Source organism: Copadichromis virginalis, linkage group LG23, assembly GCF_057382275.1.
Source record: "Copadichromis virginalis isolate Kocher_CV1m ecotype Utaka linkage group LG23, C_Virginalis_male_GT1.1, whole genome shotgun sequence".
Lineage (NCBI taxonomy): Eukaryota > Metazoa > Chordata > Actinopteri > Cichliformes > Cichlidae > Copadichromis > Copadichromis virginalis.
In genome coordinates, this window is record NC_140639.1 from 36,737,695 (window position 1) to 36,881,204 (window position 143,510).

General features: G+C 40.0%; 7 protein-coding genes, 1 long non-coding RNA gene and 1 pseudogene across 16 annotated transcripts in view; 6 read left to right on the top strand and 3 right to left on the bottom strand.

Moving 5' to 3' along the window:
- The first annotated feature begins 14,078 nt into the window (after positions 1-14,078).
- Positions 14,079-20,723, top strand: LOC146681509 (uncharacterized). Its single transcript, XM_085448959.1, has 11 exons — positions 14,079-14,367; positions 14,556-14,618; positions 16,422-16,832; positions 17,039-17,099; positions 17,679-17,814; positions 18,035-18,121; positions 18,342-18,643; positions 18,926-19,149; positions 19,434-19,634; positions 19,749-19,938; positions 20,191-20,723. The coding sequence occupies exons 1-11, from the start codon at positions 14,266-14,268 to the stop codon at positions 20,496-20,498; spliced, it is 2,085 nt and encodes a 694-aa protein (XP_085305085.1). The 5' UTR covers positions 14,079-14,265; the 3' UTR covers positions 20,499-20,723.
- Positions 20,710-23,237, bottom strand: LOC146681510 (uncharacterized). The gene is made up of 3 exons (XM_085448957.1): positions 22,912-23,237; positions 22,661-22,723; positions 20,710-22,310 (listed from the first exon to the last, which is right to left on the bottom strand). Exons 1-3 carry the CDS (start codon positions 23,011-23,013, stop codon positions 21,201-21,203), a joined length of 1,275 nt encoding a protein of 424 aa, XP_085305083.1. The 5' UTR covers positions 23,014-23,237; the 3' UTR covers positions 20,710-21,200.
- A 1,509-nt stretch (positions 23,238-24,746) lies between these two features.
- LOC146681511 (5-hydroxytryptamine receptor 3A-like) lies at positions 24,747-30,011 on the top strand (annotated as a pseudogene).
- Positions 30,012-32,878: 2,867 nt separating this feature from the next.
- On the bottom strand, positions 32,879-70,573 carry LOC146681512 (bile salt export pump-like). Of its 4 annotated transcripts, XM_085447635.1 has the most exons (30): positions 70,301-70,573; positions 67,733-67,879; positions 50,992-51,080; positions 50,837-50,855; positions 50,169-50,198; positions 50,037-50,088; positions 49,638-49,942; positions 49,382-49,469; positions 47,466-47,599; positions 47,225-47,396; positions 46,875-46,999; positions 46,612-46,786; positions 46,261-46,374; positions 46,060-46,170; positions 45,848-45,973; positions 45,199-45,402; positions 44,943-45,113; positions 44,539-44,740; positions 44,335-44,404; positions 43,829-43,928; positions 43,466-43,633; positions 41,786-41,890; positions 41,331-41,492; positions 40,570-40,773; positions 39,724-39,965; positions 38,985-39,141; positions 38,663-38,860; positions 37,052-37,258; positions 34,656-34,802; positions 32,879-34,193 (listed from the first exon to the last, which is right to left on the bottom strand). In XM_085447635.1, the coding sequence occupies exons 3-30, from the start codon at positions 51,068-51,070 to the stop codon at positions 33,993-33,995; spliced, it is 4,068 nt and encodes a 1,355-aa protein (XP_085303761.1). In that variant the 5' UTR covers positions 51,071-51,080; positions 67,733-67,879; positions 70,301-70,573; the 3' UTR covers positions 32,879-33,992. The 4 variants fall into 4 exon arrangements, with proteins under 4 accessions (XP_085303761.1, XP_085303760.1, XP_085303759.1 ...); XM_085447634.1 differs by lacking the exon at positions 67,733-67,879 and having other exon boundaries at positions 70,301-70,572; XM_085447633.1 differs by lacking the exons at positions 67,733-67,879; positions 70,301-70,573 and adding an exon at positions 54,421-54,754.
- Positions 64,922-66,614, top strand: LOC146681513 (uncharacterized). 2 transcript variants are annotated; one of them, XR_014917944.1, is made up of 4 exons: positions 64,925-65,319; positions 65,572-65,680; positions 65,786-65,907; positions 66,050-66,614. It is a non-coding gene; the product is annotated as an uncharacterized LOC146681513 (long non-coding RNA). The 2 variants fall into 2 exon arrangements; XR_014917943.1 differs by having other exon boundaries at positions 64,922-65,680.
- A 5,090-nt stretch (positions 70,574-75,663) lies between the features above and the next one.
- On the top strand, positions 75,664-83,947 carry LOC146681514 (retinol dehydrogenase 7-like). 4 transcript variants are annotated; one of them, XM_085447478.1, is made up of 6 exons: positions 75,665-75,758; positions 76,568-77,330; positions 79,164-79,478; positions 82,214-82,472; positions 82,544-82,707; positions 82,791-83,947. In XM_085447478.1, the coding sequence occupies exons 3-6, from the start codon at positions 79,166-79,168 to the stop codon at positions 83,012-83,014; spliced, it is 960 nt and encodes a 319-aa protein (XP_085303604.1). In that variant the 5' UTR covers positions 75,665-75,758; positions 76,568-77,330; positions 79,164-79,165; the 3' UTR covers positions 83,015-83,947. The 4 variants fall into 4 exon arrangements, with proteins under 4 accessions (XP_085303606.1, XP_085303604.1, XP_085303605.1 ...); XM_085447479.1 differs by lacking the exon at positions 75,665-75,758 and adding an exon at positions 78,889-79,057 and having other exon boundaries at positions 75,951-77,330; XM_085447480.1 differs by lacking the exon at positions 76,568-77,330 and having other exon boundaries at positions 75,664-75,758.
- A 303-nt stretch (positions 83,948-84,250) lies between these two features.
- On the bottom strand, positions 84,251-88,038 carry LOC146681515 (ATP synthase F(1) complex catalytic subunit beta, mitochondrial). The gene is made up of 10 exons (XM_085447476.1): positions 87,885-88,038; positions 86,923-87,096; positions 86,647-86,821; positions 86,353-86,474; positions 86,089-86,273; positions 85,838-85,996; positions 85,531-85,653; positions 85,142-85,354; positions 84,856-85,057; positions 84,251-84,718 (listed from the first exon to the last, which is right to left on the bottom strand). Exons 1-10 carry the CDS (start codon positions 87,985-87,987, stop codon positions 84,621-84,623), a joined length of 1,554 nt encoding a protein of 517 aa, XP_085303602.1. The 5' UTR covers positions 87,988-88,038; the 3' UTR covers positions 84,251-84,620.
- Positions 88,039-98,095: 10,057 nt separating this feature from the next.
- LOC146681516 (uncharacterized) lies at positions 98,096-137,834 on the top strand. Of its 2 annotated transcripts, XM_085448416.1 has the most exons (36): positions 98,096-98,350; positions 98,482-98,639; positions 99,645-100,219; positions 102,495-102,515; positions 102,607-102,666; positions 105,099-105,152; positions 105,244-105,288; positions 105,478-105,504; positions 105,858-105,902; positions 106,016-106,060; positions 106,403-106,456; positions 109,481-109,549; positions 109,651-109,719; positions 114,403-114,471; positions 117,099-117,167; positions 117,958-118,026; positions 121,620-121,688; positions 122,295-122,363; positions 122,479-122,550; positions 123,331-123,399; positions 123,487-123,558; positions 123,668-123,736; positions 124,226-124,294; positions 128,509-128,577; positions 129,145-129,213; positions 130,155-130,223; positions 131,725-131,793; positions 131,931-131,999; positions 132,091-132,171; positions 132,372-132,407; positions 132,486-132,522; positions 132,687-133,244; positions 134,520-134,800; positions 134,891-135,065; positions 136,536-136,730; positions 136,892-137,834. In XM_085448416.1, the coding sequence occupies exons 2-36, from the start codon at positions 98,489-98,491 to the stop codon at positions 136,897-136,899; spliced, it is 3,627 nt and encodes a 1,208-aa protein (XP_085304542.1). In that variant the 5' UTR covers positions 98,096-98,350; positions 98,482-98,488; the 3' UTR covers positions 136,900-137,834. The 2 variants fall into 2 exon arrangements, with proteins under 2 accessions (XP_085304542.1, XP_085304541.1); XM_085448415.1 differs by lacking the exon at positions 136,892-137,834 and having other exon boundaries at positions 134,520-134,806; positions 136,536-136,744.
- Positions 137,835-141,164: 3,330 nt separating this feature from the next.
- Positions 141,165-143,510, top strand: part of LOC146681517 (kelch-like protein 41b) — a 9,597-nt gene continuing 7,251 nt past the window's right edge. The window contains exons 1-2 of the mRNA XM_085449972.1: positions 141,165-142,398; positions 143,300-143,457. Coding sequence (XP_085306098.1) covers positions 141,286-142,398; positions 143,300-143,457 — 1,271 coding nt within the window. The 5' untranslated portion in view covers positions 141,165-141,285. The remainder of the gene's footprint in view (positions 142,399-143,299; positions 143,458-143,510) is intronic.

Sequence of the window (143,510 nt, forward strand, 5' to 3'; positions counted from 1 at the left end):
TTAAGAAAGTTCTTCACTTGTAGGTTGCTTTGCTTTCACTCTTCTACCTTTTTCCCCATGGTAGTTCTGGCATAGTTTGAACTTGTGTGATTTTTCATCTGTTTTGGTTCATGGTGCCTCTCACTTTGTACGAGTCACCAAATCCTGGATCCCGCAAAACAGCCCCAGGCCATCACTCTTCCTCCTCCATGTTTGACAGTTGATATCACACACTGTGAAAGAATCCTTTCGCCTACTCGACAGCGTGCAAAAATCCTGCAAGATTCCAAATTTCAGTAGTCTGACTGTGTTTCAAGTTCCAGGCAAGCCTCTTTTTCCTATTGTGGCGTCTCACTAATGGCCTCCTTGCTGCAACTCAAAGTTTTCTCTTTACATTTCACACTAAAACCTGTTTGCAACAACCACTATAAAAGCTGTGGTCTTTTAGGTACTATGATACTCTGTCCCTCTTCTATTGTTAATTGCCTTTTTCTTGCCATTTTTATAACAACACAGTACTTTTTGCAATACAGCACTGTTCAAATAATGCTCACGAAGGTATGGTGCCACATTGTGTTCCAACACTGCTTTATGCAGACAGAGGGGGTTTTAAATAATACAGAAAAGTTGGGACACCTGTAGGAATTGATAGCACCACCTTTCAAGGCTTGATCAACCTCTATTGCTGCAGAACCGCTTTAAGTTGTTAACCTTTCCTGTTCCATAGAAAAGGCCTTTTTATATATATAACCTTTATATATATATATATATATATATATATATATATACTTGAACTGTACATTTACATGTACATTTCAAGCTTTTCATTGGACATGAACTGCTTCAATTTCTACCTGTCGCCATCCAAGCAGGCCCATGCATCTGACAAGACTGCCTCCTGGACAACTTGCAGATGAAGCATGTCTGGCCTAGAAAACTTGACTGACAACATGCTAGAGAGGTTATGCCTCTCAGGTGGCTGGGGAATGTTTCCGTGTCCTCCTAGAAGAGCTGGAGGAGGGGACTGAGGAGAGGGAGGTCTGTGCATCTCTGCATAGACTACTGCATCTGGAAACTAGAACTGGATAAGCATTGGAAAAAGAATGAATGGAGAATTGCTGTACTTTAGCTAGCAGGTGATTATTATTCATTATCACCAGAAAACAAAAGGTTGTTTATCACATGGGCACATACAATGCCAACTGCATGTGAAATACAGAGCAGCCAGGGGCAGCTTGGCTCCTCCTAATAAGACACGTCTGAAAACACAATTTGTAAAGTTTAATTTGCTGCACCTTTTTTTCTGTATCTTTATTGTTATACATATATAAAATTAGGCTTTTATAGTTGTTATTTTCAACTTTAATTTATATATTTTATCTTATTCTTCCCAGTTAAATGTACCCTTCATTCTAATTTGTGTTGTACAGTTATTTCATTTTTAACCTTAATTTATATTTTATTCCTTCCTAGTTAAATTTACCCGTTTTAATTTTTCATATTTATTTCCTATCTTATTCATAGCCTTTTCCTTTTTTGTTTTCTTTAGGTCACGAGCAGTTGTCCAAGCATTTCACTACATATCGTACTGTGTATGACTGTGTACGTGACAAATAAAATTTGAATTTGAATTTGAATTTGTGTGATTCATTCAGAAGGATAGCTATTATCATTTCACTTTAAGTGAGGTGTTGGCATGCTATTTGTTTCAGTGCTCAATTACAAAAACAGGAAATAAAATATTAACAATCACGAATGTCTTTCAGCAATATTTTTTACTTGTTTTGCCTCTATTATAATTTAGATTGATATTTTACTCTCTTCCTTTGTCATTTTTCAGGTCTCTATGAAAGATGCAGAGACTGTTAATCTTGCTAGATACAAATAACTGTATGCATAATTGTAAGAATTAGAATAAAGTGAAGCTTAAATGTTTATAAATATTCTAGTTTTTGTTTTTTACTTAAAAAAGTGAAATTAAAAGATAAGATCTTTGTGTGTTCGCATGCACTCATGACATCATATCATCTGTAGTAACAGAATTATTGTAAAAATGTAAAGAAATAAATATTAGGTATTGAGAGCTTGAAAATGAAGGCAACAGGACTACTTTAAGTTTGTGAAGACTTATGAGCTAAGGTGTGGGTTAAGGGCCATCATGAGAACTACTGAGGTCACCAAGTATACTACTTGAGGTGGTCTTGTCGTGGCACTGGAACTTGCACGGTAGACATTTTATAGTGAAGTCTCTCCTCACTGATGTCCAACAGGACATAGATGGGAAGGTGCGAAAGGAAATGGTCTTTGGACAAAGTGAGACGTTCTCATTGTTAGTCTCCTTAAAGTATAACATACTGAGATTGATTTCCAGGTCACCGGCAGGATTAGAGAGGACAGAGGAGACAAAGAGGCATAAATTAGAGAAATAAGAAACACGTGTGTGCCATTGCTCTCTCCCCTTAAGGCCCACCCTTTGTCTCCTGTGGAGACAGTGTGCTGGAGACTCTGCTCAGCAGTCACAAAGTGTAAAAACGATGGTAAGAAGATTTGGTCAGTGGCTCAGTTGTCTGGTGCTGAAAGCTTCTGGTGAGTGGTTGTGTTCTCCTGTTTAGCTTTAGAAAGTCATTTTGCTGCGATGATTTTGCTCTTGTAGGAAAAGCTGTTTCTCCCTATTTTAACCGCTTTGTTTTCCTGAATCAGTCTTCCTCGATTATTTTTCTAGCTTTATGACATCCCCCTGTGACCCTGAATTCAATAACAAAATAGATAACGTTACTTCCCTGGATCATTTTATGGTAGTGCAAGTTGATCAGATTTTAGAAAACCAGCGGCTAATGCTTAAATTTGGAGTGGCTGTAGCCCAGGAGGTAGTGCAGGTTCTATTAATCAGAAGGTTGGTGGTTCAGTCGCTGGCTGCTCCAGTCTGCATGGAAAAGAATCCTTGGGCAAGATACTGTCAGTGCGCTACAATGTAGCTTGCCATCACCAGTGTGTGAATGTGTGTGTGAATAGGTGAATGACTGAATGTAGTGTAAAGCGCTTTGGGGTCCTTAGGGACTAAGTAAAGCGCTATACAAATACAGGCCATTTACAATTTACCATACTGAACTTTAAGTTGCTCCCGAGTGTGACTGTTAGATAGAAAGCATTTGAGCACAGAAAAAAAGTGCTTGTGTAAATGAGGCTTGTAGTATAACGTAGAGTAGAAAGGCTATAAGAACCAGTCCATTTACATTTCACAGTGTGATGGACCGAGCAGTGAAGGAAACTTAGGCACAGGTTAAAGTCCAAAAAATGATTTTTTTATTTAACCCAAAAAACATAATTGGTTAACTCATGCAAAAAGAATCAAAATCTTGGGCCCATAAAAGAGGTCAAACTAACAAAACTCTACTCAAAGTTAACAACACAACTGATAACTCAAACAAACTGACCTAACTTAATGAGACAAAGGGGAAACTTAAATAGTGGCTGATCAGCCCACAAAAACAGGAAAAGGGGTAAAACACACAAAACCTAACTAAACCAAACATAATGAACTCCAATTCCCCCCCATGGTCCTGAGTTATGGCGTGAACCAATTTGTAGCCTTCCTTTAAAGCTCGCTCCGCCCCTTTTCCACCTCTTGGCTCCTTAATCAAGGGACTGGAACAGCTGCAACTAAGGTAACTCAGAAAACAAAAGATTAATCATACATAACAGTGTAAACTAAAATGTGCGCACTTATTTTAGAATACAGCGTTATGTGGATATATGAATTAACTAAACCAAAACCAGTTATTTATTGTCCTGTAAATAAATTCCTATATTTAAAGAAAGAAATGTGAATGCAATGTTACTTATAAGCCTCTACACTAACATGGTGGGTATTACCACTGTGTGGCTGTAAGTGCAGCCATCACACACAGCTATATTTGTTTGGACATGAGGACCATTAGACAGCAACCCTCTGCAGTAAATTAACATGTATAACAAGTATTTAGATGTAGATGTAGCGAAGGTGACCAAACACTAGAATTCGTCAGTGCAATCTAATTCAATGTAAAATAAATAATTGAATTAATAAATACAAATAAAAGTTTAAGAGCTCTGTTTTGTGCTTTCCACAAAATTAAATACACAATAAAATATCTGCAAGTTCTGAGTGTAGTAATTTTAATAAGATGTATGTTTTACGCTGAAATTGGCAGCTCTCCCAGTTCCTCCGCACCTTCAGTCAAATACATAATGAGTTTATGCCCATGACATTTCTAAGGAAATAAAAGCTCTTCTTTTTATGATTGCACATATAATAGATATGAGTAAAGTTCTACCTTTCACTGGGTTTCGCACTGACATAAACTATAATTTCTGTTTTCTGTTGCACTTGTACATTAAACTACAGGAGACGCATGCTAATGATTTCCAGAACAGGGCTTTCAATGTTCATAATTTGTTGTGCATTAAAAAATGGATGTTGTAAATGTGAATCTCCTGCTGTGTTGCTGGAGGCAAACAGCAGGAGATTCACATATGCCAACTGTGTCTATGAATCCCTTTATCCCACAAACTGTGATGCACTGATTGACTTTCTCTGCAATTTGAGCTAAAGTAGCTCGTCTGTTGGACTGGACCACACGGGCCAGCCTTCACTCCTCACCTGCATCAGTGAGGGTTGGCCACCCATGATCCCATTGCTGGTTCACCGTCATTTCTTCCATGGACAACTTTTGCTAGATACACCACAGAAGAGCCGCAGTTTTTGTTATGTGCGGTAGTGATGTGACGTTCTGTATCGAGGCTTCGAAGCTTGTGTCGAGTAATTGAGGGGGCGTTTCCGCAATGCGCGTCTCGAGGCTTGCTTCATTTATGGGAGGACCTGAAAATGATGACGTCCGAAGCCTCGCTGCCCGGCTGTACCACGTGACTGGTTCATGAAGGGGTTCGAACTTTGCCGCGAGCTATGACAGATATAAACCCCCCAGACTTCATTCAAAAATGTGGGTGTTTGATGGAGAGTTGCGGTTAGTGAGAGTTTGGAGACAGTTTGGAGGTTTATGAGAGTGAGGAGAGAAGGTCAGGAGAGAATGGAGCCAGCTAAGAAGAGGAGGATGTCCTCCCCTGTGTGGGAACATTTTGATTTTATTCCTCCCAACAAGGTATGTAAATTTCTACAGAAGATGTATTTTCATAATACTGATGGTGCAATACAATTTATGTTAAGCGGCTTTACTTTTGTACAAGGTGAAGTCTTTGCTATGTGCCAGGGAGCTGGGATATAACAACAACACCTCATCCATGCTTAGGCACTACAGAGCTTTGCATGAGAATAAGGGGAACACCGATTGTGGAGCAAGACCAGGTGAGCCATCAAATGCCATGATAATATAGCATGCAGTAATGTTACTAAATGATATAACAATATTATACAGCTGTTATAAGTTATGTGTGTGATATTTATATTTGTGCTTTGTCTTTGTTCTCCTGAGGAAAGACAATCTCAAATAGATGAAGACCTGGTTAGCATGGTGATCGAGGACTCCCAGCCATTTAGCATTGTGGAAGACAAAGGATTTAAAAGATTTGCTAAATCATTAAATCCTAGCTATGTTTTCCCCACTAAAAAGGTCATAAAAGCAGTGAAAATGTAGTTTTTACAGAATAAAATGTGAACAGGCAGGACTGAGGCTCAGTGTGTAGCTGTCCATACCTCAACGTTACAAAAGCACAACCACTGTCCACACCCCAACCACACCTCACCTCACAGTAAATGATCATTTCCATTTTAAGCATTTCCAAATAATCATTTCCCATACTGCCAGTATAAATATACACAGTATACTGCCACCACTACAATATACATGTTTTACACACTCCTTTTGTTGTTGACATTTACAGGCTGTGTGCAAAAGTCCACACTCTTCAAATTCATGCCAACTAATATTTTTACGTCCAGTGGGTGTCCTACTAGAGCAAATGAAGCTTCAAGAAGCTTTGCGCTGGAGTGAACCAATTGGATGAAAAGCTTCAGTGCTTCATGAAGCTTCATCTGCCCATCACTAATGTGCGGGCTGTGTGCAGGCAGGAGTGGTAGTAGGAGGACCCAATGTGCAGACACTCAGAGGCAGAACGTGAACTCAAAACAGCTTTAATGCTGAACTCAAAGGGCAACAAAACTAGGACTATAAAATGCACTTACGCAGACAGAACACACAGCTAGATTGGGGTAGATCACGACACCAACAAGCTGAAACACAAGGCTTAAATACACAGAGGGAGCAATCAGGGAATGAGTAACAGGGGGGAAACACAGCTGGGGCAAATCAGGCCTAACGAAATAGGGGAAGCAAAACCAGATACATTAACATCAGACATGGGCCTTCAAAATAAAACAGGAAACAACACAGATTGAACTAAAGACACAGACTCACACGCAGGCACTGCAACAGAAGGAACCGAGACGTAAACCATAAGACAGAACACAGACAAAGAAACCAAAGACTAGAAATGATAAATGATATAATAAACTCAAACCTCTGGGTCAAAGACCCAGGCATCCTAACAGTTTTGGAGACGCTATGACCCAGTTGTGTAGCCATTTCAATTTGGCCCTTGTCAGACTTACTCAAATCAATTCATCCACTTGCCCATTTGTTCTTGTTTGCAGAGACGGGTCTTCCAGCAGAATCTGCATGAATATGAAGATACTTATTAAGTTTCATGTCTTATTCCATGTTTGTTTAACAATGCCTGGTAACTCTTTGCCATGAACTCTGTGCCGTTGTCTGACCTGATACACTTTACCTTCCCGTGTGGGGCTGTATCGGCCAAAAAGATTTCAGTTGCTTGCATTGTTTCACTTTTGTTGTAAACAATAATGCATATCTGTGTCCATCTCATGATTCTGGATCTATCGGCCCTGCTAGATCCGTATGTACCAGCTCGAGAGGTTTCTCGGCTCTTCTGTCAGGGTTTCTATTCCTAGACTGGACAAATTTTCCCTGGATACACACCTCACAGTTCAAACTTTGGTTGTCTGTTTTCCCCTTGATTTTCATACCTTCAACCACATTTTGTAACTTCAGAATGTCACTATGATTGCAATGTCCCAAAATTTCGTGCCATGTCTGCACATTAAGACAATTATTACACTTCTCATCATACTCACTTACAGTTTCAAGGTAATAAAGTCTGTTGTGCTCATGGATGTAGAACTATGTACCGTCTCTGTGTTGAAGGACGTTCCTTCCTTTCTTAAAGATGATAGTAGCTCCATTCACGGTGGCTGCTCTCACAGAGAAGATATTCTGTGGAAATGAGGGAATGTATAGAGCGTCTTTCAGTGTTGTTTTACACTGTCTCCCTCGGCTGTCAATCAAGCACACCTCTGCTTCTCCTCTGCCTTCAGCTACTCCTTTACACCTGGTGCCATCAGCTAATTCCACACAGTGTGTTCCCGGTTGGAAGTCGTCATTAAATTTCTTGAACGCTGTTTTATCATTCAGGATGTGTGATGTTGCGGCAGTATCCACCATCAGGCCTTTGGTCCTGATGTCCTGTTGCTGTTGAGGTTCCGCGTAGTCATTGCTCATCCGGAAGACATAGGTGTCGTCGCTCTCTGCGTTGCCGCCCTCCTCCGAGGCTGTGCGCGCTTCATCATTCCGTTGTCGTCTCCTGCAAGTCGACTCTCGATGAGTATTGCTTCTACAGTAACCGCACCTCTGTTTATAGCAGCATGCTCTGGCTAAGCCTCACCGAACACGCTGTACTTTGCGACTTTTCTGGTGGTAAACTTTCTCCTCTTCAGCCGCACTCGCCCCAACACTCCACACACTGCCCCACTTGGACAGGTCCGGTGATTCGGTCCAGAATCTACAGACAGAAGGTCAAGGTTAGTTCCACAACATAAAACACGTGTAAGCGATTCTTCTTTGAATATGCCGCGAGCACGAACTCAGGTGGTTCGACGTTCCAGCGGTGAGCTGCTCTGTGCCACTGCCTTAAATAGCAGCTGGGGAAATCAGCCAGATCAGCCGCAGGTGGACACCATCCACAGGGGTGCGTGGGCCAAGAGTGAGAGCCCGTAATGAGCTCCACCCAGGCAGAGAGGAGGAGGAGAGACAAAAAACTAAAACTAACAACAACAAAACCTGTAGCCAGCGTGGGCCAACCAGAGAGACACGGGGACCGTGACACTTTCCCCTGGCGTAGCTTCAATATTTTCCTGGGCCCATAACCTGTTAGCAGAGATGGGTCTTCCAGCAGAATCTGCATGAATTTTGAAGATACTTATTATCTAGACGGAGGAATAATCACACGTGGAGCATCGGCTTTTACCGGAACATTCACACCAAAAGGTGACTTTGTTTACTGAACTCTGTGTATACTCTGCAGCATAACAGGAAGCATCCTTTCAAAATAAAATCACAACAGATGAAAATAACTAGCTCAACAGTTCTACTTTTAACACACCAACTGAGAGATAAGAGATAATCACTTGGTGCATTCTCGGTAGGTACATTTCCAAGTAAAGTTAAGAAAATTATGTTAGTCAGGAAAGCTATTGGAATTTTTGTGGGGCCTCAGAATGAGAGTGACTGACAGTAATTTTGTCTTCCATTTGTGAACAGTTGTACTATAACAGCTGTCATTTTCTCAACCAGCTGCTTGCTGATGTTCTTGCAGCCCATTCCAACCTTTTGAAAGTCACCAATCTTTTCCCTGGCATCCTTAGACAGCTCTTTGGTCTTTCTGTGGTGGTGATGTTAATGATGTAGACATGTTAGGAGTGTAATTAAGTACCCTTCAACAAAGTGGTGCAATTAACTGTGAAAGCTGGCTTGGTAACTGTTTATCCGTAAGTTGCTAGATTGTTTGCTTAAGCCAAATTCTTGCTAGTTTGTAATGGATCAAATAATGATTTTCCATACTAAGATGGACATTGATGTGTTATTGGTCCAGAATGTTTTTGTTTGCTTGATAGATTTATTAAATAAACATAGAAATTGGAAACTGATATTCATTATAAACAAAGTGTAACTCAACATCAACTTTAAATATGAACTATACTAAATATGTAAAAAAATAAATAAAAAAAAGTTTTGGAGCCCAGCCCACTCAGTTTTTTAAATCTCCAGGCATTTTTTTTTGGGCATTGGCACTTCTCCACACCTGCCTCTCTGCTCTGTGCGTCATCAATTTTTACCTGTGACTGGACCAAATTTTCATGCCTTTTGATGTGTTGTGCTTCTCACACTCTTATTAATGGCTAACAAATTTAGGTCATTACATCCTGTCTGCTCTATTTCAGGCCCTTTGCCGTCCCTGTAGCCACAGTCACTCTGTTATTGCTGCTGTAATAATGATTATGATAATGAAAAGCTTTAACAGTAATGACTGCCATCATTAAAAGATTAAATTAGGCACATGTAATAGTGTAACTCCTTTTCACTTCCCCTTGGGTTAATGATACATTTTCAAGTAAGAATTTATTTTACAGTGACTGCTGTAATTTCACTTTTATGGCTCTCCCAGTGCTTGATCAAGACAGAGAGAAAAAAGGTGTGTAACCTAAGCAGTTTTTTATATGATCCTGTCCCATTACAGTTTTTTCAAGACACAAAGTACAGAGTCACTGTACAACTCTTCAGAAAACTAAAGTAATCACCAAACAAATGTCATGTAGCTCAGTTTTCACCAGCTGCCTTTTGCCTTTTAAAGGTCAGGCTTGTATGTTTAAAATTGATTTAATAATTCAAGTGAAGATGATACTTCAACAGATCTGTTGAAAGCATAACAAACTTTTAGTAAGAGTGAGTGTTTGAGTGAAGACACCCCGTGAGCTCATAATGAGAATATAACCTCCAACTGCGACCTCGGAGCCGGCATCTTTATGCTCTCTCTAACCTGAAGCCAAGTCTAATTTAACTTTCTTCTTTCTTTTTCCCCTGACTTGTGAACAAATTTAAATTCTGACTGAAGACATCACTGCCTTAAGGCCCTATTGACAAGGTGAAAAACAAGGGTCTCCTCCAGCTTATTTACTGCTCCTGAGAGCCAACCAATTTGCTGGCTATCCTCTCAGTGAGCTGTAATGGCTTCTTGGCTGTCAGCGTTTTAAATCCTTCAGAGACCCACAGTCTGGCAGTAGATGAGGCCAAGGTAGGAGGACAGTAAAACAAACTGTCCTCATCAGAGGTGTAGTCTTTCCACAGTCACAGCGATGTTCCGCCACTGTTTTTTCACCAGGAGAGGAAATAAAAATATTTAGTTAGCTCAAAGTTAAAAACAAAATGAGTAATCAAAGCTGTTGTCATGACGTCTAGAGCCAGATTCAGATTCGTGGGCTGCACCAGTGCAAAACCCTCTTTTGACATCAAAAAGCTATTGATTAGGTTTATCACAGAGGCCTGGTGTCAGTTTTATGACTGAAAGCCACCAGGCAAATTAATTTGATGTATTGCAAAAATACACCCATGGGGATGAAAAGTTAAAGTTAATTTATATACAAAGATGCAATCAGTTCATTTCATCAATTACCTGCCAAGAGCAATACAAACTGGAGGCTTGGAAAGGAGCACAACCCATGAGAGGGATATGCAGTGTGAGGGAGCAGCTGTATGAAAATAATGCAGTGTAAGTGCAGGTTTTATGCCTGATTCTTTCTGGAAACAGAACGGCAGTTAAGATAAATCAGAAGAAGCTGAAGAAAATTCATCGTGGTTTCCTATAATGGTGAAGTCTTCTGTTAGAAATTGCTGGGAACTGTTTCAGATTCAGATGGAGTGCACAATTTATCCAGAGGCTAGCTGCGTCATTACAAACGACTCGATCTTAAACCTGAAATCTAACAGCTGGCGCGTGTGTGTGTAGAAAAAGACCAAACATTATTTACAGTGAGCTCCTGAGCCATTCCCGAAGATACTGTCTCTGCATGAATCTACTTTTTTTTTTATTTGTTTGCTTTTTAAAGCAGTAAAAACTTGTCTTGTTAAATCTAAAATGTCTTTAATTAATTACTTAATTATTTCGGTTCATTCCTTTTTGTGGTATGAATGGTATGAATCAGATAGTCTAAGATGCTGATTACCTTGGGGAGATCATTTGTTATGAACCAGGATTATGTGCCTGTTGTTTTGTTGGTGCTTGGGACATGGATATTCAAAGTTATCACAGAGTTTCTGAGCGTCAAGAACTGGAGTTAGAAGTATCATCAAAAAAATTCAAAGAGAGTCACACAGTACAGAACAAGCCTGGAAAAGCTAGGAAGCAAAACACTGAAAAAGAAAACTAAAGAGAGATGTGCCTAAAGACCCCAGGACAACTGCCAAGATACTAATGAATGACTTAGCCAACTGAGCAATTGTGGCCTCAAAGCAAATAACCGTGAGGTTAAAGAAAATCTCGACTTTTGCAGAAGAGACATCCTCAGCTCAGACTGAAGTAAGCTAAGAACAACTGGAGAAAGATTATTCAAACTGGAATGAGGTGCTTTGGTCAAATGAAACAAAACTAAAGCTATTTGTTCATAAAAATGTTGTTTATGTTTGGAGAAACAAGGGACAGGTGTATAAAAGAACCCTTTCCCCACGTTGAAACATGGTGGTGGGAGAATTATGCCCTGGGGTTCTTTCAGTACATCTGGACTCGGTAAAAGGAATCATGAAGAAAGAAGGACATGTTAAGGTTTTGAAAGTAAACCTTAAGAAGTTGGCAGCAAAACTGGGTCTCGGTCATCACTTTGTCTTCCAACAAGACAACCCAAAACATGCATTGCTTCTGATGAAGAACTACCTCCAGAAGACCAAAGTGAATGTTACTGAGTGTAATGTGCAAAGCCCTGACTTTGATCCCATTGAAAATATAAAGAGTAAAGACCAAGGTCCATACCAGAAGACCATCAAATCTAGAGGAGCTTGCCAAAGAAGAATGGGCTGAGATTGCTCACGAGATGTGTGATATTAATCTCTGGCTCTCTTCCACAGCATGTCCTTTATCCTGTCTTCCTTCTCTCACCCCAACCAGTCACAGCAGATGGTCCCGCCCCTCCCTGAGCCTGGTTCTGCTGGAGATTTCTTCCTGTTAAAAGGGAGTTTTTCCTTCCCACTGTCACCAAAGTGCTTGCTCATAGGGGGTCATATGATTATGGGGCGCCGTTTGTAAACTGAAACATGCCGAAATTAACAGCAACATTTTTCCACATTTAGCTCTAAATCTTACAAAAACATGTTTTTTCGAGGCATTTTTTACAACATTTAGTAAAATATTTGTAACTTTTCATATTTAAAACAGGATTTTAAATGTTAAATCTAAATGCTAAATGTTAAATCTAAATGTTAAATGTTAAATCTAAATGCTAAATGTTAAATGTAAATATTATATTTAAATGTAAATGTTAAATGTAAATATTATATATAAATCTAAATGTTAAATGTTAAATCTAAATGTTATATAGAAATCTAAATGTTAAATGTTAAATCTAAATGCTAAATGTTAATGGTTCCAACACCATCATTAAGTTTGCAGATGACACCACGGTGATTGGCCTCATCAGTGACAACGATGAGGCCGCCTACAGGGAGGAGGTGGATCGTCTGGCTGAGTGGTGCGACAGAAACAACCTGCTGCTTAACACCGAGAAGACCAAGGAGCTCATCGTGGACTACAGGAGGAATGCTGACCCACATCCACCCATCCACATTAAGGGGACGGCTGTGGAGCGTGTGAGCAGCTTCAAGTTCCTGGGAGTCCACATCTCCGAGGATCTCACCTGGGCGACCAACTGCTCCAAGCTGGTCAAGAAGGCTCACCAGCGCCTCTTCTTCTTGAGGACTCTGAGGAAGAACCACCTGTCCTCAGACATCCTGGTGAACTTCTATCGCTGCACCATCGAGAGCATCCTGACCAACTGTATAACAGTCTGGTACGGGAACTGCTCTGCCTCGGACCGGAAGGCGTTGCAGAGGGTCGTGAAAACTGCCCAGCGCATCGCCGGAGCACCACTTCCTGCCATAAAAGACATCTACAGGAAGCGGTGTCTGAAAAGGGCTGGGAAAATCATCAAAGACCCCAGTCACCCATCACATGGACTCTTCACCCTCCTGCCCTCTGGGAGGCGCCACAGGAGCCTCCGGACTAAGACCACCAGGTACCGGAACAGCTTCTTCCCCACAGCTGTCAGACTCCTGAACTCTGCCTCCTGACATCTGACCCACGTTAAACTCATGGACTGAACATACACACACCCACAATGGACAACTGTACCCTCAAACACAATAATAACATGGACTGAACCACCACTCACAACCACTAGCACTTTATATAGCCTCTGTAGAAACTATCTACACCCTCACTTATCTTAACTGCACTACTGTATAGCTCTGTGTAAATAATCATTCTGTACATTCGATAATTTTTAATCCTACAACTGTTTACAACTTGCATAGTTCCCATTTCTGTATAACTGTATATCCCAGATTCTGTAAAGTTATTTATTTCATATTCTGTATAGTTTTTCATATTTATATCCTGTTCATATCCTGTACATAGCTTGTACTCACTACAGCCTGTACATACTTATAGTTATAGAATATTCACAACATACTTCATACCGTGTACATTATAACATACCATAATAGACCCATTTCTGTAATATACTCACATATCTATATTATTGCTAATATATATTGTAATATATCTATATCACTAAAGCACTTCTGGATGGATGCAAACTGCATTTCGTTGCCCTGTACCTGTGCATGTGCAATGACAATAAAGTTGAATTCTATTCTATTCTAATTCTATTCTAAATGTAAATATTATATTTAAATGTAAATGTTAAATGTAAATATTATATTTAAATGTAAATGTTAAATGTTAAATGTAAATATTATATATAAATCTAAATGTTAAATGTTAAATCTAAATGTTATATATAAATCTAAATGTTAAATGTTAAATCTAAATGTTATATATAAATCTAAATGTTAAATGTTAAATCTAAATGTTATATATAAATCTAAATGTTAAATGTTAAATCTAAATGTTATATATAAATCTAAATGTTAAATGTTAAATCTAAATGTTATATATAAATCTAAATGTTAAATGTTAAATCTAAATGTTACGGGAAACTAAATATTTAGCTAATATGCAAATTTATTGTACGGGTCAACGGTAATACCAAAATAAAAGCTTCAAGAAAACCTCCCGCGCTAAAGTGTGCTGGTCGCGGTCAGGTTCTGTGTTTGTGCTCCTCTTACGGTCACTTTTGACTGCCATGAGCTGCTTCGACTATTCCCTACCAGCATGTCCAGCGATTTAGCTGAAAACATTGGAAGAGCCGTTTTGTCGGCCATCCAACGATTCAGCGGTAATGCACCCTCGACCTCACAAACGCCGCAGCACTTGGTAAGTTTATTTTATAGCATTTTGGACGGGTTGATAGCAGTGTTAGCAAAACTAGCAAAGCTAAATTACTTAGCTAGTCCTCAATTATTTCATTTGGTAGGCAGCAGACAGAGATCGAACATCATACAACTCTATTTATTTATTTGGTAGGTAGGTAACAGTCGTTCTTGATGTAAATGTTTCCTTAGGAATCCAGCAATGCACCTGGACCAAGTAGACCTGCCGTCTCCACTGGGATACCATACTGCTCGGTAGGCCTTCTTACACATATCATTTAATTCATTTATCATGAAATTTCCCCTTGTGGGACTAATAAAGGTATGTTATCTTATCTTAGCTGACTGGTTTTGATATACAGTCAGGTTCATAAGTAGTTGGATACAGACACATTTTCTAATTAAAAATGAAACTACTCCAATGCAGTTGAAGTGCAGACTTTAAGTTTTAATTCAGTGGGTTGGACTAAATGAATGCATAAAAATGTGAGAGGGAAAAATTAATTTGTAAACACAATCCTATCATTTCAGAGGCTCTAAAGTAATTACACAAATTAAATAACTGAAAATAAAATGATAATTTCTATTACTTTATTCAAAACCCTTTGTTGGCAATGACAGCCTGAAGTCTTGAAGTCATGGACACCACCAGGTGCTGGCATTCCTCCTTACTAAGGCTCTGCCAGGCCTTTACTGCATTGGCTTTCAGTTGCTGTTTGTTTGTGGGCCTTTCTGTCCTAAATTTAGTCTTCAACAACTGAAATGTGTGCTCAATTGGGTTAAAATCCAGTGACTGACTTGGCCATTCAAGAATATTCTATTTCTTTACTTTATTAAAGTCATGGGGTGCTTGGACTGTATGTTTTGGGTCAACTTCCATCTTTATTATTAAATGCTGCCCAATCAATGTGACTACTTTTAGCTGGACTTAAGCAGACAAGTATGTCTCTGAACACATTCAGCTGCTTCAGTCCTGTGTCACATATTCAGTAAACACTACCAGTGCCACTGGCAGCCATGCACGCCCAAACCATCACACTGCCTCTGCCATGTTTTACAGATGATGTGGTATGCTTTGGATCATGAGTCGTTCCACCCTTCTCCATACTTTTTTCTTGCCATCATTCTGGTAGAGGTTGATCTTGGTTTTATCTGTCCAAAGAATGTTTTTCCAAAATTTAGCTGGCTTTTACTAGATGGTTTTTTTTTTTTTTTTTTGTTAAGTCCATTCTAGCCTTTCTATTCTTGAGGCTTATGAGTGGCTTGCACCTTGCAGTGAACCCTCTGTATTAGGGCTGTTCGATATGACAATATGAAAACATCTATCATTTCATATTATACGCTATCATTTGTTCTGTGGTGTCGCAAAATAAATTTTACGTCAATATTTTTCATCGTTTTGATGGTCACTGTAGTGGCTGTATTAATTTCTTAATTTTCTTTTTTCTGTTATGTTCTCTTTGACCGCATGTTGTCTGTTCACAGTAAAATTTTCAAAATGCGTCTCAAATCAATTCCAGGCCTTTTATCTGCTTAATTGGTAATGACATCATCATTTTAATATGGATACCCTAAATTAAAGCTGAGTCTGCACATCATGTCCATGATATAATTTTGATTGGAATATGTTTCAGTAAACGGGCAACAAAATAAAACTTGTTAGGGTCCAAATACACACTGACCTAATTGCAGGCCTTTGCTACTCTAATTGAGTGCTCAAAGCACTTTATACAACAGATCTCATTTACCCATTCACATGCACAGATTAATACAAGCACTTTTTCTGTCCAACATTCGCACACAGTCATAGTCGGATAAACTCATTGGGAGCTCTAGATTAGAGCACCTGGGAACTGAATCACCAACTTGACCAACAATCACCAAATGCTAATCTACAAGATACAAAAGGTTCAGTTTTCTGTGTAATGGGTAGACAATAGTAAGATGGTCTGAGTCTACAGTTTGTTTGTTTGTTTTTAATGAACAGATAACAGAAACCTTACGGATGTATTGTAATGCATAGGTATCTATCTGTATCTGTGTTTGAATTCATTTCAGGTTCCTCTTCCATCAGTTCCTCAAGCTCATGCTACGCGCTCACATTTTGTGAGAAAAAACAAGACCTACAAACACTATACAAAAGATGTTGTGTGCTTGCCCTTGTCTTCAGCATCAACGTTTCTCATACCAAGAGGAGATTCACGAGCAAAACTAGCACAAGATGGCCTTATTGGGAAGATCTCCTTTACATCTGACTGGTCTGAAGCACAACTTAGAGAAGAAATAACAGCAATCTTCAGAAGAACATTTGCACTGTCAACTGGCCAGACATTCCCTTTTGAGTATTTGAGTACAATTAGAGGATGTAAACGACTAATGAAACCAAATGTTTCTAGCAAGAAAGAAGTTGGCTCGATTTGTTCCACCACCTGCCTCTATATAATGGCAGGGATACAAAAACCTGCACAGGTAAACATTTTATATTGCAGTGCAGAAATATTTATTGTCTAAAAAGTGAGTCTGTTCCCTTAATATAATTTTATTAATTGTATTAATTAATATTGCAGTTTCAGCAGGTGTAAACAGTTTTTAGTGCAGCCATGTGCCTCTGTGTTACCAGTGATTTGGTGCAACTGTATTTGATTTTATGTAGAACATGCTTTCTTTTCCCTCAGGAGGAACCAGAAGAGCTGTCTGATAGTGACTTTGAAAGTCCAGTCTGCCGGAGAAGACGAGGTATGTGACGTGAATGAAAACCTAGTGAGGTTCTAAGCTCGATGACCAGCTAGATTTTGTTACTGCAGTGCGTAATAATTCCTGGGGGGTTTGTTTGATGAGAGCATCGTTAATTTGTCCGATTGGGGCGATCGTGGCTCAAGAGTTGGGAGTTTGCCTTGTAATCGGAAGGTTGCCGGTTCGAGCCCCGGCTCGGACAGTCTCGGTCGTTGTGTCCTTGGGCAAGACACTTCACCTACCGCCTACTGGTGTTGGCCAGAAGGGCCGATGGCGCGATATGGCAGCCTCGCCTCTGTCAGTCTGCCCCAGGGCAGCTGTGGCTACAACTGTAGCTTGCCTTCACCAGTGTGTGAATGGGTGGATGACTGGGTGTGTAAAGCGCTTTGGGGTCCTTAGGGGGGACTAGTAAAAGCGCTATACAAATACAGGCCATTTACCATTTTAATGTTTACGAATTATCACAGGTGATTACAGCCAAGGAGGAATATGTGCCCAACTTTCACTTAAACTAATATAAGGATATATAAAGGCTGTTAACATTATGAAGCAAGTCATGCTGACCTTCTTTCCTTTGTTCAGTGCATCATGCGTTGTCTACAACACCAGGTGAAAGTGAGGCCAAGCATCAGGAAACAGAGAGCTGCATTCAAGAGAGTGAAAATGAGGGACAGGCAGAGGGACAGCAGATGTTTCCATATAATGTGGCAGAATTTGTGTAAGCTGTTGTCTAGGGGTTAAAGAAATCCTTCATTTTAGATGTTGTTTAGGATATTGTTTTGATGCAAGTTTCCAATTTGCATGTTTGGGGTTTTTTTGCTGAATGACTGCAACTTTAGGATTTACATTTAATTATTTTTTTTTTTTTAATGATGTAGTGTGAGAAATTCTTCAAGGCTGACATGTTTTATGATTTCTAATATCTCTTATCTACTTAGCCCTATTTTTCTGGAGGAAGATGAAGCTCTTGAAGAGGCAATTCAGCGTAGCCTCCTAGAAGAGTCTGATAGACTTACCATATTTCAAGGTAAGATTTGAAAGTAACCTTTGATAATTGAATATTTTATTTGCATCTTTACTTGCATCATTTTTTTGCAGTTACACAATTACAAAGGTAATTGCTCATGTCTGACTAATTTAATATGGACTATCACAACATAATTATATGTTGTAACTCTGTGCACTTGAGTCAAATGTACAGCAAATTTCCATTTTTCCCCAAGATCTGTTTGTCATTGTCCCTTTTTTATATAGGTCTTTTAAGAAGCTCAGCAAAGAAGAAATTGAAGGTCTTCTTAGAGCTCATAGTGAGAAAGTCATTACACCAGGAACAAGACAACTCCATATCAGTCGAGCCAATGTGTGGTCGACTGCTTTGCGTCAGTTCAAGAGACCCAAGTTTGCAGAAAGCTGTGAGATGCTTTATGTCACATTTGCAAGCGATGAACATGATACAGAGGAAGATGCTGCTGACCTTGGGGGGCCAAGGCGGGAGTTTTTCCGTTTACTGGTGAAGGCCATCTTTCAGGACAGTGGTGCTTTTGAAGGTAATAGGATTTCGCAGTCAAACTAACTAACTTACTTACTCAAGGCCTAAAGGCTTGTTGACGACACTCGTTTTTATAATGTTACAAACGCAACAACCACCTGATCTGAACATTGTTTGACAGAACATTAACAAGTTAATAAATGACTACAGATAATAAATCTGTTATGTTCTGTGTGTCTGAAACAGTAAAAAAAAAAAAGTAATACATTTTTGTCTGTCAATCTCAAGATATCAGTTTGGGGTCTGTACAGAATATACTTTTTTGTGTGTTATTTTTCAGCTACACCAAATGGATGCACACTGAAATTTAACATCCTACACTTGCAAAATGGAGTATATCGAACCATTAGCAGGATGTTGTCCACGATAATAGTGCAAGGTGGAGAAGCACCTGCCTTTCTCTCTCCACATGTAGTAGACTACATTGTGTCAGGAGACATTCTTCAAGTACACCTAACACCGGATGATATAGGTGACCCTGAGTTAAGAGAGAATCTGAAAAAGGTGAATTGCAATATTATAACAAGAATATTGTAATATTTCCTATATTCACAAGTCTTCTGGTCTTCTTTTATAATATATAATAAATACACTTTTGGTTATTAGAGGCAATTCCATGTATTATATTTTCAATTTGTTTCCTTTTTGTTAAAAAAAAAAATATTGGTGAAATACAGCCAAATAAACCAAAACAAAAACGTTTCGAGTCCAATTAAAATGAACCATCTGCAGTATTTGTGTACACTGGTAAAAAACAAACATTTAAAGTGTTTTTCTTAAATATTTAGGTTGTAAATGCAACAACTCAACATGATTTGGAGGAAGCAGTCAGCTGCTGCAACTCATGGCGATATCAAGTTGAAGGTCTTCCACTCACAGTCACCATGGCCAATAAAGATCTGTTTGTGAAAAATGCAGCTCTATACCTTGCAGTTCTGCAACGGCAAAGCTGTTTCGATCAACTAACTGATGGCTTGTCCTACTATGGAGTGAGAGTTATATTTTTTCTGTATCAATTGGTCATTATTTTATAATCATTTAGAGTGAGCTACTTTTTATATTTAAAACTGGAATTTAACCATTATTTAAACTTTTCTGTCTAGATTTTATCACTCCTGAGAGAGAACCCCAGTTTGCGTGTTCTGCTTGACCTATCGGGGGAGGACAAAGATCTGACAGCCAGTTTAATTGCTGGGGTTCTCAGGCCAAGCTATTCTGTCCTTGGGAGCAACAGAATAGTTAGAGAGGAGCTGATGGTGGTCAAATTTCGGGAATTTCTCCAGTGTGTCGAAAGTAAGCAGAAATTCACATAATGTAGTCTGGCCATGAAACAATTCGGGACACTAAAGTAAAACTTTGTCTTTTTATGTCACATGCGCACACACAAAACAGGAATAAAGATGTATGATAGCTTACAACTGACAAGCAAGGCAAAGACAGAACCTCTGTATTTTTTATAAAAACATTAGCCATCATTTAGTTGTTAGCTCAAGCTTTAACTATTTTAGTGTCCCCAGGTTAACGGTAGTTTTTCTTTGTTTTTAGATGAAGAGCTGAGAGACTCACTTGGAGAAAGGACTCTTACCAAGGATGAAGAGGCATTTGTGAAGGCTTTGAGGCCTGGTCACATCTTGGCTTTTGCCACCGGGAGCAGCAAGGTTCCAGCCATAGGTTTTCAACCAGCTCCTAAAATAACATTCATTCACGATGAAAGCAAACATCTCCCGATTGCACACACATGTGCAAATAAGCTTCAGCTTTTTGTGAATGAAACAACAATGGCTGATGATGATGCTTTTCATTACTGCTTCTTAGTAGCACTCATGAATGGAGCTTTATTCAGCACCATCTAAACATGTTCCAAAAAAGTGAAATTAAAATGGTGGGTTTGTTAACTCTAATCCTGTTCATTAATTGTAGTTTCAAGTAACTTTGCTTCATACAAGATAGTTGAAATAAATTCTGACTGCATTTAATGTTGAAATGTAATAATTTTCAAAGCTTCAATAGATTTATAAAAATGCTAACTCTGTATTTTCAACGACAAATCAATAAAGTCACTGGTGTAATACAATAATTTTATTAAGCTTTTCTTTTTTAAACAAGGACACTTCAAAACAGTTTATGCACAGAGTATACTAAACATGCTTTGTAGAACAAGCCAGGATTACTTAGACATCTAACAGCAACATTTATTAAGACTATTGCAACTTTACAATGATTAAAACAATACTGTAGATAATCTTGTGAATTGATTTAAAGACTGACTGTTCCGTGTTGATAATTTTCACTGTTATACTGTATTACAGTGTGAATTTGATCTTTACTTCAATCTGAATAACTGGTTTTACCCATAAACTAAAAGTGGTTGTAGCCTTCTGAATAGCCTATGAGTCACTGTCAGTCATTAACTCTGAGTCCTTATGTGGCAGGAGGCATCACTGCTAGAGGGGAGGGGCTTCTGCAGTAGTACAAAAACTGCATTTGCTGTACAGCATTTAAGAATATTAAGTGTCATCACTCTTTAGAACATCACTGGTATCCTGTGGTTGAGGTCACACATTTACAAGTTTGTTAAAAATATACTGCTGTGTTCGTTGAAACAATGTTTTACCATTATTGTTGTCTTCTTCAAAAGGGTGAATGCTTGTATATAGCTCTTGTAAATCGCTGTCATTTAATGGGACAAACCTACTTTCAGAGTTTGACAAGGAGGGTATGGAGACCTCTGCTGTAGAAAGTTCTGGGTTGTGACGATGAGACACATGAGTTCTGCAGGCAAAAAGCTGGATGGGAGTTCTATTACCTTCAGTGGAAACAGAGTGATTGTTATATCCAGCTTTGAATTCCTTCAAAGTGCGGTTGATTCGTGGTAGAAACACATAATGAAGGCAAAATAGGTCTGTTGCATTTTCTAAGTCTAGGATACCAAGTGATTCCAATTCATAAAATATAGGTGCATAAATGCGGCTACAGTTGTTTAAGTCTCGGTTGAAACGTTCAATCCTCTGGTTGTGCACAGAACTTCCCATTAAGACAGAGCTTTCACCCCTGCTTGCTCGCATGTCCTCCCAAATCTGAGCATTCTCTCCTCCGTGATCAGTCCTGATATGCAGGGGTCTGCCAAATTGTCCAACAGCTGCAGTAAAGAGGGCTTTCACAGTCTCAGCTCGATTATTGCTGAAGCACTGAAGAAACATCAACATCCTGCTGTATCCATCTATTGCACCATGAACAACAAACTTCCAACGAATCAGTTTGTGATTTCCATCTATGTGCCATATGAAATTTGGATGAGGCACAGAATATACTCGCCGAGGAACTGCAGTTCTTCTCCTGGATAGAACACCAGCCGAGTCCACCCTCCGCAGTGACTTTCTTACGCGCCATCTTTGAACCACTATGTTTTTGGAACGCAGATGACCCATCAGCATCACTTCTCCAACATTTGGATGTTCAGTTTTTATCTGGGACACTATCTGATCTAACTCATGGTCACTGATTACATTGAATTTTGACTCTGAGATATTATAGTCTTGCAGTAACTTATACAGAATGGGCCTGGAGATGGAAAGGATAGATGCAGCTTCAGTAAAAGATGTTTTCAGGGAAAGAACATTTTCCAATTCCTCTTTGGAAATCTGAAGCCTTCCTTGGTAACCATCCTAGAACACGGCACAGAAAATCTCAATGAGCACAATTCTATAACAAAAGATGGGTAATTTGAGGCAATTGTACTGTGACAGATTAGCTAGAGTAATATTTTATCAATAGTTTTAAAATATGAAAGTGAGCAATCAAAAGACACTCACAGCAAAAACAGTAATAAAATATGACGTAAAACTTGTGAATGTTGTTGGTGGTGATGTGACACTGCTAGTAATGGACCCCTAAGAAGATGAAATGTATGTAGAATCAGAATCATTACTTTGACAGGATTTAATTTAAGGTGACATATTACACCAAAGAAAAAACAAAAATTAGTCAGCTAAATGATATGTGTAAGAAGGCCTACCGAGCAGTATGGTATCCCAGTGGAGACGGCAGGTCTACTTGGTCCAGGTGCATTGCTGGATTCCTAAGGAAACATTTACATCAAGAACGACTGTTACCTACCTACCAAATAAATAAATAGAGTTGTATGATGTTCGATCTCTGTCTGCTGCCTACCAAATGAAATAATTGAGGACTAGCTAAGTAATTTAGCTTTGCTAGTTTTGCTAACACTGCTATCAACCCGTCCAAAATGCTATAAAATAAACTTACCAAGTGCTGCGGCGTTTGTGAGGTCGAGGGTGCATTACCGCTGAATCGTTGGATGGCCGACAAAACGGCTCTTCCAATGTTTTCAGCTAAATCGCTGGACATGCTGGTAGGGAATAGTCGAAGCAGCTCATGGCAGTCAAAAGTGACCGTAAGAGGAGCACAAACACAGAACCTGACCGCGACCGGCACACTTTAGCGCGGGAGGTTTTCTTGAAGCTTTTATTTTGGTATTTCCGTTGACCCGTACAATAAATTTGCATATTAGCTAAATATTTAGTTTCCCGTAACATTTAGATTTAACATTTAACATTTAGATTTATATATAACATTTAGATTTAACATTTAACATTTAGATTTATATATAACATTTAGATTTAACATTTAACATTTAGATTTATATATAACATTTAGATTTAACATTTAACATTTAGATTTATATATAACATTTAGATTTAACATTTAGATTTATATATAACATTTAGATTTAACATTTAACATTTAGATTTATATATAATATTTACATTTAACATTTACATTTAAATATAATATTTACATTTAACATTTAGCATTTAGATTTAACATTTAACATTTAGATTTAACATTTAGCATTTAGATTTAACATTTAAAATCCTGTTTTAAATATGAAAAGTTACAAATATTTTACTAAATGTTGTAAAAAAATGACTCGAAAAAACATGTTTTTGTAAGATTTAGAGCTAAATGTGGAAAAATGTTGCTGTTAATTTCGGCATGTTTCAGTTTACAAACGGCGCCCCATATATGATTGTTGGGTTTTTCTCTGTATGCATGGTAGGGTTTACCTTCCAATATAAAGCGCCTTGAGATGACTATTGTTGTGATTTGGCGCCGTATAAATAAAATTGAATTGAGTTTATACTTATTAAAAAGTACAATAAACAACTTAAACTGTTATCCAGCCAAAGTATACACAAATGGCTATTAGCATCAGGGAGGCTAATAATTTTAACCCTGGTAGTTTTTGTATTTTGTAAAATTAGTTTGTTTCTCTGCAAAATTATGCTCTTCTGACAAAGATCTGCAATCCTCAAACCTTCCTTTATATTACCATCCATGCCTGACCAACTGCTGTAGGTATAATGTGTAGGGGACCCAACTTGTCCATATACTGTATGTAAGCACCTTAAACTTAACTGCTTCCTGCTTTTGTTTTAAAAAGATCTATTGTATCTGGATAGTTTGTTCTTTTTTAAAGGCCCATAAATCAAGACATACATATGCAATTTTGGTTTATTTCCATCAAACCAGCCTTAACCATATGATTGGGGTTATATGTTTGTTGGGTTTTTCTCTGTATGTCTCATTGTAGGATCTACCTTACAATATGAAGCACCTTGAAGCGACTGTTATTGTGATTTGGTGCTGTATAAATAAAACTAAATAGAACTGAATTAACCCAAATTGTGAAAAAAATTGCTTGTCAATGGAAATGTTCCAAAAATAAACAAGCCCTTTACACCCTCACCAATATCCCAATATCAAACCACAAAAGCACAAAATATAACTGTGCAGCTGTGTTATGTTATTTGAAACTGAAAAAGCTGTGACACCAGTCATCATGTTCTTACATTTGCTTTTCTACAGGTATTTGACTCATACAAACCCAAGTGCAGATGATTTAAAAACCTGTTTGAAGTCCAAACACTCACAGTGTGTGGATGAACATGTGTGTACCATCAAGTCATGGTAGATGCATCACACTAAAGCAGAACGCACGGAGGCAGAGTTGTGGTGAAGACAGTTTATTTACAGTGAGGGGGAGGTATTTACAAGGATAAAATATATACAGTGTATGAATGGGGACTCGGAGCCAGGACATGCAGGTGACGAAAACACACACAGGTAGTGCACTCGATTTGGTACTGTTTGATGCCAAAACCTCCAGACGGAAAACAAACCAGTCGAGGCAAAATCCTAGGGAGGAAACAAAACTCCTTACAGTCACCAAAATAATCCAAGGGCTCCAGCAGGCAGGGGCAGAATTTCAGACGCTCCAAAAAAACGCCAATACTCCAACACTAGTCTTCTGTCAGGTAGCTCCTAAAGACCACTTCTGAGGAAAGCATCTGATGAGTAACAGGTGTGCCAGGTTCAGTGACTCACTGCCCCGCCTACCTATACAAAAAGGGAGGCACCAAAAAACACATACAGACAAAAACACCACATAACCAGAACCCAACTCCTAACAATATTAGTCTCTGAAGGTGGTTATAGGTTTCACTTGGACATCCACACAACTTTATCTGCATATAATGGTGCTTAAGCTGTTTTATTTTATAAATCAGACACTTGTCATGTTAATAAGGGCTAATTAATGCTGAGACAGAAAATGTCAGGGGTGAGGGCTGCTGAGCTACTCATCATCAGCTCGGTTTCATGCTGCTTCATGACAAGACAAGAGAACATTTTGCTTACATTACTCACATTTTACAGAAAAGACAGCAAAGGGGATCTCTGAAAGGCTACAAATAAATTAAATTTCTATTAAAAGGTCAGTGTTAAGTAAATGGACTGGTTCTTATATAGTGCTTTTCTACTGTTCTGAGCACTCAAAGCGCTTTACACAACTTGTGCATTCACCCATTCACACCAGCACATTTTTCTAAGTGCTTTCTAAGTAACATTCACACACACTCATACTCCGATGGATGCATCGGAGAGCAACTTGGGGTTAGTATCTTGCCCAAGGATATTTGGCACGCAGACTAGGGGAAGCCAGGAATCGAACCACCAACCTTCCGATCAGTAGATGACCTGCTCTACCGCCTGAGCTAAGATAAACAGACCGAACTCTGGATGCTGTGCAGATGATTTAAAAACCTGTTTTAAAACCAAACACTCACAGTGTGTGGATGAACATGTGTGTCATGGTAGATGCATCACACTGCAAAGTCAATATTAGTCTCTGCAGGTGGTTTACAGATTTCACTTGGACATCCGCACAATGGCTAAGCTTTTTTAATCTATAATATCAGACACTTGTCATGTTAATAAGGGCTAATTAATGCTGAGACAGAAGATGTCAGGGGTGAGGGCTGCTGAGCTACTCATCATCAGCTTCATGCTGCTTCATGGTAAGACAAGAGAATGTTTTACTTACATTCAGTTTCATGCTGCAAGGACAACAAAGTCTTTGAAAGACGGTCGCCTTAATAAGTATCACCTTAACTTTTATGTATGCAAATTAACATATATTATCTGTTGTACTTTGATAGAGTTACAATAGTGAAATTGCTAAACAGTAAATACTGCTTCATAACTTTTATTTCCTTTTCCAAAAAAGAAGGTTCACCAAGAACATTATGTTATACAGAATCAGTTTTATTCATCCTAATGTGTGGCACCAGCAGATCCTGTTTTTTTTTTTCATAATGTCTCAGTACACACCAAAAGAATAAGTCAGCAGACTTGTGATCTCAAGATTTTAACTGTTGTGATCATATTCATTCTCTACTGTCTATGCAGGAGTAAAATACCAATAAAAATAAAAGAACTGGCCTATTTTCATTAGCAGGAAGTTAAGATAATTATGTTTTCTTTACTCTTTATTTTCTAGATCTCAGACTTTGTGGTTTCTTTTAACTGCACCAGTCCAACTCCTGTCGCCCTATTCGAAGAGCTTGACAAAGATTTGTTCTCTAAAAAAACTGATTCGTCCTGTCAAAAGCTTTTCAAATCCACTTAACATAAGCATCAGTATCACCGTGGTGGGAATTTTAGGAGTGGTAAGTCTACACAGTTCACACACTAGATATTAAAAGTCATCATTTTGGTAATCTTAATGTTTATGATTCTAATATACTAATTCATATGTCTCGTCTTTAGGATGAAAAAGCCCAAACCCTGTCTTATGTCCTGGTATGTTTTGAAAAGATCTTACAAAATCACTAAATTATACTTATTCAAGAACATTGTACGTGTATGTACATGTATTCAAATTGTTATCTATTTAAATGGCTCTAGCCTATTGTTCTAACTATGTGCTCTCTGTATGTTGACAATAGAAACCACGTATAGATTCTAAGTTATAAGGCTTTTAAAAAAATTTTCAACCAGTAAATCATAAAGTTGACTTTGTAGACCCCACTCCGGGTCGGGGATGAGTTCCTGCCCCAAGTGGAGGAGTTCAAGTATCTCGGGGTCTTGTTCGCGAGTGATGGGAGAAGGGAGCCAGAGATCGACAGACGGATTGGGGCTGCAGCTGCAGTAATGCGGGCGCTGCACCGGTCCGTCGTGGTGAAGAGGGAGCTGAGTGTAAAAGCGAAGCTCTCAATTTACTGGTCGATCTACGTCCCTACCCTCACCTATGGCCACGAGCTGTGGGTAGTGACCGAAAGAACGAGATCGCGGATACAAGCGGCAGAAATGAGCTTCCTCCGAAGGGTGGCTGGCCTCTCCCTTAGAGATAGGGTGAGAAGTTCGGCCATCCGGGAGGGGCTCAGAGTAGAGCAGCTGCTGCTCCACATCGAAAGGAGCCAGTTGAGGTGGTTCGGGCATCTGACAAGGATGCCCCCTGGGCGCCTCCTGGGTGAGGTGTTCCAGGCATGTCCCACCGGGAGGAGGCCCCGGGGCAGACCCAGGACACGCTGCAGAGATTATATCTCTCGGCTGGCCTGGGAACGCCTTGGTATTCCCCCGGATAAGCTGGAGGAGGTGGCTGGGGAGAGGGAGGTCTGGGCCTCTTTGCTTAGGCTGCTGCCCCCGCGACCCAGCCCCGGACAAAGCGGATGAAGATGGATGGATGGACTTTGTAGACTATGGGACTCCGTTTGTAAACGGAAACATGCTGAAATTAACAGCAACATTTTCCCGCCCTATAGTAAACTTTGCCAGACCTAAGACAAATGTTAATGGGTTGCTAACATGACCCTGCTCTACACAAAATGTATAGTAGTAGATGTTGTATTTCCCTCTATTTCAGCAGTTAAACTGGCATTTGCAGGCTGTATACCAGTTTTACTTTTCTTCTGCTTAATGTAGGAGTGGGATATTGAGGGACTGAACTGGGATGAGAAGGATTGTGGCGCTGAACGAGTCTCTGTCCCTCGGGAAAAACTTTATGTCCCAGATGTTCAAATAGCAGAGTTGTAAGTTTTCCACATTTTGATTGGCTACAAGCTGGACAGTTTTGAAGTTATAGTGGTGGAGGTCATTGAACAGACTGTTAATTAACATGGGTAACCCTAATCACGGCTTACTGGAGAGACAGCAATATGTAATTTCAGCCCTGCTCTCTTAAAAGACTTGTCATTTCATATTTTTGCTACTAAAAGTTTTTTTTTTTTTTTAATAAATTGCTATTATTAATTATTAAAAATGTTTTGTTATCCTTTTCTATTCTATTCCAGCCTGGATGAAGTCAGCTCCACCAAAACTCCTTATGTCTACTTGTACAACACAGGTCATGTGTATGATGATAAGCCCATCAGAGTGGTCAGTTCTATGCTTTCCCCTTTGATATCCAGAACTGCTCATTGACGTTTGGAGCAGATATACACTTTGATAAGGCTTTCTGAAACTTAAAAAACTAAAAATAAATTATTGAAAGTGTGAACTTCACACTCGACAAATTTGAAATCCATATCTGAACACAAAGCTGTTTGCTAATATTTCCAAATAAAACCATGCTCTTAAATATCAACCTAGCTACTGATATTAGGATGATTCAAGGCACAACTTCCAAACAGGTCCTGAATGAGTCCAGAGACATGATGGTGACCAATGGAGAGTGGGAGCTCACGATATCAGTATAGCTGATTCCACCCTGGAATTAGTTGTGGGAAGCTACTCAGAGATCACGTACTATGTAAGCTTTATTTTTTTTTACATGCTTTTATTTAATTATGTATTTTTGAACTGTTAAAGCTGCTCACAACAGTGCTTTTTCATGCACTGAAAAACTTCCTTTGTGCTAGTTCTTAATCACTGAGGAATGACAACAAACTTATGGACAGCTTTGGGCTTCCCTATAGTAACACTTTCTGGTGGTGCAGCACTGCCCTTTTGGAAATACTTCAGTTTCACCACATTCTTAAATTAGGTTTATACAATCTCAAATGAACAAGACTGCATGGCATCTTCATTATCTTCCTGTCATTATTTATTATACTGTCATGGTCCTGGGTCATTTTGACCCAGCGTTTTGTGTTTTGTGATTATTTTCCTCTGTTCTAGCTATTCTGTGTCCTCCCCCCTTGTGTCCGGTTCGGGTCTAGATTTCCTGTCTTGTTCTGAAAGTCTGTGTCTGTTGTCATTGTGTTCAGCTTGTCTCCTCCGGTCCTCATGTGTATTAGGTTCAGCTGTTCTTCCCTCTTGTGTGTGATTACCTGATTACCTTGTGTGTGTATATTTAGTGGGTGTCGGTCTGTGTTCTTTGTCGGCTCGTCTGCGTTCTATGGTGTTCCTGTCTCTGCGTCTCTCTGCCCCGCACCCCTTTTGTATGGTCCCAGGTTTGTCACTTAGTTTCTCCCAGTTTAGGTTTCCGTTTGTAATTACTCATGCTTCATTGCCTGTTTTTGCCACTACCACCCTGTAAATAAACGTCACTCGTATCATCAGTTTGCTGCATTTTGGGTCCTCCTTTTCCTCCACTCCACACGGCTCTCCGCCAGCCGTGACATATACAAAAATTTGTTTTCAGTAGTTAGAACCACCTTTAGCCACTAATCTGTGTGAATGTATCAATGTCTCACATCACTGTGGAGGAGAAAACCTTTAAAATCTCAAAGGTTTGTACCTGCGTCTCGTCCCAAGATCGTGCTAAGACGGAGACCGGTTCTCTATGTGGTGAACCTGCTGATCCCCAGCTGTTTCCTCATCACAGTGGACCTCTTCAGCTTCAACAAGGTCATGCTTAACTTTTCAATTTATCATAGCATTTCACTGGCTGTTTATTTTTGACAGCACTATCAATGAACACCAGTGCCACAAACCTCTCGGACAATCAGAGCATCTACAGTGTTACACTTCCAGTAAAACCAGTGCCAGCTTCCGAGATGGTTCTGGATGAACTGAGGAGATTAAGCAGAGATCTCACAGCCATCCGACTTCAGATGGACTAATGCTTTCAAGGGACCAAAGCTGCACAGGAGTGGGAGATGATTGGAACAGTGATCGATCGTCTGCTGTTTGGCTTGTACATCGTCTTTATCGTCACGAGCTTCATTACAATAATGAGCATCTGGATATGAAATAATTTGTTTGCAACATAATTAGGTGACAGAAAGATGAAAAAACAACATAACTGGCGTACTGTCGTGGTAATTGGCATGGATCACAAATAAATACAGTGCTATGGAAATGTATTTGACCCCTTCCAGATTTTTTATTTTTTGCGTTACCTGCCCCTCCCTCCCATGTCCACCCACACCACACTATTCAGTTCAATTCAGTTTTATTTATACAGCGCCAAATCACAACAACAGTCGCCTCAAGGTAGACCCTACAATAATACATACAGAGAAAAAACCAACAATCATATGACCCCTATGAGCAAGCACTTTGGCGACAGTGGGAAGGAAAAACTCCCTTTTAACAGGAAGAAACCTCCAACAGAAACAGGCTCAGGGAGGGGCGGGGCCATCTGCTGCATCCGGCTGGGGTGAGAGATAGAAGATGGGACAAAAGACATGCTGTGGAAGAGAGCCAGAGATTAATAACAAGTATGACCCCCACCCCTACCTGATCTTCATCAGTACCAGCTTCCTCCTTTTGCCAGTGCTTTAGCTTTGTTTATCAAGTATCATAGGCTGTGTTGGAGTTGCAGTCAATACTGTTTTTGGTCCTGGTTGCTATTAGTTTTGTTTTTCTGGATTACGTTAGGGGAGATGCCGGAATTATGTGGCTGGGTCATGGTTTTCTTCATATTTTGTTTGTTTTAGCTGGGGCTCCCATCTCTTTTTGTTTCTGTCTGTCCTTTTGTGAGTTACTACATTCCCTTTATTGAAAGCTTGATGAATGGCAGCAGCGTTGTGTCATCCCATATTTCGAGCACCTTTGAGCCACAGATTCAGGGACCGTAGCAGCATGTGTAAAAATCACTGCACATTTAAATATTAACATTTTCTTACATACATTAAGTGTATTATTAAGATGAGGAATTGTTATGTACATTTCAGATCAGAGCTGCTTCAATTGCTTATTCTTAATTCTTGCTTTTCGGTGTGAATATTTACTAGGATCATACAAACCACACAGAGGACCTTGCTTATCACTCTCACACCCAACCGAGACACATCTCTCAGCCTCCCACGGCTGTTTTCATCAATCAGAATTGTACTGACATTACATGGCACAAAGTCAAACAGTGTCCTCTCTCTGGATGAATTGGCAGGAGAAGCTGCTAGATTAGATTGCATCTGAGGAATGCTAATTTTGCAGGAGTCTGGGTCTGGGGATGTCATGATTAAAGACTCAATTTCCCAGAGGTCAGTGTGGTGTGATCACATATTACCGCTAACTGATGGAGTGTCTCTCATGGTATGCCTGTCACAAGTGGCAGCATCAGCACCGGTGGAGGAGAGAGCAGGGTGTTTCTGTGGTGTTCAATATTCCTCTCACAGCTTGGAATTATATTCAGTCACAGATTTCTTAAGTAGCTGTGTTATTCTATCCATCTGCATATTTATTTATTTTTATTTATTTTGCCATAGTTTACCTAAAGTTCTAAAAGACGCTCTCTGCTTATCTCAGCATTGAAATACTGACTTTCAGCTTATCTTCTTATACCATGAAGCCCTGTCGTGCATTATCCCTACATGTGTCTCAGTGGAATGCATTTTAGAGCAGCAGGTTTTAATGCATTCATGCTGTGCATTGTTACTGAGTAATAGTGATGACACTAATGCAAACATATCGCGTTCGGACAAATTACAGACAGCTAGAAACAGAAATTTCAATTTCAGTATTTTAGTGTATTAAATACAAATGCTCCAAGCATATCTTCCTACAGCACCGACTGGGCAGCATGTGACTTTATTAGTTTCAGCTGGGTGCTGAGTCTGAAACTCACTTTATATGTAATCCATCATACTGACCATTTTCCTGCCCTTGTTTCTTGTCAGTTATTTTGCAATTATTATTTTGTAATACAGCTGAAAGCAGAAGCTATTTGCTTTCATTTAGTGGTGCAGTTTATGAAGCTTATGCATTCATGGTAAAAAGAAAACAGAGTGTCATGCTTATTTAACAAAAACTAAGTACAGCCTTAATGCTTCACTAGGAATTAAGGGGGTAATTATTAATTTAATGCAATATTGAGTTTTTTTTAAATGTTATTGTTATTGTCAATATTGCCAATTTGCAACACTCTTAAACAGATTCATATTTGAGTAAAGGACCACAGATATCTGACTGAAAAGAGCGTGTATTAAAGCAGACATACTGGCAGAATTTGATCTCATTCTCATGATAGGTTTTTGTAATTACTGTCCCATAAAACGTATTCCATAACTGCATTATTAAATATTTCACAAATATAAAACTCGTTAATGGGTTGAAAACAATGTGTTATCAATCTATTAAAGAAACAATTTCATTGAGGAGCACTACAACTGGAAATAAAACTGCATCTTATAAAACAATTATATGGGAGTCTAAATATGGATCTAAAGGCACCAGGTGATTAGCTTAACCTAGCAATGACAATTTTAGGTAAACCCCCCAAAACAACAAGAAGATAAATATAAAAATTAAATTGTAAGCTTTACAGAAGCTGGTAGTCTAATTCATCCTTGGAAAGAGCTTCTCTGGTAACACTATATTGCCTATAAAACTAAATCCTCTTCATTTTTTTACTCAAGTACAAAAGTATTACTGGATTAATATACCAAAATAGCATTTTTAATGTGCCCATTGGTGATGTAGCATATTTTTAGTTGCATTGGTCCTCTTAAATTGTTTGGGGGAATTTAAAACAAATAATCTGATGTTGTCTTTTGTTTGAAATTTTAATTTGCAAAATTACAAGTCAGTAATAAACATATAATAACTATGGTGAAACTTGAACAAGTAAAAGAAAAAAAATACAATTTCAAAATGATAACACAGAAGTAAACAAGTCTATGCTGTTATCAATGTGTTCAGTTGCTCAACATCACTGGTTGAATATAAAACCAGCTTACAAGCCATTTTCCATTAAAAACTGTATTGCAATGGTCAGCTGTGGACTTTTTTCAGTTTTTCTGGTGTATAAAAAGAATATTTGGCTGCTAAGAGTGAAGGTGTAGGCAATGAGACAAAGCCAGTATCAACAAGATTAAAAAACAGAGTAAATAAAAGAAAGACACTGATTGGCTAGCTTAAAATACCACCATACAAGATGTGTGAATCACATACAGTATTTGCCTCCTTACTGATTTCTTAGTTTTCTGCATATTTGTCACCGTTAAATGTTTCAGATCATTAAAGAAATGTTATAATTAGACAAAGAAAAATCAAGTAAAGCAGTTTTTCAATGATGATTTAATTTAGGGGGAAAAAGGTTATCCAATCCTACCTGTCCCTGTGTGGAACTGCAATAACTGGCAATGTGTCTTTGGAGGCTTTACAAGCATGAACAGCCTATTTAAGGTTAAAGTCTATTCTATTTATCTATTTGAATGTATTTAATAAGTCCTGTTGAATATCTTGTTTCAACAGACCTGGCCTGGGTGGGGTTCGTGATAATGAACTCAGTTGTACAAAAAAATGAGGTTAATCTCATTTAGGCCCAGTTGGGTTTGCATTGCCTTTTTTTTCTCTTTATAAATAAAATGATTTAAAAACTGAATTTTGTATTTACTCTGATTACACTGATTAGTCTGACCTTTGTCTAATAATAACATTTGTTTAAATTGAAAAAAAAAAAACCAAACTGTGACAAATAAGAAATCCGGGCAAATACTTTTTTACCTCTTAAAAGACTCCTTTCACAAAAATAAATACTGTAGAAGTAAACAGCTAAGTCAACCACTTCTTAGGTCTTTTCTACATACTTTATTATTTAAAGTATGGCATCAAGTCCTCACTTGACATTACAGCAGTAACAATGTTTCCCTGAGCGGTTAGCTGATCGGTGCTCCTGTTGTAACCAGCTTGTAATAGGCTCCCTTCAGGGCCATGAGCTGGTCGTGTGCTCCTTTCTCGATCACAATGCCTCTGGACATGACGGCAATGATATCAGAGTTCTGGATGGTAGAGAGGCGATGGGCAATGACGATGCAGGTCCGTCCCTGTCTGGCTTTGTCCAGGGCTTCTTGCACAGTCTGTCACGGGACACATGAATTAGTGCTCACAAAGACACACACACATACATAGTCAGGAGCCATGATCAATTCTCTCACGTAGCAGACACACAAGCCTCACAATTATAGCAATTTCACAATCATGGGCTGATTACTATCATTAGAATGTTCCAGAGGCTCAGTACACTGCAGAGGCCTCTGCTCCTCAGCGTGGTTCAGCTATTGGAGCTGTAAAAGCTACAGCACAGACCAAACTGACTGTATTCATCTTAAAAAGGCTGTACTGGAGGGTTGGTATGAACTGTAAGCTGTTGGTGATAATAATAGGGATGATGAATGGTAGTGATGTTAATGATAATAATAATTAAGTGCCTGCTCTCTTTGCTCTGTGTGCCCGGAGAATATCAAGCAGCTGCACTACGCTGTGATGTTGAGTTTGTGGACTCAGCAAATGGAAGCTGTTCAGAGTTCAGCGAAGCATACCTTCTCGCTCTCGGTGTCCAGGGCGGAGGTAGCCTCGTCAAGGAGCAGGATCTTAGGGTCACGTATGATTGCCCTGGCGATGGCAATGCGCTGCTTCTGGCCACGAGATAACTGAGACCCCTGAGAGCCCACGTTGGTGTCGTATTTCTGAAGCACGGGGAGAGAACAAAATTTGTGTCTATAGGCAATTTTTCAATACAGTACTTAAAAAATAAGTAGACACTGAAAACGACATAAACAAACAATGAGAGTAAGCAGAAAACATCAGTAGTTAGTGATGCTTTTTTTAAAATTCTCCAAACATAGCTCAGCTGTTATGTCATGTACGTAACACTTGATTGCAAACTTCCATCTTCCATAAAAATGATTTTTGTGCAATCGCAGAAACAGCTACTGCTGATAACACAATATGAGCTCTTTCCAAGAGTTCTATTAGTGAAAGATCCCCGAACCCAGAGTGCTGTTAAAGCTGAGTGTATGTGGAACTCAGCCAGGAAGCCACATTTTCCATTTCAACAACTAACAAAAACACTGATGAGTAGTCAGGCTTTTGTAGCATTGTAGCCACCATTTCTACCTGTACCTGTTTCAATAGTGTGTCTTCATTAAAACTGGGATTTGTGAGGGTGTGTGGGCATTTAGCAAAGCAATTGTCATTGTTAACTTGAAGTTGTGTCAGTTACGTCCAGAAACGTAAAGGACATTGGCATCACATTGGAACATCCCAGACTTGACTATTAACAGCTTCCTGTTAAATTGAGAGTGGAACTTACAATACTTCTCCTCACATACAAAATCTTGAGTAATCAGGCTCCATAGTACCTTATTATCCTTACAGAGCACTTTCATTCCTTTCATGCCTCTCTACTGTGGGACCAGCTCCCAGTCTGGATTTGGAAGACAGGCACTACTTTTAAGATTAGGCTACTGTAGTTCGGGCTGGATCAGGTAACTCTGAACCATCCCTTAGTCATCGTGCAATGACCTTAGACTGCCGGGGGGCTTTCCTCATCTCTTTTCACTCTCTGTGTGTCTATACGCTACTTTATTAAATTATTGGCAATTATAGTTTGCTTTTTGCCCCGTATCTCTGTGCTCTCTTCTCTTTAACATCAACCTCAAGCAGTCATGGTGGATGGCCACATCGCCCTGAACCTGGTTCCGCTGGAGGGTTTTTCACTCCACTGTCTCCAAGTGCTTGCTCACAGGGAGTCATTTGATTTTTGGGATTCTTTCTAATATTATTTACCTTATAATATAAATGACACGACTATTGTTGTGAATTGGCACTATATAAATAAAGCTGAATTGAACTGTGATTTACATATTTGCTTAAGAAATGAAAGATTGTTGGTTCAGTTCAAGCTGGAAGGGCGTCTGTTATAAACATCCAAAATCAAAGTTGATGTTATCAAATGTGTTGACTATCTGTAACAAGGGAGCAGCTGCATGTTGGATTTTTAATACGAATTGTTTACTTTACTGTTGTTGGTAAATCCCACAAAATACCCAAAGAGTCCTTAATCGCCAGAAACAATGAAGTTAGGTGGCTGTGTTCATAATGTCTGGGGTTGTTTTTTTCATGTTGCCTTATAATAAAACATCTCCCTCTGCTGGTCCTGCAGCTTAATGCAACTTACTGCAACTTTTGCATGCATGTCCATTTCACATGGTGTGCTGACGTGTCTATTACTCACTTTGCCTTGATACGGGTTGGATTCTGAGCTCATGAACAACTGTTTGTTTTCAGAGATAAGGTGGTCCACACAGGACAGTCACTACAAACATATGATTTATACCTGTCTCTGTTTGCCTTTCTATAAAAGTCAGCAATTAATGGTGAAGCTTCTTCGTCTAGTCTTGGAAGAATGGGGTATAAATGACACATTAATGGCTTACAGAATAAATTATTGAACCTAAGCCTTATAATGTGAAAACTAATGGATTTTACAAAGAACTTTGACATTTGGCATCTAAAGAGTAGGCAAAAGTTAGGGATGCATAATGGTAAAATTCAGGGCTGAGAAGGTATTTAAAACGATCATTTAGATAAGTAATAGCTGATGACTGACTGACTGTAATCAAACCCAAGCTGCCCATTGTTCATCTCTACTAAAAGCACAAGTGAATGTCCATATTAATGTGGACTAATCACATTTCAACATGCCTAATCAACATGTTAGAACAAGTATTATAATGAAGAAGAAAATAGGAGGACACTGCAACCTGTGCACTTGATCGTCACTCAGTGCATAGAGTCCTTTTTCCCTGTTGTTTACCTTTCCTGATTGACTACATGTTGCCAGCCTGTTTACTGCTCAAACAGTAAACTTTATTTAATTTTGTCTCTTTTTGAATCCCAGCCACAAGCATCATATACAAACTATTTATCGTACCTCAGGAAGGGCCATGACAAAGTCATGAAGCTGGGCCTTCTTTGCGGCAGAGATGACCTCATTCATGCTGATTTCTCGCAAGTTGTCGCCATACTTAATGTTCTCTGCGATGCTGCAGTCAAACAGGATGGGCTCCTGGGACACGATGCCAATCTTGGAACGCAGGAAAGACACGTTGACGCGAGTGGTGTCATGGCCATCAATCAGCTGCAGGAAGTAATTGATTTTTCCATTAGTACAAAGCAATGTAAGAATCAAAAGACTAGAAATACAATCCAGTTAATGAGCCATCAGACTACTATCTGGACTGTAATTTCTCTCATAACTATGCAGAGGTGATCGTGTCCTTTTTAAATCTCAGACAGAGAATCAGGACTATGTGTTTCCAAACCACTTCCAGCTCAATTAGGGCCATTTGAATCCTGGCATGAATATCTTCCTGGCATAAAATCAAAATGATCATCCTGGGTAGAGTGCTCCATTTTATAAAATACAGCACAGAGTCAGCAAGAATGTCTGACTGAAAGATGAAGTGACATGAAATACTTCCACCACCGTGCTCACTGAATGTCCAGCAATTATTCTTTGACTGAGACAAATTACACGTTTCACTTTCATAGTGACATCAAAGTATAAATGAGCCTCATGAGAAAAAAAGATGAAAGCAGAGACTATACACACAGTGTGATTCATTCATTCCAAAATGAGATATCTGACATTTCCAAAAAGGTCAGCAACTGCTGTGACAGTATAATATTGGCAGTTTTAAGTCAGAACTCTCCATTTTGTGCAGAGTCAGATTTTTTTTTAAGGCTACAGTACACGTTTTTTTTAATCTTGTATTGAACATACAGTTATTTTCAAAGTACATGGTTTTATATCAAATGAAAATTTAAAAAGTAACTTGTAACAGCACATATTTTTTAAGTTAAAGTAGCATAGAGTGGACTAGTGTCACTTTTTAAAGGATTGCTACTCTACAATGAAACTACATATGGTAATAATTCATCAAAAAGAAAGAGTTGTGGTAAAATGCAAAGCAAAACAACAAAAAGAAAAATGCTGCAAAAACACTGTAATACTGTAACCTTTACAACAGAAAGTCAAATGAAAATTCTATACTTTAGCATATGGTTTATTATACTTTAGTAAATAATTTTCTGCATCCTTAAAAAGACAGGAACTAATTCAGTTCATGAAAAAGAAGCAGGTAAAGCAGACTTTCACTAAAGGTAGCTAGCTTAGCAGATCTCAGTAGATGCAAATTTTAAGAGAATTTCTACCTTAGTGCTTTCTATCTACTGTATCTTTCACTAGCATTTGTCTGCCGCAAACATTTACACTTCGATGAACGCATCAGAGAGCAACTTGGGGTTCAGTATCTTGCCCAGTCAAGCAGACTGGAGCAGCCAGGTATCAAACCACCATCCTTCCAATTAGTAGATGACCTACTCTACATGCTGAGCTACAGCCACCTCAATAATAAAATAAAAGCTCTAAGATACTATTGGTATCTCCATTTTTTACAATATGAGCCATTCATAACATACTCATTTGGTTTACATATTGAGCCTGTTGCGTATTAAGCCTGTTGTATTTTGTCTCTCTTACCACTTTGCCGTGGTTGGGATCATAAAACCTCTCCAGCAGCTGTACACTAGTGCTCTTCCCACAGCCACTGCTGCCCACAAAGGCCAGTGTCTGGCCAGGTTTCACTGAAACATTCAGCCCATTCAGGACTTGGATGTCTGGCCTAGAGGGGTAGGTGAACTTGCAGTCAATGAAGTCAATGTTCCCTTGGAAGTTATCCTGAAAACAAAGCAGAGTGAGGGTCAGAGAGGATAAAAACACATAAATAAAAAAGACATTCACCCACATTTCTTACACCTTCAAAGTGCATGGTACTTCACACATAACTTATGCACCACCTTACCCATTTTTCTCCCTTGTCATTGTAGACACTGATCTGAGGCACGCGGTCTAGTAGCTGGAAAAAACGTGCTGCTGAGATCTTGGCTTTGGCATAGTCAGGTGTGTAAGAGGAGGCTCTGCCGAGGGCTGTGCCACTGGTGACAATGGCTGAAATTACCCTGTAAGAGATAACAAAAGCACAAATAGACCCCAGCAACAATGAAAGCCCACTGTACTGCACCATGATTTGGGAACGTGGAAATACCACCTACACATATATGCACACGATACACATTGGTTAAGTGTGGTCAGACTTTTTCACTCATCGTGGGCAGTAACATTATGGTAACTTTGGACTTAAATTAACCCTTTGAATTGTTCTTCCTCCAAGATGCATTTTTCATGACTTTAACGAAACAATCTTTTTTGCTGTTTTTTTTAACAACTCAATTGTTGTTCACAATTATATACAAGTTTGAAATACAGGCTCAAATTTATACTTACACTCCCACTAATTGTAGGCTAAATGTACATTAGCAAGTTTCACTTTGACCAAATGCTTTTGGGAGCCATCAACAAGTTTATGCACAATTTACAAGAAGAAAAATCTACAAAGTTGTCTCGAGTATGTGTTTTGGGGGACCTTTAAAAAAAGATGTCCTTATTACAAATAATTTTTAACCCTTTACTGAAGTTATCTTTTTAGGATGATGCAGACTAGTATTAGACATATACATCATATACATTGACTTGACTCTCACCTGAACACCAAACTGAAATGGAGCCCCTCCTTTTGCACCAAATAACCTCCAAACCTGTAGGAGCCTGAGTTTGTCAAGAAAATTATGCACTGGGAAAAACCATAGCAAGCTCCATATACATTCGCCTTCTTCAGGGCTGCTTGATATGGCGCGTCCAGCTGGGCCTCATACATCTCCACAAAGGTCTTCTCCTTCCCCAAGCCAGCGATGGTGCGAATGTTGTTCAGAGCTTCACCAGAAATCTGGGCATAAAGGACTAGAGTAAAGTCTAAAGCAAGCCTAGTTGTTGTGTGCTTTAATGTGCAAAGGAGAAAAGGATGTAGATAACGTAGCTGCTCTTTCTTATCTATGTCCTGTTTTTTGCAGCTACAGTTATCTAGTTTCCGCCCTTAGGTATTATTAAATTTACATCTAATCCACTTTACTTAAATGGGTTGGGCTTACTGCATTAGGATAATTCACATAGCATAAAGAAAGTTTGTAGTCCACTTTTTACTGTGAACTTTTCAGCCCACTGTATTCTCCTAAAATTTTATCAGTAGCATCCTGACTGCATTTTGAACATGGCTGGCCCCTACACCATTGGAGCCTGATAGTATTAACTGAATACTTCACTCCCCAAATTACAGGAACAAAAAAATTATTAAATTGAACCCTGGACCCCGATAAATGTTCAGCTGCAGGTTTTTGCAGGGATGAAACCTGCAGCCTAAAACTGTAGTTCAGGACTGTAATGATGCATTTTACTTGTCATTCTATATCTGAATAATGCACTTGTACTATTTTCAGACTGGAGGATGACGTAAACTGATATGAAATGCAAGTAAAATAGGAATCATATCTGACCTGTCCAGCCGCTTCCATGGCCTCCTTGTCCTGTTTGGCGAAACCTGTGAGCATTGAAGCCTGGAAGCCACTTGACAGAGCAATGAACGGCAGAAAGCAAAGGATCAGCAGTGTGAGCTTCCAGCTGAAGTAGAAGGAAATGATAAGTGCAACGCCAATGTTTGCCAGAGAGTTGACGATCATGCCGATCTGTGAGCCCGTAGCCTTGGAGGAAGAGAGCAATGATGTCACTTGACTCAGACTTCTGGTGATTGTCCACATGGACTGAACAAAATTTTAATACATATAAGATTCTATAAACAACAAACAAGCTATTACACAATTATTTCAGTTGTTTATTCTCAAACTTGCTAGAATTAAGAAACATGTGCAATTTAGGCTAAAATTGTGATTTAAAAAGAAAAGACATAAACTACATAAATGATAGAAATTACATTCTAAGCTGAATATGACTTTTTAGAATTTATTGAAACGTGTAAAAAGAAACAGAAAGCTCAGCAGCTTAAGCAAGAGTTCCAGTGATACCAGTGATATCAAGGAATGGCTAGCTGATAGCCCAGGTTAGGCTAAACTAAAGCTAAAACTATAAATAATCTTATCAGAAACAATGTGTGACATCACAGCATATCCATTTTTTATACTGTGTTTAGTTTCAGCATCCAAGTAGCTGATTTAATTATAAGCATAACTTTATAGCCCAATATACATGAAGATGTACTTTATTTTTTTGTTTTGTTTTTTTCATTAAAGCTATAACTCACTCCTTGCACTTGTGAGGCATCAGTGGCCAGACGTGTGGTCAGAGCTCCTGGACTGTTCCTGTGATCATCAAACCATCCAACCTCTTGGCCCAGCATGGCTTGGAAGCCAAGCCGACGTAACCTGCGGGTCAGCAGTTCTCCAGACTTAGAGAAGGCGTAACCCTGGAGACACACGCACACCCAAAATATTAAATCCAAAACACTTCCACAGTGATTTCATACCGAATGTGATCTACTGAATGAGTAACCTAAAAAAAAAAAAGGTTTCCCACTCATAAATTGAGTATAAAGCCTTTGCTTTGCAGGATGTAAGGAAATGTTTTCCTTCAGCAGAAGGCATTTATTTACCAAAATAAACAGGTCTCTTATGACCTTCCTTCAACCTTGACCACCAGCAGGTGTTAAGGCTGCAAAGAAGCACTAAAGAAATCAGTATTGCAAGTGAACTACTCTACCTGCAGCAACTGGGTGAAGAAAGAGACAATGCCAACCACAACAAAGAACAGGCAGATGCTGTTGATCTCCTTCCTCTGAGCCACGGGATCTTGTACTGAGAAAGTCTAAAACACATATAGGCATTTAAAAAGTGCTTTCAAATAAATGAAGAATTTCATTGACTTATTTGATTTTATTTTATTTCAGCTCACAGTGTCACTGTACTTAAAAGAATCTGATGATGGTTTAACAGGACCTCAAGGGTGGGATAGCACGAAACATTTACACTGGAAAATATTTAGTGGGTATTAAAATTCATTTTAATAAGTCAGCAAACTAACGGCAAACCAAACTGACAGGGCTAGAGTTTTTAAAACTGTCATGTGATTAAACTCAGAGTCATAGAATAAAGGGCTGTTTGAATATTGGGGTTTGAGTGATTAGTAAGACTAGGAAAATGCTATATAAAAGCCATTCCATTATACTAGCCAGCTAACATATCATTTACACAGATAATGTATTGGTCACTGCTGCTAATTAGAAGGAAATTTGCAAAATGAATATCACAGTTCACTGTCAAACTAAACCAGTCGTTTGTCAAAGTCTTCTGATTTGAAGTAAGAGCTTGAGTCTCATGTACAGTTTTACATGACTTTATAGCCATATTTCATGTGCATATGTCAGTGTCATAAAAAAGATAAGAGACACACAAATCTAAAAGTGCTTAACACACTAACTCACACATGTCCAGCTGTCATTTACAGCTGGACATGTGTGGATATGTGTGAGTTAGTGTAAACTCTGGGCTGTAATTGGTCCAGCCCAGAGTCGATCATGACCAACTGGCCAATCCACCACCGTTCATTTATACCGTTAAAAAAGGACAAGAAATAAAACCCCATCGGCCCATAAAAACGAAAAATCACGAGCAGCACCAGGCAAATGCCCGGTATGCCCAATGGCCGGTCTAGCCCTGCCCCGAATAAACAGTGGTTTCCTGGGGACTTCTGGGTATTTTACAGGAAAAGAGAAACACATTATATAGGAAGGAATTTTAACTATATTATAGGATTTAAAAAAAAAGGGCAACTGAATAATTAAAAAAAATTATCATTCACATCAACATAATGAATATTAAATAACAATTTTTAAAAATTGTTATTTAACAATTAAAATTAAAAAAAAATGTTGTTTATTCTATTGTACCTAACGTTAATTATTTGTGTGTAAATATAATTACATTGGTTTTTTTTTAATGCACTGAAGTCTATGCACTTAGTTGTTTCGTGCATGGGAGCATACATTCCTTTCCAGCAGCACTAGTGCACCTCCAAACCATAAGAGATGAAGAACACAGTTTGGCAATAATAGATTTAACTGAATTACATCTAACTGCTAGCTTGGTGATTGTGCAACCATTTTGCCACTTCTGTTCTGTTCTTCCTGTGGAAAATGTCAGTACTAGAAATTCACAATATTGTTGAGTGAATTATATGAGGTTGACATAAATGCTTTCCTGACATAAACTGTATGCTGAACAATATGAAGGGAACACTGCATTTTCAGCTTCTGGTGCGACTATATGTTGACTGCTGCTTTTGCCCCTCGTTTGATTTGTACATCTGGTTTGGTCCAAAACTTAATGCCTACATTCTACAAGCTTTTAGATTCAGATTCAAAACATGAGACTTGAACCTCACCGCCAGGATTTGACTGAACAGCAGAGAGTAGACGGGGTTGACCCCTCCATTTATTGCAGCCCCAATGGATCCAAAAAGCATATATGGCCACTCAGGTGTGTTGTACTTTAGGATCCTGGCAGCTGAAGCAGGTTCCACAAGTTCATCGTCCTCTTCTAGGAATGCATTCTGAGCATAAATATATAAAGTTATATTACGCAGGAGCATTATAATAATATAATGTTTAAGCATGGATTAAAAAAAACTACAAATACAAACAAGTAGTTTTATACTCCACTGGTTTGTAACTTTTGTTGGCTGTTTGTTGGCAAACGTTTCATACATAAAAGAAACACAAACCCACTCACACCCACACATACACACCTTGTCGTTATCTGGTCGAGATATAGAAATGTCTCCAGTTGGAACGGCTTCTGGGATCAGGTTTGACAACTGGGACCTGGACCGCCTGCGGATGGAGGCTCTGCAAAGAATTAATCAGTTAATTACAGAAAAAAAAGAGTAATGCACATTATAGGTTACTGAATATTGTAGGTACTCGAGTTTGTGAGTGGTGCTGCTATTGTGGCACTGATTACTGGATGCTTGTATTGGGGTGACAGAGTACCTCTAGCCTCCTCTACTGTCGTACCTGTTGTATAGTGGCTCTGGATGATAGTGTCAGCTAAATGTTCCAAATGTCAGATTAAATGCAAAAGGGTGATTAAGAAAATTGCACTGACAAAAGTCAATTTCAGCTACAAAATGACTACTATAATAATCCTATTTAGATGCACAGTCAGGCCCAAGAAAATGGATAAAAACTCAACCAAGAAAATGAGCAAATGTGATGAAGAGAAGGAGTGATTGGGCACGAGTTTGTGTAATACCTCAAACTGTCACGGTAACTGCCTGCTCTAGATAGCTTTAGTCTCTCGGGCTCGTCTTCATGGTCGGCCACTAAGAAATAAGAAAATCAATAGAAGGAGATGGTCACATTCACTAGATTCTTGTAATATCTACATGCATAAGTCTTTCAAAACATTTAGATTGAAGCAGAGTGGATTTCGTCATTCCCAAAGGGCTGGACCTACTTTGCCGAGCCTTTTCATTCAGAGCCTTGTCTCCTTGGCTCTGCAGGGTGACAAGAGTGAAGTAGACACCCTTCCTCTCCAGAAGTTCATTGTGTTTTCCCCTCTCTACGGCCTGGCCGTGCTCAAAGCCCACAATCACATCAGCGTTCTTTATGGTGGACAGACGATGAGCAATAGAGATAGTTGTGCGGCCCATTCGTACCTGTGAGGAAGTTTAAAATACTTAAATACTTACTTATATTTGATCATTTCTTCTTCATTCCCAAAACAGAGGCTGAAATTTTTAGTTTTGTCAGTATTTGGCCCTTGTAGTGACGGTGGCAGCCATTTTTTTAAGAAGTCTTACAAATTTTGAACCTTTCGTCATTAAATATCTAATTTAGTCGTAGATGAGCCAGACATACTTTATCCAAAGCTGCTTGAACTACAGCTTCACTCTCGTTATCAAGAGCTGAGGTAGCCATGTCCAGCAGCAGGATACGAGGGTTCCTGACCAGCGCTCGTGCTATAGCAATCCTCTGTTTCTGCCCGCCGCTCATCTGGCCTCCACCCTCCCCGACCAAGGTGTCAAATTTCTATCAAGAAAGGAAAAAAGTTGTCAGCCAGTGCTTAAACGTTGTGATCACCTATAAAGCTTAAAAGCCTATTGCTCATCTGCACCTGTGGCAGGTCCATGATGAAGTTGTACGCGTTGGCCTCCTTTGCAGCAGTGATGATGTCCTTGTCAGAGACACCAGGGCGACCGTAGCGTATGTTCTCTGCAATGGTCGTGGCAAACAGCACAGGCTCCTGCTCCACTATACCGATCAGAGAACGCAGCCACTGGATGTTCAGCCCTCTGATGTCATGACCATCCAGGGTCACCTGAGATGGAGGCCACAGAGAGCAGGTGCTTGTGCTAAAATTGATGGATGATGCTATTACAGCACTTTGCTGCTATAATGCATTTCCTTGTTTCTTTCTGTCTTTGCAACAATCCTAGTTTCAAATCATAGGGTTGTTAGTCTTATGGATGCCCTTCATCGGGCAATAACAGGCTATTTTCTACTCAAGAAGCTTAAAGAAATAAGACAGTGTGGGGTGTATGGGCCTGTAATTCCAGTAAAAGTGAAAAATGAGGCTGTTAGGATCCATTTGCTGAATAATGAAACGGATTATCGTGTACTTCCATCAGCTTTAGGGGATGGTTATTTTAAAAATAGCTAGAATAAAGCTTCAAAGGATGGAGGTGTGTATCCAGGTAATCATCACACTCTGATGAAAGAGTCTGATGAATGATGAACGTGACCATTTGGAGCTTCACACCTACCATCCCCTCTTTAGGGTCATAAAAACGCTGGATGAGTTGAATGGCGGTGCTCTTCCCAGCTCCGCTTGACCCCACAAAGGCTGTGGTCTCCCCCGACTTCACTACAACATTGAGCTGGTCCAGGATCTTAGCAAAGACAGGACACTTTGTGACAAGATCCTGAAACCAGAACCATCTCAACTATGCATATGTGTGTAGATGTCTGTAAGTACCTTTACTTCAGGTCTGGATGGGTAGTGGAAGGTGACATTGTGAAATTCAATGTCCCCTTTGACCCTGTCGAGCTTATATCCAGCTTCAGATAAGCAGTCAATCTCTGGCTCCTGGTATCATTTTAAAAGGTGCAATGTTAAAAAAAAGGTCAATGGTTTTCTGTGGAAAGGCTTAAAAGATATCAAGTCAAGTCTTCTCACTCTGTCTATAGTCTCAAAGATTATAGTCGCAGCTCCACGACCTGACGCAAAAGCCTCCAGACACGGAGAGGCTTGCCCCAAATTCATGGCTGCTATCAGAACCCCAAAGAACACCTGAAATAACATATAAAAGTCAGTATATTATACTCTTCAGTGTAACAAATCTGGATTTTATCAAGAGCGATGAAAGGTTATTTTAAAGTGCCACTTTGTTGTTTTATCTTGCACTAATAAACACGTATAAAGCAAAATAAATAGGGCAGAAAAGTCAAAAAGTTACAAATTTAGATAAGCAGGATTTACCCGTTATTATAGGCTGCAATTCATATTTTGGCATAATATATGTGATACCTGCAGCAGTGTTCCTGGTGTGTATTCTTTAGTGTCCACAACCAGTGAGGAGCCATACCAGAAGGCCAGACCATAACAAAGGAAGATAACCAGCCACATAAAGCCAGTGAAAAACCCCACAATCAAACCCTTTCTAATGCCCCAGCGCTGAGCGGAGACCAGGTTCCTGTCGTACCTTTAGAAGAAAAGAAGAGTTCATTTGAGCTACCCTTAGAAGTACAAAGAAAATAGTAAACATGCTGTACCTTTCTTGTATACCTCACCTTTGCACTTCCTTTTTCTCTCCTCCAAAAGCAGCCACAGTTCTGATAGAGGACAGGACCTCATCAGCTACAGACCCAGCTTTAGCATAGGCCTGCAGCTCCATCCCGGTTAGCTTAGACACAAACTAGTTACAACAAAGTGATGCCAAGTTAATGGAGAGGAGAAGTGAAGCTGAAATGTAAAGTTAAATCAAGTCTTGACAAGTCAAGAGAGGTTTGTTCAACAAAACAGGAGAAATGAATTTGACGATTTACCCCCTGAGGTCAAAGTAATCAACCCCAACAAGAATAGTCAAAAAGCTGTTTTGTCATAAAATCAAGCTGGAATCTTAATATCAAACAAGTCTCACCAGAGCCATAAGACCTGCTCCGACACCAATCAGCGGACTTGCTGCGATTATGACAAGTGTTAACTTCCATCCTTTGACAAAGCCAACGCAAAAACCACACACAAAGGTGGTGAAACGCTGCACAAATATGGAAACTTGATCCGCAATGGCATCATTGATCTTGTTTATGTCACTAGAATAGAGATATAACAATTGTAATACAGATAAACCATAGTAGTCCATATCATCACGTTCTACTCACTCTGACATGCGAGTGTTGAGCTCCCCGACAGAGGTGCAGTCGAACCAGCCGATCTCCATCCTCATCACTTTGCTGAAGTACAATTTCCTGATGAGCTGAATCTGCTTGGCAGCAGCAGTCACCCACAGGGAGATCTGTCAGTTGTTGAAGAGAGGTTATGTTCACTTTTGTTAATTAGCAAATATAAAAGCAAGCAGGGCAGCAGGGTGTCATCAGGACCTGCACTCTTCCTCCTGACCTTGTTTTTGATTTATAAAAAGACAAATTACACCTGTGGAACAGCTAAAGGGGCACTTAACACATGAAAGGGCACTCATTGCTTAAGAGGTAGGTTAACACTAAGCATTTGAAGATATATGCACATTCCACATAGTCTTCTGATGCTCAGGAAGAGCATTGCTGAGAAAATAATCCAGATGGTTATTTTGCAATGTTGTGCAAAATTTCTTTTTATTTTTTACTAGCCAACAGAGTCATGTGATATTTCCTGAGCAGAAACCAAGGGCATATTTGGGATTTAAAAAGGACTGGAATATTTACATTTGCTCTCATTTGGTTGGTGTGTCAGAAGTGTTACCCTGTCAGCAGTGACATTTATGAAAAAATAAATAAATAAAGTAAGGAAATAAAGAAGGCATTAGTAGAACAGTGACTAATGATTTTCAAGCCATCTTATTTCTTAATTGCTGGAGGAAATCAAAGATGACCTGGAATCTTTTACTAGAAGAAGCTGCTCAAGTCCTGCACCAGACCTATTTGAAATCCTTCACTTTTTATCCTGTGCAGCTTTTCAAAAGGTAGAATGAGGCTTTTAGTAAACTCTCAATTTACCCAGGGTTTTTAGGTTCTATCATCACTTACAGCGATCTTCAGATTCAGTTTAGCCTGATCATGATAAATAACCTAGAAACCATAGACTGTTGCTCAAATTTCAGTGCTACGTAGCCTCCCAATACAACTTCTCTTTAGGTCATGCCATTTTTTATTTACTTTTCTTCCACGAATTCACATTTCCCTAGTATTGTTCCAAATGTCCTTTTGGCAGTGAGGTTAGACATCCCTCCACTAACACCTACACTTCTAAAACAGAAAATGCCACAAGTCCAGGTTGTTACTTGCGGTTAACTGGACATAAAATAGCAGTAATAGAATAGCCTCTTACTGTCATTGTACATGTACAATGAAAAAGCATAAGAATAAAGAAACAGCAGCACAGAGCAAGGAGAGATAGTGGAAAGCCACGTTAATAGATTAGACCTAGGCTCATCAGGTTTTCCTGATTGTGACTCTAGGGCAGGGGTGTCCAACTCCTGGCCTCAAGGGCTCTTGTCCTGCAGGTTTTGGATGTGTCCAGCACAGCTGATTTAAATGGCTAAATGACCTCCTCAACATGTCTTGAAGTTCTCCAGAGGCCTGGTAATGAATTAATCATTTGATTCAAGTGTGTTGACCCAGAGTGATATCTAAAACCTGCAGGACACCGGCCCTGGAGGCCTGGATTCCCCCCCCCCCTGCTTTGGAAGATTGCATTGTTCGCTTTCAACTTACATCTTCACTTCTTTGTGGTTAGAATTATCACAACCTGTGCTGCAAATTACAATCAATCATTACCTGTGTGTTGTGGTAAAAAAACTAAACAAAGAAAAAACTGGAAATGAAAAGAACAATACAAATAAATAACTACTGTGGCATTTATAAAAAAAAAAGTGTTTTACTCTTTTTCAGCTTTTTGTAAAATAGTAAAATACAGGGATCATAATTTAGCATTAAAAATATCAATTTCATTAAAAGAAAAATTTTTCGAGCTGATGATGGATGAGCTGATCTGAGTCACAGTGCAGTTGATGGGTGTTTTTAATGAGTAAAGGATGACTTATAACACAAGTTTGTTTATATTAAAATATTCCGTGACTAACCTGAAGGTATCCTAGCAAAAACACAGCTGCTCCAATCCCAGCGTAATAGAAGGCAAACATCATCATTTCATATTCAATGTCAAGAAGCCTGTAAGTTAAGTCACACATATTATTCAAAAGTCACAGTTCCGCTTTGCCACGTGCAAAGACATACTATAGGACTATAAAACACATAGAGATTACAATACAGAAGCCACAGCTTGAACTATATTTCGTTTTGACAAATGAAATATTGTATTTCTCACAACCCACTTACCCACATGTTCTGTTCTCCAGTGGTACGAACATCTCGAGAGTTGAATTGAGAAGGCCGATATCTGACTGGTTTATGGGCGCTGACAGGTTGTACGCTGCAGTGTAGTTCTTTTTCCACTGGATGGTGTTGTTCACGCACTCCTTGCGGTCGTCACTCAGTTCTTGTAGCTCAATGTCGTACTCGATGAAGGCATCAGTGAGCAGGCCGAACACCAGCAGCATGAGAGGCTGGGCTGAGCCATGCAGCAATGCGCACAAGCAACCCACCACCATCATCAGTATGTCTTTGCACGTGGCAAAGCGGAACTGGGCAGGTGCATCAACACAAAGCACACACTAGATTAGGTGGATCCAAATTGATAAAGGAGGGGACGTTGCAAACAGTGTAAGGCATTTTTACCAGCTCAAAGAAGCCGACTCTAATGGCTGGTTGCTCTTCATTTTTCTGAGCTCTATTTGACATAAAAGTCCAATGAGTTGATTATTTACTCAAATGTGACAAAGTATTCAGAGCCTGCTCCTTGCTACTTACTTTTCATCCTTCTTGGAATGTGTAATTGTTCTGCATGGAAAACAGGACAGTGAGTAATTAGACAAACAGATACTTGAGAAACACATTCATGCAGGGCATATGACGAATTCATGAGTCTAATGTATTTATCAAGAAATGAACAAGTCATATCTTTATACCTAATGGGTCATCAATTGATGATTGCTTATCAACTCTCTCTATATTTATTGTACAATCTACTGTACAATATAAAGCGCCTTGAGGCGACTGTTGTTGTGATTTGGTGCTGTATAAATAAAATTGAATTGAATTGAATATTTAAGCTTAACATTTAAAGTAAATTTGATATTAAATGATCTATTAAATATTCAGGAAGATCAAGACTTCATAAGAAGTGTCATTTAAGGAAAAATCAGATTAGATTATTATGTAAAACAGAGTACTTTTCTATCCTTTCAAACTTGTATTAACAAGGTTGCGATATACCAAACTATCAAGTGATTGAGTTGAATCTAAAGACAGTGATGTGTTGAGCAAAAAGAACAGAAACTACTGACACAGTCTTTTTAAAATGCATTAAATTATTAGTTGATCCAGAAAAAAATAATAAGACTGATAATGACATTTTACTTAGAAAATTCAGATATTCTAAAATTTCTCATGATCAATAAATAAAACATTAAACTTACATATATGAGCCAGTTGGTTCTGTAAGACAACAGATACATTATTTATATCTGTCATTGAAACTAATTTTTATAAAATGAAGTTTAACATAATTTTCATTGTTGATTATATCTCAGTTTTCTTAATAAGTTCTCTACATTAAAAAATAGCACGTTACCTTCATCTGAAACCTCATAGCTGTGGTTTTCCTGTCCTAGTTGTTTTATGCTTTGCAGTTTCACAGATCCTGTTGGCATGTTGAGTCATCTAGGAAAAGAAAAGGAAAACAAAATTGAAATCCCACTAGTACCAGAGTGCTTTTTTTGTTTGTTTTTTGCACAAAGAATATCTTACAAATCTGTTATCCTATTTATCCTTGATTGAGGTGTATCATAAATCCAAGTCAGATTAAATTGGCAGTCCAGTATCCTAACATGAAGCTGTTTAATCCCTGGTGATTGTCACAGCTTGCCACTTGCGAAGAAGTTGAAACACTGAATACCTTGGCAGCTCTTTGCGTGCTGTTATTGAACAGATTATGCATTTGTTGGAACAGGGGGTTGGATTGTTTTGTTAGAAGGTAAGTGACCTGAAACGGCCAGTGACCTGAAATGGTCAATGACCTTGCAAAAGCAAACCTTTTACTTGTAAAGGCCAACCACCGTTTATCCTAGTCTAATGTCAAGCTGAATATTAGAATCCATAGCTTTTTAAACTGTGTACAGCTGTAGTAGGTTATGGTTCTATCTCCATAAACTATCATAATCCTCTACCAATTATAATCATACTGTAATAAGTAGAAAATTATGGTAGGCCAATTTTAGCATTTTAATAAATGCAATACATATAAATACATATTAATGTGAGCCACCCCTCATTTCTTTATATGTTGCTTTCATGGAGCCAGACAACACTAAGAAAATGCTATGGGGCAGTTGTCGTATTTGAATATAAGAAACTTGTATATCCAACATGACTGTTGTGAGATTATTCTGTTATCATATGTTATCTTATATCTGTAGTTAAAGTAGTTGAATTATGTTAACTGCTGTAGGTCATATAATTTCCTTTAGTCTAGATTGTGTGCTGTGTATGTAGCTTAGTTTCCATTATATTTTTGGGTTAAAAGAATGTGACCATTTTTGGATTTGTTAGACAGGTGTGCATTACCCTGTACCCTTGATCTGCTGTGAATGTGTTACACTGTTTCTTGACATTTCATACTGCTGAATCATGAAGAGAATGTTGTGTGCAGAGGACCTTGTGCCGATAATAGAAGAGACAGACCACATTCCATACCCCCACCTTTACAGAGAGCAGAAAGACAGGGAGCCGAGGCCATAACTTAGGCGCCGTAACAGAGAAATAATGTGAATGTTTAGGCTTTTACGACTAGGTGGGGGGCCACTAAAGGCTATAAGAGCTTGAGTAACCCTCCACCAGTTTGAGATTTGTTGTGACCCTCTTCATGCATGTCTCCCCATCATGATGGCTTATGCTCATAAGTGTTGAATTGTATGGAAATAAAAGAATTGTTGATTGAGCATTTATACACCGAGTATTGTCCTTCCTTCAGCCCAAAGATTAAAAGAATTGGGAGATTTTAACACTGTCAAAGGAAAATTGTGTATATGTGATCAGCTACATGAAATGTATTCCTTTATTTATCACTAAGCAAATGTCTACGTGACTTTTGACATGAAACTCTTGTGTGATAAACAACTAACAGCTCCCTCTTTCTGTAAGAACATACAGATCTAGAAAAAGGGGAACCTCAGCTCAGAGTTCTTAGAATAACTCTGTTTTATTTGTACATACACACACACACACACACAGACACACAGAAAAGTATAAATAAAGCATGCAGACAGTGATGAGACGCAGGTCGTGCGTCAATGACTGCCCTTGCGAGTGAAAGACAACTGCAGTGTTTGTGTTTTCTAACTCAGGTGTCTCAAGCTGAAGAATTGCGGGGTGGTTCTTAGAAATCCCCTGATAAAAGGTTAAATCATCACGCAACCTCGAATGTTGCTGTCATCTTTCTGCTCCTGTAAAAGGAAACACACATAGATTCATCTGCACCTTTGTCAGGTGGGGGTTAACTTCGCACAGTCGTGTTACATCAGTAAAGTCTCGTCAGCTTTTGTCAGCTTTTACCAGTCAGTCAGTTTTTTTTTCTCTTTCACTCATTTATTCATACATTCATTCTTTATTTCTTTGCCGATAGTGGAATCGATTGTCGCATTTTAATGTGGAGAAACTCACTTGTAACAATTTTCTCGACGACGTGTCGTACAGCGCTTTCTGTTCTAATCGTGCAGATCTGCTCAAACGACAGAGATTATCAAACAAAACTTTCAGTGCACTGTGAAAGTATCAAAATAAAAAGGCCTTGTTAAGTCATGACACAAGCTCCTCATCTCAGGAGGGTAAATCATACCATTAGCATGATTTATCATACCATCATACTAATTGGCAGGCTCAACTTCACAACAAAAGAAAAATCATCAGCTAGATTCACTCCAAACCAACCATCAGCTGCACAACACACAACACAAGCCTAATGTCTTATTAGCTATGAGTTTAATCCCCAGGTCTGTGCTCTTCACTCATTTAGGCCACAGATTTTATTCAGTTTTCCTTTTTCCCCGTCATCACAAAACATGTGACATGTTGTCATGCACTTCACAAAAGAAGTTTGTTCTGACGTATTCAGAGTTGTGTATCTAGGTACAGGATTCACTCGCACATCAAAACAGGAAACTCAGTGTTTTAGTCTCCACTCTAACAAACTCCAACACATCCCATTCACTTGTGCTAGAATTCAATCATAATCTAAGAACGATCAGCTAATTTGCATATCAGCTATTAACCCACTAAGATGACAGGACAACAGAAATGCATGTTGAAAATGTTATCACTAAAAGAGAATTTCCCTCATACAGTAAATTACTTGTGCTGCATCAATCAAGCAGGAAGCATCTCCCAATTTACTATATCACCGACTAAATTTATTGTCTGATCACTAGTTGGTCAAACCAGAATCTTTTTTCCCACAAAGTTAAACTGTTGTCCTGCAACCTAGAGAGTTAATTGTCAGCATTGGATAAATTCAGTATTTGATAACAAGTGTCTGCTAAATTGACACTATTTTAACACTGATGAGAGATAACAAGCTGATCTTCATTGCATGTGTGTTTGTGTCATTAGGCAGGTTTAATGCATATCTGTGGAGCTGCATCTCCAGCAGGGCATGTTCTTAAAGCTGCCTTTCCTACACATTTCTCTGCTATTATTTGATCATTTCTTAAGTAATGTGCTATGAGTCCACTGGTCTTTGCATCACACTAAGTGACTTGGAAAAGATGATAAACAGACTCACATGCTTAAGATGTTGTCTAATCTTCATGAGCTCTCTTGTGTTTGTGTTAGTAGGGTTAATGCATGTTCTGCTTGTGTGTGTGATTTTGTATATGTTTCTATTTTCGCAGTGTTTCAGACCCCTTCTCAATTTTCCAATTTAAACAGTCAGTTTTCTTTTCCCCTGGTTTGCTAACCCAAATTTTGATTTCCCACATTAAATAACAAAATTCCTATGTGTTCTCACCACTCCTCTCACTCTGTTGTCCTCTCACTCTGTTGTCCTCTCCCACTTCAACAGTCCAAAAGCAGGCAGTTCTCCTTCAGCTTCGTCCTGTGTTCCACTGTCTCTTCTTGCCATTTTACTCCAAAGGTGGCAAATGTCAAACTCCAACAGTCTCCTCAGTTCTCCTCCTGTTTGTCCACACTGCTGCTGCTTGCTGGGACTCTTTGCTCAGGACTTTGCTGCTGTCTCTTTATCTGCCATGTTATTGCTCTTTGGAGCTGCATTCCTTGTCTTCAGGGAGGAGTGAGAGCTGCTTGTGAGTTTGAGAGACACATGGTGCTGTAAATAAGTTAGCCAGGAACTTGACTTTCTTCCGACCGCTGCATGTGGAAAATTGATTCAGGTCTGCTTTTCACCTGAAAGTGACAAACTAAGACATGTTCATTATTATTATAACTGCTTAATCAACACATCTCTCTCTGTTTTTGAGCACAGTCCTTTCTTAAAAGCAGAAAATGAGATTGTAGTTGTTCTTGGCTGATCAACACAAAACCTTTTTCCTATGATTATTTTTCATCTACAATGTAAATTTTGTCTCTTTCTCACTCTTTTTTTTCTCTTCACAATAGCTGGTGACCTGCAGAACCACCACTCTCACAATTGGAGGCAATTACTTTTACACAGCGCACAAAAACACTGTGACGTCAGACACATTCACACTCACTTTTTCATCTGCATAAATAAATCATATGGCTGGTGATATGTGCCATGGTGATCCATAGGTATGATCACAAGTTTATTTATTTTTCAACCCAACAAAACAAATAAACAAAAACATGATGCTGATGCTATAAACACTCTACACACATGAGTCAAGATGCAGGAAAACTGCTCAAGGAAACGCTGCACACTCCAGTTATCACAGTTATCATAGTTCTGTTTCCCTCTCTTTGAGGAGTTCTCAGCCAGCTCTCGATCTGATAATGTGTAGCTTGCTCATCAGCTCAGAAGAGACCACAACGCAACCTCACACAGTGGTTGCTTTGCCACACAGTGGCAAAGACTTGCACTTTCATATTCAATTCAGCTTCTCCATCATGTACTTTTAGATGTTTCATACAGGATTCAGCATATTAGTTGTTTTCACAGGTGTGCTCTACATCTCAACCATGGCTCATAATAAGACGACAGTCTTTCAAACCGGTCAAGTGCCTCTATGCACATCATTAGTTAAAATATTTACCTATATCACTTCACCTCATATGTCATTGTACTGAATTTGAGAAACCCTAAGCTTAATGCAGATTACTTTTAACAATTATCCACCTCAATTAAATCTATGGTCTGGCACACAGGCTGTTGTCGAACAGGGCAAGCTAAAGAATAAACATTTTGTGTCAGCAAGGGGTGGGGGAAAGCCATTCACCAGAGCATATCTCAAGTGCTGCTGATGTGGACTGGCCTTCTCCGCACGCTCTTCAAGGCTGGTGTGTTTTCTAAAAACTTCTAACATTTGAATCTCTTCCATTTATAAACCTGCGATTAACCGCACGGCTCAGGTCCGTGTGAACCCGCGCAGCTAAGGAGCTGTCGCTCTCTTTTATTTAAAGTCCAGCATAAACGTCTGTCACCCTCTGACACACTCTTGGTTGCTTAGGAACCCATGATAACAACAACAGCGGGTGTCACAGACCACGTGTTCTGCTCCACACCCACTCACACAAACACACTCAAACACAACAACAACAACACAAAATAGGCCTATTGTCCAGCACAATCTGGACCCCGCTGAACTTCTCAATTCCCCACAAAGCGGCGGATCCCACAAAGCGGTCTACATTTCTCCCCACTAAGACGGCGAACCAAAAAAGTTCGAACTGCGCAACTCTGCGACTTAATGCTTCTGTACAAAAAAAACCCCACTGAGCGGCTTTGTACATCGCCCCACTAAGACGGCGAATTTTAGCCCCACTAAGCGGCCACGGACAACTCCCCACTGAGCGGCGAAGACGTACAGTTATAGAGTTGGACTCTAAACTTACTCGGTGTTGCTTAGCGTGTAGTATAGCCTTGGATCCCGCCGATCGTCATTCATCAAGGAGAGAAAACAGACAGCTAATCCACTGGCCCGATGACAAATTCTCACGTCTCGGGACTTTACTACAGGAACTTCCTGGCTGACGTCAGTCTTTCAGCGTGTCTCTTCTCCCCTTGGTGAATGTCGACTGCAGGGCTCCGGCTCTCGAAGGACCAATTAATGATAGGTTTGTAGCTTGAACCTATTCGCTGGAACGTTGAAGACAATATATTTACACAGCAAGCAAGACACGAAGTAGGCAAAGTTCTTCATGTTTCTCGTGCACGGGAGAGAACCGGACAAACGCCGTTCCTTCGCTTGACCCCAGTTACTCTCATCTGCTCCCCCATAACACTGCTCTTTTATTGAGGTTATATGAATATGCATAGAGGTTCATTAACATATGATGTCTACATACAAACAAAAAGTACCTTGCCTGTGTGTGTGTGTGTGTGGGGGGGGGGGGGGGGGGGGGGGTGTCAGAGTGTGACCCCATAAATGACTTCCCTAAACCTGCTGGTCTGGAAGTCCAACAGTTCATCTAAACAAAAGGCACTTAGCCTAAAACAGATATAGCCACGTTTATCCTACCATAAAACAATAAAACAAGGTACGACCTCTTCCCATGCTCCCAGGATGTAGGTGTGCATTCCTGCTAAAGATCACACATCCTATCACTACACAATTGATTATACACCTCTAAGCATATATGGTTAAATATTTCTAAGCATAAATGACAATCAACAATACAAAACCTAACATCCCCTGTCAATGACTAATTTAAATTTCTCATCTAAACTTAGTTTAGTCTTGCAATTTTCATATATTGTTTAAGGGCTTTCAGTCTCTTACAATGAATTATGCTCAAATCAAACAAAGTGGTCATGTTTTCCCTGGAAGTTATGCCCCTTGGAAAGGAGTTCCGCAGGAAAAAGCGGCTGCACTGTTGCTTTGAAAACTTTACTGCGGTCTTGAGTTCTATACTTTGAAAAGCTAAAATACCAGTATGAAAAAGTGTAAATCCTTTACATTTTGATAGGTAACATTTTGTTACACTATTTGGGATAGTTACAGAGCAACATGAAAGGAAAATGTAGGCTCCAGTTAGCTAACATTAACCAATATCAAATGATGATGTGATAATCAAACACAAGGTGAGTTGTGAGCCATAGCTGTGTCTACTAGAAGGCCTTCTTCTAAGAACTGTCTGTTAGTATTATTATCAGTGTGGCTGCTCTGTCAGAAGTGCATCAGCAGTTACATTACCAGCAAAGGATGACATAGTTTCTGCAGTCAGTAGCTATGGGAATGTACACAGACCGAAGATTCAGTGTAACAGTTATCCAAATGATGTAGATCCTCTTTACGAGCCCCTAAAATCAAATAACATTAAATTAAATCAAGGACTTGAGTTTCCAGCTAATCTAAGCTCCATGCAACCTCTGTGGTCACTGTAGTAATGACCTGGCCATCCATTTATTTTGTGGGACAGTAAACAACATGCACAGCATTTAGAAAGCTGAATACTTCTTGCTGTACATCTTCCACATGTTACACACAGTGGCAGTGGTCGACCAGTAATAACAAAAATGAGTTCATTATAATAATAATTGTGCTAGTGAAAGCTTTTTTGTTTAGTAGCAGTTTGTTTGTTTAGTATGACTTGGTATTTTGTATCTTTTCTAACGTCCCCAATACAAAGAACATTTAATTTTGTTGCTGTATAGATACCTCGTATTGATCCTGCCACGCCATGTTTCTCCAGAGTGATCGCTGCTGTGATTAGGTGCTGTACTGTTGTGATTTGTCAGATTGTTTAGCGGGGTTAACTTACGTATTTCATTGCCTATTTCTAAAAGAAATCAAAGATAGTTTTGAGGGAAATCTCAATTATAAATAATATCATATGGTCCAATACAAAATTAACACTATGCATAGATGTGCATGTCTGTGGAGATTTTTCTGCTCAGAGCTTATAAAGACTTGTGTGAAACACAGGTTCATGCCACAGCACTGAAACTGTCCAAAATTTTGAAAGTTTTGAATGATTGGTCACTGCACATAATAAACTAACTCCCTGCCCTACTGCCATTCCCTCGTGTCTAAAATGTCCTGTCCCTCCCTCACTTCCAAGGAAGCCTCTAAATCCTACTTCACCTGGGCCCAGGTGAAGATCCCAAACAAACATAGAATACTTAAAAATAAATCTTTGCAGGTTGAGTAGGATGACAGACTGGTACAGGGAGAACTCAGTCCTCAAAATAAAAGATCCCATGCTGATTAGTAACAGGAAAAGACCTGGGGCCTGGATCTCCTCCATACCTGCTTCATGCCCTGGGGAACAGGGCTATGGCTCCCCACACTCCCTAGCAGATCGTTATATGGAGAAACCTTTGGAATACAAGCATGCTGATCCACACAGGTATGCACACAGGTGTACACACGGGTGTTCACAGACGCGGACTACACCTTTCTTGGCTGATGCCTCAAAGCACATTGTGTGCTGTCTATCTTGCGTGCTGCACAATATCGTTTAATATTTAGTATCTACTGTTATCTACTGCTAGCTAGTTTATCGGGGTGGTGCTGTATTTATTATGTTGCTCTTTTTTTGTTTGCTTTCTCTTCTGTTTTTTTTTTCTCCATACAGGTGATCCAGGTGTTTTGTTTGTTTTTCTTTCTTTCTTCCCCCCTTTCTCACCGTCTCTTCTCCCCTCTGGTTTTCTTTCTCTCCCTCTCTTTCTTTCATTCTCTCTCCCTGTCCTATCCCCCTGTCATGTCTGTCCCGTTTGTAGCAACCAAAAATAAAATAATTACATAATTATAATAAAGGTCAATCAAATGGACCAATAAGGCAAGGCCATGATGATCCACTTGGTAAAATAAATCCGCTTGGCATCTTTCTTGGCCTTAAGACAACAATTCTGATGGCTAAAGATCCAAACAGGACAAAAAAAAAAGTAACAGGAAAAGACCTAAGAAGGTACATAACACTTGCAACACTTTTAATTTAGTTGTCAGGTAAATCATTGTTAATTAATGATGTTATTATCATACATTAACTTAATTTCATGTTTTTAATGGAGACTTGGCTAGATAAAGATACAATTACAATCATTCTTACTGAATCAGTCACTCCTGACTTCAGTTTTGTTCACGAGAGAGAGGGAAAGAAAGGAGGGCCTATTGACCAATCTAGTCAATAATTCCATCCAGTGCAAACATATGTACTACAGAGAATATACTTCCTTTCAATATGTTGCAATCAGGGTTACTATATTCAGTTTTTCTAAATTTTATAAGCCACCTAAATACAATATTCTTTGATGAATTTGCTGAATTATTGTCCATAATTTGTACTTAATCTGATTATCTGGTAATCACTGGTGATTATAACATCCATGTTGACATTTCCCATGTGTAATATTCTGGTTAATTATAAGTTGATCCAACATGTTACAGTGCCAACGCACAGGGCGTAGACTGGATGTAATATTAAAACCAGGGGTTTTAATATTTCTAAGATCACAGGAAGTGATGTGGCTCTCCGTGACCATAACTGTGTGTTTTTTTCGTGTAAATGCTCCAGTGCACAAAGACGCAAAATTGAGGTAATCAGTAAGTAATATATTAATGAAATGACAAGGGAATTATTCTCCCACACTATCTCCTCTTTGCCTCCACTTTGTGGACTTTGTCCACTTAACAGTTAACAAGCTTGTAGATGAGTTCAGTTTCAAAATTACAGATGTTTTGGAGTGCATTCATCCAACAACAGTAAAGACTCAAGTGAGTTTCTCCATGGAGAAACAAATCTTGATATCCGCTATCAAGACATTCGACCTTATCCTTCTGGGTGTCTTGTGGGAGGTGCTTCAGGAGTATGTGGTGTCTGGCCTATTGCTACAGGCCATTCAATCCTTATAAAATCATTGCAAGAGCTTGGTCCCCATAGCTGGCAATAATTCAGACTTGTTTCCAGTGGGTGTTGGACACTGCCACGGCTGCCCTTTGTCACCTATTCTGTTCATAATTTTTCTGGACAGAATTTCTAGGCATAGCCAACTGGCTAAAGGCTTCCATTTGGATGGTCTCAGAATCTCATCTCTGCTTTTTGCAGATAATGTGATTCTGTTGGCCTCATCAAGTGACCGCCTCCAGCTCACACTGGAGCAGTTCACAGACAAGTGTGAAGCGGTGGGAATGAAATACAGCATTTCCAATTCTGATCCCACGGTCCTCAGCTGGAAAAGGGTGGCGTGCTCACTCCGAGTCAGGGACGAGTTCCTGCCCCAAGTGGAGTAGTTTAAGCATCTCGGCCACCTTCTCCCCTCACTCGGGTACTTGTTCGCGAGTGAGGGGAAAAGGGAGCGGGAGTTCAACAGATGGATTGGTGCTGCGGCTGCAGTGATGTGGACGTTGTACCAATATGTCATGGTGAAGTGAGGGCTGAGTGTAAAAGTGAAGCTCTCAATTTACTGGTCGATCTGCGTCCCTACCCTCACTTATGGTCACAAGCTTTGGGTAGTGACCGAAAGAACAAGATTTTGGATACAAGCGGCAGAAATGAGCTTTCTCCGAAGGGTGGCTGTCCTCTCTGTTAGAGATAGGGTGAGGGCTTAGGCCATGCGGGAAGGGCTTAGAGTAGGATGGATGGATGGATAAAAACAGATGAGGGTCCAAAGTACAATGCCCACCTTCACTTGCTAGAATGCTGAAATTCTGCCTGAAATCTTGGTGATATTTTGGAATCTAAGCTAAATTTTAAAAGCCATATCAAAGCAATAAACAAATCATCCTTTTTATCACCTAAAGAATATATCTAGAATAAGGGGACTGATGGCCCAAAATGATTTAGAGAATTTTGTTCATGCATTTGTTTTCAGTAGGCTTGACTACTATAATGGAGTTTTTTTCAAGTCTCTTTTAAAAATCATTAAGACAACTGCAACTAATTCAGAACACAGCTGCATGTTTCCTTACAAAGACCAATAAAAGGGAACACATTACTTAAGTTCACAGATCTCTACACTGATTTCCTGTGCCCCAAACATCTCATTTTAAAAGGTTGCTGCCAGTGTATTTGTCACACTGCCGCCAGGTGCTGAATGGTTCTGGTCCAGAACTAAACTCTACTAATTTGGTCAAATAATATCAAACTACCAGAAAACCTGAACTCTGATCAAAATCTGCTCAAAAGTCCTTTAAATTAGGTCTTGAAACTTTTTTGTGTTATCACTTTTAAATAATATGTACAGGTTTTTTTTTCTCTTTTGAATATATTTTCATGCATATGTACACTGACAGTGGTGGCGATGATGATGATGATGATGGCAGAGCTGATGATGGTTGTGGTGGTGATTGTGGTGGAAATGATAATAGTTACGATGACGGTGTATTTGCCATTGACCTCTGTTTGTGTCGTATATAACTCACCGTTGATGGTTTCTCGCTATCTGTTGTTTAATGTTCTTTGTTTTTAATGTAATGCCTTTTAATGTTTATATAAAGCACCTTGAGTTGTCTTGTGCATGAAAATGTGCTATATAAATAAATCTGCCTTGCACCTCCCCCCTCATACTGGTCACCAGCTTTGTCACACACTGCTGTGGAATGGCATCCCATTCCTCAACCAGCATTTGTTACAAGTCTGCCAGTGTGGTTGTGTTGGTCCCTCTGGCACAAACAGCAACCCAAGGTGATCTCACATGTGTTCATTGTGGTTAAGGACAGGACTGGAGGCAAGCCTCTTCCTCCCAAATTCTGGAGATAGTCTGATAAATCTCTCTGATAAACCCACTCTCTGGGGGCAAAAATTGTTAGGGGATGGAGTTTGGTCCCAGACTGTGGAGATTTGGCCACTGGTTGCAGCTTTGTTTTTCAATGGAGGGAGAAGCCACCCCACACCATCACATTGCTTCCACCAAATCCTGTTACCCTGTTGGAGTAATTATATGCTTTTTGATAAAGCATAGTTAGGGCTGAATTAGTTGACCTTAAGTAATTCCTTAGATACATTGCAATACCTCTAATCTGCTGGGGCATTCCCATGATGCATTGTTTCTTTTTCAGTCACATTTGGTTAAGAGTTCAAAACAAGTATACAAGTAGCTGAGGTTGAGTGGTTTGGAGACAAAGTTAAAGAGGCCAGGCTGAAATGGTTTTGACTAGGGCTGGGCGATATATCGAGTTTTTTAAAAATATCGATATATTTTCATACGAGATATAAGATGTGACAATATCGTTTATATCGATATAGTCTATGTTACGTTATGATTATACTTGTGAAGCCACAGGTTTGCCTCTCTTTCGTCCACTTTTGTCTCTACGCAACGTTACTCGGCCTCGCCTCTCCTTCACTGAACACAACTCCGCCTCCCCCATAGCTTCACCTGCAGGCAATGACAAGATGAAAGCGGAAAATCTCCGTTAGCGAGTTACCGTGCGTGGGGCTGGACGGTGTCAACGTGTTAGCGAGCTAACCGCGCTAACGACATGCAGCCAGGAGGGGCTGCACGGCCTAAAATCCTTTCATTTTCTCAAAAATCGACAGTGCGCCTTATGTATGAATTCTGGTTGTGCTTACTGACCGCGAACCGATATTATGTGGTACACAGCGCTCAGCAATCTGTCAAAAAATGTTTTAATATGACTTTGCTAAGCTACGGAGCTGCACCGCTTGATGGATTGTCGGAGGATTACGGCTACCGGGGAGGAGCCTCGCGGAGTGATACGTACTGTGTGTGTATAAGGACCACAAATGGCACCTGTTCAGAGACGTGGTGCAGCTGTGAAATCTGTCTCTTTGTTATTATGCTCAGCGTCTATTAGTTTACATTTTCACTGCACAATTGTGAGCTTTTTGTTATGCACAAAAACAACATTGTTTTCTTTTATTTATGGACCATGATTATTTAATATATGCTGATAATTTATTTTTGAGTAATATCTACGCTGTATGTAAATAAAAGTGCCCGTGTGACATCTGGGACACAGTGTGACTAAGAACTCTCTTTTTGTTCTTAACTTATGGCTTTAAAAAAAAAAATCGAGATATATATCTTATATCGCCATCCAGCTAAAAAATATCGAGATATGAATTTTGGGTCATATCGCCCAGCCCTAGTTTTGACATGTATGGAAGACAAATATTGGATATACTGGACAACTGATGTTAAAAATGGAGTTGCTGGGCAGAAGGAAAAGAGGAAGACCACAGAGCAGGTTCATGAATGTAGTGAAGAAAGATATGCAGAAGATCTGTGAGACAGAGAAAGATGCTAGGGATAAGGAGAGCTAGGGGCAAACTCTCTGCGTTAGCAAGCGCTAAAGTGAGAAGGCAACACGTTCTCACTCCCAACTCGTCAAACGTGTGACGCATGGTCCTGTTTGGCTTTTTGTTATTTTAATTCTCTTTTCTGTTTTCCAGAACAGTTCTTCACAGTCACTGTCCACATGGGTCAGTGGGACCAAGAAGCACTCTGCTAATGTGTGGACCCTGACCAGCAATATCCAGCAAGACCCAGACAGCGTTTTCTATCTCCCAGCTGGAGTTTTTTGTTTGTCTGTGACTGGAGAGTCAGATTTTTGTTGAGCTTCACACTTGCAGAGGTAAGTCAGTTTGCAGAGATCCCTCCCACCCTGGCTTTTATGTCCTAGATTTCTTATCTGAAACAGTAATATTTCAGTGACTGCTGCTTATACCACAGGTTAATACACTCTACTGATCCCTGATAGGAGAATCATCAATTTTGCCAGCAAAGAAGCCTGGTGGATGTTTGTTTACAGTCTGATGATGGGACATCATGCTCTGCATCTTCAAAGTTTGCCTCCTCATTATTATTCATACCCAGTAATGTGAAGTATGCTTATATCTACTATAACTGAACCAACCTGGTGCTTTTCATTTATGGAGGCTGTTGAGTCTGAATGTTGGATGTTGTGTATCTCGTGTTCTCTGGGCTTTGTTGTCCTCAGTCTTTTCGCAGGATCAGAAAACAAAACCAGGAGGCGCGTAAATGTTTCTTCTCCATGATGTTTCTTCAAATGTTTCTTCTGGATGATGATATGACCGTGACACGGGATGCCACCTTTGGTCTTGTGATGAAGCAAAGCTCAAGAAGAAGTGGGATTAAATGGTACCCACATGTTGAGAAGGATGTACAGGGGCACCTGCAGCCAAATCCAAGCTTCAGCTTAGTTGTAGTTGCAGAACGCTATAGACTGAGACAGCTGAGGCATCAAATGTTTGATTAAACGGATGAAAAAGAGAAGTTTTTTCCCTATAATTATCACTTCTTAAAATCTGTAGCAGCTTCAAGTTTGTCAGCGTGCTGAGCATGCTCAGAATGTGACAATATATTTTTGTTCAATATTTAATTTCTTTCAGTTGGAATTGTTAAATGAAAATATATATATATATATATTCTTATAATTTAGCAAACTAATTTATTAAATATATATATATACATATATCTGTATTAGTTTTAATAAATTAATTTGACACCTGTATTGAAAATACCATATTGTATTCATACAGAATCAGTTTGGTATCATTGTTTGTCTGTTCACTGATTGCTGAAACTAAGAGCTACTTTGATCTGTTTAGATCTAAAGTATCCAAAGTTGAGCTCTAATGTTTCTTCACCCCTGTGTGTGTGATATGTGATTTCCTACATGCTAGCAGAGCAGCAGTTTGTGCTCACAGATGGTGACGGTGTGGAGAGACGGTGGTGTTTCCTCAGAAGAACCAGCAGAGTCACAAAGGACACCAGTCCATCTCACCACCTTGACTTGCTGACTGATGTTCGTCTGCACTGCACAGAGGAAATCAACTGACCGAGGTTTGTCCAGTGACGTGTTATGAAATGTATATTTGTTTTATGCTTACAGATATGTTTTTCTTGACAGAGGCTCTGCAGAGGTTAGACAAAGCAGAGAAAACATGTGCTTTACATTTTACTGTGATTTATTGAGATATTTGTTGCCTGATGTTCAGCAGGAATGCAGAAATAGAATCAAAGGGAGATGTTTTTGATGTTTTTGTAATGATGTAAGTAAATCTTCAATATTATTTATTTGCTTGGTTATATTAGGAGCGTTTCTGAGTGAGGGGGAGAGGAGTCATCATCCAGGTAAAGTGACGTGGATCAGTGGATACACTTGTCTCCCCTTTAAAGGAGACGATCCAAGTCATCCTTAAATGTTAGTGCTTTCAAATACACAAACATTTTTAAAGGACAAAAATGAACATCCAACTTTGACTGTAATACAAAATAAATCTTTGCATGTGTGTTTTCAAACTCTCAGATGGGCAGTATATCAGTCTTGGACTGTCTAACCTGCCGGAGCAGCACTGAATGACCACCGCACATGAGCATGTTCCTGCAACATTCAGCATCTGATCCTTCATCTGTGTGCTTCTGCTTTTGGTAAGTAGAGTTACCCAACTCCAGTAACTCTAAACACATGCCATCCATTTCTAACGGCCTGGTTACTTCCTGTCAGTTACTTTAGAAACCATGTGGTCACCTGACCTAACACTGTTTCTTCTCCTTCCCCTTAATGTTCAAGTGTCACATGTCAAACAGCTGGAGAGGAAACTACACCAGTGTACTGAGATGTTTCACCAACACGTGCCAGATGCTGTTCCTTCATGGTGACATCACCAGAGACAGCCCCACCCACCTCAGGACCCATTGATTATGATGATTATAATGATGACAGCGAGCGGAACTAAGACTGTAAAAATCCACGACCAGAATGTTTCTTTCTAATTATTAATGAATACTGAGAGCCTCTTTCTGTGTTTTGTCTGTTTTGGGGTTGTTTTTTTTACCTCATTTGTTACTAACAAAGTTCACCAAACTCACACAGTTTACATTCTGTATGTTTCCATCTTTACCAGCCACACTCTAACTGCATTTAAGAAAATAATCCTTCGAAATCGTCGTTTTTCTCTTTTGTAATTGATGATAATTCAGTGAATATACTGCGCTGCTTCCTTTTATTGCGTCACACATTGCTTTAAGTTTTTCAGTGTCCAGTTATTTTTTACTGCTGTTTGAATTCTCTGTATGTTTGACCCTGTGGACTGTTTGATGGACTGCTTGTCTTCCTGTTCGTTACCGCCGCCTGTTTTTTAACTCATTCACTGCCAGGGTTTTTGAGCATTTTTACTCATTTTTGAAGAGCCACAGAAAACTGTGTGTTATGATCATATAAACGCTGAACCTACCAAAATGAAGAACAGACTCTCTTCTTCCATCCAAAAAAAAAAAGCTTGTTTCTACCATTTTCCATTCTTTAGTAATCAGCTGTAGAAGAGAGGTGGGTTCCACCAAAAATGCCTGTTTTGACCACAAAAAGGGAGAAAACAAGCTTTTTGTGAAAAATACATTTCAAGCAGTCTGATGTTCACTGACAAGCTGCCCGAGGTTGTATTCTAGCCCCTCCCATTGAAAAACGTAATTGACGTCTATAGACGTCAATGGCAGTGAATGAGTTAATAAAGATTTGGATTTCTGACTTTAACACAGCCTCTGCGTGTCCTCCCTTTGTGTCCTCTTCCTCTGTGAATGTGTTGCATGTGTCACAGATTCATTTTATTAACAGCTTTCCCACAGTGAGTTGCATCAGCATTCATTCACAGCACATTTCGGAAGGATTCAGATTAATACAGTGATCTTACAGTCAGAATGATCCTGACAGAGTGCCACTGTAAATGATCTTTCATCAGGTAAATTTTAAAGTTCAGTATTTCAAAGCAGGAGTTATGAAGAATCATACTGGCATTAGGACTAATAATATGTACTTACAAAGTCAAAGTTTTTTAATTATGCTAGAATATTGGAAGACAATCAACTTTTAGTGTTTTCTGCATATTAATTATTCTGAAATAGAGACGGTGACCCTAACTGTACAGAAGCACTAAACAACTGACAATCTAACAGACATCATTGGCCTGAGCCGTCATGCACAGTGAGTTTGATCCTTTGCTGTGAGAGTATGACAAGCATGTTTCTGGTCAGTTTGGAAGAAATAATATCACAATGTTGATCTTTTTTTCAATATTCCTTCTCTTTTACAACATAAACTGTGATCAAAGCTACTTATGTTCACAGCATGTAATAATACTGACAGTCCAGGGCATTGTGGTCTGTTGAGCTAGGGTTAGGGTTAGCAATTCAGACATATGTAATAAATATTAAACGTCTCTGACGTGGGCCACTGTCCGCAGTGTTGGGAAATCCATACCAGGCTGGAACGAGTCAAGGTAGGTGAGCATCCACGAGAAGACACAGCAGATGTATCCTACTAATACTGACAGGACCAGGAGACTCCAGAAACCGAGCATCTTCTCTTCAGTGCCATCCTCTCCTGTCACCCTCTCTGCCCGCAGCTCTTTGAGTATGGGGTAGATAAGGGCGCAGAGAAACCCTTATTACTAATTTGTATTATAATTCAATTTTCATGAAATATTCATATTCAGTATTGGTCCTTTTATATTATAACCACACATCCACCCAGGCTCATGGTGGGGCAGGGCTCTGTCCTGGGATGCTTGAGTACAAGGTAATGTACACCTGACCAGGTATCCAGTCTGTCAGATTTGTTTTCAATATTTGGTTCAAAAACATGAGTGACAACAAAAATCCAACTAGGATTCTTGCATATGATGAATGAAGTCTGTCTTTGACTGTATTGTCCAGCTGATCCATCAAACCCCCAGCAGGTGAACCTTATTCATGACATAACACGGCAACAATGCAAAAAATGAAACAGCAACAGTCTAAATGTAAAGTGCATTCTAAACTCCTCTTCAATAAATCATATGAAAAGAGTCATTCAGGACTGTAAAACGTGAACTACAGAACCCAGAGTCTTCATCATTAAATCTCTGGTTGCTTCATTTTTCTATACTATATAAGATATTTTAAAGGTTAGGTTAGGTAAACTTGCATTCTCATGGTGAGGCAAAGTGCTTTATGTGTGTGTGTGTGTGCGTGTCATGAACGGCTATAAAAGGCCTATAATTAAAGAACAAAGCGGGGTTTGAGTTCGAGTTGCGGCAGACTGTCACTACTTGTAAATGGAACGCAGCCTTCCTATGGCGGACAGCTAATAACAGGAATCGGACGCGGTCCAGCCAAGTCCACAGCAACCACCATAGCAACCGCCTAGCATGACCTTAAAAACATATTCTGTCTTCATAACTATCAAAAACGTGAAATGATTTGCAAAGTGTGAAAGAAACAACTTCTAAGTGGTTCCTCCTTTAACAGGATGACTGCTCAGGGGTAAGGCCATCATGCAGTCCAGCAATCTTTATGGCTCAGATTTGTAGAACTATTTAAACAAATGTCTTCTGAATATTCAATTCAGGTTCACAGTGGGAGGGGGGGAGGTGTCGTGGAATTTTTAAAATAAAGTCTGCAACACAGAAAGAGCTGTGATCAAGCTATTTGTTACTGCGCCAACACACATCAAACATCACAGTTCAGTCATGTCAGTGCTGCCACAGAAGTTGTGCTCCTCCTCCTTTACGCATTCCAAGGAAGAGGGAGGAAGTTACAAACTGATCCTACCACACTTCAACAGATCAATGGTTATGCTGTTTTGTGCCCTTGGCCTTATCAGCACCCGTAAAGGGAGTTGTTCTCTCAAACTGCTGACGCTGAAGTAAGTTCATCTAGTTTTAGAAACTTTCACTGAACAGTCCATAACAGTGTCACAACTAAGCATATGCATAAGCACTTAAATACTTTAAATGAGAATAACAGAAAATTTCTATTAAAAAGGCTAGAGCCTGTCCCAGTAGTCATAGGTAGGACACATCTGGACAGGTCACCAGTCTGTCAGAGGACTAACACAGAGACAAATCTATTTAAAATTAATGTAAGTTTGCTGCAGCTGTATGTATGAACATGTGTTTCTGTGCTCACAGTCCACCTCTCAGGAACCTGCAGTTCACTTTTAGTCAACTTTAAACAGACCTCACAAAAGGCTGATGTGGCTGGATCAGTAGTCTGATTTAAGTACGATACCTTTGGCCAGGGATTAATCTGGTGCATCGCTTCACTGCAGTCTTACGTATTTTCCCCACACCTGAATAAAAAATACTTATATATACAAATAACAGCTTCAGCTGATGCAGCCTGACTCAATCCTAAATGTTCAGCACACAGAGACACAGAGGTGCCGTTTAAAGTTTAGTGATAACCTGAGTCACTGATCATTTGCAGTATTACAGAGTCTGGCAGTCTTTGCATGATGTCCACGACACTGTAAGTTTCTAGCTGACTCTCAGGTGTAACAGGTGTGCCAGCAGGAAAGAGTAACAATAACCTGCATCCTGAGGTTTGTCATGCAGGATTAAATTTACAGTGGCTTTGTTCACACAGCTAGGATTGTATTTTACACTGACCCTGGGTCAGTATAAGTATCATACAGTTTAAACGAAGCACTGAAACTTGCACATATTTATTATGGATGCACTGAAGCTAATCGAGATATTTGCTGTCAATCTGTGGCTGCGATTAAACACTTTACTGAAAACTTTATTAACTAGTAACTTCATCAGTCATGACAGAAGCTAATATTTCTGTGCTAACATCGTTTAAACAGTAACAGCTTTACTCCAATATAAGCTAACGTTTACACCGTAACTTTAAGCTAGCACCATAAAGACGGTAAAACACGTAATAACATCTACAAATGCATCTTAAAGCTGTTATATTAGCACTCGGTGTATTACTAACATAACCACATTAACATTACTGACACTCGCTGACTTTTAAATGCTGTCCGTTTAAATGGTCTTACCTGTACACACTGCATATCCACCGGATTCCAGCCAGAGTGGATTCTGGAGTCTTCCACGCTCCTGTTAGTGATCCTCCATCTGGATGGATGAGAACAACCTTCTGAACAATCTAGCAGGAGATGGCCCATATCTATGGGACTGGTTTGTGCTTATAACGCCCATTGTATGGACTGATAACAGCCGAAGCGGGTGAATAGTGACCCAGTAGCTATGTTGGCCATTACCCAGCATACATCACTCCCTCCATAAATGCAATAAACGATACAAAAGTATCGTTCTACCTGTTTTTCAGGTAGTTGTTTACATTATATAGTTTATTGTGTTCTGTATACGTCACTACAATGTGATTTGGAAAATGTCTAAATATCCATTCGCTTCCGCTTATCCTTTTCAGGGTCGCGGGGGGCGCTGGAGCCTATCCCAGCTGTCATAGGGCGAGAGGCGGGGTACACCCTGGACAGGTCGCCAGTCTGTCGCAGGGCCTGGATGGATGGATGGATGGAAAATGTCTAAATATACCGACAACAGGCACTTCCGCGGCAATCTCTTCAATCGGAGGACCCTTCACGTCAATTCCCGACGCGAGGGGGGTACCCTGCGCGTCCATAAGTGAAGCAGAGGGAGCCTGACCATGCGTCACACGTTTGACGAGTTGGGAGTGAGAACGTGTTGGAGAAGGAAGAAGAAGAAGAAAATGAATGCCTTTAAACTTAATGTGGCAGGGTGTGGTCTGCTGTTCAGCTGCAGAGGAGGGGTGCTGCAGTGGGTTTGGGGGCAGTGCCAGGGATGCTGGCAGGGCAGGTGGGCTCAATCATCCAATCATGCTTTCCCTGTTTTAGTAGCCAGCTGGGACCACAGAAGACGAGAGACCTGAGCCAGAGCAGCCGCAACGGCTGAAAAGGCTGCAAGTTTGTTCACTGAAAAGGAAAATAAAAGGTTCACTTGCCCTGCAACACTGACGTGTGTGTGCCGGGCCAGACACGCAGTGTCACACTTATAAAAAAATGAAGTTGTTCCAACTTATATTTATATTTACTTACATTCTTATTCATGAGGACCTTACTATCAGTACATTTCTCTGAGATTAAATTGAATAAAGGGATAAACACAGGTTGCTGAGTCTGGTAGTTGCAAAAAGTCCAACTTCTAATCAAAAACTAATGAACAGTCAAGGCATTGCTGTGCAAGTGTAGATAGTAAATTTAAGACATGTTTATAGATGCTGTTGAAGTCCTCTAACTCATATTTTAACTATGTGGAACACACAAAATTCTTCTTTTTTGTGTATAAATTTCCCTCTTCAGTCATGAATGATGGACAACTTTAGTGATTTATATTATTTATATAATAATGGCTGGCAATTGGATATGCATGGTTGCACATTTGAGGGTTTGATGGTTGTGAACTTTAGGTCATTCACCGCAGCTTTCAAGTGCATTCAGGAAACCACAAACAACAAAATAATGTGCATGTCTGGGAGAAGCCTTTCAGATTAAGAGGTCATGGTAACATAGCGATACTCATTTCAAGCACAGTGTTTTAAAATCTCCACTGCATGTCAATTACTTTATTCAGGCTGGCAATACCACAAAAAATGGCAAATGTACCAAGTGCAATATCACTAAATAAATAATTTAAAGAATGGGTACATTTAATAGCTCTTGTTTGATGTGTTTTTGACATGTGTCATGGAAAATGTATTATCTTCGTGCACATAAATGATGTGTAAAGTCAACCTAAAGGGAACTGTGGTTCTCTCTGTAGGCTTAGAAATGTTGCAATGATTAACAAAATCCCCAGAAACTTTAAGTTGCTTGACTTGGTGAGATTTATTTAGAGCTGGGAAATGTGCATTAACAGCTTAGTGTACCTAGCAAGTAGTCCTGTTTTATTATATTCTGTTAAAAATTTGTCGTATAGCATTTACATATCCGTGAGTTTAAAACTTTAAAAGTGGAAATCTTCTAGGGGTATCTGAAAGCAGCCTCTGCAGAACAGCAAATGAGTCATTAAACAGCACTTCTGCCACCTTGTGGTACAAATGTATGACCCTGATCCTTGTCAGGCGAATATAATTTTGAGGCAAAAACATGGAGTTTTCAGAAGAGATTCAGGAAAAATTAAACCAGTGCAGACCAGCATTTTTTTAGGGGTCAAAAAAGAAAAGTTGTATCTACAACCAGTTTTTGATACGGGCGGTTGCCCGGGGCGGCATCACGGGCATCGGCAAAAAAATAATAATAATAATTTACTCGTACTCATGCTGCCCCGACGTCATGCCAGCGCATATTGGGATAGGCATAGGCACCGATCGGCTTACTATCGCCCATTTGCTGGGAGTAAGGGCACACCGTTTGCGAGGTGCGCCTGCTGCTTGTGGCACAGGGAGGAGAGGGCGGGGCGGCGGGTGATTCTCTGGCTGGCTGGAGCTCGCGAAATAAAATAAAATAAAAACAAAACAGCAAACATGAAAACACCGGACATTATGATACAGATTTATAATTTGCACCGATGTTTTTTTCGAAATTCTGTACGCGAAAAGTGAGCGTGAGAACCCTTGGTGCGCTTCCTCGCTGAAGTCAAAGTAAACTTTATTGTCATCTCCGCTACATACAGTCCAGTATATCAATATATATAAGAACAGTAAGAAAATAAATATACGCTTTATGACTAGGGTTAAATGGATCGCGAGCCGTGGTTTTTTTTTTTTTTTTTTTTCTCTCGCACTCTTTTTCCGCTTCACTCCTCACGCGAGCCTTGTGCTTTGCGCTGGGAAGAGGAGGGAGGGGCGGTAGTTAGACTTGCACAGGAACAGAGCAGGAGGGGGAGAGAGAGAAAGAGGAAGGTAAAAAGAACCACTAAAAGTGCAAAGAGGGACTTTTGGAGGGGGTTTTGTAATTCAGTGGGGAGGGAGACGAGAATACAGAACATTTGGTCGATGATTAGAAGGATGAATGGTATGAAAAGGGAGTGTGATTATCCAATCCTGAGGGATGGAGACGTCAAAGCTGTAACAGATGAGGAAAAAGCAAATGTGTTGGCTAAAACTTTTGTTAAAGTCCACAGTTCAGGCAATGTTAGTGAGGAAGGGCGACGAGGCAGAGACATGACTATTGCAGAGAATAGAGGCAATGGACCTGGTAGGGGATGCAGATGATTCATTAAATATCCTTTTTACAAAGCCAGAACTACATCGGGTACTACAGAAATCTAAATTATCAGCGCCGGGAAAAGATCAGGTATGCTATACCATGTTGAACCAACTCAGTGAGTCAGCTAAAGAACTTTAGGGTTGTATAACAGAGTTTGGGAGGGTGGGAAACTGCCGCAAAGCTGGAAGGAAGCTGTGGTGGTACGGAAACCTGGAAAGGATGTCACAAATCCAGGAAATTTTAGACCTATAGCGTTAACATCGCACATTTGTAAAGTGATGGAGCGTATGGTAACTGAAAGATTGACCTACTATTTGGAAACTATAGGCATAATTATTAGGCAACGTCCTTTCCTTTGGCAAAATGGGTCAAAAGAAGGACTTGCCAGGCTCAGAAAAGTCAAAAATAGTGAGATATCTTGCAGAGGGATGCAGCAGTCTCAAAATTGCAAAGCTTCTGAAGCGTGATCATCGAACAATCAAGCGTTTCATTCAAAATAGTCAACAGGGTCGCAAGAAGCGTGCGGAAAAACCAAGGCGCAAAATAACTGCCCATGAACTGAGAAAAGTCAAGCGTGCAGCTGCCAAGATGCCACTTGCCACCAGTTTGGCCATATTTCAGAGCTGCAACATCACTGGAGTGCCCAAAAGCACAAGGTGTGCAATACTCAGAGACATGGCCAAGGTAAGAAAGGCTGAAAGACGACCACCACTGAACAAGACACACAAGCTGAAACGTCAAGACTGGGCCAAGAAATATCTCAAGACTGGTTTCCTAAGGTTTTATGGACTGATGAAATGAGAGTGAGTCTTGATGGGCCAGATGGATGGGCCCGTGGCTGGATTGGTAAAGGGCAGAGAGCTCCAGTCCGACTCAGACACCAGCAAGGTGGAGGTGGAGTACTGGTTTGGGCTGGTATCATCAAAGATGAGCTTGTGGGGCCTTTTCGGGTTGAGGATGGAGTCAAGCTCAACTCCCAGTCCTACTGCCAGTTTCTGGAAGACACCTTCTTCAAGCAGAGGTACAGGAAGAAGTCTGCATCCTTCAAGAAAAACACGATTTTCATGCAGGACAATGCTCCATCACACGCGTCCAAGTACTCTACAGCGTGGCTGGCAAGAAAGGGTATAAAAGAAGAAAAACTAATGACATGGCCACCTTGTTCACCTGATCTGAACCCCATTGAGAACCTGTGGTCCATCATCAAATGTGAGATTTACAAGGAGGGACAACAGTACACCTCTCTGAACAGTGTCTGGGAGGCTGTGGTTGCTGCTGCACGCAATGTTGATGGTGAACAGATCAAAACACTGACAGAATCCATGGATGGCAGGCTTTTGAGTGTCCTTGCAAAGAAAGGTGGCTATATTGGTCGCTGATTTGTTTTTGTTTTGTTTTTGAATGTCAGAAATGTATATTTGTGAATGTGGAGATGTTATATTGGTTTCACTGGTAAAAATAAATAATTGAAATGGGTATATATTTGTTTTTTGTTAAGTTGCCTAATAATTATGCACAGTAATAGTCACCTGCACACACAGATATCCCCCTAAAATAGCTAAAACTAAAAACAAACTAAAAACTACTTCCAAAAACATTCAGCTTTGATATTAATGAGTTTTTTGGGTTCATTGAGAACATGGTTGTTGTTCAATAATAAAATTATTCCTCAAAAATACAACTTGCCTAATAATTCTGCACTCCCTGTAAGATTCAAAGGAGGGTGGGAGGAATGAGAAATGCAGGACGGACTAGGAGGGAGGAGGTGATCATATCCAGACTGAGATTTGGACATACTGGCTTGAATAATACGTTATTCATGATACGGAAACATAGTACCGGAAAATGTGATTACTGTGGGGTAGAGGAAACTGTAGAACATGTCATGTTGCAGTGTCAGAGGTATCAGGTTGAGAGGAGACATTTGATTCAAAATCTTAGTAACCTAAAAATCACACTGGATTTGGTTGATTTGTTGCGAAAGGAATCGGGAAGTAAAAGTTATCAGGCCTTATTTCAGTTTTTAAGAGAGGGGAACCTGTTTGGAAGGATTTTTTTTTTTTTGAGCGTCGTTCCAGACCATACTACATACCAGTTGGTGGCGGTAATGCACCTTTCAATTGTTTGCCAACCGCCAATACAACTGAAAGAAAGAAGAAAGAAAGAACAGAAAAGACTAAACTAGTAGGCGGGGTCAACTGGATCGGCTCTCCCTGTCCAGTGCGCGCTCCCGATGCAGGGTAACAAACTCAGTTGGGGATACGTACGTTGTCACAAACTGTCTGTGAAATCTTCTTCGGATCAGGTAAGAAATCCCGTGTACTGACAGCACATTACTGGCATAAGTCAGTAGCTGAGTAGATGAATAGTGTTACATTTTCAGTACGTTTGGTGGACGCTTTAATATTTGTTTCAAAAGGGTTAAGAAACTTCGAGTTAATGTACTTTGAACTCGGTTCCATATGACCCCAGCTTTGTTCTGCTGTCGGATTGAGCAAAGAAGCGTCCAAGTCCCATCTTCTGGCTGCCGCTATCCTACATGCCAACCTGCATCAGTGATTACATCCTGAAGCTGGAAGCTATTCCCATCGCCAAGCAGATAGAATAACTTTGCATGTAATAAAGGCATTCTCTCTGTATGTACATCTCATGCATCAGTAAATTTAACTGATTTCAGAAAGGCTTTGTCTTTCAATCTGTTCTCATTACTTATCACATTACTTTCTCAGAAAGGAACCTTTGCACCTTTTTCACAAAGGCATTTTCAAGGCCATCTTATCTACAGCTAGTCTGAACAGATGGAAAGACCTGTGTCCATGAGATTATTGATAGGCATGTGGGAAAGGTTAAGAAAGACCAATAAAAAAAAAAAAAAGAGTCCAGTTCACACTTGGTTTCAAAGTACACAGCGAGCAGGATCGTGTTGTTGCTATACTTCAAATAGTAGAAATGCCTTGTTTTGCAGTATCAAAACAAGACTGCAATGTCACCTGCAGGATTTTAACTTCTTAAGTTACAAAGCAAAATGTTTAGTTATTGGTAGAGTTAGCTGCGCAAATAAAAATAGAACTGTATGTCCAAAAGATATAGAAAAGATAAAATCTTGTTTTTTAGGATGCAGTGCTAATCTTACCTTGGAGGGAGTCACTGACCTGGTGGACACAAGGTTGTAAGGTTCATTCTGTTCATTTTACTTCATGACTCCTATCTAGACGAGGAGTCAAACTGTTTAAATACATAGTATTTTTTTGTCTCCAGTGGCACTAACAATCTTTCCTATATGAAACCTTTATATATATTAAGCCTTTATATTCTGTCATTGTTCCTGTAAACAGTAATGCCATTAGTGCTTTCTAATAAAACCAGATTTAGAGCCAAAACTCTGTATTTAGGTAGTACCTTCACGCTTTTGTTTATTCTTATATTCATATAGTCCCTGCTGGCGTCTGACAGCAGTTTGAGATCTAGAGTGGTCATTTGTATAACGCTTCTGTGGGGGCGACCGTGGCTCAGGGGGTTGGGAAGCGAATCTGTAACCGGAAGGTCGCCGGTTTGATCCTCGGGCTCTCTGTCCTGGTCGTTGTGTCCTTGGGCAAGACACTTTACCCTACCGCCTACTGGTGTTGGCCAGAGGGACATATCGCGCCATCTGTCAGACTGCCCCAGGGCAAACTGACCACTCACTGTGGCTCGTGGCCAGTGAAGACCTTGGCCACTTGGAATGGCTGAGACAGGAAACGCTGGATCTTACGGGCACGAGCCACAGTGAGTTTATCCTCCTCAGACAACTCATCCATACCCAGGATGCAGGGGTAACAAACTCAGTTGGGGATACGTACATTGTCACAAACTGTCTGTGAAATCTTCTTCGGATCAGGTAAGAAATCCCGTGTACTGACAGCACATTACTGGCATAAGTCAGTAGCTGAGTAGATGAATAGTGTTACATTTTCAGTACGTTTGGTGGACGCTTTAATATTTGTTAAAAAAAGGGTTAAGAAACTTCGAGTTAATGTACTTTGAACTCTGTTCCATATGACCCCAGCTTTGTTCTGCTGTCACATTGAGCAAAGAAGCGTCCAAGTCCCATCTTCCAGGTCAGCTGGATTCCACGTCAACTATTTCAACCAGTCAACAAATAAACTCCAAAAGTTTGTAGTCGTAAATTGGTCACATCTGTGAACATTTAGAGGCGGACTTTAAATGAAGTGCGTTTAGCTGCAAGTTTAATTAACTTTAGACGACCTAACATCGTCACTGAGTTTGTTTGTTTTTTATTTAAAATAATGAACAATGTTGGCCGTGGACTCTTCCTTCAAACTGAGCAGGTAGAGGGCAAAAAAAAAGTCTCTGTAAAGAGCGGTTAAAGAAATCAGCTCCCACAAATGCAAACTAACAGGAAAAGGCATAATCATAGGAATGTCTGAGCCTTACGCTTCATGTATAGAGGAGAGGAAGGCACTGATTTGATATGCTCCATAGTGCATTAAGAGAGGGAGGCTCCCTGGGAACACAACAGTTGCCTCCAGTCGCTTTATATTGTAAGCCACTACAATTATACGCTACACCGTACAATTACGAGTTTAATCAATGAAATGCATTTATTTTTTAACCACGTAATGTTTTATGATGTATTGTCACAGACATGCACTTCTGTAAACTGGTAACTGTGGCTGCAGATGGCCGCCCCTACCAGAGTCTGGTTTTGTTGGAGGTTTCTTCCTGTTAAAAGAGAGTTTTTTTTTTCTTCCCACTGCCAACAAGTATTTGCCTTTACAGTACAATGTAAAGCACCTTGGGGCAGCTCTTGTTGGAGCTATACTAAAAAATTGAATTGAACTGAATTGAATAGTTGTATGCTGAAATAAACAGCATTTACTTACCAGCATTTACAAACAAATGATTAATAATTAAAATGATGAATCTGCAGATGCAACATCTGGAACAAGACAGTGAAGCCTGGAACACTGGGAATTCTTTAAATAAGTTTAGTTTAGCTTAATTTAATGGGGGGACACAGACTTGTAGCATAAACCATTTTGAATCCATGTCACCTACTTTGGTTCAGCTCAAAGTAATCTTTAATAAGTTGAATACGTTTAATCATGATTATTAATATCATGTTATTAAGTACAACCAAGCCTAACTTTACAGTCGTCTTTTTTTGCCCTCTGTTAATAGCAAAAGTTCATTTAGATGTCAGTTATAATTAGCACATTTATTTTAGCTTTTCTCCCAATTTGAACTGTATGAGGTTCATACAGGGTGTACACCTGCACAGGCCTTGTTTGCAATGACTGACCTTAAGAACACCAACACATACACTGGAAGAACACCCAGTTCAAATTAAACACTAACTTGAGTTTGTTAGTCTGTCAGAGGACGTCGGACCCTCAGGCCACCCTCATCAAGTCTGTTCCTGATCGTTTGCTCAGATACAAAATGACCTCCAGCAGGCCACTGCTTAACCATGAATCCTGTTGCTCAGCACATGGATGCCTTCACTGTTAACTTTGGCCATGAGACTTGGGCTTGGGACTGTCGACGAAAAGAACACTGGCTTCTGTTATTAAGAAAAAAGAAAGCCAAATCAAACATGCAGAGGTACCTTAAAGTTGGCCTTACACAACAGTGTTGTCACGTGGCTTACTCTGTTCACTTTGTTAAAACAGCCAGTAACGAGTAAACATACGTTCCTTTGTCCTTCCAGTCATGTACCTGTACCTTCTGGGCCTGGTGGTTCTCTACTACCTGTACCGTTGGATCAGAGAGCTCCCCAGGGTCTCTGACAAAAACAGCAAGTATGTGTACATCACAGGCTGCGACAGTGGCTTTGGGAATCTTCTGGCCCGGCATCTTGACAAGCAGGGCTTTCGAGTGATTGCCTCTTGTTTCACTGAGAAAGGAGAAGAGGATCTAAAGAAGTCCTGCTCCAGCAACCTGATCACAACTCATCTGGATGTTAGTTCTCAGGAAAGCATTGACAAAGTTGCGGCAATGATCAAGGATATGGTTGGGGCACGTGGTAAGTTTTATTTGGTGGAAATACCTGCACTTCATTTAAATAGCTGTTTCCCCACAGAGTTTGAGTGCTGTTTATGTTTGTGACCTCTGACTTTCAATAGCACCATTAAGACCAAGTAAGTCTATAGGATCTTCTTTTTCTTTATGCCAACTGGTAAAAAATAAATAAATGGTTGAAAATCACAGAGGTCTCACCAACTGTACATTTCCTGGTAGGACTGTGCCATATCATGTCTTCTGCAATAATACCTGTATACATTTTTAAGTGATATAAAAATGTATACAGGTATTATTGCAGAAGACATGTATACATTTTTAACTGATATAAAAATGTAATAGCCTGATATCACTCTAATAGCAATGCCACATGTTAACTTTCCTTAGTATGTGCACGTATGACGGAAGCACAGGCACATGTGTCAGCAACAATTTGAATACCTAAAAGAGAGCTGCTTCAACAACCTCCAATAAAGTACTTTGCAAAATATGCAAAAAACTGTTCTTGCTTGAAGGTGGAAGCAACAAATATGTTTCAGCACTCAAGGCAGAAACAGATTATACCAAGTACAACCAGGGTATGAAGGAGGAGATGCCAGCAGCTATGTGCGACCCAAATGTAAATAAAGGACTCCACTGAGCATCACTGAAACTCTGCTAGTAACACTCCATATGACAGGAAGCGCAAATGGTGGATTATGTGGGTACATAGGACTAAACAACTAGTTAAAAAGCTTGTTCCAAGATCCAACATCCCAGTTAGAAAATTTTTATTTAATTCCTAATTTTATTATGTGACAATATTGTGCACATCCATTTGTGCAAAATCTCTAAAGTTAGAAATCTCCTGTCTCGGAGTGATGCTGAAAAACTAGTTCATGCATTTATTACTTCTAGGATGGACTACTGTAATTCATTATTATCAAGATGTCCTAAAAACTCCCTGAAAAGCCTCCAGTTAATCCAAAATGCTGCAGCAAGAGGACTCACAGGGACTAGAAATAGAGAGCATATTCCTCCTATATTCGCGTCTCTTCATTGGCTCCCTGTTAAATTCAGAACAAATTTAAAATCCTGCGGTTTTTTTCTCCAGTTTCATGACTGTTTACATTGTAGATTCTCACTGAAGGCATCAAAACTCTGAATGAACACGTGGAATTATGTAGTAAAGACAAAAGTGTGAAATAACTCAAAACATGTTTTAGTTGTTTGATTCTTCAAAATATCCACCCTTTGCTTTGATTACTCCTTTGCACACTCTTGGCATTCTCTCAATGAGCTTCATGAGGTCATCACCTGAAATGGTTTTCCAACAAGCTTGAAGGATTTCCCAGAGATGCTGAGCACTCATTGGCCCTTTTGTCTTCACTCTGCAGTCCATCTCATCCCACAGGATGCTGTGGTAGCTATGCTGATTCAGTGTGCTTTCAATTTTGAATAAATCCCCAACAGTGTCAACAGTAAAGCATCACACCTACTCCTCCATGCTTTACAGTGAGAACTATGCATGTGTCTGCTACTGGAACTCTGTGTGGCATTTATTTGGGCTCTAATCTGAGGTGCTGTTAACTTGTGACTTCTGAGGCTGGTGACTCGGATGAATTTTTCCTCAGCAGCAGAGGTGACACTTGGTCTTCCTTTCCTGGGGCGGTCCTCGTGTGAGCCAGTTTCATCGTAGCCATGATGGTTTTTGCGACTGCACTTGGGGACACATTCAAAGTTTTTGCAATATTCTGTACTGACTGACCTTCAGTCCTTAAAGTAATGATGTACTTTCGTTTCTTTTTAATTAGCTGATTAGTTCTTGCCATAAAATGAATTCTAACGGTTGTCAAATAGGGCTGTCAGCAGTGTACCAACCTGACCAACACAACTGATGGTCCCAACCCCATTAAGAAAGCAAGAAATTTCACAAATGAACCCTGACAAGGCACACCTGTGAAGTGAAAACCATTTGAGGTGAATACATCATGAAGCTCATTGACAAAAGGCCAACGGTTTACTGTGATGTCAACCCTGAAAGTAGTAAAGGGTGGCTACTTTCAGGAATCTACAATATAAGACGTATTTAGAGTTATTTATTAATTTTCTCTTTGCTACATAATTCCATATATCTTGCTTCATATATTAGATGTCTTCAATATGTATCTACAATGAGAAATGGGGAAGTGATGGTAACAGGGTGCTGTGGGAATGCTACTATGAACTCCAGCTAGGTGAGTGGCTGCAGCAAGTCCCAGGAATAAAATCCCAGATCTCTGTCCAGAAGAGCACAGTCCTAAGATACTGCGCAGTACTCTCTGGGGTCCCTTTAGGGTCCAAATGTCCAAAGAAAAAAATTTAAAGACCTCCAGAAAGCCTGCAGAACTATTGCTCAACTATTAAAAAGAATGTCTGGCTCCTTGGAAGCATAATATGGTCATCCCAGGCAGCCAGTCAGAAGAAAGCTAATGATAGGAGGGTCTTATAGTAGGAGGAGACTGAGTTTGCTTTTACAAACATACAGATAAGAACCAGTATGAGATAAGCAGGGTTTATTCTAAACTCTGTCATGCAGCCTGACTGTAGTAGAGTTTAGGGATAAAAATATGGACCTGGACTTGAGCAGAATAATTTCGCTTTGAGTTATTTTTCCCATTTGAATGTCGATCAACTACTGTTGCTAGTGCACATAAAACATTACTGGTCAAGAACAGATGAATTTCAGTAGACTGTATGTGCTCTTTTTCATTATTTTAGGCCTGTGGGCTGTAGTGAACAATGCCGGCATCTCCATTCCCAGTGCCCCATGTGACTGGCTGACCCTCAATGACTACAAACCCATGCTGGATGTGAACCTGAATGGGGTGATTGGTGTGACCCTAAGCGTCCTACCGCTCATAAAAAAGGCAAGGGGAAGGGTGGTGAACGTTGCCAGTGTGTTTGGAAGGATCAGTCCTGTTGGGGGCCCATATACTGTCTCAAAGTACGGTGTTGAAGCATTCAATGACAGCCTCAGGTAAGGAGAACTCATAAAATATTGGTATGATAATACAAAGATTTCCCGGGTTGATGAAGTGTCCTTCTTAGGTTAAATATGGCACCTTTTGGTGTGAAGGTCCTCTGCATTGAGCCAGGCTTCTTCAAGACAAATGTGACCAACAGTGCTATCCTGAGCAAAAACATTAAAATGATCTGGGATAAACTTCCACAGGAAGTCCGAGATGATTATGGAACGGCATACCTACAGAAAGGTATATGTGGATTACCACTTCTTCCATTTATTTTGGTTCCCAACTGATTATTTGTTCTTATTTCATTTATTTGCCCCTTTTAGCATTAACAACCTTAACTGACAAAGTTGCCAAAATGAGTGATGCAGACTTGATGAAAGTGGTCAGCTGCATGGAACATGCCGTGGCTGCTGTCCATCCTCGCACTCGCTACTCCCCAGGCTGGGACGCCAAGTTCTTCTGGCTGCCGCTATCCTACATGCCAACCTGCATCAGTGATTACATCCTGAAGCTGGAAGCTATTCCCATCGCCAAGCAGATAGAATAACTTTGCATGTAATAAAGGCATTCTCTCTGTATGTACATCTCATGCATCAGTAAATTTAACTGATTTCAGAAAGGCTTTGTCTTTCAATCTGTTCTCATTACTTATCACATTACTTTCTCAGAAAGGAACCTTTGCACCTTTTTCACAAAGGCATTTTCAAGGCCATCTTATCTACAGCTAGTCTGAACAGATGAAAAGACCTGTGTCCATGAGATTATTGATAGGCATGTGGGAAAGGTTAAGAAAGACCAATAAAAAAAAAAAAAAAAGAGAGTCCAGTTCACACTTGGTTTCAAAGTACACAGCGAGCAGGATCGTGTTGTTGCTATACTTCAAATAGTAGAAATGCCTTGTTTTGCAGTATCAAAACAAGACTGCAATGTCACCTGCAGGATTTTAACTTCTTAAGTTACAAAGCAAAATGTTTAGTTATTGGTAGAGTTAGCTGCGCAAATAAAAATAGAACTGTATGTCCAAAAGATATAGAAAAGATAAAATCTTGTTTTTTAGGATGCAGTGCTAATCTTACCTTGGAGGGAGTCACTGACCTGGTGGACACAAGGTTGTAAGGTTCATTCTGTTCATTTTACTTCATGACTCCTATCTAGATGAGGAGTCAAACTGTTTAAATACATAGTATTTTTTTGTCTCCAGTGGCACTAACAATCTTTCCTATATGAAACCTTTATATATATTAAGCCTTTATATTCTGTCATTGTTCCTGTAAACAGTAATGCCATTAGTGCTTTCTAATAAAACCAGATTTAGAGCCAAAACTCTGTATTTAGGTAGTACCTTCACACTTTTGTTTATTCTTATATTCATATAGTCCCTGCTGGCGTCTGACAGCAGTTTGAGATCTAGAGTGGTCATTTGTATAACGCTTCTGTGAAAAGCTTGAAACACTGAAATAAAATTATTTCTGAAACATCACGTTTTAAATATTTAGTTTTAGTCTGTCAAACTGGCTGCATCTGTCAACACTGTTATGTCTGCATGACAGTCAACTGTCTTTAGAAAGGATTTGATTTCATACCAACTTTTTTTTTTTACCCCCGATTCAAGCATTAAATAGGTTTTAGCCACAATAACCCCTTTTTTTTTTAGGTTCAATAAAACTCTGCTGTACATGTTTTTGGAAAGCATGTAAATTGGCGCATGTTGACTTAATTTGTACATATAAATGTACAATTTCAGATCGTCTTGACTACTTTGACCAAGTAAACAACTGCAGAATGACAGAATTGTTCAACTGTTTTATTTCAGCATGTGACAAGCTGCAGCACAGTTGATAGCTTAACATAGCAGCTCCAGAATGCCACCTTCTGGTCAAAGTAGACAAGGACAGCCATTTCTTTAACTCCTTTACCAGCAACAAGATTTTCCACTACAAGTATAACCATTGAGAAAATATGCAGTTAACGATGAGTTTTATGTAAAGACTGTTTTATTCCATCTTTCACTGGAAACATTAAATAGAACTTTTTCAGGATGACAAGACAGGTACATTTGTATTTTGACATGTTTTACAAACCAAGTGCTCCTAACCACAGGGCCTCTCTGCTTCTACCCTTCTCTCTTCCCTTCAGTTAGGTTGTCTGGATGTTTATGAGTGCTCCTCAGCCAGTTTCTCAGCTTTCTGAACCACCTCCTCAATTGGACCGACCATGTAGAAGGCTTGCTCGGGCAGAGCATCATACTCACCTGAAATGAAATGAGAACAAAAAAGGCAATTAAATTATAAACAGAGCTGAGGAAGTTGAGGATCACAAGCCATAAAAATTAAAACATAAATAAATTTAAAAAAATAAAAAAAATAAAAATGGACAATTCAAACTTACCACCAAGGATGCTCTTGAAGCCCTTGATGGTTTCCTTGAGGGGCACCAGCTTGCCCAAGTGGCCAGTGAAGACCTCGGCCACTTGGAATGGCTGAGACAGGAAACGCTGGATCTTACGGGCACGAGCCACAGTGAGTTTATCCTCCTCAGACAACTCATCCATACCCAGGATGGCAATGATATCCTGTAGTGATTTGTAGTCCTACAGAAGAAGAAAGTAGCCTAGTTTGTTTGAAGCACTTACAGTTGTCATGTTAATTCTAATGGTACCAATAAAGCTGCAAACCTGAAGGATTTTCTGCACGCCACGAGCAACATCGTAGTGCTCGGCTCCGACAATGTTGGGGTCCATGATACGGGAAGTTGAGTCCAGGGGGTCGACAGCAGGGTAGATGCCCAGCTCAGCGATGGCACGGGACAACACGGTGGTGGCATCCAAGTGAGCGAAGGTGGTGGCGGGGGCAGGGTCAGTCAAATCGTCAGCAGGCACATAAATGGCCTGGAAACACAGGACTTGTTAGCATTTTTGGAAGTCCTAGGTTACCCTTTAGGTTGCCAAGCAACATATAAAACTAGGATTTATTCCTTACTGTCAGTAAGATAGTTTCCAGCTTATGTCAAAGTAAATAGATTTTTGATTTCTAAAATGCAGACTCAGCACTCCTCAAACCTCACCTGCACAGATGTGATTGAACCCTTCTTGGTGGTGGTGATTCTCTCCTGCATGGTACCCATGTCAGTGGCCAGAGTGGGCTGGTAACCCACAGCAGAGGGAATACGACCCAGCAGAGCAGACACCTGAGAGAGAAGGTGAAGTCATCAAGATTGCACTTTGACAGAATCAGTGTATTTGAAGGATGAAGAGGGGGAAACAAAATAACTTTTGAAATGAGAATCTTTACATTGGATGTGTGGTGTAGCTAGAGCAGTTGTAAATCTTTATTTTTAAGGAAAGCTTTGGTTTAAATCAAGTTGCACAGACCTCAGAGCCAGCCTGTGTGAAGCGGAAGATGTTGTCAATGAAGAGCAGCACATCCTGACCCTCCTGGTCACGGAAATATTCAGCCACAGTCAATCCAGTCAGAGCAACTCTGGCACGGGCACCGGGGGGCTCGTTCATCTGTCCGTACACCAGCGCCACCTAGCATGGACAAGAGTTTGGTTAAATCAGACATTTTGGAATGTGCTGTAATAAAAATGCATCTTTTTAAAGTTGCTTTCCACAGTCCTCACCTTGGAGGTGGTATCCTTCAGGTTGATCACACCAGACTCAATCATTTCATGGTACAAGTCATTCCCCTCACGGGTACGCTCTCCCACACCAGCAAACACAGAGTAACCACCATGGGCCTTGGCCACGTTGTTGATCAGCTCCATGATCAATACAGTCTTGCCTACACCGGCACCACCGAACAGACCTGTCAAGTCGAGAAAACCAAGTTAGTTTATCACGCATCAAAGTCAAGGCTGAGAAAACGTGCATGTTTGGGCTCATACCGATCTTTCCTCCCTTGGCATAGGGAGCCAGCAGGTCCACAACCTTAATGCCAGTAACCAGAATCTCCTGTTCCACACTCATGTCAGTGAATTCAGGAGCCTCTGCATGGATAGGTGCAGTCCTGGGAAGAAGGGGAAAAAAAGTAGATTAATGTAATCACTGAACACACCAGTTAACATTTAAAAGCACAGCATCTATATATGTCCTATCATAACAGGTTTTATTATTGCTTCAGACTGTGCATGTTTAAACCTCATACAAAAAACTGCAGGATATTTTCAAAGTGTACTTACTGTTTGGTGGAGATGGGACCCCTCTCATCAATAGGCTCCCCGATGACATTCATAATCCTGCCCAGGGTCTCGGGACCCACTGGAATTCTGATGGGGGCACCAGTGTCCAGAACCTTCTGTCCACGGACCAGACCCTCAGTACCATCCATAGCAATGGTACGCACTGTGTTCTCCCCTAAAAACAGAAAGTGCTTTTGATGTGTCTGTTTAACCTAAGAAAGAGTTGCTAGTGGTATTGTAGCTAGGTAGGTGAAGAGTATAATCCAGCTGGCTCACCAAGATGCTGTGCCACCTCCAGGACTAGCCTGGATTCACGGCCTGCCACCTCCAGAGCATTGAGAATGGGAGGGAGACCCTCATCGAACTGGACATCGACAACGGCACCAATGACAGCCACAATGCGTCCGTTGGCGGTGCTGGCAGCGGCGGCAGGTGCGACATAGTCTCTACCTGGAACATGAACCACTGAGTGTCATACAGATGTGCTGCAGCTGTGACCTTGTTATGCATTATGGCCGGAAGAAGCACCGAAAAGGGCTTCTATACTTGTGTGTATCCGGCCGGTACATCTCAATGTCAAGTGGCTTATGCTAATCTGCGAATAAGTTTTTAAACTGGAAAGTGAAACAGCAGTACTAAGCAGAATTCAGTAAAATTTCAGTTTATTTTATTAAGTGCAAATAAGCGAGTTCTCCCACTAAATAGCGTCAGAGCCAACAGTGACAGATGAATGGATAGCGATTCCGAGCTAGAATTGCTAATGCTGCATACTTGGCCACAAACTCAGTGACACAACTTTGTTTTTCCCTTTATAGTTTTGTTATTTTGGCACTGTATTACCTCCACACGTATCACAAAAGTGAACCGTGTTACCGACTGTCTAACCCTGCTAATCTGCAACTACGAATGCTAACAGCAGTCTTCGACCGCCTCATGTCATTACAGAGGTCATTTCTAATAACACAAGAATAATACAGTCTGCTCATTTCACAATGCGAAGTAACCATGAAAAGATCTGTTTGCACACATGTGTATCCATTTAATGTTTTGGAAACACTCCGGCTGATTTAAAATGTACATTTTAATATTAAGGCCTGCTAAGCCACCGGCAGGCAAGCCAGCGTGTTGCTAGCACCAGCTAAGTTTAGCATGGTCCCTGCCCTCTTCTGACAGCCACGTAAATGCGTCTGTTCTTTAAACAATCTTCTTTCCAGAAACAACGAGCATGCAGGACTCACGTGAAAGGACAGCTGGGGATCCAACAAGAGCCTTCAAGGGCTGGACTCCAGGCTTCAGAGCCTGCAAAGCCCCGGTGCAGCAGCGTCCCACAGCTCCTAACATTGTCAAAATGGCTGAAGGTGGAAAGAGACAGAGGAACTTCAGGCTTTATAACGTATGACCGCTTAGACGAACTGCGCCTGCGCACAACGTAAAACACGCCACAACGAGCATGCGTAGTAGTTAAGCACATGCAGTTGACATTGTGACCTCGATAGAGCTGGCTTATTTGAACCAAATGACCGCCCAAACGAAATGTTATAATCACAGTTATAATTCTTTGTTTTAGTTAATGTAGATGGTTTGGACTCTCAGTGGGGTAGCCAAATTAAATAAAAACCCTGATGAAACTCTAAATAACTAGTGTTATCCATGTAACCTATTTTTATTATAGGTCACTGACAGTGCCCTCATTAAAATGAGAAATAGTTGCCTCAGTTTGCCTCAAGACACTTCTACCGTGTTTACATTATAGCAACAGCCAGTAGACTTTACAGAACAGAATAGCCCTTTATTTTTATTGTACATGTAAATCGAAATTACCTTGCTAATGTTAAAGTTTCACAGCATAAATTGGAGAGTAGTGTGCAATAATAGTAATAACAGTAATAGGGTTAGGGTTAATTCAACAATAATTGAATTGTGATTTTAGTTTTACTTAGATTTAGTTTGTTCCTGTCAAACCACTTTTTTAAATTTTGCACATTTATTGCCATTATCAATAAAATATTGAGGACAATTTTGTTGTCCAGAACTGCTTTTAACAATGCAATTTAAAATATCCCATATTCCCTTTATATTGTTCAATATTTTACTATAATACTAATTTTTTACATTCATTATTGATCATTTGTTTTCCATTTTGAAGGTGTGAATAAACTGTTCATCAGTGAAGTAGCAGCAGTTGTTGCTGAAAGTCATGTCCTTAAGAAACAGGAAAATAAACAGCAAAGACTTGACTTGCATCCTGAAAAATGCATCTGACCTTTCATTTAATCAATCCGCTGTTTCTGAAATGATCAGTGGATGTCACAAAGCCATTTAGCATGACCAGGATATACACTGCCAATGCCGTAAAAGCATACCTGGGTAGAAAAACGCACAGATGACTGTACACAGTGAGTGTCTACAGCCATCTGAGGCTCGGTCCTGTTTTGCGGCCATATTTCAGACAGTGGTTTTGAAAATCTTCTCAACTGATGGAATTATAAAAAGCAAAATCTAATGGGGCCGAGTACAGTAATTGAATCTGTAATGTGCCCTATAAATGCTAGAAATATGGTGTTTAACAAGATACTTACTATGGATGGCATTACATTGTCCTCCAGTAACACTTTGAGGAATCTTGGAATCTTGTTTTTGACCAGGATGCATCTCTCAATTTTTATATTAAAAAAATGTAGGACTTGCATTTGCACAGTATCTCTAAAATCACTAACATCCTGACTCAGAGTGATGCTGAAAAACTAGTTCATGCATTTATTAATTCTAGGGCAGACTGTTGTAGTGCATTATTATTAGGCTCTCCAAAGAACTCTCTGAAAAGTTTATCCAGAATGGTGCAGTGAGATTACTGACAGTCTAGTAAGAGAGATTCTATTTCTCCAACATTGGCCCCCTGTTACATACAGAATCTCATTTAAATTTCTTCTCTACGAATACAGGATCTTAAATAATCAGCGCCCTTCGGATCTTAAAGACCTCATATTACTGTATCAGCCCATTATAGTGTTTAACCCTCCCTCAGAAAGCAGGATTACTTGTTGTTAGAGTATAAAGTAGATTGGGAAGCAGAAGCCCTCTTCTGTGGAACTAGCTCCCAACTTGGATTTGGGAGAAAAACACCCTCTCACCCTTTTAAGATTAGGCTTAAAACTTTCCTTTTTAGCAAAGCTTATAGTGAGGGCTGGATCGGATGACCTTGAATCCTTCTATAATAGGCCTAGGATGCTAGGGGCTTCCCATGATGCACCTTTTTCCACTCATTATCTGTTTATACACATATTTATTTCTGTCTCTCTGTAATTTGGTACTGTATAAATATAATTGAATTGTGTTTAATTTGATTCAGTTTGATTAAATTGTGATCCACCATGCCAAACTTGTCAGAGGATGAAACAAAGGTAGCGTTTCATCTGTGTTCGAATTGTACAATCTCTGTTTGTGCCTTATACAATTCAGACTGTTTGTTCGCCCATGTTTCAATGAATTGCTACATTTAATTCCCATTTTGCTAACAAAATATAAAGACATAACAGATGGCTCAAGGCATCTGCACGAGAGAGAGAGAGAGAGAGAGAGAGAAATATGGGAAATATTTTGTCACGGCGAGTGAGATGAGCAGGCACTTGTAAAGGTGTGATGGTGGTTTATTAAACACAAAATAAAAATGGACAAAAGGTGACCCGAACAAGGACTAAACTAGACTGGGAACAAACTGACTACAGAACCTGAACATGAATGAAAGCGAGCAGAAACACTTGGCGGTTGACAGCAGGGAAACACACAGATGAAGCAGGGTGGAATACACAGACAGACCAGCAACTACAATGACAGAGGACACGACTTAAATACACACAGAGAAACACAGGGGAATTACACACAGGTGGTGGACACAGCTGGGAATAATCAACAAGACGAGACAAAGGTAAAACTGAACACACTCACATGAGACGCAGACCTTCACAATAAAACAGGAAACGAGAACACTACACCAAGACGCAGACCTGACACTGAGACAGACAGACAGAATGACACATGGAACCTGAACTAAACTAAACGTGAGATACAACCGAGAACAAATCCTTAAACATGAATAAACAGAAACATAGAATTCTAATAATAATAATGATACTCATAGCGCCCAAAACCACAATAAACATTCAAAAATAAACTAATCAATCAAAACTCAAAATACTGGGTCGAAACTGACCCAGAACCGTGACATATTTTGAGTTAGTCTGCAGGATGAAACTGGGAAATTGTGAATTGTAATTCCACTAGATTTACAGTAGAGGGAGCTGCCGTACCAAAAGATATAGAATGTGTGACTCATGCTCTTTCCTAGTGTAAGCATTGTTGTTTGGGGTTTTTAGTGTATGAATATGTATAGAAAAGTCTGTTGTCTTTGTTTTATTACACTTTGCCTTTTCAGCAGCACATAGTTAACACTTTAACAAGCAGGAATGTCTGTGTGCTAATCTTATGCTCTGTATAGAACCATTCTAATCTTAAGTATGCTTTGTAATCAGATGTGATGTCTGATTTTGACTTTTGGCAAAACTGCAGGTGAGTCCAGTCAGCATGAAATAATCAAGTTTAGTGTTTGCTGATGCACTCGTGGTATTCTATTAGTTTTTTAAACAATTTTTTTAAACACCTATAATTTGGGTTATTGCTTTAAGTGAAAAATTGGCATCCCTCCCCATGCCTGTAGATGACTATCTGACAACCAGCAGGCTCAGATAGAGCTCTACTAGTCTGAATTTGCCTGCAAAAACAGCACATGAGTTAAGCATCCTTTGCATGCCCCAAAGTAATGTCTGATGACTGATGACTGAGATTAGTTGCTAGGCTTTGTGGTTTGTGTTGCTGGATTGTTACAGGTAGAAGCTCGTTGAAAAAAACTATTTTAACAATTCTGCTGAAAAAGCTCCAATGTTGTTGGTGGAATAATACTGACGTCAGTTAGCAGCCTTTACTTAGTGTTAGACAGACTTTGAGTTTCTGTTACTGTAGCCACAGTGATCTGCTATATGAGTTCACAAGAGTGTGATACAAGAATCAACATGTTTATTCAAATAGTCAAATGCAGCAGAGGTCGATGTGGTTACCATTCAAGCACATAAGCTTAATGTGCTAATGTTAATCATTACGGAGTTATCTGTAGAATCTACTCTCTGTTTGAATCGACAAAAAGTAACCTTTGACCTTCTATGGGCACTATCTATGGGCAAACTGTATTTCCTATTTTTGATCATGAGATGATGGGAGCAGTTAGAATGCTCACAGTGGAAGTCGTGCTTGCATATGCAATTGACACCCCTTTCTCAACGAGAAGTTTGGGCTTGGGTGAGCCTGAGTGCTGAAGATATCTACCTATTCGGAACCATGGTAACAGGGTTCTGGCTGATCGGAGCTGGCTTGGCCCTGACTTATCGAAGAATTAAGAAAGCGGAACCGGCTTATTTTGTCAGTCGTTTTCAAATGTCTTGAACTTTAACATTTAACATGCTAGCTGAGGCCTGCAGAGTCTGAGATCTAGGTTTTGGATTTTTGCAGTTTCTGCAAACATTGCATGGTCTGACCTTGTGGTGAATTTGCTGGAACATTCAGTCCTGGAAAGACTGTGCGATTATGTTAGCATCCAGAATTCTGCTTTTATGGAAGTGCTCACACTTACTGATGATCAGTTAATCAGTTTCATTTGATTACCAGGACCTGGCTGCTGCTTTATCTCTCAGTTCCTGTAAAGGCATATTTAGGTCGATGTAGAACTGCAAAGAGTTCTGTGAAAACCTTTTACATGGCAACCAAAAGCCTGAGCTATTGACTCCACTGTGGTATAGCCCTCAGCTCTCCTTTACACCACACTGATGCGAGGGCTTGTTGGGACACATATGCGTGTTTTGTTGCTCCAAACAATCTTAAAAATATGTGATATGCATTGATGCGACAATCAAGAGCTTCGCATGTCATGCGTCTGTGGTGCTGTAACTATCTGTTTAAAGATCATGCATTATCTTGTAAAAGCAGTGATTAAACTAAAGTCACCGGAAAGATGTCTGGAGGGGTTATGGAATTTCAAAGAGCTAAGTGGTTTCTTCCATAGTGTCATAAAAGAACGATCTGCCATACACGTCTTCTTCCAATGAAGCTATTTGCTTATTAAAATTCAATTCTGTGTCACTGCATAAAAATACCATGCCCTGCTCTTTATTGATGCCCTTTAGTGGTGTCTGCATGTGCTCAGAGCATCACAGTACACTTTCAGATAGGATCATCTTTATTAATTTATTATCATGCTCTCAATGAATGTCAGTTAATTGTTGTGAAATTTAGAGTCATGGTGGGTGTTGCGTTTAGAAAACCGTCAACAAATAAAAGTTCATAGATGGAAAATGCAACCCGTTTTTAATAATACAAAAAAGTGAGAAAACAGAGCTCAAAAAAGTGTCATGAGAGTTTTGTGGATTTGCAGCTGTTTGTTTAGTTTTACAGAAGATTTTCTACATTTTTTGGCCCTTCATTTTTATTAGACGTGTCATATTGAAATTCAGCGCTATGCTGCATCCTAGTTTTACCATATGGTGCGTGTTATGGAACAAAAAAAGAGTCTGTGCAACAGACGTTCCCTTGATTCATGTGAAATATCCAAAGCAGAAGCAGAAACGACAAAAGTAACTTCAAGAGTTTCTTGCTTTGCTTAATCAGCACTTGAAACTTGAAAGAAAGGGATTTAAGCAGCTTTATCTTTGAAAGAGAGCATTTTTTTGTGACCGCTTACCTTTACCTAAATTCAGTAACAAAGGAGGCAATAACAACACCAACTGGTTTTTTTTTCTTTCTTTCTTTTTCTTCTACTCAGGTGGTGCGAAGACCAAACCAGCAAAACTTTCGTGTACAGAAAATTTTTTATGGTTTACAGAAAACATTTTGATGCTGAGTAGAATATAAATCAATCAATTTGATTGATTGATTGATAAACAACACCAGAATGCAATTATTTACTAATTTTTTAACATTTTTAAATAGCAAGATGCACAGTGTGCTTTGAGGTAGGAGCCAAAAAGGGTGTAGTTTGTGTGTGTGAGCACCCATGTGTACACCTGTGAGCATGAGCGCGCTTGTATTTAAAAGGTTCCTTCATGTAATGATCTGCTAGAAGGTGTGGGTGGGGGCATAGCCCCATCCTCCAGGGCATGAAGCAGGTATGGAGGAGATCAAAACTCCAGACATCCAGAGGTCCTCAGAACACAAGAGACCAAGGAAGACTAACAGAGGGGCAGCCGCGCCACTGTCCCAGAAAGAGCTGAGGAGAGTCCCAGATGAGGGCTCACTCAGCAGCCGCGGAGCAGAAGCCAGGGGGGGTTTCAGTGACGTGCACGTGAGCTCCGCCGGCAGCCAGCCGTGCCTGAGTGACCGAGCCCCAGGCCGAGAGGCTGAGGGCACCCCACCCCCGAAGTGGCCCGAGCGAGCCCCAGGCTCCAGGCCCCGACAAGCAGCCACCAAGGAGTGAGTCGGTGTGTACCTGGGCGCCCATCCCCGGACACAAAGACCCACCAACGCACCAATGTCTGAGGGCGTCTGCCACTGGTAGGGGAAGTGGTGGGGGAGATAGGCCTCCATACCTTGGAGGGCCTGAGATGTCCCCAGAGAGGTGGCGTCTGATACCTCGGTGGACACAGACAAACAGGCACACACAGATACAAACATCCATTCCCACCCTCATGCTCTCATATGCAATTACTCAACACTCACCCAAAGTGGACACAGACATAAAGAGACACTATACACACAATCACACTCCCCAAGCGTACTCTAAGCCCCGGGTCTAGGTACCCTTGCCTCTGGAGGGGGAAACTGCACCCAGACCCAGGTAGTGTTACCCTTTTCCCTGGGGTGGGGAGATGCAGACCGCCCCCATACTCTGCAACCCGCCAGCGAAAGGGGGCCCAGGCCCATCTGGACCGGGGCCCAGTTCAGATCTTGCAAAACTTTTGCGAGATCCCAAGTTTTTTTGCGAGATCTCGAAAAGGTCCGTCTTAATTTTTTTTCCTTCCATGTCTCCTGCGGGGGTCCGTAAAAAAGAGCCGCCAGGTGCTAAAAAATAAACCTTAGACTCAAACGTTAGAACAGGCTTTTGCCCGCATAAATAATAAATACTCACAAAGAAAACGGCGGCTGTTACAAAAGCAAGGCTAATCAAATAAGTTTTTAATTGAGATTTAAAAGATTGAATTGAATCAGACGCCCGAATAGCTAGGGGGAGGTTATTCCAGAGGTAGGGTGCGACAGCGGCGAATGCGCGGTCACCTCTGGTCTTGAGCCGAGAACTAGGTCGCACCAGGAGCATTTGGCCTGCTGATCTAAGCGCTCTCCCAGGGATATAAGAGCTGAGGAGACCCGTAAGAATTAAGAGGGGGGTTATTTTCTCTAGTCTATTTGAGAGAGCTTTGCAGATTATTTTAAGGTCTACATTTATAAGGGATATTGGACGATAGCTTGAGGGATATACAGGGTCTTTGCCTGGTTTTAGCAGGAGATTAATGTTTGCAGAATTCATATTTCATGGAAGTCTGCCCTTTTCTTTGATTTCCAACAACGTTCAGTAAAAAACTGGTGCTAGAATCGTCCAGAATTCTTTGTAGAATTCTGCAGGAAAGCCATCTGGACCCGAAGCCTTATTATTGGGCACACTTATCAGGGCTTCCTGGAGTTCACCTGGCGTCAGTGGTGAATCCAGTGCCATTGCTTGAGTGTCTAATAATTTTGGAAGAGTTGTTGTCCAAAAACTGATCAATTTCTTTTTTAGATGGGTTTATTTGTGGTCAATACAACGTTTTATAGAAATCCCTGAAAATGTTGTTTTTTTGTTTTGAACAAGATTCATCTGTGTTCCCAGATGAATCTTGAACAGCAGAATCTTGTTTTTTCTTTCTTTATTTTTAACTGGTTTGCTAGAAATTGACCGGATTTATTACCATGTTCATAATTTAGTAAGCGTAGTCTTTGTACTAAGAATTTATATATATTTTTTTTTTATCAATTATCTCATTTAATTCTAGTTTTGTTTTGCCTATTTTGTTCATTGTTTCTTGATCTTGGTGAGACACGTAGGCTTCTTCTAGGGATTTGATGTTTTTTTCTAATTCCTGAATATTTTTGTTTTCTTCTTTCTTTTTATGTGATGAGAAAGAAATTATTTTACCTCTCATCACAGCTTTCCCTGCTTCCCATCTGCTTCCCATAGAACAGATGCTGAAGTTCCGGGAGTGTCTTTATAGTCTAAATATAGAGTCCATTCTTTTTAAAAATATTTAATAAAGTCTTCATCTTTGATAAACATGTGAGAAAAAAAGTATATTCCTTACTGTTGGGGTGAAGGGAGCGCCATGCATCGCAAAGGCCAAAGTCGCTCATATACTGTTTGATTATATTTGGACTGCCAATTACGCTGAGTTCCTGCTGTATTGAGCCTATCCATTTCTTCATTTAGTCCAAGTGTTATTCCAGTTTCTGAGTTATGGGAGTCTGGTTCAAGTTATATGGTTAAACCCTGGGAATACAAAACTCCTCTGATCCAGTACTGCACAGATATTATAATATATTTCAGGAGCTATGAAACTTTTCTTTGGAACTGAAAAGGATTCATGTGGGTCCAAATTAGACCTACTGGTTCTGAACAATATAAATAAATGAATATTGAAAATTCCATCCAGATGTACTCTCAGAAATATATTACACTAGTATTTACCTGTAGACACTACATTGGTCTGTAAATATTCTTATTAGTTTACTTAGTTCGGAGTATTGTAAATGTCAGGAAATCAAGTCAAAGGAAAAACAGATAAGTGCTCTGGGTGTTTTCATAGGTGGATTCTGGTAACTTCTTTTGCACGGTGTGTTACCTTAAGAGTACGGAGCCCCGCAGGGGACATGGGAGAAAAAAAAAATTAAGACGGACTTTTGCGAGATCTCGCAAAAGTTTTGTGAGATCTCGCAAAACAAACTCGGGATCTCGCAAAACTTTTGCAAGATCTCACAAAACAAACTCGGGATCTCGCAAAACTTTTGCGAGATCTCGCAAAACAAACTCGGGATCTCGCAGGCCACCAGCTCGAAGCCGACTGGGAGGTCGAGGCACGATGTGCCGGGAAGGCGGTGTTCCTCCTGGCTGTAGTAGGTCTCGACTTCCCGTTATCTCCGAAAACGTCGGAGCACTTTTGCAAATATGTGATGTCTTGTAAACCGAACAGGTATCTGACGTTTACACAACTACATTCACGCCTGAAAATATCTTAAAAGTGTATTTTGTGACCCAGAAAGAATAATATTACAACTAAGTAGCTGCCGCCATCGTTGGAATTCAACTTTTCAACTCCCGAGTTTGTTTTGCAAGATCTTGCAAAAGTTTTGCGAGATCCCGAGTTTGTTTTGCGAGATCCCGAGTTTGTTTTGCGAGATCTCGCAACGGGGCTGCTTGCACTGGTTAACCTACAGAAAATGACCATGGAGTGATTGTTCCCTTGGCTTGATGGAGACTTCAAGCTTTATTTTCTTTTACTCTTACTATTCCTTTTAGCCACAAATAGATTCTAAAAATCCAATATACATTAGCGGTATATTCAGACAGAAAAAACAATGAGCTAAATGTTTACCTCTGTTAATGGTGGGGTCCAAAATCTGAGCTAAAAGGCTGGACTTACAATTATCAGGTAAACACAAATATGAATAAATATTAAAATAATATTAAAATAAATACTACTGGCTTAGATGGAAGGCTAATAACATGTACAGCAGGGGGTCAATGGGACATTTTTAGATGAGCTTCTGTCATACATCTATAAACTGCAATGAGTTCACAGTGGCTCCAAGAGGCAAAATAGTTACCTGAAATAGCTAACCTGGACTTCAATGGTCCAGTCATATTGACAGTTAGATAATAGAGTAACACCAGTGGAGAGGCTACAGCTCAGGAGGTAGAGCAGGTCAACTACCAATCAGAAGGGTGGTGGTTTAAGCTCTGGGTACTCGAATCTGGATGACCAAGTATCCTTGGGCAAGGATAACACAAAAAAGCACTTAGGTGTATAAAAAGTGCTTGGATGAGTGAGGCATCTTGTATATTGAAAAACTAGATAGATTGCCCATTTTCTCACCAGACATAGTATAATATCGTTATCTTTATGTCCTAAATTGCCCTACTGCCACAAAACACACTGAAAACACGGATAAATACTCACTTGGAACCCAACCAGCAATTACAAAAAAATGAGCTTAGAGGGAAAGGTTACTGGTTGCTCGATCATGTCTTTCTAGAATGTCTGTAACTGCCTCTCTACCCCACCCACACTCTCACCCAAAGGGAGCGATCATCAGAAAAAGGGCCGGACTTCTCTTCATTTAATGCAAGCTTGGGGATGGCTTGAATTTATGGGAGTCCCATGAGAGCCAGAATAAAGGTTTGGGGTTTTTCACTGCTGCTTCAGCTTCTGGTGTGACTATATGCTGCCTGCTGCATCTGGAGACTCTGCAACAACTTCTGCAACAGGCCAATAAACATGACGCATAGGACATGGAATCAAACTTACTCTGACTGAAGAAATTCTTATTTGTCCTATTTTAAACTTTTTCCTGAATTTCACTGCCAGGAGAGCTACGGAGTACAGGGCACAAGTTCTTAAGGAGTCAGCAACACTGCAAGGTATGCATGCTTGATGGCTGAGTCTTAAACATTTATGCTTGTTAAAGCTTGTTCTGTGAGTGTGTACAGGGTTTTGTGCGCAGTATTCAAATGCATCTCTTTTTTAATCGTTTTTCCTTTACCCCTGTTAGAGAAGTCATGGTCCCCTCCATGCACTGGCTCCTGCTGCTGTGGGGACTTCAGGGTCTGTTGGCACAGGACTATGAAGAAGGCGATGAAGAACCAGCGGTAACCCCTAAGAAGAAGAACAAAGTATATTCTTCAAACTTCATACCTCCAAATGGCAAATGTAAGTTTTTTGTTTCAAGAATTTCTAAGAAAACCAGAGTCTACTTTTTTTCTTTTCCACTAATACTCTAATTTGGAGGAAGTGGTGTGGAATTTGTTCAGGTAAGGAAACAGTACAGCTACAGGTGTAAAAAGTAGAACATGATATTCAACAAGGACATCGCTGCAGGATGCAATCCACCTGGATTGATCGTATCTCTGAGGCTTCTCAGAATCATCCATCTCCCTCGTGACCATTCAGTGCTCTGTTACCCAAACGTTTTATTCGCTCAGAGTCCTGTTTCCCCAGGCACATTCTCTCTGTGACATATTCCCGTGAAGATTAATGTGATTTATCCTCAGCCTGTATTAGATCTGTGACCTCCTTCCACCAAGGTTGGTGCAGCAAGTTGAGTTACTTTTATTTTCTTTTTAAAATGACATGTCACATTCACAAAGTCATCACACTGTTCTGGAAAAGCGATCAGCCTATAACAGTCAATAAACCTAATAAATCACCTTCCCCCCCTCTAGAGGACAGTCTGATAAAAATGTCACCCCTAGTAATGAAATTTGTTTGACTGTGATCAGTGGGGTCTTTGCATTTGGCTGGTATCATTAAAATGAAAATTTCCAGCCAACAAATACAGGAAAATTCATTGTATCCAGAGGTTTGCTGTGAAGCTTAACAGCTGTCCTGTAACAGTGAAATGCAACATGTGCTTTGTTTGCTAAATACTTACTTGGTCCTTTACGCTCTGCATTTTAAATGTTAAACATTAGTTGATATCACTCATTGGTTATATATATATAACATAATGTAATATGTTAAACATAATATAATATAATGCGATTCGATTCTGACCTGAGGCCCTTTGCTACGTGTCGTCTCTGCTCTCTTGTCTTGTTTTCTCCTGCCTCTTCACTAATAGCTTCATTAATATTTAAAAGCTGAGAGATTTCAGTTTAAGGCAGCTGATATTTTTGCTATTGCATGTTTCATAAAGCCTAACTCCTCTCTTTGCAGCGCTTGTTGATGAGGACTGCAGTTTGGAGATAGCTTTTCTTATCGATAGCTCAGAGAGTGCCAAGGACAACCATGCCCAGGAAAAGCGCTTTGCCTTAGACTTGATGGACCGGCTGCAGGGCCTGCGGCTGCAGACTGGACGGGGGTTGAGTTCCCGTGCAGCCCTCCTTCAGTACAGCAGTCACGTCATCATAGAGCAGACTTTCAAACAGTGGCGAGGCACAGAAGACTTTAAGGCCCGAATTTCTCCAATTGTGTATATTGGCCACGGCACCTACACCACCTATGCCATCACTAACTTGACCCGCATCTACTCAGAAGAGTCAGATACCAGCAGCGTAAAGGTGGCCATTCTGCTCTTTGATGGCATCTCTCACCCAAGGAACCCAGACATATTTTCAGCTGTGGCTGATGCCAAGAACCAGGGTGTCCGTTTCTTTGCCATAGGAATCACGCCTGAAGCCAACGAGCTGGCTAATAAAGCACAGCTGCAGCTAATTGCTAACTCTCCAGCTTCCCGCTACCTTCACAACCTGCAGGACAGAAACGTTGCGGAAAAAGTTATTAAAGAAATTGTGAGTAAAAACAACATTTAGTTTTTGCTTGTTTTGGATTGTATGCTACAGACTGGCTTATTAGCTTTTTATGGTACACTGCAATAAAAAAAAATATTTGCCCCCTTTCTTGATTTTTTAGTCTTTGGCATTTGTCACACTTACATGTTTCAGATAATCAAACAAATTTCAATATTAAAAAAGATAACCAGAGTAAACACAAAATGATGATTTAAGTTATTAAGCTGTAATGCTGCCCAAGCCTTCCTATGAGACAAGCCTTTATGTGTTTTTCTGGCTTGGACTTTTCCCACGGATGCCATTTTTGTCCAGGCTTATTCTTCCTGTTGAACCCTGACCTTAACTGAGGAAAGTGAAGATTGCATTTCTTAAGTTTCTTGAAGACGTTTCACCTCTCATCCGAGAAGCTTCTTGAGTTCGTAGAGAGTCCCAGATTTTAAGCCCTATGGGAGTGTCATGCACCCCCTACTGATCGTCTACCTAATCACACGAGCCAAGGTGTCAAAACGGGTGTGGGTCAGTGGGTTCACCTGAAACCTTGGCTTGGATTGTGACCCACACCATTTTCACACCTTGGCTCGTGTGATAAGGTAGAGGATCAATAGGGGGTCCATGACCCTGCTTAGACTTCGATGACCTTGATGACTGAGAACCTTTACAGACATTTAGATGTTGTTCTGGGTTCTTTTGTGACCTGTTGTATTAGTTATTGAGGCACTTTTGGACCACTGTTTCTAGTTTTCTCCATTTGTGAATAATTCTTCATGTGGGTCAGTAGAGTCCAAAGTTTTTCCAGACTCTGTTCTTGACATTGTTTTTCAACAGTTTTTTTTTGTTGTTGTTTTTTTTAAAGAAAGAGTCATGATGTGTTAGTTTCTGAGATCATTTAGCAAACAGGTTTGTCAAACAGGTTCTTTTTAAGTGATTTCAGGATTTATCGAGTATGGCATTAATCAAGCCTGGGCATGCCTAGTGAAAATGAACTAAGCTTTGGATCCCCCCCCCCTCCCCCCTTAAATAATCATTAAAGAACCACATTTTGTATTTATTCATGTTGCTTTTTCTCATGCTAAAATGTGTTTAACCTGATGCAAAATTTCATTTTTTGCTTTTTGGGGGTTTGACAAATACGCACTAACGCTAAGAAATCATGCAGGGTGCAATTAATTTTTCATGGCACAAAAATATAAATTGCCCAATTATAGTTTTCTAAATACATTTTCATTTAAGCACCTTGGAAGAAAAGCCTACGCTCATGCATGTTCAGACTTACAAGTTATCATTCTGAACTGGCTAGAAACCATATACCTACGGCTCTTACACTGCTTGTGAAATTGCATGTATGTTTGATATTTGCCTGTTTCCAGAGGGGAAAAGAATTATGACAGATAAAATCTTCAAAAAGCCATTATGCAGACAGATGCTTTCCAAATCAAAAGTCTTTAGTATCTCAAGGCACTGAATAAGCACTTCCACTGCTGCTGCCATTGTTACCACCCACTGCTTTGATTTCTTGCCTTATTGCATCCCCTATGTACACCTGCTACCGGCTGCCATGGTAATAGATCTGCTGTCATTAGCAATAAAACTCTGTAGAGAAACGTGATGAAACTAAGAAACATTTTATGTTGACTTAAGTTAGGTAAGTTAACTTTTATAAGTATTTCTGCCAAGACAATTGCAGCATGTGTTGCTCTGAAACATTCTCCAGACATGCTTCCAGGCTACTGGCAGCAACATGTGCTTCACATTATAACTCTTTGTGGGAAAATTGGGTGCAGTAAATACAGCAACACAGCAAACCCATGCAAGCATGCTTCATCATTCAACAAGCCCCTCAAATGCCACTCAGGCTTCAAACTTAAGCTTTACTGTTGACACAGGTGGTACACATGACAAAGGAAAATCTTTATGGAAAACCTGCACCGAGGTTCCCAGAACACTGGATCTGACAGACTGAATTCTCATGGCATGCAACAGCCCAGCAGCATCTACACTCACGACTTTCATCTCATTGCCTTGTACAGTCAGCATCTGTATGTCATAATCATGTAGTCCTGTCCCAGCTGAGAACTTGTCTTTTATCTTTAGTTCCCATTGAACAGCAACACTCAGGTCCTCTAATAACAGACGTGTCTTTAGATGTGTGTTTTGAAGCCAGAATACTGAGAATATTGTCTTACCTTCAATTTTGAGCTACTCTGTTGAATTGTATATATGTAAAAAAAAAAGAAGGTTACAACATCTTGATATTGTTCTGCTTCTTCCATCACAGACGGCTGTGGCTGATGAAGGGGTAAGTCTTGAGCCTCATGTTTTTCCAGACATATTTTGTTATATATGCCCCTGTATGGTCCATCTCACTCTTCTTCTCTTGTTTTTTGAAGTGCCCCCTGCAGAGCAAATGTGCATGTGAGAAGGGTGAGAGGGGACCCAGTGGACCTGCTGTGAGTATGCCAACATCTATGGAGCAGAAAAGTGTCCAATAATCAATAATTACTAAATAAAGTATTTAATATGTAACTAGATAAATAAAATTGGGTAACATTGCCTTTTTTCTTATGTAACAACACAAGGAAAATAACTGCATTTTACATATAAATAAAAGATAAATATTTAATTTAATTTTACAGAGTTGCTCAAAACCAGGTGTGAGAGGTGTGACCTCTATAAAAACAAGGATCTTGAATGTTCACTAGTCTGTAGCATTCAGATATTTGTTAACACAAAGCAGGAGACTCATCATCAGTAACCTTAAAAAAATCAATCACTGTTCTGCATCAATCTGGAAAGAGTTATATGGCCATTTTCAAATAACTTGTAGTCCATCATTGTACAGTGAGCAAGATTATTGAGAGCAGAAAATATTCACAAATTCCCAAACTTCACCCAAATGTCAAATATTGCAGTGCTCAAAGAAATTACTAAAAATAAAAGCCCAAGAGCTACTTTTCAGACTTTACAGACTTCAGTTAGCATGTTTAATTTTAAAGTTGTTGCCAGTACAGTTAAAAAATTGACTGAGCTATCAAAATTACATATACTGGCTCATATATATATATACGTATATATTTGGCTGGATGTCCTTTAGTAAGTCAACTCTGCACCAGATGCTTCCTGTATCATTCTGATGGATATTTGACCAAACTTGTTTTCATAGGTCATTTAAATTGGTTGGTTTCCTGATAGAGACCCTGTTTTTAATCATAGTTTCAATATGGCTGAGGTCAGAGCTTTGAGATGCCCACTCCAAAAAGTTAATAGTTTGCTTTATCTTGCTTGTGTTATCTATTCAAAAACCAGTTTTGATGTGGGTTTGGGATCATTATCATGTTGGAACACCCAAATATGTCCACGTTTCAACTGTTTACCTGATGATTTTAGATGACGTTAAAGAATTTGGAGTTGGTCCTCTTCATTATTTACTTTTTGTAATGTACCAGTATCGCTGGCAACAGAAAAGCCCCAGAGGCTAGAGGCTACTAGACAGTTGGTACAGTGTTCTAAGTTTTGAGCCTCACCCACCGAAAGCCTCCAAACATACCAGGGTTGGGGTTGTCACTCACTATAGAGCTCTGTTTAACAGAAGCAAATAACTGCAGCATTTGAATTCTAAATATCTTCTTCAGAGAAATACAATTTAGAAGAAGTTAAACAGTTTGAGTACACTGCTAAACAGCCTTTCTTCAGTTACATTTTTAGCTTTAGTCATTAGAAAATTGTATTTTCTGCTTTTCCAGATCAAAAAATAATAAATTAGAATGACATTTAAAAAACGCCACTATGTAAAAATTTCTGTAGTATAAAGTTATGAAATTATATTTAATAATTCATTTATCAATTTTCAATTGTTATCATTTATTTTACAGTCATAATCCATACTTTTCTACTGTGCTGAAAAGACAGTGACGCCAAAACTGGCTTGCTTGATAACAAGCACAGCACAGATAACAACTCAGTGTCTATGCCAAAAGACTACTTGCACATTTTTGGAGGGAGTTTAGTAAATCTTATGGTTTTAAACAACCCTGAAGCAGTTAGAGTACATTCCTCTAGCGATTTTTTTCAGAAATGATCTAAATGTACATGAGAAATCTGCTGAATCACGTCTGTTAAAGCAACCCGTGAACTTTGGATTGTGTGAGGACACATCTCAGCAGATACAATGTTACAATGAAAGACCTCCTTTGCCTGCCAAAGCCATGTCGTGACAAGAGGATATCTTTTATTGTGGCGAGAAGGTCAGCTTCAATTAGACACTGCAGTTTTTCTTTGATGTATTTTCACAGGATGAGAACAGCGTAATTACCCTCTCAAACCTAATGCTCCAAAACCAAAGCTGTGTCTATCTGCACACACTGACGGAAACACTGTATGAAGACAGACACACACAAGAAGGCGTATACTTACAATGTAAGAGCATGCATAGTTCACAACACAAAAACAGCAAAAACAACCAGACGGTTGTTCGTCTACGGACTTACACTCGCATGCAGACCACATCTCTTTTGTCTCATCTGCTCCCAGACTCAGCGGCTGTGATGAACTGGAAACATGTTTCTGTTAAACAAAAAGAGCTGTTATACTGTGCATTGCAGCACAGCAATAGGAAGAAGGAAGGCTATTTTATTGGCCTTCGCTTCCACTGACAGCTGTTCAACATGCTGAAGGGTCTCCTGCAAGAGATGGCATGGGCCAGACTTAAAGGTGTATTGCTAGGTAGTTACAGTAAAATACAGTTATTCACTATCTGTACTGGGAATAAAGTTAATTAAATAAGATTTAATATATTTATTTTATACAAAGTATTAACAAACAGAAATGTTACTCTGTCGATGATTATGTATCTTTAACCTTGCTACAATGTTTTTCTCTACAGGGCAAGAAGGGTCGTCCTGGAGAGGATGGAAGCCCTGGACCAAAAGGACAAAAGGTGCAGACTTGTATTTATTTCACACAGTTAAAGCACATGCAAACAACGTGGCCTGCCTTTCCTTTTTAAACTAAAATTCCCTTTTTCACAGGGTGAGATTGGGCTCGGTGGACTTCCAGGTCGAATTGGAGCAGAGGTGAGCTTAAATCAAGTTGGTAAGGTCAAGGCTAAGTCAAGACTGACAAATTCAGTGTGAAAGCCTTAACATCGCTCTTCCATAAATCATTATTGTAGAATGAGAAGAATGAAGTATTTTTTTGTTAACTGTATTCCAGCGCTTTTCTCTTTGTCTTTATCCTCCTGACGTGATGTTTTGTACACACAGGGAAAACCAGGATACAAAGGGGAGAAGGTAATGTATAGATTCTAGTCTCTCTTTATGTCTCTCTCTCTGTCTTCATGGTTACGCAAACTTCCCCATGCTTGTGGGAAACTACAGAATTATATCCTCCGTACATGATATAATACAGTAATACTGGAAATGTGATGCAGTTCAGTTTTGTTTCAGTTTTACAACTTTGTTCAACTATCTTTGATGCCAATCTTGTGTTTACATATTTCCCATTGTACAATGATAAAGTTATCCTTGGGCATTACACTCTGTGTCATAAATGTGTCACAGAAAAACCATGGGATACAAGTCCTAAATTATGCATAATGATGCTATACTAAAGAACTCACCTAACACTTTTTATTCTATCACAGGGAGAGAGGGGGGAGTGTGGCACACCTGGAATTAAGGGAGACAGAGTATGTTGCAATTTGAATGCTGTGAAACAAATCTTATATGTGTGTTCAAATATTACAAAGTTGCTAAAGCACTGCTTGTGAATATGAAGCTTGACAAATGTCATTTATTACAGGGTCCTGAAGGACCAGTTGGACCAAGAGGAAATCGTGGACTTCAAGTAAATTTAAATTTTTATATCTCTTGGTATCATATCAACTGTCAAAACATCCCACAATGCACTTAAGAATGATTAAAAAAAGAGGACAAATTTGTGTCATTAAATTGTATGATATTTTTTAAATAGTGACTGTTAGTGGCAGGTACACATCAACAGGTGTAGCCTATCCATACAGCCTTAGCATGTTGTTGTTCAGGTCAGTAGGACATCAGGACAGTATTTTTATTTCAAAGATGTCAGTCTATGTTATCCATAATTAATTTACATTAACTTAATGTACTACTTCTGTCTACTACTTACTTATATATAAGTGTGTCACTCACACACTCATTTAACTTTTAGGGCTTATCCGGCCCACCTGGTGATACTGGACCTGAAGGTGTGATGGGCAAAAAAGTAAGTACTCCTCTGTCTCAATGAAGCCAATTGCAGTGGTTGACATGTTTGAAGCTTCCATCTAAAATACTGATTGTATGTAGTGTAGTGTAGCCTCGGTTCACATAATGGGTAGAGATCACTGCATCAGAGAAAGCCTCCAGCAGTCTAGGACTATTGCACCGTAACTAAAGGAGGATTCAGTGTGATCTGATCCAGCCCTGACTATAAGCTTTATCAAAAGCGTAGATGAGAGTACTTGAATGAAGAAGTTTGAATGGGTGGGTAAGTTGTATAAAATGCTTTGAGTTCTCAGAAAGAGTAGAAAAGCGCTATGTAAGAATCAGTCCATTTACCATTTACCTCACCTTATCCAGCCCTAACTAAGCTTGATTACAAAGGAAAATTTTAAGCCTTATTCTAAAGGTAAACAGGCTGTCTCGTGGGAGTTTGGCCCACAGAAGAGATGCTAGACTTAACGGGGAGCCAATGAAGGGAAACCAATATGGGAGAAATAGGCTCTCGCTTTCTTGTCCCTGTAAGTACTCTTACTGCAGCATTTAGGTTCAACTGAGGGCTTTTCAATGAATTGTTAGGATATTCTGATAGTCCAGCCTACATTCAATGTATTAACTTGTTTTTCAGGTGATTGGCTATTCAGAGTAAGTATCTGGTTAGTGTTGATGCAACCCCACTTTGATTAATACATCTCCAAATGGATACAGTAGATTTAAGTCATTTTAAGGTGGCTGGATTTAAAGTCACACAATTCATGTGAAATAAAGGGTTAATGTGTTTTATTTATTGCTTTTCTTTAAAAAAAAATTTTTTTTCTTGTTACACACAAAAAATGTGTTGATTTTCTTACTCTTCCAGGTGTCCAATAAGTTAACCAGTAACTGACAGGTTTAGCCAGAAGGTAATAATTAATGTGAAGACAGAAAATTGACTAAAAGAAAAACAGTTTATAAGTAAGAGCAGAAAACAAATGTTTGAAAAACATGGCACAGGGAAATTAAAAGTTATGTTAAAAAAATGGGGAAATTACTTAAGAAAAAGAAATGAAATAAAACCGTTAGATGTCCCAATGAAAACACTGATGAGAGTAAAAATTCTCCAAAAAGCACCAGCATCACTGGTTGAGTTGAAGCTTAAGTCACCTGTGTAGGTAAACCTATACCCATGCAGGTGTACCTGTCAATTAAAGCAACCATAGATACACCTACAATATCATTTTAAGCCTGTATCCAAATACTTAATTAAAGCAGTAGTACAGTTGAAGCCAAAATAGTTTTTGTGCCATACTCAAAATAAGGGGCAGCACGGTGGCACGGTGGTTAGCACTGTTGCCTCACAGCAAAAAGGTCCTGAGTTCAATCCACTATCAGTCTTTCTGTGTGGAGTTTGCATGTTCTTCCTGTGTTTGCGTGAGTACACTGGCTTCCTCCCACAGTCCAAAGACATGTAGTTTGTGGGGATAGGTTAATTGAAAAATCTAAATTACTTGTAGTTCTGAATGGCTCTCTGCGACAGACTGGCGACCTGTCCAGGGTGTACCCTGCCTCTTGCCCTACGACAGCTGGGAAAGGCTCCAGGGACCCTGAGAAGGATAAGCAGAAGCGAACGGATGGATGGATTCTAAATGAGGTTTTTAATGTTGTAACGTTGGACATTTTAACTGGTGAGTCTATCAGGACTCACTCACTTTCAGAGCCACCTTAAGTGGCTTTAGAGGAACTTTATTTTTGAGCAATCAAGCCAGTCCCTACTTTTGTTTGATTGTTGTGTAGAGAATAAAGCATTTTTTACATTTAAGATAGATGCATCTGATTGTGGCAGCCTTTTCACTCCACCTTCCACTGTGGCCCCTGTGGAAGGGCTAGAAGTTCATTTGATTTTCAACAAGGCTGCACTACATGTCTTTAGAACTTGTTCCGAGAGTACAAAAGTGAACTAAAGGAGACATAAATCAGACATTCCTTTATATGTGATGGAATTCTCTCTGAACCAGAGACTGGCCTTTCCCTTTGTCCAGCCCAAAATCATTCATCAAAGGTGACCCAAAATCTTAAAAACCAGATGTATATCTAAAGGATACACTTTTTTTTTAAGCTGGACACATAAAGTCCTTTGAAGTCTGCTTTGGGTTAAGTCTTACATAGCCGTATCAAAGGAGCCTCCAATAATTCTGGTACCTGTGGAGTAGTAGTGGTGAAACATGAAACGCTTTGCTGCCTATGGAAGAATGTGACATAAATAAAGTGTTTGATCGTCAGATGCAAAATATCACACGCACAACATTGACATTTAAAATGCAATTTGATTAACTTCATCCAGCGCCGGCATAAATAACATCACAAATGTCAAGTAGCTCTACTAACTGATAACACTGATTCAATGACTATACATTTGAACGCTTTTATTGTGAGTTATGATCCGTCCCTGCTGGAACATTGGAAAGCCCTCTGAAGTAGCTCATCTGTTATTACCTTGTCAGCTTATTTGTCTGTTTCCACTTTTTAAGCCCCCAGTCCCGTGTTATACCTGCCAATTCTGCCATAAGCACACACTCCCCCACCAAGTGTTCCCTCCTTAATTATTTTGGAAGAATGTTCATGTTGATAATCTGGCTGTCATCCTATATCACCTCAATGGCAGACTAATGTCTGGCATTAAACATTGTCCCAACTTGCTTGAAAGGGCAACAGAAGAAAAAAAATCTACTGGTATGCGCCTGCTAACATTTCTACAGCCTCTTCACGCCTTTTGCTCGCCCTCCTGTTGCACAGCAAAGCTGTGATTTATGACCTCTGCGTGAATAATTGCATTCTTTAACAATAAAGCTAAAGGAATGAAGGAACCCCGTAGTCCTAAATCCCCTTTAAAAACAGCTGAGAAGGAGAGGAAGCAGAACATGTATGTTTATGTGGGTGTGGGAAAGAAAGTCAGTCATTTCGGATTTTTTTTGCTGTTGTTTACAACTGTACGTGCAACTGTTTATGCGCCTTTGTATCCACAAGTCTGTCCCTGCTTGTCTTTTTATAGGGGGAAAGGGGACTTCCTGGGCCACCTGGAATCCAAGGGGAACAAGGGATTGGCCTTCTGGGACCCAAGGTAAAGTCTGCTACCCTATTCTTTTGGAAAATTAAGTTACAAAGGCATAATAATCCACTTGACTCTCACCCTGTATGAGCACTCCTCTCACTTTCTTGCAGGGTGATATTGGTTTCCAGGGGCAACCAGGGCCTCCAGGTCCTCTAGGAATTGGTGAGCCTGGACCACCGGTGAGATAAACTAGCAACTCACACTTCACATTAGCATTGTAGATGATGGCAATGTAATGTCAAAATGCCAAATGTACAATGTAATGGGTATGGAGTAATGATGTCTAGGGGGTACTTAAACTTCTGGATACATACATAAATAAATAAATAAAATGCGAGAAGATAGCATTTTTCGCTCTTGGTACCTTCTTCCAAGCAGCTGAAATAGTGAATGGTGAAACAACCTGAGTAACTATGGCAACTAGCTTGCTAAACTGGAAAAGTGCTGTTTTTGGACAAGGCAAAGGAGGCAGAAACAAGAGTAAACCTTGAAAGGTGTGAAGATTTGTCCAGTGGACATTAAATAAAGACCATTATGAGCATGTTTAGGAAGAAAAATACCTCTTAGACACATACAGCTTCAGCAGTGTATTAAATAGTTTAAAAAGTGATCTATTTCTGTATAAATGTGAATGATAGAATCGTTTGACATGTAAAGAAGCGACAGAAGAAAATATGGACAGCCATGCAGAGACATATTTTACCTGGAGAGACAATCTAACTTACATTAATTGTACCATTGAGATCAGTGTGACTAAAACTCAAAGCAAAGTGCTTGACAGCTGGGATATGCCTCTCTTTTTCCCTTGCAATGTTTTGCACCCTGCATAAGCATTGCAACTTTAGAACAATAATTGCTGAGGGAATAATGTATCTTTTGTGCAATATGTTGACCATTTTCTTATAGATTTTGTTACTTACTGTGTTTGTGGACAAATGCCTTCAGCCATACAGAATGCGGGCATGTGGTCAGGCGCTGATATGAGGAATACTTGATCTGGTAATATCAATCTGTCATGTTAATTTAATTACGGGAACCCAAAATCGTGATTGAGATTCAAATGTTATTAATTTTGGAGGCTAACATTGTGAGCTGGTTTTAAAAGTCTTATATTTCAGGGCTTTCAATATGTATATATATATATATATATATATATATATATATATATATATATATATATATATATATATATATATGACGGCGAAACAACTAGTAGCTCAGTGTTCCAACATTCGAAAGAAGGGACTGCTCTCACAGCTAGAGATTGACGAGGTACAACACAAATGCTATGGCAAGGAGGAGTCAGGACGCCAGGTCAGGGGGGAGATATCATCACCCCCACCCGAGATTGGGTACATAGCCCCAAGTGCGATAGGAGAAGGATCGTTGAGTGCGAGAGGAACTGACCTGAAAAATAGGATCATGGCCAAGCTTGAAACCTGGATCCCCCGTAGCAGGTTACCAAGATTACGTGAAGTACCCTCAGAAGGTCTGCTAGATGATGTTAATGCAGCACTACGGGCAATACCTACAACCACGATTACCGACACTAACAAGCTGATCTACAATACGGCAGCAGTGATCAGTGAGATGCTTGGCTACAAGTTGAACAGCCACAAGGGGCAGTACCCTCCATGGAGAAGGAGGCTAGAGGGCAAGATCAAAGTAGCACGGAGGGAGGTTAGCCAACTAACGGAGTTGCAGAAACGTGCGACAAATAAGGTACCTAAGAAATACAGCAAGCTATCCATACCTGAGGCCTTGGAAACTGCCAAGCAAAGACTCACAGCCTTGGCCAGCCGCTTGAGGAGGTACACCAGAGAGATAGAAGGCAGGAGAATAAACCAGCTGTTCTCCACAGAACCAGCAAAGGTGTACTCTCAGTGGCAAGGGAACAATAAGAGAACAGCACCACCAAGGCTGGAGACGGAGCAATACTGGAAGAGCATATGGGAGAAGGATGCAACCCATAACGGCAATGCTCAGTGGCTAGAGGATCTGAGGGCTGACCACAGCGACCTCCCTGAACAGGGTCCAGTAACCATCACAGTGGCAGATATCCAAGAAAGGGTCTCCAGTATGAAGAGTTGGACAGCACCAGGGCCTGACATGGTTCACGCCTACTGGCTGAAGAAGCTGACTGCACTCCACGAGCGTCTGGCAGCACAAATGAACCAGCTGCTAGTTAACGAGAGACACCCGGAATGGCTAACTGAAGGCCGGACGGTCCTGATCCCCAAGGACCCCAAGAAGGGACCGGTCCCCTCCAACTACCGACCAATAACCTGCCTCAGTACTACATGGAAGCTCCTGTCAGGCATCATATCGGCTAAGATGAACAGGCACATGGGTCAATACATGAGCGGGACACAGAAAGGAATTGGCAAGAATACCAGAGGCGCAAAACACCAGCTACTGGTAGACAGAACAATCAGCCGAGACTGCAAGACCAGACTGACCAACCTGTGCACTGCCTGGATTGATTACAAGAAGGCCTATGACTCAATGCCCCACAGCTGGATACTGGAATGCCTAGAATTGTACAAGATCAATGGGACCCTAAGAACCTTCATCAGGAACTCAATGGGGATGTGGCGTACAACACTAGAGGCCAACTCCAAGCCCATAGCACAAGTCACCATCAAGTGCGGGATCTACCAGGGAGATGCTCTGTCCCCACTGCTGTTCTGCATAGGCCTGAACCCCCTCAGTGAGATCATTAACAAGACTGGCTACGGATACCGACTACGGAACGGAGCAGTTGTCAGCCACCTCCTGTACATGGATGACATCAAGCTGTATGCCAAGAGTGAACGAGACATCGATTCACTGATCCACACTACCAGGCTATACAGCAATGACATTGGAATGTCGTTCGGACTGGAGAAGTGTAGTCGGATGGTATCAAAGAGAGGGAAGGTAGTCAGAACTGAGGGGATTGAACTACCAGAAGGCAACATTGCAGACATAGAGGACAGTTACAAGTACCTGGGGATCCCGCAGGCGAATGGGAACCATGAAGAGGCCGCTAGAAAAGCTGCAACCACCAAGTACCTGCAGAGAGTCAGGCAAGTCCTGAGGAGTCAGCTGAATGGTAAGAACAAGATCCGGGCCATCAACACGTACGCCCTGCCCGTGATCAGGTACCCTGCTGGGGTAATAGGCTGGCCAAAGGAGGAGATAGAAGCCACTGACATAAAGACAAGAAAGCTCCTTACCATGCATGGAGGGTTTCACCCCAAGTCCAGCACCCTGAGGCTGTACGCTAAGCGGAAGGAAGGGGGCCGGGGACTGGTGAGTGTCAGCACCACAGTCCAGGATGAGACAACGAACATCCAAGAATACATTGGGAAGATGGCCCCAACTGACCGAGTGCTCAGTGAATACCTCAGGCAGCAGAAACCCAAGAAAGAGGAGGGAGACGAGGAACCATCATGGAAGGACAGGCCCCTGCACGGTATGTACCACCGGCAGATAGAGGAGGTGGCTGATATCCAGAAATCCTACCAGTGGCTGGACAAAGCTGGACTGAAAGACAGCACAGAGGCACTAATCATGGCAGCACAAGAACAAGCTCTGAGCACAAGATCCATAGAGGCTGGGGTCTATCACACCAGGCAAGACCCCAGGTGCAGGCTGTGTAAAGATGCCCCAGAGACAATCCAGCACATAACAGCAGGGTGCAAGATGCTAGCAGGCAAGGCATACATGGAACGCCATAACCAAGTGGCCGGCATAGTGTACAGGAACATCTGTGCCGAGTATAACCTGGAAGTCCCGAGGTCAAAATGGGAGATGCCCCCAAGGGTGGTGGAGAATGACCGAGCTAAGATCCTGTGGGACTTCCAGATACAGACGGACAAAATGGTGGTGGCTAACCAACCGGACATAGTGGTGGTAGACAAACAGAAGAAGACGGCCGTAGTGATCGATGTAGCAGTTCCGAATGACAGCAATATCAGGAAGAAGGAACACGAGAAGCTGGAGAAATACCAAGGGCTCAGAGAAGAGCTCGAGAGGATGTGGAGGGTGAAGGTAACGGTGGTCCCCGTGGTAATCGGAGCACTAGGTGCGGTGACTCCCAAGCTAGGCGAGTGGCTCCAGCAGATCCCGGGAACAACATCGGAGATCTCTGTCCAGAAGAGCGCAGTCCTGGGAACAGCTAAGATACTGCGCAGGACCCTCAAGCTCCCAGGCCTCTGGTAGAGGACCCGAGCTTGAAGGATAAAACCGCCCGCATGGGCGTGCTGGGTGGTTTTTTTTATATATATATATGGGCTTTTGTTTTTTTTTGCCATCAACAGTTTTTATTAAATGTAACAAATACTCAGGAGGGCTAGCTACACATAATATCTAATTCAAGTTTTAAACTTCTGCCGCAGGTAAATGATGGCTAAATCTAAAATCAAAGTGCAACTTAAAAGTAATTTAAAAAATTTAAATATGAAAGAATAACAATAAAAATCAGAATTTTGATGTTTGGAGACACATGGAACACCAACCTCAGTCTCCTGTCTCTTGTCTGTCAGACATCCAATAAAACCTAATATATATGTGAGCCTTGCTGCTCTATAAACTACTACACCTGACTTTTAAAAAAGCTTTCTGGCAAAAGTCCCTGAAGGCAAACCTTCCCCTCTGTGAACCCCCCTCACTGTTTAAGGATCTATTGCTAATACCTTGGCCAGATGGAAACATTTGGCGGGGGTTAGATCCAGTTTGTCACCACACCTTAGACAAGAGACAAGTAAAGAAGCAACAGAACGAAATGTTGACATCCAAGCAGGGACATTACATTTTATCTTCAGAGACAACCTAGTTTTCATGTGAGACATCTTTTCAGTTTCCTTTGTTTTACTTAGGGACCTCAAGGACCACAGGGAGTCCAAGGAGAGAGAGGGCTGATAGGAGAAGGTCTGCCTGGACCAAAGGTGAGTTAGCGTTCATGCTTTTTAAGTCTGACCTTTTTCGTGTAAAAAACAGCCAGGGAAACTCTTTTAACCCCTTTGACCCTGTTTAAGGCATTCATACCTTTCATATCTACAAACTGACCTACACAAAGATCCATCTGGGCTCCAGATTCCAGAATGCAATGACAGGAAATTGATGATGTGTAGGATTACAAGACATGATAACTCAACACAAAAGTTCCATAAATTAACAGTGTGGTATGGCTCTCATTACCTCGTGCTGTGATCTAGTCCGTTGATCGTATCCAGCACAGGACATGAGAACATCTCCACATAAAGCATAAAAAAGTTTCAGAGATGGTTCAAGAAAAAAGCCAGGGCATCATGTCAGTGACTCACTGAGAGAGGAAATAAAGAGTCTTTTCGTATGTCTGTGTTTTCTCAAGGCCATCAGGCACACACATTCATATATGCACACTCAGTGTCTTTTAAGCACATGTGGATATATACGTTCTCTCATGTTGTTTTCGTTTTCCAAAGCAATTTCCACATGAGAGATATCTTTGACATTTTTGGGCCAAAAAAATTTTTCATTCAGTATTTGAGTGTGTCCTTATACTGTGCAGAAGACATACACAGCATGTTTTTGTGATGCTTTAATGTTTCCTATTGTTATTCTTAGTTTTCCCGTCCTTTTTCAGATTGCACAGCGTGTTTTTGTTTATGGGCTTCTGATTGGCCAACATTTCTGTATGTTTAGATTTATGCCTCCACCTGTTCTTTTGGCATGATTTTGAGTGACGTGTTTTTTTGTGTTTTCATGCAGACAGAGACATTTTTGAAGTGAAAGTGGAAAATTTAAGACAATTTGAAACATCCAGCAGAGTTATTTCATTCTTTTTAATGTTGAAAAATATTAAAATATTTATCAGACTCAGCCCTTAGATCATTTTAATTATCTCCCACAAAAGTTGTATTGATTCCCCAAGCAATTAAAAACAACATAGCTCAACATCAGTGTAATTGCAAAAATGTATTATTACTTTTGGAAGCGTTCCTTTGTAAAATGTTTGTGGTTTCTTTCAAATTACAGGTGTCAGATCTGTGCATTTGTCATGCAGCTCTGTTGTTTTGATAAATGCACACAGCTAAATTAAACATAGTTACTATAAAAACTCTGTGACTTTGTTATAAGACTAACAGAGCAGTTTTGTATCACAGGAAGTGGAATTCAGGTGAAATTTTCAACTTTAGACTGCCTCAGACTACTATTTGATTTATCACTTGGCGACTTGCCTTGGTGATGGTATCAGCCATGCCCCCCCCCCCCCCCCCCCGACACACACACACACACACACACACACACACACACAGGAGAAGGTGGATCCCCCACTGCTGAAGATTGGCCTCAAGGGTGCTTTTTCCCCACTTTTTTTAATGGCGTTCTTGTTCCAAAGCAGCATTCTTCACATGACAAGCCTCGACAGGCTTCAGATTCACAGGAGCTCTGCAGCTTTTTCCACATCATTAGCACCTCAGCTTGTGAGGGATCATAGAGTTACGACAGTAAATCTTTACTTCTTGAGGCTAACATGCAAGAGCGGCATGTTAATCAGTGTACTCCTCTATGCGACATTGTTTCTGTTGTCCTTGGATGTCCTTGGAAGACGCAGAAATATTTCCTTAAGGGAAATTGGATTTTTCTGCAGTCTATAAAGTGCAGGACATTATGCAGCATTTTTTTTCATTTTACTGACTGTCATCCTGTATTATCTTTCTAATCCCTCAGTGAATTTCTCCTCCTGCTTTTTCTCTTTGTGTAATACTTATATCTCCTCTAGGCACGTTTTGATATACATGAAATACCACAATATTCCTATATACTATATAGTATGGCTACTTCTGCTTTCCGTAGAAGAAACAGAAACTGTGTGCAAGTTTGGATCTTTCAGGCCACTTCTGGTGAGCAAGTTACACTCTTCTATCAGTAACTGACATAAATCAAACTGAACATTTATAATAACAATAAGCATTTTGTTTTTGCTAAACCATCACAAGAAGCCATGAAACTAACTGAGAAACAGCTCGTAATGCACATTACTCCAATGGCAGCTTTTCAGTTACAAAGCCATCATTCTCTTTAAAGTCAGATTAAAAAGATGAAATAATTCATTGTGAATGAAAAGCATGCTGTAGTGGTTAACACATTTGCTTTACATATAAGACATCCCCAGTCTGACACTGAGGAGACATAAATCCAGCCTTGGGTGGGTGAGTGGGAGGGGTTATAAACCAGTGTATTCTTAGTGCAGGGCCCAGGCCTGTATGTTGTGTCAGGAAGGGCATCTGGTACAGAAACTGTGCCAAATCAAGTATGTGGATCCATCTGCTGTGGTGAAACCTCGGGGAATGAGGAAGCAGCTGAAAGATGATACATTGGTTAAACTAAAACTCCTGTTTGGCTTCAAAGTCGTGTAATGTTTTACACTGTGTGAGTTCTTTTGGAAAATAACATCTGTATTTTGACTAATATCTTATTATTCTAACTTTTATACTTATTTTTCTGCTCCTATTTTGGCATTATTTTCATACATCTTACTGATATTTCAAGAGTCAATTTGCAGTAACTTTTTTGTCCATCTTGGCAGGGAGAGCGAGGCTTGGAAGGGCCACGGGGACCCAGAGGACAGCCGGGTGCTGGAATCAAAGGAGACAAGGTGGAGTTTAAAGAGGCCTTAACTAAGGCGCCTGCTGAAAAGCCTTCACACAGCCATGAAGAGAAAGCCGGAGTCCTGTTGTGAAGAAGGCCATAAGTTGGCAGAGCCACGGATGAATGCATTCAGTGCAGTGTTATGTAGGAGGTCACAGTCCACAGATGATGAATCAAGGTCAAAGCATGGATAGTGTAGGAGGAGCGCAGTTTCACTGCTTGTGCTGATGAATGTGGAAAAGTTAGCCTGCAGTCAGGTACATTCAGACATAGACATAAAGGTAAAGGTTTGTCTTTCAGGATGTGTTTGTAGAGCTTCACAGCCATCTGGCAGCATTTTAGCTCACAGACTTACAGACAAAGAAAGGCTGAGTTGATTTTTAGCTATGTAATTCTTTCTGCTACATGAAAAATCATTTCCCCCCCAAAAAAACTTTTTCGTTGTGATTTACACGGGTGTTCTCGACACCGATGTTGCTGACAGTTTTACCGTGGGCTTTGTAGTGAAGTTTATTGGAGGTAATCACAAAGTTTTCATGCAGTAATGACAAACACCGCCTGCAGGGTTCTCTGCATTACCATCATATATTTGTGATGTGATTATAGCATGTGACAGATAAAAGGAAGTGAGGCAAAAGGAGCAGATGTCATCAAGTGTGGCCTATATTATTAATTCATTAAAATGCAGCGCTATAGAATTGTATACAGATGGGTGTTTTCCACATATAATAAATCACATTTCAGTGTGAGGCACTGTCAACCTATTAACATTTACATGTTGTTATCTGAACTTGTAGGGGGATTTTGGGCCACCGGGTCTTCCAGGGCTTGTCGGTCTCCCAGGACTAGGCATACAGGGTGAGAAGGCAAGTGTTGGACTCATAATATGATTCCCACAGTGGCTCTAATACATTGATTTTTTCATGTTTTTATAATCACAGTGGGCTTATATTGATTTTTTTTAATAGTTTTTTTTAATTGTTACTGTCACCATCCATGTTTTGACTTGTTAATGTAAGGCAATAGTGATGAACTGACAATTATCAATAACATAATGAGGAAAATGTATTGTTTAAGTAAGATACCATATGCAATATGACAGAAGTTTGTAGTTTATCAATGATTCTCAATCCAAGCGAAGCCCTTTTTTAGTGCTAAGGAGCGTGCAAACATTCCTGCCTGTGCACTACTGGCTCTGTTGTGCTGGCTCCGGGTCCAATGTGTAACTGATGCTACCAACATTAACAGGACGCTTACAGCCTCTTATTGCGTGTTTGTCTGGGTTTCCGGTGTTCTGACAAAATGTCCTACTTTGTCAAAACATCTTACCGTAGCGTAAATTTATAGTCATGTCAATCAATCTGTGCTACCTTATCAGAATATACTGCCTTACGTGGTTTATGCCTCCATCGTACATATCTATAGGTAGGACGCTTTGATGGCCAAATCACACTTATCAAAACGTGCTTCCTGCTTGGATTTATACAGTAAATAAAATGACCAATGTCAAGGTTCTTAGAAATTAAACAACGTTATCACTCAATTAACAAGTATGTAGTGCAATATTACTTTCTTCGACATAACAACGGAGCGTGGTGTCCACTAACTGCAGGAGGACTAAAATTAATTGACAAGGTTTACACTGTATGCCAGTTTACAGAAGTTTAGAAGTACTAAATCAAGACTTGAAATATGACTTCAATTGAGACTCCAAATTGGAGTATTTTTGCACAAATGAACGCATGTTAGCTTGAAAAGTTAACAAATTGACAACAGCTTAAGGAAAACAAGTATCAACTGTAATAAACTGTCAGTAAGAACAAGTAGGAGAGCTTGATAGGTAGGGTGTTTTGTCAGAACACCGGCAATGCGCAGAATTACCAAAATTAGAGAGGGGATAACCTAACATATGAAACAGGAAAAAACTGCTGTGTAATCCATTTATTCCACCAAAGTAACTGTATTCTAATTATCATCTATTTAAGCGGTAACTGTAACAGAATACAGTTACTCATATTTTGTATTTTAAATACGTAACGCCTGTTCGTGTATTCTGTAACTCCCCAATACTGACCACAGTAAACAATAATTCTGCCAAGATCTTCATTGTAGCACGTTCATTGAGAACAGGTCAATCTGACATTAGCATTTAGCTTAAATCATGCCCGTGCCAAAATAGAACACCTTCAAGCTGCTAGCATCAGTACAGGGAGTGTAGAATTATTAGGCAAGTTGTATTTTTGAGGAATAATTTTATTATTGAACAACAACCATGTTCTCAATGAACCCAAAAAACTCATTAATATCAAAGCTGAATGTTTTTGGAAGTAGTTTTTAGTTTGTTTTTAGTTTTAGCTATTTTAGGGGGATATCTGTGTGTGCAGGTGACTATTACTGTGCATAATTATTAGGCAACTTAACAAAAAACAAATATATACCCATTTCAATTATTTATTTTTACCAGTGAAACCAATATAACATCTCCACATTCACAAATATACATTTCTGACATTCAAAAACAAAACAAAAACAAATCAGCGACCAATATAGCCACCTTTCTTTGCAAGGACACTCAAAAGCCTGCCATCCATGGATTCTGTCAGTGTTTTGATCTGTTCACCATCAACATTGCGTGCAGCAGCAACCACAGCCTCCCAGACACTGTTCAGAGAGGTGTACTGTTTTCCCTCCTTGTAAATCTCACATTTGATGATGGACCACAGGTTCTCAATGGAGTTCAGATCAGGTGAACAAGGAGGCCATGTCATTAGTTTTTCTTCTTTTATACCCTTTCTTGCCAGCCACGCTGTGGAGTACTTGGACGCGTGTGATGGAGCATTGTCCTGCATGAAAATCATGTTTTTCTTGAAGGATGCAGACTTCTTCCTGTACCACTGCTTGAAGAAGGTGTCTTCCAGAAACTGGCAGTAGGACTGGGAGTTGAGCTTGACTCCATCCTCAACCCGAAAAGGCCCCACAAGCTCATCTTTGATGATACCAGCCCAAACCAGTACTCCACCTCCACCTTGCTGGTGTCTGAGTCGGACTGGAGCTCTCTGCCCTTTACCAATCCAGCCACGGGCCCATCCATCTGGCCCATCAAGACTCACTCTCATTTCATCAGTCCATAAAACCTTAGAAAAACCAGTCTTGAGATATTTCTTGGCCCAGTCTTGACGTTTCAGCTTGTGTGTCTTGTTCAGTGGTGGTCGTCTTTCAGCCTTTCTTACCTTGGCCATGTCTCTGAGTATTGCACACCTTGTGCTTTTGGGCACTCCAGTGATGTTGCAGCTCTGAAATATGGCCAAACTGGTGGCAAGTGGCATCTTGGCAGCTGCACGCTTGACTTTTCTCAGTTCATGGGCAGTTATTTTGCGCTTTGGTTTTTCCACATGCTTCTTGCGACCCTGTTGACTATTTTGAATGAAACGCTTGATTGTTCGATGATCACGCTTCAGAAGCTTTGCAATTTTGAGACTGCTGCATCCCTCTGCAAGATATCTCACTATTTTTGACTTTTCTGAGCCTGTCAAGTCCTTCTTTTGACCCATTTTGCCAAAGGAAAGGAAGTTGCCTAATAATTATGCACACCTGATATAGGGTGTTGATGTCATTAGACCACACCCCTTCTCATTACAGAGATGCACATCACCTAATATGCTTAATTGGTAGTAGGCTTTCGAGCCTATACAGCTTGGAGTAAGACAACATGCATGAAGAGGATGATGTGGACAAAATACTCATTTGCCTAATAATTCTGCACTCCCTGTATTTGTTTTTTGCAGACCTACTAATAAATAAATAAAGAAGCATCTGCTTTGAGCTACTTTTTCCCTATTCTTTGATAACAAATGACAGAAAATATGATTACATGGTGTTGCTTTATTAATACAAGCTTTTGATCAACAATCATAATTTAACCAACATGATGCAGAAGTGCATACAAATTCATGCTCTGACACAATAACCACAGCTAGTGGAAACTGTTGGCTGCTGACAGCTTAGCCAAAGAGTTTTTCACTGTGATCAAAACATCAGCTAATTGCTATCAGAACAGGTCTGGGTCCAGTTCACCATTCACTCACTTGTGGAAGAGAGGGAGACAGGTGTGCTCTCACACTGGGCTTTGTGTACAGCTGAAGTTATTTAAAGAAAAGGCTTCATAATAGGACTGAAAAAGTCTCCATTAATCACCTGATTATAGAAAATAATAAACCAGCCTACTGGAAGAAGAAAAACTTTTCATGCTAAACTGTTTTTAATTTTAATATGTGTTTAAACCAGAAACATATATTGCACTGAACCAATGAAATCATTTAAATTTTGTGTTAGAAGAAAAGTTTGCCTCCTTCTGATGTCCAAGAAAAAATTCTAATTACTCTGCCTTCAGCAAAAACACTCCCTGTTTACAGATTCCATTCAGGCTTCTTTTAATTACTGCATTTATTCATACCTGCAGGGCATAGAGGGTCCAAGGGGGCCACCGGGAAGCAGAGGTCCACCAGGAGAAGGCATGCCTGGGCCCAAGGTTTGTACATATGCTCAAAATCTTAGTGGTAATAACAAGGGGTCAGGATTTCTATGTGGAGGCCACAGAGTTTATAGTTGGAACTGGATCATATGACCCTGAAACGTCACATAGTTAAGTGGTATAATGCTTAGCAATAATGACTTAAACTGCAGGATCTGGCAAGCTGATTAATGATTTGATAGCCAAGCAAGCAAGGCTGATGCTTTTAGTCACATTTATCTCTATTGTACGTGTTCTGCTCTCAGCACTGAAGACAGAAATTAAAGGTTAACCTACAATTGGAGCGATACTGTATATCCACATAGATTATCAAGTGTACAACTGGGTGAGGATGTTAAATCAAAGTAAATTGAATGCTAAACTGACCAGGTACTCAGTCCGTCCTGTATTTTAAGCTGTTATGTAAACTTTCATTGCAAGTCTTCCTGGTGTCTCAGCATAAACGCTGGTGTGACCAGGCCTGTACAAAATAATGCCAGCAAGTATATTTTCTTAAAAAATACGTGGCTCTCTGGTAATAGTCCGCTTAGCAAATATTAACAATACTGGTGTAAGTGTTTTAGTAATTACGACAAGATGTGAAGATGTTATTGCCTAACACAGGGAGACCAAGGGTTTCCAGGTGAAATTGGTGCTCCAGGGGAGAGAGGGGCTGGAGACCCTGGAGCTAAGGTGAGTTGAAACCATTTGGTAAAAACCCACATCAGCAGCAGTTATCAGTATACATTATTTAAAGTATTAAACATTCCCTCCATAAACTCATACAGAGCCACCAATCTGTCCTCAGGGTGAACCAGGATCATCAGGAATGCCAGGTTTGCCTGGGCTTCCAGGGGAGGATGGAGCCCCTGGACAGAAGGTAGTTTGAAGATGTTTTAACCTGAGCAAACGCAAAATGCAGTTTTTAAATGATCATTTTATTTATTAAGGGAAAAAGCTATCCAAATCTATCTCGCTGTACATGGTAATTAAATTTTCTGTTGTATCAAAAAATCCCTTAAGTAAAACCTGTCTGATCAAGTGTAGTAGGCTAAAAGGTCTCAAGAACCAATGCAGCATCCCATGATATATAGAAATTTTCTAAAGATAGTTGACATCTATCAGTTTGGGAAGGATTATATATCCATTTCTAAGGCTTTCGGACTCAATCAAACCACATTGAGCTCCATTATGAACAATGGTGGTATGATTGTCTGGGGATTTGCTGTTTTAGGAGCTGGACAACTTGCCTTAATTGATGAAACCATGAATTCTGCTATCTGTGAGAAAATCCTGAAGAGAATGTCCAGCCATCAGTTCATATCCTGAAGCTCAAGCCCACTTGGCTTACTCTGAATCACTCAAAAACAACCAAATGAAGGTTTTGGGTTTTTGAAAAGTCTCCAATTAAAAAGTTTGTGCAAAGAGTGAGCCAAGATTCTTCTGCATTGATATGAAAGACTCTGAAGAACTGCAATTCAGCAACTGCCAGTTGCTGAATTGCAGTTCTTACTAACAAGGGTGTTACAACCAGGTTAGCAATATCTATTATTACATTTTGTTTGATGATGTAAAACATGTAAGTATGACAAATAGGCAAAACATTAAAAAAAACAAAAACAGGATGGGGCCAAATACTTGGATGCATGTGTGTCTTTAGGGCGAGCCCGGAGCTATTGGCCTAAGAGGGCCAGATGGCGCTCCTGGAATTGGTATCCAAGGTGAAAAGGTAAAAAAGTAATATTCCATATTTCATTTTCCTGCAAGTCAGTAAGTAAGTCAGACCAGTGAGTATATTCCTGATGTGACCTTCAAGGGTGACCAAGGCCAAAGAGGAATCAGAGGCTTGACTGGGCCGCCAGGCATTGCTGGACCCTCAGGACCAAAGGTGAGCAATCATTAGGCCATCATTAACATTTACCTGGAAAGAGATAATGAGAAAATATCCTCTGTACGTTTTTGGTCTTAACCAGTTTTCATACAATAAACTTTGTCAGGGAGAACCAGGAGCGCAAGGCAGGCTGGGTTTGCCTGGTCCTCCAGGACGCTTCATCACTGGACCCAAGGTATAAGATTCAGTTTTACTGAGCCATCAGTGTAAGACTGCGGAGATTCGTCATGTTTTCTTCACATTTTCACAAAATATGTGGTTATTATTTTAGGTTGTTCCAAGACTCTTTGTAGAAAGAAACATTGATTCTCCTGATGCACGTAAACTTGTTATTGGCATTATTGTTATTGTACTACATACATACTACATTATTGTAGAATCTCTGCTGTGATTTGGCACTATATAAATAAAACTGAATTGAATTGAATTAGTATGTTTTGTTCGTAGCATTAACCCATTATTAAACAATATTATCAGTGGTAGAAGTCTTTAATTTGCTTCTAAGTAGCAACAGCACAGTTGCACAATGTTCTACATTTTATATTGTATATACAGTGTCTATTAAAGTTAACCTTTTTATATTAGATGTACAACATCCATGTTGCACATCTATGTACAACCTTCTGTACTAAGGGGCAGCTTTGTTACTAAAAATGTGTTGTAGGGTGATCCTGGTCCAAATGGCCCTCCTGGTCCAGTTGGGGAGACTGGCTATGGACTTCCTGGTCCTAAGGTAAAACTGATATTATTATTCTCTGGTTGAAAAAGAAATATACATATAAATATGTATTGCATTTCTATTGGGTGCCTGCCTGTAGAAACAAGCATGAGTCAGATTTTCGAACAAACACATTTAAACATGCACTGTAAACCCGAATGTTCAAAGTAATTAAATAGATTAAGTAGTGTATACTCAAAGTCTTTAAAAAGTTCTGTTAACTTAAATATGTCAAGTTCGTGTAACATGTTCTTCTTTTTGAGTAAATGAAACTAATAATATTTGATTGAATTGAACTATTTCTATATTAAGTAAGCATCACTTAAAATCATAACTTAAGCACAACGTAACACAGTTAAGTTAGGACATATAAGAATGGTAAAGTCCTGTTATTTTTGTTGTTTCAAGTATAGGATTTAATAATAAACTTAATTTATGTAGCACATGCTAAAATACAATAAAATCTCAAAGTGTTTCACCAAATAAGTGAAATCAAATTGTCTTAAATGCATTAGTGGAAGACAAAATGTATTTATTTTAATATTCATTGTTTTATCAATGTATCCTACATATATATTTTTAATATTTTCCGCAAGTGTTGAGCAGCTGCAGGAATCAATTTTTATTCCGAGTTAATCTCTGATTCACCCTCCGAAGCGGAAGGCGGCGCTAATGAGCATTAATACGAAACACAGAAGAAGTAAAGGTATATGGGCGGGAACAGCACCAAAGAGGCAACACGGACGACTGGAGAAAGTTGGACCTAACCGCAGCAACTAGCATCACTGGACTTACAGTAAGTTTTCAATGTTGATATTAGTTTATTGTTAAAATACGAATATTTAGTTGTATTTTGGGTGTGTGTCGAAAAGAATAGCAGAAATGTCGGGTCCGTGTTTTTTATGTGCTTTGCTGCTCTCCCCGAAGGAAACTTTGTGCTTGCAGAGCTAGCATTAAGTTGTTGTAATGAGGGTCGCAGGCTGTTTAAAAAGTTAGATACTACTTGTTCTAGAGGTGGCGCCCGGTCGCCTAGTATGAAACAAAGTGTTTTAATCTCTTTAAATTTTTAAACCCCCTCTCATGACTCAGAATAGTTGGGTCCAAACAAGCCCGTTGTCCCTGCAGTTACACAACGGAGATGCCTGTCTGCAGTGAGAGTGCTTTCAAGCTGTTTTCTTGTTAGAAACGCTATATTTTAAACTATATGTGCAGGGTTAGGGTTGTGAAGGAGTGAAGGAGCTCTTGGACCTCTGGCCTGCTCTAAAAATGGAGTCTGAGGTAATATGGATCAGCTCTCTTTAAAATGAAAATTGTAATTCTTACTCATGTGGCAGCTTTTTGCTGCTTTATAAAGATGTGCGAGATTCTTCAAATTGAACTGTATTGTCCTTCTGCTGTAGTTGTATGCAGAGTTTCAGCGGATTACAAATCAGAACCTGCCCAATACATTCTACGCTGAACTTGACCGCCATCTTCCTCGACTGATGACCTTATTCAGACAGAAGGCATCAAAAACTGGGAAGACAGCTGATGCCCTGGCTGAAATTCTAAGAATTCACAATGAACAGGTAATAATAGATTGTTACACATTTCATAGGTTGAACCAGTGGAACATTGGACAGGTTCAATGATTTAAATGAGCTTTTTGAATTTTGCTATTACTCCACTTTGTGTTTGCTATTTGTCTGACTGTATTAAAGATGTGAACAGGTTATTTGTGGACATATGTTCTGATTTGACTGTTGTTTTTGTTGTTGTTCAGTAAACTCACCAGTATATACAATTCTGTTTTTATCTGGAAATAGGAAATCCATGATATCCACACCAAGCGCACTACCGTTCTCCACGCCCTTCCTGTCTATCTGCGTGAGGATGTCTCTGGATTTTTCAGAACCTGCACTGTGAGTGTCCTTAAGTATCTAACAGATACTACTGTGTATATAAACAGTGCATCAAAGTACAAACATGTATTTTGATGCACTGTTTGGACTTACCTTTGTTTAGTCTACCCATACGGTTTCCATGTATGGTCTTTTCTGTCTCCTCACTACGAATGAACTGAATTGGTGTTTTGTTGAAAGTGATAAGATGTTTAGTAAAACATTTTCCTGTGTATTTCCTTTAGCTTAGTTTCAGTCTATCTCACACCACTTGATTCTCTGGTGAATTAGCTGATTTATGTGTGCAGAACATGGATCTTCTGTTTTTCACCTCTTACAGTGAGACTCAGGTCTCCCTTGTAAAAGAGGTATTGGATCTCAATTGGAGTTGGTAAAATGAGAAATTATATGTCGTCTGTTGTATTTCTTGGGTTAGATTGTGATTAGTATCTCTTTTTCATTAATTCAGGACGAATCTGATGAGTTGGAGCTTGATGGTGTTGAAGTGGCCCTCTTCACTGTCATTAGTGACCATGACACGACAAGTCCAGTTCACTACCAACCTGTGAAAATCTCTGTCGTCATTGAAAGTGATGCCGTGTTCAGTCTCCCCAGATTTGGTGAAGCCTTCCTGGTAATGTTTGGACTGATCTATGCACCTCAGCTACCCCAAAGCCCTGACCAACACTTTAGAATTTACTCAAAAGATTTTACTTGGTCTAGAAAGTGGTAAACTGTCACCCAGGTTACAGACCCTCAAGAATGACTTGGTTATGTAGGAACTCATCTGAAAGAAGGATGCAGGGTGAAGCATTATAAAAGGCTAGTTCAAAGTTCTCTCCTTTTATCTAAATAATGCCTCAAAACGTTATTGCATTCAGCCAATAGGTCCAAACTATACAACGTGCCTTTGTTCTCATTAACATAATGCAAAGCAACACTAATGTTTTGTGTGTTTTAATGTTTTTCGTAATACTATTTCCAAAACATTGTGGGCTGCGCAAGATGACCTAAATTTCACTGTTTGATACTGGTTAATGTAAAACAAATAGCATTGTAATTCACTCAAATTGCTGCCCTGTTGCCTTATTCAGATATTCAGATATTATTCAGATATTAGCCAGAGAGCCAAAAGCCAGAGAGCCAGAGAGCCAAAAGCACATTTTGATATTATTTATTATTATTTGGCATTATTTTTCATTACTCTGACAGTTTTCCTGACTAAACAATTTTTGGTCTACTTATTTTAATTTATAAATGTTTTTGTTAATTATTTTTAATTTATTTATTTATTTTTAAAAAAAAATGTATTTAATTTCAACATAGTGCTAAAAGGGAGCAGGCAAGATACTGTTCAATGGCAGATGTTTATGACTTTTGCATATTAAGTTACCGATACTCAGTGTAATTGAGGCAATCAATTGCCTCAAAAATTTTAAGTTTTGGGTCACATGTTTTTAAGTATCAAGTAGTCAACATATTTGACTAACGTGTACTTAAAATAATGACAACACAAACTAATAAACATTTGAGTTTTGTTAACATAAAAATGTTGTGGTTGTGTACTTATTTTTTATAAGTTCTGTGAACTTATTTCTTTGAATTTGTAAACTTGAAACTTTAAGTCATATTAACTGCAAATATTTGAGTTGACCGTTCTCAAAAGATACAAGTACCATGTAATCCAAACTTTTATGTTCTGGAAAAATTTGACTTTTGAGTTGATCAACTCAAAAAAATTGAGGCAATCGATTGCCTCAATTTTTTTGAGTTCTGGTAACTTATTCGGGTTTACAGTGTGTGCTGAGTGCGTCCAAATCTGGAAAAGAATCAATAATCAAACAAGTAATGAGGGGCAGATCAGGAAACACGTGTTTGTGCTTTCATCATCAAGGCCATTTACAGTCCATCTAGAAAGAACAGAGAATATGTCAAAAATTAGGATGGGAAGCACAGCTGTACATCCTGTCATGCTTTCCATACGCTAACATTTGCTGAAAATCTCAGCTAATAAAATGCTACAACCTGTTTTTATGTTTTGCTCAATACTTAACCCTCTCAGGCTCAAATTAAGTTTTTGTTGCTAATGCACAAAAGAATACCTGCAGTGGTACTTCTAAGTAAAAAAAACCTCATAAAATATGTATGTGGGGTAATCAGGTTGTTAGCTTTTACTTGTTGCAAATCTGCAACGCCTGCCTTGAGAGGGTTAATATAAGGGACCAAGCAAAGGAGCATATGTGTCCATTTATGTGCATATTCCACTTTAGTTTGTTTTGCAAGTCTGTAAATCTCTTTGTATCCTTTGTATGAATGAATTATTGATTCCTATGTATCTGCCTCCTGTAGGGTGACCGAGGAGATCGAGGCCCTCCAGGCCCATTTGGTCCCAAAGGAGACGGCTATCCTGGCCCCATGGTGAGGAGCTGATTTAGACAATGACATATGTCTCCTCATAAATCTGTACACCCATACCTTTCATCTGCATACTATATCTAGTCCTCCATCCAGCTAGCATTTGCCTCTCTTGTACTGCCGCTCAGTTCCAACCCTCTATCAATCAGTGAGACATTTATAACCCAACTTTACAGTAGGTGGCCCTTACACTTATCCTGAGTATGTTTCCTTTAACTTAAACCAGAGGGAGATGAAATTAACATGACTTTCATTAAGGGCAGTAAGAATAAAGGTGGTGCCTTAAAAAAATAAGAAAAAAAATCACTTACTATATTTTACTTTCTCATTGAGGGTTGGATATGAAGATTGAAACCAAATGTTTGGTCTGTAAACCAGATGCTTAGCTTACCTTAGCATAAAGTCCGGGAACAATGAGAAGCCGCTAACCTGTTTTATTGCATTATTTTATAAAAGCCAGACAATTTCTTATTCAATTTCAAGTATTATACTCTGCTTGTTTCAGAGTACAATATTAACTTACTCTTCTTTCTGGAAATCCATACTTAAGTTAGCTTTTTGCTTTTTCAGGGTCCTCCTGGGCTGCCTGGACTTCCAGGAGAACCTGGGCCGGAGGGAGTGGGCGTTCCTGGACCGAAGGTGAGAATGTGGATCCATAAGATAGAACTTTCCAGCGTGCATTTCTTTCAAATGTCAGTGTAAAGTTGGGTCTTTGTTTAAAAAAAGTTGAGAATTATAGTAAGGTTACAGTAGGTTTCCACACTTTCCAGCAGACTTTGTGGTTTGTACAAAGGTCCCAGTATAGTGATGTGTTGGTAATTTGCAGGTCTACATAGTCATTTTAAAAATATGTCTACACACTAAAGCTATATGAAATCAATTCACTTCCATTTTCAAATCAATTTTATTTATATAGCACCAAATTACAACAACAGTTGATGTGCTTAAAATTGTAAGGTAATGACGAAACAGTACTGCAGAAAAACCCCAACATTAAGACAATACCCTATCAGCACACACTTGGCAACACTGGGAAGGAAAAAACATAGGAACTATGCTAAAGGACCAGCAACAGCACAAACATGAATAACAGAAGCCCACATTAACAGTTGTTGCTGTTTATGACGCTTCCCGCAGGTTCAGTATACAATTATAACATGTAGACATGCGGTCTGCAAAGCTCCTGGATCTGTCATACAGTATTGTGATGATAGTTAGTCACTGCTTATAAACATTATGGAATTCATTATTGGTTTGAATGCAAAATTCAATCAAAAATATCCCATGTTTCAAAAATCTTGTAGGATGTAAACCTTATATGACATAGATGGTTCTTTCTGTGAGGTCAGAATTTAGAGCCAAAGCCATTGTCAAGTCCTGGTAAGATGAATTTCCAAGTTGTGTTTGAATCTGCACTGAAGATAAGTGAGATTATCTCACCATTGAAAGATTTGGTCTTTTGTTTAGGGAAGCTAATTAAGGGAAACACGATTTTAGTCAGTGCACGAGTTTGTTTGACAGATTGTAAATTGCTGTGCTGTCAGTGTTCATCTATCTTTGCTGTGCATTCATCTTTGCAGGGCGATATTGGATTTCGAGGGTTGCCTGGTTTACCAGGACTTCCAGGTGAAGGCCTCCCAGGACCTCTGGTAAATTTAAAACCTTTACATTTTTCAAATCTTTAACCTCTGCTGTTTTAAGCAACTCCCTTTTACCTGTTTTGTAATCAGAAATATTATAATATTATTCATTTTTATTTGGTTTTTTATTTGGTTTATGGGAACATGAGCCGAGGACAACATTCTAAGATGTTTACTTGAGAGGAGCCTTTTTCAAATTTCTCCTAAGTACTGCCAGATGGTTGTGACTGAGTTACATTCTCTGAAGAATAACAGGTTGAAAAAAAAAACACAGTGCATCGTCTTCTGTGCAAACATGCCCACAACTGGGCTGCTTGTTCATTTTTTGGTGGCATTTATCGTGATTTTTCCAACAGCACTGTGACACATGGGTGCAGGGTGTGAATCTCCACAGACATATGTGTCTGATGAGAAACACTTGGCCTAACAGGCCTTACTAAAAGAACACCCGGCACCCCGCATGTCCTCACATATCATATCCAGATTCCCCACAGGCTTCAGGCCACTGTCTGTGCAGGTCCGAGCTCTGTCAAAGTCATGCAGCAGTAGGCAGGTTTTAATTGAAGACGCAAATAATAGGAAAAAATGGGAAAGCAGAGCACACTGACACTTATCAGCTCTTGTCCGTGCTGAGAAAATGGTGATGTGAAACATTCACAACAACACTGGTAACCTTGAAGTTGCTGCTCTTTATTACAAGAATACAAAGTGTGTTTCATACTCTTATAGATAAAGTAAATTTTTTGTTGGGTTGAGTTATTAATTGCACATGTGATATATATAGCTGCTATTGCCTTTTCTCACATTATGAAGTCAACCCAAACAGGAAACGTATTACAGTCAAAATCTTTTGTGGGTCATGACATCAGATAATTTCTTGGATTAAGCTGTTTTCACAGATGCACTGCAGCCCAGAAATCGAGTTGTCATAGCAGCATACAGACAACAAAGCATTCAAAGTAGAGGAGTGTACAGATGTCACACATGCATGTGCAAGATTGAGTTGTGTATGTTTTCTAATCAAAATCAGTAATCTTATTTTACTTATTTTCTTTTTTTTAAGCCATTCAAGAAAAATTGAGGATATTTTGCCAACTTTAAGCTTTAATACTGAACACAGACAAGAGAAAACACATTACTGAATTCACTTTGGAGTTTGATGATAACTGGTAGCTGCACGTGACTTGAATTTGCTGTAGTCATGACTAGTTGACATTCAGTCATGACTACAGCAAAAGGCTTAAGTAATAGAGTATTGTTCCTGGCTTTTTTAATAACATTCCACCTGACAGGTGTCTCCCTGCCTACACCTCGCCACAGGTGGAGCCTGTATACTTATGTGAACAGCAAGTCAGCAGGTCTGCTGCCTTGACCCCAGTAACTGTGCCATTTGTATGGCTGCAACAAATATTTCTTTCATAAATTACAAATCTGCTTTTTTGTCACATTGTAGCTATTTTGTAACTGACCTTGAGCTGTAGTTATATAAGCAACATGTTTTGACTTGCAGGGTAACCCTGGGAGACCTGGTCCACCTGGGCCAACAGGTCCTCAAGGGCAAGGAGTTCAAGGGCCAAAGGTAGGCTGTAATTTATTGTCCTTGATAGACATTCACATATCTATAAAATATCAAGACATCCAGGGCTCTGTGTACTACCTAAACCTGTAAGTATCTATCACAAGCTGTAACACAACTGCCTTGTGTGTTTGATTCAGGGTGAACAGGGGGCCCAGGGTGTGGTAGGACCAAGAGGAATACCTGGAGAAGGCTTTCCTGGAGCTAAAGTCAGTTACTGTGTTACCCGGGACTGAATGTGGGGTTGTGAGCATTTATAATTCTTTGAGTGCTGATGTTTTGCAATGTGGTGTGCAACAGGGTGATCGAGGTTTGACAGGGGAGAGGGGGCTGAAGGGGATCAAAGGAGATGTAGGAGACCCTGGAACCCCAGGGCAACCTGTGAGTGACGCTAATGATTCCTTCATGTCTCACTTTGTTGTGTTCTGTTTTGTGATGGCTGGGGAGAGGGCTCCAACCCCTGAACCTGCTCCTATGCTGCTTGTTATCGCTACTGACATTTGTCTGCCCCATGAAACTGGAAGATTTGCAGAAACAGTGACACTTTGTGAATAAACGTTTTTTAATATTTTTGATCCTAGGGCCGACTCGGTGCCAAAGGTGAAGCTGGCCTCACTGTGAGTGTCATGTGTTCATATCTGTATCGTTTTACTTTTTGTGATTATCCATATGCTTATATTGTGTATTCATTGCAGAGAGAAGACGTCATTCGATTGATCAAAGAGATCTGTGGTAAAATATCTTTTGATAGCATAAATATTGTAGTAGATTTAATTTCTCAATGAAAGCCACTGTGTCATCTGATCTGTAAAGTGCTGGATCCAGTTCCACAGACTGGAACTCATCAATGTGACATTTCCGCCATGATCTCATATGTTGATGTGATGTGATTCTAGGATGTGGGATCAAGTGTAAGGAGAGGCCTATGGAGCTGGTGTTTGTCATTGACAGCTCAGAGAGTGTGGGGCCTGAGAACTTTGAAATCATCAAGGACTTTGTGAATGCATTAGTGGACCGGGTAACAGTGGGCCGAAACGCCACCAGGATTGGCCTGGTCCTGTACAGCCTTGAGGTGAGAACTGTATTCAACTTGGCCCGCTATGTCACCAAACAGGATGTCAAGAATGCAATCAGAAACATCCCATATATGGGAGAGGGCACCTACACTGGTACCGCTATCCGCAAGGCGACGCAGGAGGTCTTCCATAGTTCACGTTTGGGAGTAAGCAAAGTGGCCATCGTGATTACTGATGGGCAAACCGACAAGCGAGAACCAGTGAAGCTGGATATAGCTGTGCGAGAAGCACACGCTGCCAATATTGAGATGTTTGCCCTGGGGATCGTTAACACCTCAGACCCAACGCAGGCCGAATTCCTGAAAGAACTGAATCTAATCGCATCTGATCCAGACACGGAGCACATGTTCCTCATTGATGACTTCAACACCCTGCCAGGTAAGAGGCATTTTCTTTACTTACCCTTAATATGAGTCTTTGTTAATGAGTTGAGTTGCTTGCTGATTGTATTCTGATTATATTCCTATAGAACAGGAATGATGTCTTTGTAAAAAGCAACATAAATGTGATTTTCGGTGATTTATTACAGCTAACTGTAATAAAGCATTCTTCAGCAGCATCCTTCACAAAATGTGAAGAATTGACTGAAGTATTGTGATAATATCCCTAAGGAACTGAGACAAGAATTCTAAAATTAAAATAAAATAATATCCTCTGGCAAATTAGTTGTATTCATTCAGCACAGCCAAAATAGCATGAAAAAACCCCCGTAATGGCACAAAATGTCCCCAGGATTACCTTAGGGATGTCGCATTGTGAGTTGCCTGGTGATTCCCGCCTGTAGTGAACCAATTTTTTAAAAATAGATTTTTCCATTTTTATACGGATCCATTTATATGTGAAGTGCTTGTGTGACTTGAAATCTACAATTTTTGTGTTATATTATTAAAAAATCATATCTTAACTTATATCTTATACAAGCTATTTTAGACACCTATTTAGCGCACGTTTATGTACCCTATAGTTACATTTACTTTTTTTTTTTTAACAATGCACCAAGTCTAACTACAGATATGCAAGTCACATATACTCATTATTATTTAATCTAGGCAGAATAACCTCATAGTGGTTTCAAATCTCATTAGCGTTCTGATCTTCCACTGTTAGTTGGTTAGTTTGTGGTTAGCCCTACTGTCTGTGGCAATCCATAATTTAGCATTCTATGTTGATGTGAGTGACAATTTGAAGAAATAATGGATTATGCATCTTCAATAACACTTCTGAAGAGCTTAACCTAAACCAGCCAGCTACTGTACTTTTGCACACTTAGCCAGTTTGGTTTCACTGTAGCTTTGCACGTTACTGGAGCAAAAGTAGGCATTATTATAATGAATGTAGTGTGTTCACGACCCGGAATCTGCTAATTAGCAGAAGGCAAAGCTTTATAAAGGCATGGGTGATAGGAATGTTTATTTCTCAAGCTTTATCTGTTACTGGCACTAAATGAAGTATATTAGTATTCCACCTCTGCATATGACCTGTATGTTTGTTTGTGCACAAAATTAATGCAAAGCCATCTGATAGTTAGAAATTTAACAGAAAAGAATTCCTAAAAAAATCTTTTAGGCTATGTCTGGCGAGCGAATAGTGACAAAACAGTAATTAGTTAAATCCTTTTTCCTAGTTCCTAACTTCTGTGTCTTTGTGTCACAGCCCTCGAATCCAAGCTGGTCAGCCAGTTCTGTGAAGATGAGAATGGAGCCCTAATATATAACAGAATAACTAATGGCTACAACGGCTATGGAAACAATGGTTATAATGGGAACAAAAATTTAATCAATGGAAAGTATGCTACTGGTGGCTATGGGTACAGGCCTGTGACCCAACCGGAAGTAGAGAATGGACGTCAGACTGGTATCAACACTGGTATCAGCACACACAGCCATGGAGGAATGATAGAGACCACCCAGCATGAGATTAAAGGATCCAACAAAGTACATGTATGAAAACAAGAATACATCTTTATATGTACATTACACACATTTATTATTCTAACAACTGGTTTCTGTTTTTTTCCTCAATAGGAAGGAGGGGTGCAGCGTGGGGACACATTTACCCACAGCACCTCAGACAAACATCTCTCTCCATCCAGGGAACACTCTTCATCGTCATCATCATCTTCATCCACAAGCATAAGTACAACATCCTCCGGTGTTTCTGTACAGTATGTACCTGTACCAAGGCCAGTTCTTCCCAAAGGTATATGAAGTCCAATACTCTGCTCTACTTTTCTATCTTTCTTATGAGCAAAATTATTTTTATTACAGAGATCCAAAATAAATAAATTCCCTCACTGCAAAGACATACCATGAGCAAAAATTCAGTTAGGACCTCAATATTTAAAAGACAATACACATACTATGTGTATCTGCCCTCACATACATATGAACTCGATTGATGTCCCATTCATAAACAATAGGGTTTAATATGACATTCAATTCAGTTTTATTTATACAAGGCCAAATCACAACAACAGTCGCCTCAAGGTAGACCCTACAATAATACATGCAGAGAAAAACCCAACAATCATATGATCCCCTATGAGCAAGTGGTTTGGCAACAGTGGGAAGGAAAAACTCCCTTTTAACAGGAAGAAGCCTCCAGCAGAAACAGGCTCAGGGAGGGGCGGCCAGATGCCACGACCGACTGGGGTGAGAGAAGGAAGACAGGATAAAAGACATTGGCCAAACCTTTGCAGCTGTTTCAACTCTTCTGGAAAGGTCCAATAAAGTGCGACTCTCAGTGTGACTGTGGCCCAAGGTGTTACAATCAATGCAGTATATTTACAAGGTTAAATAGAGCTAAAGGTTAGCAATAAGTTAGCTAGCTAGTTGACATGTTAAAATGATATGTCACGCTATAACTAAACTATTTTTTTTCTAAATGTACATTATCCTTAATTAAGGACACAAGAGGAGGATAATACTTTATTTATCACATGATAGGAAAATTCTTTATCTTTTAATAACTTTGGACTAATGGCAGCTTTCAGAGTTACTTAAAATACTTAAAATGGACCTAAAATGATACGCCACCTCATGGCCACAGTATTTTTTTGTGACATGAATATTTTTTGTAAGAACCTGCAAACAGATGTTAATGTCAACAACCGAAATGAATAATGGCACAGAAAATTACTTATGATATCAGATAATTACTGAAATCCAAACCTCTGCCTTCAGTGTGGGGGTGGTACATAATAATCCGTTCATGTTTAAATGTTTTCTGTGTTTTGCACCCTGTTATATTTTTGTCCGTATAGTGCTGATAGCAGTATAGTACTATACTATACTGCTATCAGCACTATACTGATAAGGGATAGTGACACTGGGGCATTAAACGAATAGTCAGCAATCTCAGTTTTGAGATGGCTGCAAATGTGGTGTGATGACACCTGATGGAGTAGATGAAGCTCCTTTGGAGTTCTAGTCCAGTGTGCTTTGAGTACAGGCAGCAGAAAGGGAGCAGCTTTCGTTGATGTGGCCTTTCTGCTGTGTGCGCAGCAAGGTGAAGAACAGGGAAGCCAATTATTTTTGATGCAGTGTGGCTGATTTTGTGCAATCTGCTCTTTTCTGACAGCATGGTGAAGAAACGGAGCAGAAAGGGCCACTCTGAGGTTAGATTAGGTGGAAACGAGTTCTCTCATTCATATGACATCTTCTCCTGCAGAGACTGTCCCCTTGGACCCCCGCTGTGGCTTGGTTCTGGACCAAGGCACGTGCAGGGACTACAGCATCCGCTGGTACTATGACAAACAAGCAAACGCGTGCGCCCAGTTCTGGTACGGAGGCTGCAATGGCAACAAAAATCGATTTGACACAGAGGACGAGTGCAAGAGGACATGTGTGGAAGTCAGATCAACTGGTATGCTCTCATGATTTATGTCAGCCATATTTTTGTCTTTTATGTCTTTCACACCTTGCTGCTTTATTTGCCTATTTCATGACTGAAATATTGAGGCTTTGACACTCCGCTTCGATCCAAATGTTTGGGAGTATTGACTTTCTCATATATTTTTTTTCCAGGTGGCTGAGTGAGGGCATCCGTCACACATCTGCCTACATTTCGAGGAGGGGCAGCTATGACCAGCCATTTTTCACAGGGTTATGTGAAGTTTTAGCATAATTCTCAGGCATATACATGTACACTGATGTTCTGTATCATCTCCACATTTTTGCCTCCTCCTCCAGGATCTCTTGTAATTACAGTGAAAAAAAGGAACGTAGCATGGATAGATAGGGCAGGAGATCATCCGTCTTCTCTCAGGAATACAGATGAGGGCTGGCTCGTAGCGTGTTAGGAGTTCCAGAGGACTTGACATACCCACAGATCATTTTTTTCATACAAAGCCTGAGTGCTGCAAACGTGTTGAAAAGATGGACTATAACTAATAACTCCAGTGCTTCATGACTTGTCATATAGATTTAATTTCCTTACTCAATCACTCTGAGGTCTATTAGTGCATATTCACAAAAAACTAAAAACACAGTAGAGATGAAGCTTCTCATCCCTTGTATCGATCAAATATAGTTTTTTTTTCTTTTCATATATATGATTCCTAACTTTATGGAATCTTTTTGAGCATTTGAATGTGTTTTTTCTTAGATTTACTGAATGAAAAATGTTTACACTGTTTCACTTCACAAGCTGTAACAATAATGGAAATACATGCATGTATACTCACACACACTGCCCTCTACTGGGTAACAAGTATTAATGTCATAACTGACGTCTGCTGTATGAGCAGAAAACCTACTGTTGAGCACCCCATCTTTGTTGCAAGGCTATACTGACTGCATTCATACATACTGTACTAAGTGCTACATGGTCATCATTTAATATCAAACATTTTTTAATTAATCATTTCTAAAGTAATATGTGTAAAATGCACCAACGTTATTGTATAAACATGATTTGGAGTATGGGGGTATTTTTTCTAAAATAAAGCTGACTTTTATTCTTTTCCAATGTCTATATTTTATTTAAGCCTTCCTAAAAATCCCAAAATTGATCATATAAAAAGTGTCCTAACATCGGCATTTGTAGTATTTATTAATATTATTAGGAGAAACATTTTGACTGAGGATGTTTAAAGTTTGGAACATGTTTCATGTTATCAGTGCGTCGATTCAACGGTTCATCAAGGCTCATAATAAAACCAAATTGCTTTTAGCGTAGCAGTTCATGGTTCTTGATGGTTAATGGTTCAGATATGAACATTAACATAGGCTTTCATAGACTGAATATAAAAGATGGAATGCTCTGTGACTATTTTCATGATGACTTCATGAGCTCCATCAATTATGTTAAGTCACATTAAATACAACATGAAATTATTTTTGTAAATGTTGGTCAGCATTGGTAAGAAAGGAGAGTAAATCAGGTAATGTACCAAGAGTGGGTGGTGTCCATTGGTTTCACAGTCAAATCATCTCCACAGTTGGGATGCCCCATTTGAAAAGGGTAAAACTTTGTTTGTGATCACTGCTGGCTTTATTATTACCGCAGCCCTGTAACCATTTATATTTGTGTTGAAAAACACCAGAATCTGGGCAATGTTCTTCTGACGATACGCGATCATAGGGGAAAAAAAACCTCTGCATTGGCGCTGGTACAGAATATAAATAGCTTCCTGTTTAAACTTCTTCTAAGTGATCGCTAAGGGTTTTACATCTTTCTGTTGCAACATTCTCCTCTCTGTAATCGGTTATATATTGAAATGCCTGTACATGTCTTCAACCTGGGCATGCTTTGTGTGCCAGGTTACAAAGGCCCTGGTGGGTGACCGACCGAAACAACTCCATCTTTTATAAAACAAGTAAGCACCCAACGAGAATAAGGGGCCAGTCAGAGTAAAATATAATTTAATTTTGATCCACTTTCCCCAACAGTAATTTTTATACAGTCCCTTAATACCCTGGACAAATGGCTACTTAAATGTGATTTCAATATGGTGTAAGTGTGCATAATTAACCTCCTGTGGCTTTAGGGAAGTGGCAGAGTCAGCTCTATCCTTCTCCTTAAATTACATTAGACACTCCTCGACAAGTGGCATAGTGTGATCTATCTTTAGCGCTGCCCACGGGAGAAATGTTACCTAACTCTACACACTCCTCACTTTATCAGGCAACAGGAATAAGACTCATATTGATTCAGACGCACCAGTAATTACCTTTTTTAATTGGCATTTTAACATCTTGTAGTAACTTCTGCGGTGTGACCATCCATCCATTCAAGACCAAGGAGATCAAATAAATGTTTTCATTTTAAAATCATCTTGGTGAATGGAAGAGTGTTTTAAAAGGTTCAATAGCGGAGTGCCACACACACATGCTGACACATACCAACAGCCAACAAGGAAAGTGCTGAATAATGCTGATTGGTGGAAAGAAGTTCTTCCAGAGACAATTTTTGCTGTCATTATGCAAAATTCACTCATATCAATAGACTCCTGCTCATGTGAGTAATTTACAAGAACTTGCCACATTAGCTTATTATTATCCTGAATTTTTTGTGTTCTCTGTAAAGTGCACAAATGCACGTTACAAATGACCCATTTGTGGTGGACTATCAGTCTGCTGTAATCAATTAGCATTTGATTTCCATGAATTGATTTTGAATTTCATTTCTTTTCATTTCTCGTCAATATTTTTCTGTTTGACTTCGAGCTCAGATATTAGCATAAATATAAATGTTAATATTGTCAGTTAAAGTGAATTGTTGATGCTATCTCCATCCATCTTCTTCTGCTTATCCAGGGCCAGGTCGCGGGGGCTGCAGCCTAAGTAGAGAAGCCCAGACCTCCCTCTCCCCAGCTACCTCCTCCAGGTTGTCTGGGGGAACACCAAGAGGTATATAATCTCTCCAGCATGTCCTGGTTCTGCCCCAGGGCTTCTTCCCGGTGGGACATAACACCTCACCCAGGAGGTGTCCAGGAGGCATCCTCGTCAGATGCCCAAACCACCTCAACTGGCTCCTTTTGATGTGGAGGAGTAGTGACTCTACTCTGAGCCCCTCCCAGATGGCTGAACTTCCCAGCCACTCTTCAGAGGAAGCCCATTTGTGCTGCTTGCCAGGCATAGCCCGAAAAAGGGACATGGGCAGGGGTGCGCACAAGTGGTCCGCAGGTGCGCATGCGCTGTCAAAATAAAAAACGCGCACCAGATAAGAAGTTGCAATGTCAGAAGGAGTCTGAACCGCAAAAGAAGCGCTTCTGACATTTGTTTGGAGGTGGAGGAACACCAAAGTAATTGCTTAAAGGAGCTTGCTTCTTCGACATCTTTAAGTGTTCTAAACAAATGTTTGTCCTCCTCCAGAAAATTTAATGTATGCAAACATGCGCTGCAACTTCTTATCTGGTGTGCGTCTTTTATTTTGAAAGCGCATGCGCACCTGCAGACCACTTATGTGCACCCCTGGACATGGGCCCATCTTCCTGCAGGCCCACCGCAGGAGGCACTGTAGGGGTCGGGTGCATTGTGAGCGGTGGCCAGGAGTGGAGGCCCTGGCGGTCCAATCCCCAGCTACCAAGGCTTGATGCAATACTATAATGTTAAAATACATCAAACAGAAAAACCTACTCACAGTTAAACACAGGTGGTTTTCATTTGGAACGAAGTTCACCTGAAAGTTCTTGTGTGAGTATCATACTATCTCATTTCATAAGCCTAAAAAAAGCACTGATAGCACTTTTCTTTTATTATCATAGGTTTACTTATTTAGGCTACTTTTTTACTATGATAAAACAAGAACTTAAGAAGGATGGTATCATAACGTTGGGGGAATCTTTTGGTCCTAGGTTCAGATGTGCCACAATTTAAAACTGACTTTATATTATCTGCAAAATCTGATATCAATAATATAATGCGAAGCAATGGAAATTGGAGTATGTTTCAGTACAAAAGCACATCAGTGGCTATAATTATCTGAAAATGTAAATGCAAAAAAACTCAATGAGCCAGTGAACAATATGTCCAACTTTAAGAGGGTGCACTTATTTTGAATATGACAGCGATTGCTGTAAATGTCTCTTAAGACTCCAGCTTAAGGAAAGCTATTTGTAGGATGTGACCACATTGTCTCCACTGTTACCTACCCTGTGACACTCTGGGAGCTGAATCATGGTGGCATATCCCCAGCCAGTTGCTTCTTTCAGTCTATGGCAGCAGCTGCTCAACCCTGGCCTGTGGTGCACTGTGATTTGGCCCAGTTAAATTCCATAGAAGCTGAACCATTCAGGGGGCCAGAGGGAACTATATTTAGAGTGGGACAGGATTAAATTGCAGGGTCTTCACACAGGGAACCTTTTCTTTGCTCTGCCTTTTCCAGCCAGCACTGACTGCCAAGAGGACCTGTGGCCACTGTCTCTTTCCTCTCTCCACCAACTCCTTTGTTCTCCTACTGTTTACCTCCTGACACCATGGACCCCAACGCCATCAAGGAGGAGCTGCGCCTGTTTCAGAGCACCCTGCTCCAGGACGGCCTGAAAGAGCTTTTGAATGAGAACAAGTTTGTGGACTGTCACCTGAAGGTAGGCGATCGTAGCTTTCCCTGCCATCGGCTGATCATGGCTGCCTGCAGCCCTTACTTCAGGGAAATTTTCTTTACTGAAGATGGGAAGGAGGTGGAGAACACCAAAGAGGTGGTCCTTGAGGATGTTAACCCTTCCATCCTGGACATGATTATTCAGTACCTCTACTCAGCTGAAATTGATCTCACCGATGACAACGTTCAGGATATAATTGCTGTGGCAAACAGGTTCCAGATCCCTTCTGTCTTCACAGTGTGTGTCAACTACCTTCAGAAGAAGCTGTCCTTGGGTAACTGCTTGGCCATCTTTAGGATGGGCCTGGTGCTCAGCTGTCCCAGGCTGGCCATCGCAGCACGCAACTACATTGCTGACCGCTTTGAACTCCTTTATAAGGAAGAGGAATTCCTAAAACTCGCAGCCCATGAACTGTTTGCCATTATTGGTGGAGACTCGTTGAATGTTGAGAGAGAGGAACTGGTTTTCGAAGCCGTCATGGCCTGGGTCCGCCATGACAGGGAGAAACGCCTCAAGGTCCTGAAGGATGCTTTCAACTGTATCCGATTCCGCCTCCTGCCTGAGAAATACTTCAAAGAGAGAGTGGAGACTGAAGAGATTATCAAAGCTGACCCAGAGCTTCAGAAGATGATTCAGGTCATCAGGGATGCTTTCAAGGGCAAACTGCCAGAGAAACCCAAGAAGAATGAGGGAGAGGAGGGGGCCAGCAAGGAAGGAGGTGAAGAGGAGGACAGTCCATTCCCTGGATTCCTGAATGATAATCGCAGACAAGGCATGTATGCTCGTGACTTCATCCTGATGATCAATGACACAGCAGCAGTGGGATATGACGTCAGTGAGAACGAGTGCTTCCTGGCAGCCATGTCCGAGCAGGTGCCACGTAACCACGTTAGCCTGGTGACAAAGAAGAACCAGCTATACATCATTGGAGGACTCTTTGTCGACGAGGAAAACAAGGATGTTCCTCTGCAATGTTATGCATATTTGGTGAGGAGGTTTTCTTTTCATTTGACATTATCTTTTCTCTGTAGTAGGCGATCTCCTATTTGGTAAGGAAAAATGTATATTTCCTGACTGGTCATGAGTCGTTGCAGGAGGTCGCTGGCTGCTGCTGGGTGAAATCACTCAAAAAGACGGTATTGCACCAAAGCTAGCTAATTACTAAGTGGTAGAGAAACTTGAAAAAATGTCACATGAACCAGAAACTGAGGATATTCCTTATTTGAAGTAAAATGTGTTCCTCATCCTGAAACTAAGACACTTTGAAAACAGCAAACAGTCTCATTTTTTGCAAGAAGCAAGAAGCTTAAAGGCAGGGAAAAGTCCGTTTTTTTATATTAAATGTTTATATCAACAGTACAGAAATACAGTATAAATCTGATTCAGTATCACTGGGTTATATTGTGTTACATAGTTAGCTTTAGATGTTATGGTGGTTGTGAAACTTTTAAAAGTTAAATGATAGCTGGTCTAGCACTAGTTTTCAAGTGTAGTGGATAAAAGAAGCAGTAGTATCAGTTAACCTAAACCATCTTGTGGGATTTTATTTTAATTCCTTATTCAAACTATAAATAAACTAGAAGGAAAATATAAGTGAAAGTTATTTTTTTAGCATGTGATAACAAAAAGGCTGCAACATAGTTCTATCTGAATTCTCTTTCCAATAAAAGATGAATTACATTATCCATCAGGTCTAAGCAATATACACAATTAAGAATGTGATAGAGGCCTTGAACTGCTGTATATTACAGCATAATCAATATGCGGATATCATGGAGCATAACAAGCAGATTCATGAGGTGAAAAAGACAAAGAGCTAATGGGTGCTAAAAGTATGCTTTCTCCACTCTTGTGAGTTATAGTTTTGTTTTTTTTTCCTCCTCCACAGTTGGATCCGTTCAGCTCAGACTGGATCGCGCTGCCCCCAATGCCTTCTCCAAGATGTCTCTTTAACATCGGAGAGAGCGAGAACCTGCTGTTTGCTGTGGCTGGAAAAGACCTCCAGTCCAATGAATCATTGGATAGTGTGATGTGCTATGATACTGAGTCAGTGGTATTTCTTTGTTTTGATCCCTACTTCCCCCATTTCTCATTAAACA

Bases quoted from the DNA above. Each gene is read 5' to 3' on its own strand.
- LOC146681509 (XM_085448959.1), top strand. From the start codon at position 14,266: ATGTCCAGCGATTTAGCTGAAAACATTGGAAGAGCCGTTTTGTCGGCC. The intron at 18,122-18,341 runs AGGTAAGATTTG...CATTGTCCCTTT, and splicing joins GATAGACTTACCATATTTCA to TTTATATAGGTCTTTTAAGA. The intron at 19,635-19,748 runs GTGAGAGTTATA...TTTTCTGTCTAG, and splicing joins ATGGCTTGTCCTACTATGGA to ATTTTATCACTCCTGAGAGA.
- LOC146681510 (XM_085448957.1), bottom strand. From the start codon at position 23,013: ATGTCCAGCGATTTAGCTGAAAACATTGGAAGAGCCGTTTTGTCGGCC. The intron at 22,724-22,911 runs GTAAGTTTATTT...ATGTTTCCTTAG, and splicing joins CACAAACGCCGCAGCACTTG to GAATCCAGCAATGCACCTGG. The intron at 22,311-22,660 runs GTAGGCCTTCTT...GCCGTGTTCTAG, and splicing joins CTGGGATACCATACTGCTCG to GATGGTTACCAAGGAAGGCT.
- LOC146681512 (XM_085447635.1), bottom strand. From the start codon at position 51,070: ATGCCAACAGGATCTGTGAAACTGCAAAGCATAAAACAACTAGGACAG. The intron at 49,943-50,036 runs GTAAAAATGCCT...GCACCTGCCCAG, and splicing joins GAGTCGGCTTCTTTGAGCTG to TTCCGCTTTGCCACGTGCAA. The intron at 43,634-43,828 runs GTGTGTATGTGT...ATTTATGCTCAG, and splicing joins CTCGACCAGATAACGACAAG to AATGCATTCCTAGAAGAGGA.
- LOC146681514 (XM_085447480.1), top strand. From the start codon at position 79,166: ATGTACCTGTACCTTCTGGGCCTGGTGGTTCTCTACTACCTGTACCGT. The intron at 79,479-82,213 runs GTAAGTTTTATT...TCATTATTTTAG, and splicing joins GGATATGGTTGGGGCACGTG to GCCTGTGGGCTGTAGTGAAC. The intron at 82,473-82,543 runs GTAAGGAGAACT...TGTCCTTCTTAG, and splicing joins GCATTCAATGACAGCCTCAG to GTTAAATATGGCACCTTTTG.
- LOC146681515 (XM_085447476.1), bottom strand. From the start codon at position 87,987: ATGTTAGGAGCTGTGGGACGCTGCTGCACCGGGGCTTTGCAGGCTCTG. The intron at 85,654-85,837 runs GTCTGTGCAACT...CTTCTCTCTCAG, and splicing joins TCACACAGGCTGGCTCTGAG to GTGTCTGCTCTGCTGGGTCG. The intron at 85,355-85,530 runs GTGAGGTTTGAG...CTGTGTTTCCAG, and splicing joins GTTCAATCACATCTGTGCAG to GCCATTTATGTGCCTGCTGA.
- LOC146681516 (XM_085448415.1), top strand. From the start codon at position 98,489: ATGGTCCCCTCCATGCACTGGCTCCTGCTGCTGTGGGGACTTCAGGGT. The intron at 106,457-109,480 runs GTAAGTACTCCT...GTCTTTTTATAG, and splicing joins AAGGTGTGATGGGCAAAAAA to GGGGAAAGGGGACTTCCTGG. The intron at 132,523-132,686 runs GTAAAATATCTT...ATGTGATTCTAG, and splicing joins ATTGATCAAAGAGATCTGTG to GATGTGGGATCAAGTGTAAG.